General features: G+C 44.6%; 2 protein-coding genes across 6 annotated transcripts; both read right to left on the bottom strand.

Moving 5' to 3' along the window:
* Positions 1-3,418: 3,418 nt before the first annotated feature.
* AXDND1 (axonemal dynein light chain domain containing 1) lies at positions 3,419-51,749 on the bottom strand. Of its 5 annotated transcripts, none has more exons than XM_053391276.1 (27): positions 51,549-51,567; positions 51,295-51,368; positions 50,453-50,624; positions 49,076-49,257; positions 48,315-48,415; positions 37,739-37,859; positions 36,951-37,036; positions 36,251-36,307; positions 36,049-36,157; positions 33,696-33,817; positions 30,031-30,171; positions 29,834-29,938; positions 29,623-29,743; positions 27,253-27,354; positions 25,090-25,256; positions 23,515-23,593; positions 22,336-22,570; positions 21,125-21,338; positions 19,696-19,789; positions 18,088-18,296; positions 14,460-14,556; positions 11,088-11,198; positions 10,792-10,953; positions 8,783-8,920; positions 6,885-6,976; positions 5,959-6,107; positions 3,419-3,651 (listed from the first exon to the last, which is right to left on the bottom strand). In XM_053391276.1, the coding sequence occupies exons 3-27, from the start codon at positions 50,559-50,561 to the stop codon at positions 3,563-3,565; spliced, it is 3,192 nt and encodes a 1,063-aa protein (XP_053247251.1). In that variant the 5' UTR covers positions 50,562-50,624; positions 51,295-51,368; positions 51,549-51,567; the 3' UTR covers positions 3,419-3,562. The 5 variants fall into 5 exon arrangements, with proteins under 5 accessions (XP_053247251.1, XP_053247252.1, XP_053247249.1 ...); XM_053391277.1 differs by lacking the exon at positions 51,549-51,567 and adding an exon at positions 50,758-50,890 and having other exon boundaries at positions 51,295-51,315; XM_053391274.1 differs by lacking the exon at positions 50,453-50,624 and having other exon boundaries at positions 51,549-51,749.
* A 2,129-nt stretch (positions 51,750-53,878) lies between these two features.
* On the bottom strand, positions 53,879-118,237 carry LOC128415274 (sterol O-acyltransferase 1-like). The gene is made up of 17 exons (XM_053391295.1): positions 116,996-118,237; positions 115,895-116,032; positions 103,279-103,337; positions 98,119-98,264; positions 97,954-98,013; positions 81,177-81,284; positions 80,316-80,598; positions 79,661-79,739; positions 79,024-79,105; positions 77,427-77,472; positions 67,878-68,004; positions 65,261-65,358; positions 62,229-62,327; positions 61,516-61,651; positions 60,407-60,506; positions 56,926-56,974; positions 53,879-56,033 (listed from the first exon to the last, which is right to left on the bottom strand). The coding sequence occupies exons 2-17, from the start codon at positions 116,013-116,015 to the stop codon at positions 55,977-55,979; spliced, it is 1,650 nt and encodes a 549-aa protein (XP_053247270.1). The 5' UTR covers positions 116,016-116,032; positions 116,996-118,237; the 3' UTR covers positions 53,879-55,976.
* Positions 118,238-121,589: the final 3,352 nt, after the last annotated feature.

Below are 121,589 nucleotides of genomic sequence, written 5' to 3'. Positions count from 1 at the left end.
CCTTCCCGTCTATCATTAAAGCCAACAGAGGTGGGACACCATCTGTGTCTCAGCAGAGGGACAAGGATTGGGCTGGGCCTGGACAAAGCAGGCTGGCAGTTCCATCAGCAGCCCAAGAGTCTCAGACTCAGGAGCAAAAAAACAAATGGGTGGTTTCTACTGAGCGGAAGGAAAACACAGGAGGACCGGAGTGGCGCTTCCTCACAGATACAACTTGAGCTTAGCCCTTGTTCTGTTCTGTTGTTCCCATCAAAACAGAAGAAAACCTTTGAACACAAAATGGCAAATTCTGCAAAAGAATAAACTCAAGCTAGTCAACAAATTCATCTAACGTGTGCTAAATCCGAGGTATATTCAGGGCCAGGTGGAACCTTCTTACTTGATCAACTCTTGCTAAGAGCTTTTAGAATGGTAAATTTTGTCTGCTGTTCTTATTGTTAGCCTCACTGCTACTTGTTTTAGTATTTTTGTGGTTTTTATGTGAACTTTGTTAACATCACCCTTGGAGACTCTGGGCTGAAAAGCAGCCTATTATATTTTTTATAGTAATAATAAATATAATCTTCTGAATGTGCAAATTTCCTTTCTTCCTTTAACAATTGTAGTGGGTAGAGTGTCCTTCCTTTCTCTGGCACTGGCCTCTGGTATTAAAAAATATTTCTAAAATAAGCAAACAGGCATAATTTCCTATATATTTCCTTTTAGAAGACATCTGAAGGCAGCCCTGTTTAGGGAAGCTTTTAATGTTTGATGCACTATTGTATTTTAATATTTTGTTGGAAGCCGCCCAGAGTGGCTGGGGAAACCCAGCCAGATGAGTGGGGTATTAATAATAAATTTAAAATTATTATTATTATTATTATTATTATTATTATTATTATTATTATTTTATTGCAAGGCTCCTTCCTCCCTGACTACCACCATAGAAACATGGTCCCTCACTTGTCTTCATTACAGGTGCCCAGCTTTTGAGGCAGGATTAAAGCTGCAGCAACCAAAGCAGTTTGGGAGGAAAAGCACTCTGAGAATCTTAAACCTATCTCCAGCCTGAGTGATGTTGCATTTCCTCCAGCGTCTATATTAATCTCATTTTAAATGAAGTCTCCAACTGAGCAGCACATGGAGCACCTATAGCTCAGTGGTGCAGCCATTTCATGCATTTCCAATTAAAAGGATCTTGGGGGACAGGGAACAGAAGACACTTCTGCCTGTGATTCTAGAGAGCTGTTGCCACTGAAAAGAGAGAATGCTGTGTCAGATCAGGGGCAGACTTTGGTAGTAGGATGTCCTGAGCAAAAACAAAATTTAGTGCCTCCTCCAGTATTTCTCTCCCCTCCCTCGCCTTCCGTTCTGCGCATGCTCTCAAGTGCACTATGTCATAGTTGTGGCAACTCAATCGCCTGACTGACCAGGGCTTAACTGTGAGTAGGTAACCAAGTAAATACAGGTATTAGTAACATTGCTATTTTGCAACCATTCAGCTCAACACCCTGTGTTGGGAAACTGCCTGCGCCGATATAGATCTGGAACTGGTCCGATAAACCAATTATACAAAGCAGCTTCCTATGTTCTCTGCAGAAAGGAAAGTGGAATGTGCTTAAATAAATCAAGCTGCATTTCTGCTCATTTCTGCTAGATGGCGTCTTTTGGCCAGGATTTTACAATGCCATGAATAGGTGTAAGCAGCCAAACTTTGGCTTACTCTGCTTTCCTGTTCAAAATACCACGCTAGCTCTTATTTCCCCCTGAAGGAAGAATGGGGTGGCAATGAGGCAGAAGACAAAGGGGCAAAATATGTTCCCTTATGAAGACACATTTCTTCAGAAAAGGCTGTAGAACGGATGCAGTGTTGGGACAGAAAAAGTACTGATACCAGATCAGTCTAAAATATTTGGTAAGTCACCTTCCATTCACAAAGGATCAGGGTTTCACAAGTGCCATTAGCAACCACCAATCTCTTCCTGATGACTTGTGGAAAAGGACAGCAGCCGTGACCCTCTCTCTCACAGAGAACTTGGAAGTTGTGAGGGGGTCTCTTCATAATAGGGACTACAAGTCCCATCATCCTTGACCGTTGGTCCTGCTAGCTGATGGGAGTTGTAGTCCAAGAACAGCTGGGAACCCAAGTTTAAGGAAGAACTGTAGGGCCTTCCCCTTCCCTGAGTCCTCCAGCACAGGTACAGGATCTGGGTGAAGTAAGCAATCAGGATCGCATCTTGTGACAAGGTAAGAGCTTCTCAGAAGCAGATTCCATCTGGCTAGTTCTAAGTGTCTCCAAAGCATGGTGTGATTTGAGTGAATAGCCTGCCCTTTGCAGAAGATCCCACAGCTAGAAGAGTCTTCTTTCTGTTTATGAGTAGCCAGGAACAGTGGAAGTCTCTCACTGCTTCTGTCAACTCCAATACCTGCATGAGATTAGGGAACTATCGCTCCCTGCTCTTTGGAAGGCTGGGCTTGTTCATTCACCTTGTGCTATGCTTGGGAGACATTTGGAAGTGCTGCTTCTAAGTCTCCTACCTTACATAAACAAAGAGAACTACAGTGGTACCTCTGAATGCGAACGGGACCGGGTCCGGAGCCCCGTTCGCATCCTGAAGCGAACGCAACCCACGTGTGCACAGGTCGCGATTTGCTGCTTCCGCGCATGCGCGTGACGTCATTTTGAGCGTCTGCGCATGCGCAAGTGGCGAAACCCGGAAGTAACACGCTCCATTACTTCTGGGTCGCCGTGGAGCGCAACCCAAAAATATTCATCCCAAAGCATATTTAACCCAAGGTATGACTGTACTAGAGAACTTGAGGGAAGGGAATCATGCCAAGTTATTAAAGGTAAAGGGACCCCAGTCGTGGCCAACTCTGGGGTTGCGGCACTCATCTCGCTTTATTGGCCGAGGGAGCCGGTGTACAGCTTCCGGGTCATGTGGCCAGCATGACTAAGCCACTTCTGGTGAACCAAAGCAGCGCACGGAAACACTGTTTACCTTCCCACCGGAGCGGTACCTATTTATCTACTTGCACTTTGATGTGCTTTTGAATTGCTAGGTTGGCAGGAGCAGGGACCGAGCAACGGGAGCTCACCCCGTCACAGGGATTCAAACCGCCGACCTTCCGATGGGCAAGCCCTAGGCTCAGTGGTTTAACCCACAGCGCAACCCACATCCCATGCCAAGTAATTACCGGATACTAAACCCTCTGGTCCAAGATACTCCCAATGCATCTACTAGTGAAAAACTCCTAAATGGATCGAGTGTTCTTTTGGGGGGGGGGGAGTTCAAACAAAACCCCCAAATATTTCCTATTGAGTTATTCTTAAATTCAACCTCTATAGGTAAACACAGTGAAATATCAGGGCAACTCCAACCTAGACCTTGAATATGTTCTACATAAATAACAGAAACTGGGAATCAATCCCACTTGGTTGAGTTAACTCCTTTCCATGTACTGAACCAATAGTTTAACAGAGCTGGGAGAATTCCAAGTTCCAATAATGCACAACCCTCCATCTGTGTCCAGTGCCAGCTACAAGCAGGAGCCAAAGGCCTTCTGGAGATCACCCTCCTCTTCAGCGTTTGGGCTTGGGGAATTTCTTCGTTCGTGGCTTAGGAGTGCTGGGCTGTGAAGGTGATTCAGTTTGCTCCTTAACGACGACTTCTGCAACGACAGATACACAGCAAGAAGCACTTAAACACTTACATTGTCAACACCTAGACAATATGAGAACTAGTAGCTCAGAGAAACCTCATACTCTACTCTGCGACAAGTCCAGGTTTCAGCCCAAGCATAGCCTTGAGGGAATCAAGACCAAACCCAGCTGCCCGAAGAATGGTTATGAACAGCATATGCATCCACAAACCCATGTTTGTCATGTTCACACTTCATAAGTATACCTGTTCTCAGTGGGAACCTCATCCATAATGGGAATATTCCAACAGAGCATTATGTGCTCAACCCCACTTATTTCAATGATCTAAGACACACCGATCTCTGACATGTACACAGTACTTTGTTCAAAGTAAATCAACAATCCTGATACGGCCAGTATCACGCTGGAGATGAGAAGCTTAGGCTGATAAAAGCTTGCTCGGACCACCAATTGGGTTAGGTAAGAGTTCAACCAGGACTTCCCTGCTCACATTCTGAGCCAGTGCAATGCAGTTTGCTTCTTCAGCTCCCTGGGTCGGTTCATAACATGCATCTTCATTACTTCACGATTGCAGCATCAAGTGAATCATGACATGTGAATTATGACATTATTAAGCAATGAAGAACTTTCCTTTCACCCCACAACACACTGCTTTTCAACCGAAACATCACCTATTCAGGCCAGAGCTACACATGTAGCAGATTGAGGATGCATAATGGGTTGTGCCACTTCAGCAATGCAGATGGAAGAATGGTCTTCTTCTTCTTTGGCAATCACTCATAGCTGAGTAAGATTGTCTTCCATGAACACGGTCTCAACAGTGAGTCCGTAAACGACTGTGGAGGCCAGTTCCGGATCCACACGTCCTTCCACAGTGGGGACATAGGTTTCCGGGCGGGAGTTGATCATGGTGTGGATTTGCCAAGCGTGCCTTCCTCTTAGCACGTTTCTCCCTTGCGTCCTGAGTTTGAGTGTCTTCAAAGCCCATGACACCTTTGGTAAAGGCTGTTCTCTAATTGGAGCACTCGCAGGCAAGTGTTTCCCAATTGTTGGTGTTTATACTACATTTTTAAAGATTTGCTTTGAGACAGTCTTTAAACCTCTTTTGTTGACCACCAGGATTATGCTTCCTATTTTTAAGTTTGGAATAGGCTTCTGAAAGTGGAAGCCTAACACACCAGGGAGAAAAGTTCTAGATTAGTCCATTCCCTGCTGTGCTAACATTCTACTTACAGGATACACTTTATAATAAAGACCAACCAAAAAGGTGATTTTCCTGGCTGCAGTTTGTAGTGGCACAGTCCAGTCTACTACCTCACCCTCCTGGGCAGACCAGGTGACAGCTGCCAGTCATCAAACACTAATCAAGAACAGATAAATCAAGCAACTGATACACAGGTGTGAACTAGGCCTCCGTTTGTTGCGTGTGTGGAAAGGATTCCCCTATCAGACTCAGGAGGTGGACTGGGCAAGTCAGCTAATTCTCACGTTACCATTTTTAAATGGAGAAATAAACAGCCTGCTGTTATTGAGGGGGCGGAAATGAAAAGACCTTCAAACAGCAAACCATCTCTCTCCCCAGCCTGCCTTAGGTACAGCCTATCATTTTGATTCTTGCAACCTTCAGGGAGTAGTAATGATGGGGAAGTGGCTACACATATTTACTTACTAAGAGCAGAAACAAAGGAACAGAAAGGCATCTGGTACAACTTTTGCAGTAACATTCCATTTCTGACTACGGGTGGAGAAGGGGGAAGATGGTGGGATGTATTCAAAGTAGTGCCAAGCCAAGCATTCTGCCAGAGCCTGCCCTCTAGTTCCCCCCAACCTTCCAGAGCAGATTTGGGGGTGTCAAGGGGAGGAGGAATCCCATTGCGCTAGCACAACGTATTTAGCACAACCTGTATCTGGGAACGTTCTCCGCTCTCCTACAAAAGCACACTTCCTGTACATTTTTTCCCATTGTGTGGCAGGCAGCGTGGAAATATAATACATGTAGTCTGAAATGGCACAGCTCAGCAAGAGCTGCAACACGTGACATCCCTATGCCTGTTTTGTCTATTTTGAGCCATTTTGCAGCAGCAGCAGCATACTCAATTATACCACCCAAATGTATGCTTGAGACGTAAGTGCAGCCAATCCTGTTCTCCGACACATTTGTACCTTGAACGCACCTGAGCCTGCAAACCAGTTTATCACATTCACATTTTATGTTTTCAAACGTACGCCTAAACGTGTGGTGCATGAAATTGCCCTTAAAATTCCACAGCATTTTTTAGAGCCCACAATTCCACCTTTCAAGTCTTTAGCCATACCTGCTTTGAGTTTTGTTTCTTTTTGTTCAGAGTCCTTCAGCTTTGGTTGCTCACCCTCCATGTTCTGGATTTTTGCCAGAGCTTCTTCCAAGTCCTCATGAAGGACTTCAGATTTTTCCTCAGCTTGCTGGGCTCGCTTTTCAGCCTCTCTGAAAGAGCAGGTGCCAGAAAGAACTCATACCCCTGACCAGGCAGGAAACCAATAACACTAATGTGATTTACTCTAGCTGGTCACTTCCTATTGTGAAAAATACATTTTCTCTTGCTTCTTCATTCCCCAAAATGTTCCTAACGGCCAATATTACTGCAACCTATGTAAGAATCCACACCTGATTACTACATTGCAAGTCTATAAAACCTACAGGAGAATCTATTCCTAGCACTGCAAAACTACATGAGAACTCACATATCACTAAAGGTAAAGGTAAAGGACCCCTGATAATTAAGTCCAGTCATGAACGACTCTGGGGTTGTGGCGCTCATCTCGCTTTACTGGCCAAGGGAGCCGACGTTTGTCTGCTGACAGTTTTTCCGGGTCATGTGGCCAGCATGACTAAGCCGCTTCTGGTGAACCAGAGCAACACACGGAAACGCCCTTTACCTTCCCACCGGAGCAGTACCTATTTATCCACTTGCACTTTGATGTGCTTTCGAACTGCTAGGTTGGCAGGAGCTGGGACAGAGAAACAGGAGCTCACTCCATTGAGGGGATTTGAACCGCCGACCTTCCGATCGGCAAGCCCAAGAGGCGCAGTGGTTTAGACCACAGCGCCACCTGCGTCCTATTTTTGTTTAAAAATGGAATGTGTTGTGGCAGAATAGACACCTGCAATCACATAGGCCACCTGTTCAAGATACCCTGTAGTCTCTAGTCTGCACAAGAATGCACACATCCATCCATCTCTTCCCTGTGGTTCTATACTCACACGAGTCGCTCTTCCAAAATTTCCAGTGACGCCAGCAACTCAAATTCCTTCTTTGAGGCCTTTGTGGTCCACTGGCTGGCATGCAACTCCCTCTGGAATAAGAAGAGTGAATAACTTATAGGAAATGAAAGGAAATAAATCAACAGGCTACTTTCTGTCTCAGAACTGGCATACTGAAGTCCCTGGCTCAAATCTTGCCTTAGCTATGAGCACACTAGGTAGCCTTAGACAAGTGATGCTCACTCATCCCTTACATCTTCAGAATGGGGATAAAAATAATTCTGGCCTACCTTACAGGGTCATTGCACTGTTTTATTTACAGAGGCACAGAGTTGGAAGTTGCCATTACTCTGCCTCTGAGAAGAAAAGGTTTATACAGGGCACAATTGCCTGAGAATATCTCCTGTAAAAACCCCCTAACAGTGTCCATGCACCACTGCCGTTCTTTTCAATGGGGCCAGTGCAGGAGAACTTGCCAGATCTGTTTCCTGCTGTAATAGTGTGTTGTAGTGGCCGAAGAGTTGGACTAGGACCTGGGAGTGTTAGGATATAGTTCCGTTCCACCTTAAATGGTCAGGCATGATTGTTGTGTATCACATGCCTGTTTTGTTTCAGCTGTCGCCGGGAACTTCCGTTTTGTATATAGCTTTTGTTCCGGCTGTTTTCCTGGACACGGAGGCAAGCAGTCATGTTTTTCCTTTGTTCTGATCTATGTTGAATAAAGCTGTAAATATGCTCTCCTGTCTGCATCTTCCGTTGTGGAGACTTTGCTGAAAGGGTGTGCACGGGTCTTGGAATGTCTCTGAGGCTCGTCTCGCTAATTGACTGATGCTGTTCCAGGGGAGACCGGTGATCGTCCGGAGACGACTGGGGCCTGCCTGATGCCTTCGTCTCCCTGGCAGTATCCCAACAGGGAGTCCAGAGTTCAAATCCCGACTCGGCCATGAAGCTCACTGGGTGCCTTTGGGCCAGTCACTGCCTCTCTCAGCCTAACCTGCCTCATAGGGGTTTCGTGGGGATTAAATGAGGAGGGGGAGAACCATCTATGCCACCTTGAGCTCCTTGGAGAAAAATGGTGGGATACCCTGGTCTACTGCCATTAGTATCGCAAGATTGTCATGAGAGCACTTGGACTATAATTGTCAACCGAAAGCTCTACTTTTCTGGTTTATCACCACAAGAGTTATTAACATTCGGCTTCAGTAAAGCAAATAATTTAATTAGACAGCGCCTATATGACACTGAGCGAAAGAATAATCTGGCCAAAATAAGGAAATTTTGTCCATGGTATGATTATTTTCCACCTAGTCACTTTGGCACCCTATTTGCAAAACGTAACAATTTCAAAATACAGACGCGCTTTCACTTTCGCTAGATTGAATATGCTGCCTTTGGCTGTACTCGAGGGTCGATTTCAAAAAATTCCACGGTTATGTCCCTGTGGAGGTGGCAGTATTGAGTCAGTGGCTCATGTGCTTCTGGCTTGCACTCTTTATAAAGATTTGAGGAGTGAGGTTATTACCCCTCTATTACTGTCCATGCCAGGTCACTCAACCGTTCCTACTGCATCCTTTCTTTTAACAGATCAAGATGATCAGGTGACAGCAAAAGCTGCAGGGTTTTTAGAGGGGACAATTAGAATAAGATCTATTATTTGATTATTGATGTAAACCCCCAAATGTATTTTCTACAGTTAAGTTTTTACCTCTACCTTCAGTACATTTTATTTGGTTTTATTGCTATGGCTAGTGGCTGATGCAAATAAAGATTCTTCTGCTGCAAGGTGGCATATAAATAACTAACACTGAGAACCTGTCCTCTAAAGCAGCTGCCACACCTTGTTCCAAATAGACACACCTCTCCAGAGAAGAGCTATCTATTTATACGCACATACATACCCGTGACACTGTGATTTCTTGCACTTGCATGGTTTTGACATACACATTAGCATCATCACCAATGTATCTGACTGGGTAAGTGACGGCAAGACTCTCGGCCTGCTCACCAGTGCTGGTGCTGGGCACGGGCGGCCGTTCCTGCAAGGACAAACAGAAGGGCAAGGGGAAATGGAAGGACCACACAATGCAATGTTTGTTTCCTCATCATCAAGGAAACTTATCACACAAGAGACTCAGATATTGCATGGAAGGATCATGATGATCAACGCCAGTCCTTTTTCTCCCCGGGGGGTACTCAACAGTATGCAGTACCGGTACCTTTTTAATGGATATGTTAAAAGTGTGGCACTTAACTGTAACAACTTCATGGTGAGTGCCGGCACCATTTTTTCTAGGAAAAAAGCTCTGATCAACATAATCTTCAATTATTTTCATATTCTACATAAGGCTACGCTGTCAATTGTGGTTCAGGAGCTCCTGGAGTCAGTGTTCACAGCAGTGGCAGAGGAACCCTCTCTGGCACTAGGGGCAGGGCAGCCCGTACGAAGTGCGCATGTGCAGCATCCCATACGGACTGCGCATGTGCGGTATCCCACACGTGTGCACTCCATACAGGCTGCCGCTTACACGGCGACCGTACAGGTTGCTGCACAAGTGGCATCCTGGAGTGTGCATGTGTGGTAGCCCATACTGACACCATGCAAGCGGCATCCTGTACAGACTGCGCATGTGCAGTGACAATACGGGATGCCGCACATGCACAGTCTGTACGGGCTGCCACTTGCATGCGGCGTCCATATTGGCTGCTGCTTGCACGGTGACTGTACAGGCTGCTGCATAAGCAGCATCCCGTACGGAGTGCGCACGCGTGGCAGCCCATACGGACACCCGTACAGATGTCGCGTGAGAGTGGCAGCCCGTATGGACACCGCGCAAGCGGCGCCCAAATGGACTGTGCGTGCCCTTGGCCGCTCTGCAGCTGGGGGGAGGCAGGGGCCATCTTGTCACCCGCCCCCTCTGCCCCCCCCTTCCTATGCCCCTGGTTCACAGACCATGCATGAATTCTGGGGCTGATTCTCTGCTGCTGGAGAATCGGAAGCATATATACTCTTGGCTTATCTACTTTCCATATTTAAACATGCTCAACCACCCTTGAAAAGAGAATCCGCAGCACTTCATCAAACTACAATTCCCAGGATGCTTTGCAAGAAAGCTAAGAAGGATAAAGCGGTATACAACTTTGTAGCATAAAGTTTCTGACTCAAGCAGACACTTTATGACCAACAGCTGGAGAAAGGGGGTGCCTTTCCTTTTTGCTGCATTGCCCGCAGTCCTGCTTATGTTCTGCACCAGAAGAAACCAGAATCCAAAATCTGTAGCAAGGAATTCTCAGTTCAGTGACCAGTATTTACTGGCATCAAATTCCAATTCCTCAGATTTTTCAAAGCTTCTGCAATTTTTCAGGAAGTGATCAAAGAGGGAGGTGTTGAGTGTATGATCAGAACAGCAAGACATTTAAGTCACAGAAGGGGAAAACGCAAAGCATGAAATGGGCAGTTCATACATATCCAGCAATGTGATGCAGCCAACGGATACCCCATTGCTCCTGCTAACATGTAAAGGAAGCTTATCATGCGGGACGTGGTTGTAAGAAAAACAGCCATGTTGACAGCCCCATCCATGCAATCTGCTTCCTCCACACTACCAACCCAGGGGCCCAGCCGTGATGCCACTCCTGACACCATTAACAACTTCTGTGTGGCCTACTGGAAGTAACTTCTCTATATTATGACTTTTCAGGTAGCATCCACAATATGTCTCCAATCTCTTCTCCATAGTCATGAGGGATAGATAGATATATTTCTTCTGTTTGTAAACTGCAGGCTTCCCTTTTCACGATGTCAAAACTTCCACCAGATAGCAATAAACACACAGCCACGAGCCCCAGCGAAAAAGAAGCCCCGAAAGAAGAGGGACAGCTTTGTGCATTTCCTAATGGAGATGCTCACCTCTGCTTCTAACGCTTGCTTCTGTTCTGCTGCCTCCGGATCTTTTAGAACATCCACAGCTTCTTTGTCTTTTTTCTCTTCCTCCACAGGTACATCTGTGGTGGAGGAGATCTCCACTCTCTGCTCCGGACGAGGAGGCAGCTGTCGTTTCAGCTGAAGCACCTGCAAAACGGTTGCAAGTGAAATTCTCCTTCTGAGCTATCGCCCTGCGCCAGAAGAGAGGTGGAGGGCGGGGGAGAGAGGGAGAAAAAGTCCCCACCACCACCAGTCACACCAAAGGTTACTTCTGCCAGTACCTCTAACCCAAACAGGCCGACCAGGTCTTCTTGGCTGATTAAAGTGGTGGGAGTGGTCTTCATCCCAGACAGGAGGAGGTTGCAGGTTTCAATCCAATCCAAGCACTCTGTCTGGAAAAAGAGAGAGCGAAAGAAGCAACCAATCACCAAAAGGGAAAGACAGTGGTACCTCGGGTTACAGACACTTCAGGTTACAGACACTTCAGGTTACAGACTCCACTAACCCAGAAATAGTACCTCTGGTTAAGAACTTTGCTTCAGAATGAGAACAGAAATCGTGTGGCGGGGGCGGGAGGCCCCATTAGCTAAAGTGGTACCTCAGGTTAAGAAGAGTTTCAGCTTAAGAACGGATCTCCAGAACGAATTAAGTTCTTAACCCGAGGTACCACTGTAAAAACAATTGCCCTGTGGTGCTCTTCCAGAGGGCTCAAACAGAGCTGCTTATGTTGAACTATGCTTAGAGGAAGTTGTACAGTGTTTTGCTTAGCATATGGCTCTCCATTTCAGCTTCCCAACCCAAATGGGCAGTAGGTGGAGCTGGACTTTGTAGGGGGCCAAGGATTTTTGAGAGGTCCACCATTAATCCCAGCCATTATCTTCCCTGCAAATGCATGCTGTGACCTGTCATTCACACCTGTACTATCATCGATAGGTCCATGTATTTGCTGCCTAGGGAGTAACAGCCTTTGGGTTGGAAAAACCTTGCCCTAATTGCAGGTGTGCTGTGGTTGCTTGTGTTTGTGTAACACCCACCAATGAAAAACACTATTTCTTACATTCTCAGTGGTACTGTTGTCATAAATGGAGATTAAGAGGGATGACTATTAAAGGCCCGCTAAAACCTGAAGTCCCATTGGGCCAATGCCCTGCCCCTACCGCTATCACTATGCAACATCTCCTCCAGAGAGCCCCAGCGTTCCAAAATCCCAGTATCTCACCCGGGAATTCAGTCTTTGTGAATTCTGACATGAACTGCACTGATCCACATCTATCAGACTGATTTGATTACTAGAACCTATTTCTTTCTTATATTTGTTTCCTGCCTTTCCACCAAATGAGTTGACTTTCTTTCTTTTTTTATAATAATTTTTATTAAATTTTTTCCTTTTACAAATTCGCCATCTCAAACAATTTTCACAAATTTCAACTTTTTGGGACTTCCACCAGCTTCTCCACCAATCATCCATATTTTCTATTTTTGTGCATTCTCTAAATTTAATATTGCCATTTAATGTTACCTTTCAGTTCTATTTCTTTTTTACAATACATCTTTAACTTTCACAAAGCCTCTTTAAATCCCACTAGCGTTGTCTGTTTGTCACATATGCTTTTCAGATAATCTGTAAACTTTCCCCAGTCCTCGATGAACTTGTGATCCCGTTGATATCTAATCTTCCCAGTCAATTTGTCAAGTTCTGCATAGTCCATAAATTTCATTCTCCACTCTGACTGGCAGGGATTAAAAGGCTTGGAGAAACTCCAGGTTATGGGAACTGTTTCATTAAGAAACAGTAGGTGCCTTGCGGAAGTGAAGTTGCAATTGCCTCACAGAGATTTACAGAGTAATCTCATGCATGTTTCTACAAAAGCAAATTCCACTGGGTTCAAAGGAGGTTGCACGCGAGGAACTCAATGCAGTTTCTGTAATGTTATTACGTAACGTTCACAGCTTTGGAACAAACAAGCAGTGGTGTCAGTCAATGCTGCTTTCATTCACACGAAGTGAACCTGGTCCTGAGAATGAGAGACGATGTGAAGAGCAGCAATTTTTGCACCTGTTTCCGTTTCTATCGGAATCCTCCAACATCCCTAGTGATGTTGGAAAAGCGACATGGGCCAAAGATAGACATGATTGTCCCAACCCTACTTGAGACTTTCCGAACAACCCAGCTTCAGCCTACCTTCCCACTCAGCCTGAAGTGGCCCAGACCTTACTGCATGCCTTCAAACAGCCCACACTTCTCTTTTCCAATCTATTTCACAAAAATGGCTCACAGAAACATGAGACCCCTATCCTCTCTTGCTGATGGCTGCCATAATTGACACTACCACAAATTTTCAGGCTTTTCTTCCTCCTGCCTAGGGAGGAACATGAAATATTGGGGGTACCTTCCATGCGCCGTCATGATTTCTGTGACACTACTGGGCTCAACTGCAGACTTTTTCTCCTCCTCTCCAACTAGGTACCCCCTTAACAGCACCGGCCCAGGCTGGATCCTGGAACTTCCTGAACAAGGGTCACCACAGCCCAGATCGGCAGTGTTAACAGAGTTCAAATTTCACAATGCGTGAGAAAAACCACTTAACTGAAAACTGGCTGGGCTTTAAAAAGTACGCACGGCATTGCCCGTGGGCCCCTGTGAGCAAGCCATCTTTAAAAGTAGGCAAGAGGTACACAAGGTACCAAGAAGTACCGAAATTTTGATGTTAGCTTGTTAACCGCAAATGTAGAACCCTCTGGCTTTTGTGTGGCTGAAATGATGCCTATTCTGCAAAAGCTAAGAGTCACAAGAATCCCACTTGCCCTCTTTTGCCTGCGGCCCCATCCACCCCTGGCATGCGGACCCTGGAAAGCTGCCCACAAGAGAATGTGAAAAATGTTTCCCATTGCTTACATGCAGACATGGGGACCGCAGAACTATGCGTTGCAGAGAGCCAGGCCCAGAAGCAGCACTTGGCACAGTGGGGCCATGGGCTTGAGAAGACCCGTTAAAGCGGCTGATCCTCTCCTTTCTGTTTGCTTAGTGTTTCCTTTTTGGTCCAGTGCTCAGCAAAGAAGTGACAGGCTGAAGCTGCCAAGAGAGACACTGACATCTTTATTACCCCAGAATGCCCCGGGGTTCTGATGTCGTGCCCAGGGGTATTCTGGGACAATAAAAATGGTGGTGGCTGAAGCCACATTACACAGCAACTCTCTTCTCATCGCTGGACTGGCTGCCATCCGACATCCCCATCTGAACCTAGAAAGCTCACCAGAGGCTGCGAATGAGGGACAGCCTTAAGCCCCACACTGAGAAGTGCCCAGCAGCTGAAGTCATCTCCCTTGCTCCAGACAGCCTTTGCGGACTGTGCTGAAGCTTGAAGACATTCCAGGGTAATAAATATGGCAGTGTTATGGAAAAAATACTTAATTTTGAACAGCAGCTGATAAATTCACATCATCACCATCACCATAATCAATATAGCAGCAGCAGGAACAGCAACAAAGACCATCTCAGGGTTTGAAATATTGTGAAGGCTTTAGAACAAGTAGAGTGACCCAATCGAGGAACTATTTCACTTATTCAATGACCAACTTCAAAACCCAAAACAGCAGGATGGATTTGGACAGTGATGCACAAATGGCAAGAGACCACATTTGGTCTCGCTTACCTTGATCCTCTCTAACTGTTGCAATTCATGTTCTGCATCTGGTTGAAGAGTTACCATCTTCTGGCGTGTTATCGTCGCTACCATCTCCTTGCAACAGCTGAGGAAATACATGATGTCACTGTACCCACAGCAATGGGTTACGTCACAGCAATGCCACTTTAATATGAGAAAGCCAGTTTCATCACGTTCCTTCTGTCATGAGGAACATTTACGTTTGAAGTTTACACATGAGAAAAGTGGGGCAACTAACTGTAGGCAAGGCGGGCGGGACTACTATTTGAAAGCCAGGAATTACTTCTTTCAAATCATATCTCAGTGAATTCTCTAGGAAGCCTTGAAAAATGTCAGCCCGTTTTCTCAGCCTCCGTCCCCATTCTGCCTTCTGAAATATGAGAATAATACTAAACCTAACTAATAGCATTGATCAGGATTACTGAGAGAATGTATGCATGGAGCACTATAATTATAATTATAGTGATAATAATCATTTCATTGAGGACACAAAATCTTTCATTTTCTAAGCAAGCTTTTCTGACGAGCATTATTCTGGCAAATTAGACCTGAAGACATGCCAGGAACAACGTTACCTGCTTCCCTCTCTGCTGACTCATATCTAGAGAGATGGAATGGTGTCTGTTTGCTGCCTGCAGTCCTGGTTTTGGCTTTGCTGCCTAGATTTCTGGGAGAGTCCCCAGAAGGCTTGCTTAATAACCCAGATGAATTTTAGTATTTATAGAATACCGTATTTTTCGCCCTATAGGACGCACTTTTTCCCCTCCAAAAATGAAGGGGAAATGTGTGTGCATCCTATGGGGCGAATACAGGCTTTCGCTGAAGCCTGGAGAGCGAGAAGGGTCGGTGCGCACCGACTCCTCTCGCTCTCCAGGCTTCAGAAAGCTCTGCGCAACCCTCGGGAGCCCGTCCCGAAGCCGCGCCGGGCTCCCGAGGGTTGTGCAGAGTTGGCTGCACTCCTGGGCTTCACGCAGCTCCGCGCAACCCTCCGGAGCCCGGCACGAAGCCGCGCCGGGCTCCAGAGGGTTGCGCAGAGCTTCCTGCACTCCCGGGCTTCGCGCCGGGCTCCCAAAGGTTGCACAGAGCTGCCTGCATTCCGAAGCTTGGGGCGCACTGAAGAGCGCGCTCGGGCTTCAGGCAGCTCTCCGCAAGCCTGGGGAGACCGGCGCGGCTCCCTAGGCTTGCGGATAGCAGGCTGTTCTGGGGGCTGGGGTAGGGGGAACCTCGGGCGTCCGCCGCGCCAGCCCCGTGCCTGGGGGGGGGGGAAATAAATTTTTTTTCTTTATTTCCCCCCCCAAAAAAATACTAGGTGCATCCTATGGGGCGGTGCATCCTATGGGGCGAAAAATACGGTATTTTCAGAGTGTATGAAAAGCTTCACATACATTATCTTATGGCAATCCTTATAGCAACTACAGTGGTGCCCCGCAAGATGAATGCCCCGCAAGACGGAAAACTCGCAAGAAGAAAGAGTTTTCCGTTTTTCGAGGTGCTTCGCCAGATGAATTTTCGAGGTGCTTCGCCAGATGATGTCATGTTTCTTCTTGCGAAGCAAGCCCATAGGGAAATCTCCGGGGACCTCTTTTAAATGCTGGCGGTGGGGAACAAAGCCTTTCGCCCCCCGCCGGCCTTCAGAAGAGGTCCAGGAAGGCCGGCGGGGGCCGAAAGGCTTTGCTCCCCACCGGCAGCATTTTAAAAGCGGTCAGGGATAGCAGGGAAGCGCGCTGCGCTTTCCCGCTATCCTGGACCGCTTTTAAAATGCTGGCCGTCGGGAGCAAAGACTTTCGCCCACCGCCGGCCTTCAGAAGAGGTCCCTCTTCTGAAGGCCGGCGGTGGGCAAAAGTCTTTGCTCCCCCCCGCCTGCCTTCCCGGGATAGCGGAGAAGCGCAGCGCGTTTCTCCGCTATCCCGGACGGCTTTTGAAGGCAGGCAGGGGGGAGCAAAGACTTTTGCCCACTGCTGGCCTTCAGAAGAGGTCCTGGACCTCTTCTGAAGGCTGGCAGGGGACAAAAGTCTTCGCTCCCCCCGCCTGCCTTCCCGGGATAGTCTCCGCTGGGGGCCCGCCAGCATTTTAAGATCGCCCCGGGACAGCGGAGAAGTCTCCGCTGTCCCGGGGGCTTTTAAAATGCTGGCGGGTGGCGGAGAAGCCTTCGCTGGGGGCTTTTAAAATGCTGGCGGTCGGGAGGAAAGCCCTCCTGTCCCCGGAGCTTGCGGTGCGGGAGGTGGGGAGAAGGGCTTTTCTTCCCACTGCCAGCCTTCAGAACAGCCTTCTGAAGGCTGGCGGTGGGAAGAAAAGCCCTTGTCCGCCCCCCCAGCCTTCAGAAGAGGTCGGGGGACAGACTGTCCCCAGACCTGGTCTGAAGGCGGTTTCCATAGGAACGCATTGATTGATTTTCAATGCATTCCTATGGGAAACCGTGCTTCGGAAGACAAAAAACTCGCAAGAAGAAAAAACTCGCGGAACGAATTAATTTCGTCTTGCGAGGTACCACTGTAGATAGGTCAATATTATTGTGTCTAATCTTGCAAGGGAGGGCTGAGCTTGCCTAATGATACCCAGTTCATCACAACTGCGAGAGTCAAAACATCTCCTAGGCAACACCAGCACAATAATAATAATAATGATAATAATAATAATAATAGGTAAAGGTAAAGGGACCCCTGACCATTAGGTCCAGTCATGGCCGACTCTGGGGTTGCGGCGCTCATCTCGCTTTACTGGCCGAGGGAGCCGGCGTACAGCTTCCGGGTCATGTGGCCAGCATGACTAAGCCGCTTCTGGTGAACCAGAGCAACACACGGAAACGCCCTTTACCTTCCCACCGGAGCGGTACCTATTTATCTACTTGCACTTTGATGTGCTTTCGAACTGCTAGGTTGGCAGGAGCAGGGACCGAGCAACGGGAGCTCACCCCGTCGCGGGGATTCGAACCGCCAACCTTCTGATCGGCAAGTCCTAGGCTCTGTGATTTAACCCACAGCGCTACCCGTGTCCCTTTTAATATAATAATAATAATAATAATAATAATAATAATAATAATAATAATAATAATAATTTATTATTTGTACACCTCCCATCTGGCTGGGTCTCCTCAGCCACTCTGGGCGGCTTCCAACAAAGATTAAAAATACATTAAAATGTCACACATTAATAACTTCCCTAAACAGGGCTGCCTTCAGATGTCTTCTAAATGTCAGGTAGTTGTTTATCTCTTTGACATCTGATGGGAGGGCGTTCCACAGGGCGGGTGCCACTAGCAAGAAGGCCCTCTGCCTGGTTCCCTGTAGAACCAGGTGAAACAGGTGGGTCTGAGGCACTGAAACAAACCGGGCCACAAAAACCTCCTTCAGTACTTGGTCATGTCATGATCTACATCTATACCACATATAAATAAAAATGTGCGTTCATCCTCCAACAGCCTTGTGAGGGAAACATTACTATTCACTTACTGTGTGGGTAGCTGAGACAGAGATATCACTAGATGTGCCCTATCATGGTGCTCTCTGTGATTACTGGAGGTCATTGCTACACAGCTTTTCCGTCATGGCATGGGCTTCCTTCCTGCCTGGTGGGGTGACTTTATGAAGCGGATGAGATTCAGTGGGATCAGCAATACCTGACTATGTAGCAGGAGAATGTGCTCAGCTTTGCAGCCAGGCCTGTGGCTTCTCCTTCCAGCTTGAAAATGTTCAGCAGCTTCCTTTCCGCCTGCCTTGCCGCTTCTGCACCAGTCAAGGGGAGGGTATCACGAGAGATGTGGTCTGGAGCCATGTGGATGAGCAGGTTGACCATCCACTTGCTCAGAGCATTGTGGAAGTCGTTCAGCTGTAGGAAGTTTAGAGCAAGGTGGATTCAAAGTCACAGCATGAACACTAGGGCTGAAATCCTAGGTCTGCTTGCACAGGAACAAGTCCCAGGGACTTACCTCTTTTCTCTGTACATCTGTACACATGTACAAGACAGACATCATATAGGAAGAAAGGGGGAGCTTTTCAGATCCAAGACCTATCCTTAGCCTGCAACAAGACCCACTTTTTATATTGTTGTTTTTTAGCTTTGCTATAGAAATCTACATCTCTCCAATTCTGCATCAGCTGCAAACTGACCATTTCAACTGCTCTCAATACAGACACGCAGCAGAACTGCCGGCCTTCAAAAAAGGCTGCCTCTTCTCTCTCTGCCTGACTTACTTTTTTGGGATTGGCTGCTTCTAATCAAGACACACGCTCAGAAGAGTGACACATGCAGAAACACAAGGTGGGCCTTCTATGAGCAAAGGTAATTATTACCTTATACAGTGGTGCCTCGCAAGACGAAATTAATTCGTTCCGCAAGTTTTTTCTTCTTGCGAGTTTTTCGTCTTGCGAAGCACCGTTTCCCATAGGAATGCATTGAAAATCAATCAATGCGTTCCTATGGAAACCGCCTTCAGACCAGGTCCGGGGACAGTCTGTCCCCCGACCTCTTCTGAAGGCTGGGGGGAGGGAACAAGGGCTTTTCTTCCCACCGCCAGCCTTCAGAAGGCTGTTCTGAAGGCTGGCGGTGGGAAGAAAAGCCCTTCTCCCCACCTCCCGGCCTGCAAGCTCCGGGGACAGGAGGGCTTTCCTCCCGACTGCCAGCATTTTAAAAGCCCCCAGGACAGCGGAGACTTCTCCGTTGTCCCGGGGGCTTTTAAGATGCTGGCGGGTGGCAGCGAAGCCTTTGCTCCCGCCCGCCAGCATTTTCAGATCGCCCCGGGACAGCGGAGAAGTCTCCGTTGTCCCGGGGGCTTTTAAAATGCTGGCGGGCGGCAGCGAAGCCTTCGCTGCCGCCCGCCAGCATTTTCAGATCGCCCGGGACAACGGGATCTGAAAATGCTGGCGGGCGGCAGCGATCATTTTAAGATTGCCCCGGGACAGCGGAGACCTCTTGTGAAGGCCGGCGATGGGCGAAAGTCTTTGCTCCCGATGGCCAGCATTTAAAAGAGGTCCCCGGGGATTTCCCTATGGGCTTTCTTCTTGCGAAGCAAGCCCATAGGGAAATTCGTTTCGCGAAGCGCCTCCAAAACGGAAAACCCTTTCGTCTAGCGGGTTTTCCGTCTTGCGAGGCGTTCGTCTTGCGGGGCACCACTGTACATAAAAAGGCTGACATTTAGAGTGTTTTACGAGTGAAGTTCGCCTTCCATTTTAGTTTGAAACAATTGTGCCTCTGCTGATAGAAGTTGGAAAAACACCAGGACACCTACTTCATGGCTGAGCTGATCATTTTCTTTCTCGGAACCACTAGTGGTTGTCAGGATCCACTGCTGAATCTTCTTGAACACATCCTCAGGTATCAACCTTAAAGGAAACCATTCAGTCAACAACAACAACATCATCATAGCCAATTAGATCAGGACCAGATGCTACCTTAGACTCTTAACTTCCAAAATCATTATTAAAATGGGCTCAAAGAACCCCCAAATTCTGAGCTGAGAATAAAATTCCACACACTGGTCAAGCTGAAAGTATAATTTCAAAGGGCCAGTTTCAAAGGTTGCAACACTGATCTGGCAAGGGCTGCTGAACTCTCTTCCTCACAACGGTCTTCTCGGAATCACATCTTCCAGACTTTTTTGCATTCATGAGAGAAAAGACATGGAGTTCTTCTATCTTTTCTTTCATGGTAAGAAAACTAGAGATGAGCCAAGATTACAGGGGAAATCAGTTTTGGCAATGGCAATACTTGTCTTCACCAGTTGCCCTCTGTCTGACTTCCATGGTTCAATATTATGGGGATTGATGACAATTTTTTTGCTGGACCCCAGCAATCCAAAGATGCCTTGTTGCTCTCTCCCGTACAAGCCAAGACATGGACAAAGGACTTTTAAAATTGCATGGCGTAGCATAGGTTTTTGCTGTGCCTCCCTGTTTATCTGTCCTATTGACTGCTCTTGAGGGCCCTTGACATATGCAACAGAATGAGGTGGGAATGAAGTTGTGGAGAGCTGAACGATGTAATGGGACGTTTCCATCTGAGCCTAGTAGAAATTTGACACTGCATAAAAACGAATCCTCTTGCAAATAGAAAGCAAAGGTGCCGGGGACAGAGGTTCTTGCATGTGTCCACCAGACGTGCGACACAGCCAAAGCAGGAGGGTGTGTTGGGGCAGAGCTGTGGCAGGGTAGGGCAGATCAGCAGTGAGGGCGGGGCTGTGCAGATGGACCAATTCCCCTCCAGGTAAGGTGTAGCAATGGCATCAGGAGGGAGGCTCCACACAGCTGACCCATACTGATCCATTACTGAGCCAAAGGGCTCTTTAGTCCAAGCCTCAGTGTGACCAGCAGCAAAGGCTCCTTCAGATTACCAGCAGAGCTGCAAGGAAAGGGGGAGCTCCATCTGCCCCCCTCTCGCTGTTCATGCCGGAGGGAGGGGTTAAAGAGCCCCTGCCAGCTTTTTGATTGGGGCAGGAAGAGGTCAGTGGTGGGTGCCAATATTGCTGTACTTTAAACTCTTGCTGAATTCAAAATTCTGTTAAAATTATTAGTTAACAGTTATTCAAATGTGTCTCCACCCAACCATCTGATCTCAACTGATGACTCAGAAGTGAAGGGCTCTGTCATCTGAAAGTTCTGTCCAGATACAAGTGCTCTACAGAAGCAAAGCAAACAGCTTTGAAAATCATCTTATCTTACAAGCTATGAAATGCTCTAAGCCTTCGGTCCTCTACAGTGTCACCAGAACCAATGAAGCTCAAGAGATCGTCTATCTGGGCTATCCATTCAGAAACTGTCTGGAAAAATTTTATCCACTCCGTTTCATGCATAGAACCCTTTTGCTTGTTGGCAAGCAGCTTGAAGCTCCAGTCTTCCAAGCTATTGATCAAAGACGTTAAAATTCTAGCAGATCCTGGAGAGAACAAAAAAAAAAAATGTAAAATAACAAGAAATGATGTAGGAAGGCAATTCAAGTTAAACATAAACCTAAGGGGTGGAAACACCATGCTAAGGCAATGGTTTCGTCAGTGCAAGCAAACGTTTCTGCTTGCCCGACAGAACGATGCTGTTATACAAATCTACGGTGCAACCACAGTTGGAGTACAGTTGACAGTTCTGGTTGGCTCATCTTAAAAAGGAAAAGGATCAGAAAAAGGTGGGCAAAATGATCGAAGGGATAGAATGACTGCCCTACGAAGAAAGGCTGCAGCCTTTGGAACCTTTTAGTTTAGAGCAGGCACTCCCAAACTCGGCCCTCCAGATGTTTTGGGACTACAACTCCCATCATCCCTAGCTAACAGGACCAGTGGTCAGGGATGATGGGAACTGTAGTCCCAAAACTACTGGAGGGCCGAGTTTGGGGATGCCTGGTAGAGAAACGCCGAATGAGAAGCAACATGATAGAAGTTTATAAAACAATGCGTGGCATCGAGAAAATGGAGAGAGGAAGTTTTTTCTCCCTCTCGCACCTTTAGAACTTGCGGACATTCAATGAAACTGAACGTTGGAAGATTTGGGACAGGCAAAAGAAAGGACTTATTCACACAGTGCACAAACTATGGAACTTGCTCCCCAGGAGGCAGTGATGGAGGGCTGTCAGTGGCTACCAGCCGTGAAGACTATGCTCTACCTCCAAGTTGGAGGCAGCAATTGTTCCAAATACCAGTTGCTGGGAACCACAGAATGGGAGAGGTGCCCTTGTGCTCATGTTCTGCTTGTTTCCCATGGGCATTGGTTGGCCACTGTGAGAGCAGGATGCTGTACTAGGTGGGCGACTGGCCTGATCCAGCAGGCTCTTCTTATGTTCTTATGACTGTACTGCTAATGAATTGTATCAGGAAAAGGTTCTCAATTTCCTTTGCCAGAGGTGCTCCAGAAAATCTTTTTGGGAAAACCCAGCTGTTTCTCACCGTTATCTCCACAAATCCTTATACGGTACTGCTCACAGAGAAGAGTGGACTGCTTGTTGATTCTCTCCAGCATTTTCAACTCCACAGGCATCCTTCCCTTGAGAGTCTTGTGACGCCCATGCACAACAAGTCCCAGATCCACCCATTGCTTCTGTAGATTAGTAGTCACCGTGAGGGGCTCTAGTCTCAGAAGGAGGATTTCTCCACCAAACTGCGCCAACTCCTCATTCAACATCTAGCAGGAGAAGGAACAAATGCCATAATTTCCTGAAACCTTTCTAAGGGACTGTATGCTCAGTTCAAGTCCACGCAACAAGGTGAGCTCCCATTGCTCTGTCCCAGCTCCTGCCAACCTAGCAGTTTGAAAGCATACCAGTGCAAGTAGATAAATAGGTATCGCTGCTGTGGGAAACTAAATGGCATTTCCATGCGCTCTGGCACTCGTCACAGTGTCCCGTTGCGCCAGAAGCAGTTTAGTCATGTTGGCCACATGACCCGGAAAGCCTAACCATTTTAGGACCAAACAAGATGTGAATTCGTGGGCACTGGAAGGGTGCCACTGTTTATTTATTTATAACTTACAGAAAGTCAACTCTTGCTCCTTCTGGAGGCTCCAAATTTGACTGAAGTAATGAGTGATGTGGGGATACTCAACCTTTTCCCCGTGAGCAATTTGCCGGGTAAGACTTGCTCTGCCCTCCCCTATGCTGCTTTTCTCCACACAGAAGAAAAAAGATAACACATAACTTGTGTCCTTTCACACAAACTGGAGAGGAGTGAAGCAGCAGAGGTAATTTTGGTGAAAACACACACATTCAACACCATGCTAAGACTGCTGCTTTCCTTGAATTCAGAGCCCTGCCCTACAGATGCAGTGAGCAGAGGAATTTCACACTCCTCCTATGCCATACCAAGCTTGCCCTTTACTGGCTGCAGTGATAATATGAGTCAATGAATGCCTTGATTATTAGCAGAAGCAGTCCTAATTAGGGACTGAATGGCCACACAAGCCACTTTTAGCTTCCGAAGGCAGAAGAACATTTAAGGACAATAAATAAAGTGATGCATGATCGGCTGCCTACAAACAAGCATGTTACCTGCAGGGAAGACATCTAAATACCCAATACATAATAATATTTAATACAGTGTTCGTTGTGATTGGTACTGGAAACCCCTTACCTTTTCCCAGACCTTCAGATCCACAAGGATTTGATCCAATAAAGAGGCGCCTTTTGCAAAAGTGTAAGTTCCTTTTCCACTGGGAAGTCAAAGAGAGGAGGTGGGAATTACATAGCAAAGAATACACACTCTTGTCCAGGGTGTCTAAAATCGGAATAAACTCCTGCTGTGTGCATACCTTGCTTTAGACACAAAGAAAGAAACTGAAGCACTTTCAAGAGCCTATTGTTTGGAACTTACTCTGAATGGGTTTATCACTGTGGCTTTGCTAACCGTATTTTTCGCCCTATAGGGCGCACCGGCCCATAGGGCGCACCTAGGGGTTTTTTTGAGGGGGGAAATAAACCCCAACCCCCAGAACAGGCTGCTATCCGCAAGCCTTGGGAGCCCGGCGGGAAGTCGCGCCGGGCTCCCAAGGCTTGCGGAGAGCTGCCCGAAGCCCGGGGTGCGCCCCGCTGCGCTCCCCGGGTTTCGGGCTCCCAAGGCTTGCGGATAGCTTCCTGAAGCCTGGAGAGCGAGAGGGATCGGTGCGCACCGACGCCTCTCGCTCTCCAGGCTTCAGCGAAAGCCTGCATTCGCCCCATAGGACGCACAAACATTTCCCCTTCATTTTTGGAGGGGGAAAAGTGCGCCCTGTAGGGCGAAAAATACGGTAATTCATGGATGCCACAAAGGGTCACCATCCCTAGCTTAATGAATCGCTTGGTCAGTCTAAGGATTTGACAAATGAACTTTAATATTCATTGATGGCCTTTGCAATGCAGCACCAATCAGCAATTAGGAGAGCACAAGAAATAGTTCAGAGAGAGCTTTCCAGTTTGAATTTAGGGAGGAGCAACTTGACCATGAAGCAACTTGTGTGAATATATTCTCTGAGAAATACAGGCAGGTTTGGTGGAGCCTGTTGCACGGTTATCTGTTTGCTTCTAATAGGTTCTGCTTCTGTAACTGTAAATAAACCAGGTATTTCAAAGATAGCTAAGGAGTAAACCTTACACAAATTTCAGGATTGATGAGATAGGTCAGCTGTATGGGAAACTAGTGTTAGCTCAGTGCTGATGGCAACCTGATGTTTAAATCAAGTACACATAGTGGCACCCTTAAAAAATTAACCTCCTTTTTTTTTTTAAGGAATCAGAGGAAGCTGAGCTGATAAAAAGACAGTTGGAAAAATATATATTAACAAAGCTATATTCGACGGATGAAAGTACATTATGTTTGACATGATTGAGTATCGTGGACTCAGGGACAAAGAATTATGAAGCGTTAAAATCGAGATGTGGAAAATATGGAAGCAACGAGGAGAAGCAAGATGTGGAGATATGCTTCAGAGATCCAGACCATGGGGAGCTCTGAAAAATTAATACATATAATTTGGACCATAATTTGGTCTTTTTTATTTTAGTTTTTTATTTTAATTGGAGTAATATGATTGGATATATTCAATGGATGTTTTTAACTGGACAATCAATAAAATGATTTTAAAAATTGATCTTTGAGCATGTACTGCTCCAGGGAATGTGGAAGGCAGCACAGAGGCCCCCCAATAATAAAGGATCATTCCTTGAGACTCACAGAACATGATTCTGGAAGTAACTGAGCCAACCAGCCAAACCATTCTGAATACTCCTAGCCCTGTCCCTACTGGTTTCTTCAGTTTGTTCCACTTCTGTGCCAATTTGGCTCACGCGTTCCCGAAACTCCTGTGTCAGCTCCTGCAGAGTGGAAAGATCAGTCGCATCCTGAATGAATCACACGAGAAAAATGGGATTGGGGGGTAGAGAAAGAATCCATAAGAAAAATAGATTTCAAAAAAGCCATAAAGATCAAAATAATCATAAAAGCCTGCCTACAGCAGACATGTAAATTGCTAAGCAAATAATACTATGCATATTTCCACAGTAAGGTAAAGGGACCCCTGACCATTAGGTCCAGTCGTGGCTGACTCTGGGTTGTGGCACTCATCTTGCTTTATTGGCTGAGGGAGCCGGCGTACAGCTTCCGGGTCATGTGTCCAGCATGACTAAGCCGCTTCTGGCGAACCAGAGCAGCGCACGGAAATGCTGTCTACCTTCCCACCGGAGCGGTCCCTATTTATCTACTTGCACTTTGACGTGCTTTCGAACTGCTAGGTTGGCAGGAGCAGGGACCGAGCAATGGGAGCTCACCCTGTCGCGGGGATTCAAACAGCTGACCTTCTGATCGGCAAGTCCTAGGCTCTGTGGTTTAACCCACAGCGCCACCAGCATCCCTTATTTCCACAGTACACACAGCTAAAATCTTACAAGTGCAACACTGACATTCAAACATGCATCGCTGGACATATTTAGACTGGGACATAGACTTTTAATCATATGAAGCATTAGACACACTGCTGCCAGTCAACACTACCAGCTTTTTAGCCATTTTGCCAGCCTGGGCCCAACTAACATGGAGTGTCAAAAAACTGTTCTAAATATACAGTCGTCACCTGCTCCCTGTCCCACTTCTCTATGAGTACTCGAGCAGAGTTGTAAGCCAGAAAAACAGACTGTGTAATGGAGACACATATGCCCAGAAACAATATTGTTGCTGTTGTTGTATTTGTATGCCGCCCTTCATTCAAGATCACAGAGCAGAAAAATACAACACGAGAACACAAACTACATTGGAAAACAAAAGCAAATCAATAATCCACCCTCCCACAAACACATTTTAAGGGCCATAAAATGTTTAATCAGCCAAAAGCCTGGTTATGGAGAAACATTTTCAGCTGCTGCCTCCCTGGGGAGAGCATTCCACAAATGGGGAGCCACCACAGAGAAGGCCTGTTCTCATATTGCCACACTCCAAGCCTCTCACGGAGGAGCCACATGAAGAAGGGCCTCAGATTATGATCAGAGGGTCCAGGCCGGTTCATATAGGAAGAGGCAGTCTGTGAAGTATTGTGGTCCTGACCATTTAAGGCAGGGGTCCCCAAACTAAGGCCCAAGGGACTCGTTTATCCAGCTCGCAGCGACCCCCACTGCCACAGCCCGCTCTTACTGGTGCTGCGTTGTGTGGCTGCCCACGTCCGGGTCAGAGGAGCACAAGAAATAGCTTGTGTGCATGCGCAAGCGTTATTTGTGCATGCACAAGCATTATTTCCGGTACACATCCGGGTCGGAGGAGGCCCGTGCACATGCGCACAAGCTATTTCCGGTGCTCCTCCAACCTGGAAGTGCGCTGAAATAGCGTGTGCACACGTGTATGGGCACGCGCTCCCCCACCCTCTGGCCCGCCACGTGATCGGCGCTGGAGACACCGGCCTGAGGCATGGTAAGTTTGCTGACCCCTGATTTAAGGCTTTATAGGTCAAAACTAGCACTCTGAATTGGGCCCAGAGACTAATGGGCAGCCAGTGCAGTCATGCCAGGATCGGTATAGTATGCTCAAACCATCTTGCCCCGGTGAGCAACCTGTCCACTAAATTTAGCACCAGCTGAGGTTCCTGAACTGTCTTCAGAGTTTAGATTACACATTGCAGTAATCTAACCTAGAGGTTGACAAAGCGCAGGTGACAGAGATTAGGCTAGCCTTGTCTAGATAGGGGCACAGCTGAGTCAGCAGCTGAAGCTGATAGAAAGTACTCGAGCCTCAAGTGACAGCAAAGGATCCCGGAGTACCAGCAAGCCACCTTTCACACACAGCCATTCTGGAACAAACGAACAAAACTAGCTGACATCCCTTTCCCAGTTAGGTGCTCTTAAGCAATTCTACCTGTGATGCCAACATCATAATGAAATGCCTCATGCCTTTGACCCAAGCCTTTTCACTGTCATACATTCTGCGAGCCAAGATCAGCTTGTTCTTTTCAATTACCTGAAATGGAACATAAGATGATTAAAGGGATGGAGCGTGCCCAATTAAGTATGCACAATACAGCTTAGACGTATTAGGTGTTTCGTCAACAAAGCTGTAAAACTAAATGAAAAGCTGTTAATCGGTTCTCAGTTAATCTGAGCAGCATGTTTTAAGTGTTAAAAAACAACAACCACGGGTGGCAAATGTCCTCTTTGCAGCATTCTTCCTTCTTATAGAAGAAGGGATATTTCTTCTAACCTGACACCCGATACAACTCATGCATGCATCACAACCCAGCACTTGTGAGTGGCAGACACCCTCTTAGAAGAGGGCTTCTCTTTGAAGAGATGATTCGGAATGTCTTTTCAAGAGGACGCCTACTGGAATCACATGATAACATTGAGACAGCTTTTCAGGAGTCTCCTTGTTTCGCAAAAAGATCTAAGGTGTGTTCCCTTAGCTTTCTTCATCAAATGGCACTCAAAAAGATCTAAGGTGTGTTCCCCTTCAGCTTTCTTCATCAAATGGCACTCAAGATTACAACATGGAGGAGGAGGGAATTGTGAATTTCACTGACCAGGAAGGTGCATTGCAACAGCAGTAGAAGAGGGGCAAAACCATCACCGTTGTCTTCCCCACCCACCACAAAAATAAGAAGCAGTTTGCACTCTGCAAATTTGTACTTTCTAATTAGTTTGAAATTAAACTTAGTGCATTGTGCTATGCACCACATATGCACAGGGATGTTTTGAGTTCTGGTGGATGCCTACAATACCAAGGTACCAAAATATATTCCCCTGCCAGTGAAGATCCATTTCCAGAATTACAACTAACTATTTCAACACAATATTTATGTTTTTAAGGAGAATAATGGCTGGTTAATGCTCTCAAACAACAACAACAACTGCTGTGTTACATTCATATGGAAATCTTCCCATCAATTAAAATTAATACAAACAAACAACTTTAAGGCACAATCCCTTAATCCTTGAGTTTTTCAGGATTTGATGGAAGGCCCCTATACTAGCGTATGTTGAGCTATGCCCACATTCTGCCAAAATGGGACAGTGGCATGTCTCGGAAGGAGTGGGACTATGTCAAACTCTGAAACTCCTTCAGATGTTGTTCTTGGCCCCTACTCCAAAGTCACACAATTCAAACCAAAGAAATGGTATTCAGTCATAACACTGCCACTGTTGCGAAGGTCACTGGGTGAGTGGCTGCTTTGTGTTTTGTAATGCTTGTCTTTTCTCCTCATTTTTTGTACTGGGAGTACATAGGATGGCAACTAACTTATGCCAGTGTAAGTGGGTCATTGGCTGGAAGGCCCACACGATTGCTCAACCAGACTTTTTAATTGTGTGACAGAAACTGATGTCACAGAAATTAATGTTCTTCATGCCTTTCACCCCTCTGTTCAAAATGGGACGGTGGGTGTCCAATCCTGGCCTCCAATGAAAAGAGGGCACGTTTGGGGAGTTGTCTGTTATAGAAGAGGCTGAATCAGTTCAAGCAGGAACTGAGCTGAAAGAGCAAACAGACTCTTGTGCATTTTTGAAAATATATTTACTTAGACCTTTTGCAGGCTCCATAGGAGGCAGTGGGCACACTGGTGCCCGCAGACACCATGTTGGTGATCCCTGACTTACTTGCCACTGTAGAGATATATTTTAAACTATACAGCTAGCAGAGAATGAAATGCAATGTGCCTATTCTTTGTTGCCCTCTGTAAAATCGAAATAATTTGTTTTAAAGGACATACTTTTAGTTTAACAAATGATAATGCAACAGAAGCAGCCAAAACAATCTAAAGCAGGGGTCGGCAACCTAAGGCCCATGGGCCAGTAGTGGCCCACGAGGCTTGCCTAACCACCCCATGGCGCCCCCTGCCGCCACGCTGCTGCCCCCGCCACCTGCTCTTACTAGCACGGCACAGTGCAGGGACCAACTTCTGGGTTGATGGCGCCTGTGCGCATGTGCACGGGCGCTCCTCCGACCCAGATGTGCGCTGGAAATAGCGTGTGCGCACACATGCGGGACGGAGAAGCGCTTGTGCGCATGCTCACACACCATTTCTGGCGCACTTCCGGGTCGGAGGAGTGCTGGAAATAGCGTGCGCACACACACACACCGGCGCTCCTCTGACCCAGAAGAGCGCGTGTGCACAGACGGATGGAGCGTCAACCGGCCCATCCTCCGATTAGGGTTGCCGACCTCTGATCTAACAAGGAGAGAATAGCATTTTTAACAAAAGCAAAAGCACGCAATGCCTCTTTTGCCAGCTACCTTGAGAGCCAACTCATACGTAGCATTGCTCCACAGCTCTTTTTCTTGGGTTAACTGGTGGATCTGGGCCTCAAGTCTTCTTCTTTGCAATTCATACAGTTCGCGATATTCATCCAAAAGGCTGAAGGGGTAATGACATGAGATATAAATATAAAGGCATTCAGCTATTCTCCTACGGCAACCCTTGCTTCCAGTCTTATCTGGAACTCACTTTGCATTCATCTCGGAATCCTGGACCGCCTTTGCCAGCTCCTCATAGGCTTTCTCTGCTTCAACAGTGACTCTACGGTCATGTTCTCGGATGGTATTAAGCTCCCTGCAGTTGAACAGAGCAATACCCTCAGCTGCCTTGTACAATCACAACTTTTATTCGCAAAGCTGAATACAAACAGCAGTCAATATCATCACCTTGTCAGTTTTCCTATAGCTTCCTTGAAATGGAATAATTCATCTGTAATGTGTTTGTCCATTACTCTCTGTGCCATCATTTCTCTGTAGAGATTTCTCATCTGTCTTGGAATTCGTTCTAGCAGCTCAACATACCTTTGTCTGTAGGAGAGACGATGTCAGAAAAAGTGAGGCGCGTGCTGGTGGTGGAATAGCCCTGTTTCACTCAAGCATATTTGCTAAGCAATCATTTAAAGAGAGAATCCTTTCTGAAAATAGCTGGGGAACAATAAATATAGAATAAAGCTTTTTGCACACAAGCAGTTAGAACTCTCAATGCGCTCAGAATGCTGAAAACAAGTTGACACTACACAGCAAAACTGCCTTATCTGTCCTGACACCCGTTAATATTATAACCTCAGGAAATATATTGGTGTATGAGGGGGTAGCCAACATAGTGCCCTCCATATGTCCTTATGGGGAAACTAGCACTAGTTGAACCCATGCAAAACCAACATTTAAATTCCATTTCCAGCTGGCTGCATGCTTCAGCACTGCAAAAGAGCCCTAGTGCAGAAGTCAGCTATCTTTGTCATCGTGTGGATTGGAATAATCATGCAGCATTATTAAAATGTAATAATCCCTGAGATATGTGTTAGGGTTTCGTTTCCTACTTTGCTAATGTTTGGGCTTGCTTGCTCTTTGGTAAATTAATAGATTACACTGGGCAACAATTTTTTACTTTTTGAATGTTGTCTAGATTTCTACAACTGATTTAGGGTATTTTTGCACTGCTGAATCAGGAAATGGCATCCGTTTCTCTCCATCAGGTCAGGTTTACTGTAAACTGAATGGTGGGCATTGATAAAGGTAAGTACACGTAAATTGCATGTTGCTTCACCATTTTTCAAACTTCAGGGCTTGAACTTCCATTTCTTGGAACTCCTGGAATGCTCAGCGGCAGGGAGGTCTCTCTTCAGAGTCCAACAGTAGTCAGCCATCATGACTGTGTCCCAGTGACCCTGATACCTGGTCTCCATCTCTTTCATGTCCTGATGGAATCTCTCCCCCTGCTTGTCACTCATTGAACCCAGGTTCTCAGGAAACCGGTCCATATGTGAAAATAGGTAGTGCATCTTGATGCTCATGTTGCAGCCCAGGTTTCTGAAAGCAGTCAGCATGTTGTTGACAAGTTCTGTGTAGTTTCTGGCCTTATTGTTGCCAAGAAAGTTCTTCACTACCAGAACAAATGCCTTCCACGCTTCCAGTTCCACTTCGTTCACTGAGTTTCCGAACTCTGGTTCTCTGATGAGCTGACGGATCTGAGGACCGTCAAAGATGCCAGCTTTCAACTTCTCCATGGTCAATCCTGGAAAAGCCTGGCACAAGTAAGTGAAGCAGTCACCATCCTTGTCCAGAGCCTTGGTGAACTGCTTGATTAAGCCGAGCTTAATGTGCAGCGGTGGGAAGAGTATTCTGTCTCTGTCCACCAGAGGGTCGTTGATGTTCCTTTCTTTGCAAGGCACCAATTCCTCCCGCACAGGCCAGTCCTTCTTCGTGTAATGCTGAGCACGGTCCCTACTATCCCACATGCACAGAAAACATGGGTACTTGGTGAAGCCAGACTGTTGTCCCAACAAAAAGTTCAGCATCTTCAGGTCAACACAAATAAACCACTTATGCTGATCATAACCAATTTTCTTCAGCACATACTTCACCGCTTCATAGTTCTCCTTCAGTGTACTCGAGTGAGCCAGGGGTATAGAGGCAAACTGGTTGCCGTTGTGTAGCAGAACACATTTCAGTAATTGCTTGCTGCTGTCAATGAACAGTCTCCAATCTTTGGGTTCGTACTGTGGCACTCCAAGCTTGAGCAGAAGCTGTGCAATATCTGCACAGTACACCAAGTCCTTCTCTTCCGAGAAAAAACGGAGGTACTCTTGATGCCTGTTGCGGAAGAAGCTGATGCGAGCACTGTCAGAGAGGAGGTTTTTTTCCTTCAATCTGGATGCCAACAGTTCGGCAGAGTCCTTTGACAAGCTGAGGTCGCGAACTAGATCATTCAACTCCTTTTGGGAAAATGGATGTGGAGCATCATCTTCAAGAACCACTTCTTCTTCTTCATGTCCTTCAACACTGGAGGCATCTTCGTCACTAATGCCAGGAAGTTCTCCGAAGATAGGCACTGGAATTTTATCACAATGAGCTACAGGACGAAGTGCTGATTGAAGATCAGGATACTTGAAGCTGCTCCAGTTCTTTCTGTTGATCCCAGTCACATCAACAGCGCAGAAGTAGCAGTCAGTGACATGGTTTGTCGGCTCCCTCCAAACCATGGGAATTCCAAAGTTCAGACTCCTCTTGCCATTGGTCCACCCATAAGTCATAAGTCATAAGTTGGCGCATGCGCAGGTGGAGTTTCCTATACACTTCGTGGGGCGGCTGCCCCATTAACTTAGTTTTGATCCCCCAACTTGATGCTTTGCTGGACCAATTTATGGAAGACTTCGAGGTTTTATGACTTCAAACTGATCCCTTTTCGACATAATCACCCAGAACTATCGGACCTGAATACTTCTTGTCATTAAAATAATCATTTCCAATCAAAACAGTTATTCGACATGGCATTTTACCCCCACCAACTTCTTCTAAAATGCTCCACACAAGCGTACATGTGAACAAAAACGGAAAAAAACGACATGTGGCCATAGCTCAAAAACTTGACCTGATTGAGCAAAACCAATGTGATTTTTGGATTCAGTGCATCAGATTCGTCCTAAATCAACTGAAAAAATGCAGACAACAAATTTGTTGTTGACCAGTGTTATTAATGCATTTATTGAGGAGCATGAGAGACAACTTGAGTCAAATCTCTCTGCACAAGGTGGAAGGTTTTTATATTTAAAAGGTGTCAAAGAAAGATGACAAAGATAGCTGACTGTGCAGTGCTGCAAAATGCTGCAGCTTCATAATTCTTCTTCTGCTACCCATGGAGATGGCACGCAGGGCAACGATGTCCTGCCTCCTGACCCCTGGAATCATATTCAGACACCTCTGCTCTCTCACATTTCACCAGGCATTTCCCGCACACTTTCAAGCACATCTTGAAAGAGGAAATAAAGAATGTGGGATGTGACATCACATGGACTAGCAAGTAGTTTAAAAAAAAACAAATCAAAGGCAACATTCCCAGAAAGCTGACTTCTGTGTCTAGTGCAGTACCACAAGCTGTGTTTTTTCTGCACTTGCATATAGAATCATAGAATCATAGAGTTGGAAGAGACCACAAGGGCCATCGAGTCCAACCCCCTGCCAAGCAGGAAACACCATCAAAGCACTCCTAACATATGGTTGTCAAGCCTCTGCTTAAAGACCTCCAAAGAAGGAGACTCCACCACACTCCTTGGCAGCAAATTCCACTGCCGAACAGCTCTTACTGTCAGGAAGTTCTTCCTAATGTTTAGGTGGAATCTTCTTGTAGTTTGGATCCATTGCTCCGTGTCCGCTTCTCTGGAGCAGCAGAAAACAACCTTTCTCCCTCCTCTATGTGACATCCTTTTATATATTTGAACATGGCTATCATATAATTGTACAGACACTCAAACCTGCAGTGCAGGCCAGAACAGTCACCTACTCCTCTTCTTGCAGGACTAATTTTAAGGTGTTGAGCTCCTTAGATCGCTGACCTGAGCTTGGAAAGGAGCTCTCCCCGTTCTGCACAGTCCACACTGACTTGCCGGATGATTTCATGAAACACTATGTTATAGATGTTCTGCTCCACCTTAAGCACCTCCAGGACATTGTGCATCTTGGGAAAGAGGCAAGAAAGAAGTTGTGATTTTTGTAGAGCTAAGCATGAGCTCTTTGATACTGCCTTTACTGTCATCATTGGGGGTTTTTATTGCTTTTATTTCTAGACAACCTTGAAAGTATTTTTACTGAAAGGAGGCATATACATTATTTAAATTAACAAATGAATGCCAGTCAGTTAAATGCTTCAGTCATGTTCTTCATTTATCAGGTGGATAATATTTTTAAATCACAAATGTGTTTGCTTGCATATATGTTTGTCCCTTATCTTAAATATTTTATTATTAAAGAATTTACAAGGCAGTGAAAGTGCTAACAAACCTCCCCTGCCATTCTTAAAATGCTATGTCTGCCTTTGCCCTAAATACTAGATTGCATGTTGTACTCCAGTATATTAATTCTCTCCATCCGATAATCTAAGATTACTCCCACTTATTCTTTCAGTTTGACAACACAACAACAAGCCTCTTAATGGCAAAAAAGCACCTGGTAAGTCACGAAAGAACTATGTCCAAACTCCACAGCAATATTGTGTCATAGTACATGAATCCAGGACAAGGCCAGTGAAACACAAGACTGCTTCAGTGACACAGAAAGCTTTAAACCAGGAAGAGCAAGATGAGCAACAGCGTTAAGAAATCAGTAACTGGTGAGCATGGATCGTATCAGGATCCTCAGGACATGAGCACTCAATGCATTAGTGGCTACTATTTCTTGACACCTTAAAAAGCTGAAGGTAAAGGGTAAAGGACCCCTGACAGTTAAGTCCAATCATGAACGACTCTGGGGTTGCGGCGCTCATCTCACTTTACTGGCCGAGGGAGCCGATGTTTGTCCGCAGTTTTTCCGGTTCATGTGTCCAGCATGACTAAGCCACTTCTGGCGAAACCAGAGCAGCGCACGGAAACGCCGTTTACCTTCCCACCGGAGAGGTACCTATTTATCTACTTGCACTTTGACGTGCTTTCGAACTGCTAGGTTGGCAGGAGCTGGAACCGAGCAACAGGAGCTCACCCCGTCGTGGGGATTTGAACAGCCAACCTTCCAATCGTCAAGCCCTAGGCTCTGTGGTTTAGACCACAGCGCCACCCGCATCCCACCTGGACACCTTAGAGAACTGCTAATAGAAAAAGGCGTTAGTCAACCATGCTGGCAAGCTGCATGTAAGTTCAATGTATGCAGGAGAAGAATGACATTATGTATCATATGCAGTCCCCCTGCGTCTTGGGGACTTCAGTGAAGGCCTGCATCACATACAAAAGGTAATCAAATGAAAATGTGAATAATTTAAGCTAAGTACACAAGTCTCTGGAGCGCCCGCAATGACCAGGGCCATGGTATGTGCCACGGCTTGCTCTTGGAGCCCCCATTTCTTGCTATTACGTTCCCAGTGACTGAAGGGACATCAGCTGCCTGCTTTTGCACTACCCTGCCTTTAAATAAATTATGTTATGAAGGAGCAAATCTTTATTCTTTGCCTTCTCGGAATCCACATGAACCTCTGTTTCTGACAGAACTGGCACAAAATGTTCAGGAATAGAGTACTCGACTCCGATTTTCAACCTGCTGATTTTCAACCTCCCAGTCAACTGTTCCTAGTAAGCATGTGTAGCCAGAGTGGGAACCCTAAACCTATTCCCAGCATCAACCACTTTGTGGGGTGCATGGCTGATTCTTTCAACTGATTCTGCTTGAAAGCAAAGAATCAAGAGTGCACCAGATTCTTCCTTCATAGCCTGGCTTTAATTTAAGCTCTGCAGTAGAAAAATGCTCCCTTGCAGGTGCAACTTAAATCTAAGCCAGGGATGCAAAGGAAGAATTGGGGGTGTCCTGAGAGTGAACTCCTGCTTCTTTCTTTGCATCAAAAAGTAAGTTCTTTTTGAATGTGGCACCTTTTTCCGTTGTCATGGCAAGGCAATGAAAAAGAGTGCCAAGTTCAAAAAGCGATGATGACTTTGATGCAAAGGAAGAATCGGTAGCATACTTAAGAGTGCATTGCCAATTCCCCTTCCTTTAGCCAGAGCTGCAGCTTGAACTCTCATATATGACGTCAGGTCTAGGGGAGGTGGGCATCGCTTGCCTCAAATGGCTGGGGGACAGCCTCTGAGGTCTGGCAGGCCTAACGAGGCCCATAAACTAGAGGTTCACCAGCAATGATGTACAGTATAACTAGAAGTGGGCAATATCAAGGAGGATGAGATTGAATCAGGACTGGCAGGAATTATTTACCTGTGAAACCCCTGTTACGCCAACATCCTTATTATTTGTTCCAGCCCTTTCCAGCATGGTGTCCATCACCTTCATCAGCTGCAGGACCTCCAGCCTCCCAGACGGCTTCCTAACAAGGCAGCAGCAAAGGGACATGCCTCTGATTCACAACACCTTCTATAGCATGCGCTGCAAAAGCATCTTGATTCAGAGTGTCACTCACATGGATGGGAAAACCCGCAGTCTGTTTTCATCGTCTTCAAGTAGGGTTGTATATTTACTGCAACAGATTGATAATGATGATGTTAACAGCAATAGACGACTGTACTTGAAAAATCTCTTTGGACTCTGGGATTCAACCATTTATTTTATTTTTATTGTGTAAATTTAAAAATACAGTAGACTAAGAGACGGGCCACTCTGTTGCAGGCAAGTGAATTAATTGAAGAAGTTCTCTGTTACAATGAGACTCATGGTGACATAAAACAACTACAATGAACCTGCGTAAGGAAAAAAGTGGGGCTGGGGAATGGTAATCTGGTATATATTTCTCATGAAGATGGGGCCCAAATGAAGGGCTAGGCTAGATGAGATTATGCATCCATGTTTGTCTTTGTTCTTTTCCCACCTTGTGTCATTCAAATTTATTTTCCTTCCAGTCTTAACTCCAGTACAAGAAGTGAATCAGGCTGGGAGAAAAGTGCCAGATCAGAGATGCCCAATGGGAAGAGTGCAACCCTGAGTCACGCTTTCAAGCCCTAATTCAGATTTCTGGCCTCTGGGCTCTGTTAATCAATCCATAGTAAACAAATCTGCTTGCAGTTTCCCTCGTTCACATCTATGTTTGAGATTTTTTTATTTAAAAAATCTAATTCTGACTGATGCAACGCAGGAGCAACTAAAAGAAGTGCAGGAACACTCACTCATCATAATACTCCAAGCGCAGGACACCTCTGTTCTTTAGAATATGAAATTCCTCTGGAACAAGACTGTCTGCTATACCTGTTGGCTAAAGACAGAACAAACAGAGAAGGTATTAAAATATGCTACTATGAGACATAAGGAATCCACATACTCCCAAGAGGATATATAGAGTTGGGTTTTTATACAGGCACACACACCTCCACTTAATGTGCATCCCACTCGCACACGACCGTGTTTATGTGGATCACCACGAAATAAATATATAGACTTGCTTTCCCTTGCTGGAGGCCTCGGCTTGGTTTACAACTGCCTGCTTGTTTATTTGCCTGCCTGCCTATCTGCATGCCTGCCTTCTGGCTGGGGCAATTATTCAGATTAAGTGCTTAACCATCTTTAAGAAAAACTGTGATTAAGTGCTACAACTGCACAGGACTATTATGTACAGCCTTGAAATCAGTGGGTAAATGTTTTCTAACAGATTTTTTTTTCAGCCAAGCAAAATAAATAGGCAAATGCCATCTCAAACTCCTTGTGGCGTTGGGGAGTGAATTTAGCAAGCTTAGAAAACCATGGTACACAAAAAATGGTAAAGTCCTTATTTTCAATTCCCACTGCTCATTCCAGATTTAAAATATTATGCTGGGTGGGAAAAAAAATTCAGAACACTCTAGTCAATGCTCAGCTCAAAGTCCATCTTGTCTCTCAGCATCCTGAAAGAATGTGTAAAAGCTGATTCCTGTCTTTAAAGTTATCACAGTTTCTCGATACAGAGTCAGATTCAACTCACAAGTTTAGCTGCAGTGGGTTCCTGCTGCTGCAAATTTGTTGAGGTTTTGTGAGAGACAGGAGTTGGGGGAGGATTCTTTGCCTCTTTCTCAGCAGCGAGGTCATACAGAAAAGAGACATCCCTTAAAAACACAAAGAAAACTATCACTCAGTTATGAAGGTGCAATTGGTCCACTGTGCAGCCACCACCTCTCTTCTGGTTATCAAGAATTCACTAAGTATCTGTTTTTTTTAAAAAAAAAATATTTATTAAAATTTTCAAAAAGTAAAGAAAAAAACCAAAAAAGAAAAAAACAGAAAAAAGAAAAATTAAAAACTCATACAGTTTACATTTCTTGCTTTCAATAACCAATTTCCTTGACTTCCCCACACCTCCCCTTCTTGTATTCCAGTTCCAATTTTTAGCTCAGCAAATTCTTGTCCCCACACTTTACCTTATTTTCTCTAATTCATTTTAATTAACCAGTTTTAACTTAAAAGCCTCAATCTTTATACGTCAATACTTATTCTTAAAAATCTTTTTCTAAGGTCGGCCCCAATTCCCTTCCCCGAAATCCCCATTTTTATGTTAGTGGCAAAACCAAATTAATTAAAACAGAATATAGTTATACACCCTTTGGATTCCCAAAGCACCACCACCCCCTTTCCCGGTTTCGAACCCCAACATAAGGGCCATCAGTCCATCTGCAGTCAGCCTGGCGACCTCACGTCCGAGGCTCTCAACTCTCTCTCAATTCCTCTCTGCCGGTTTTTTTGATAGTCCTTTATTTTAAACTCCGAATCTCGAAGGAGCTCTGTCCCAATAAGGTCCATATTTCTTCCAGCTAGGCCTCCATATTTAAAAATGGAGCCAAGATCTTGTTTCTTACTTCTCTTAAGTCCAAATGTCCCAAAAGCTCCAGTTTCCACTTTAACCAGGTTTGTATTCCATATGTCTTCAGATCTCCATATAGGGAGATCTCTCCATTTTCCATTCTTCAATTCAAACCAAATTTCCATCATCCTGATCTTGTTTTCCTTTATATCCAACTTAACCGGCCTCTGGCTCTCCTCAACCATCTGTAGCATTATAGCTCCTCCTTCTTTTTCCTTCAAATCATCGTGTTCCTCTTTCATCACATTCTCAGATTTCTCAAATTTCTTTTCTTGTTCAGCTGCAAAAAATTTTAATTCAACTGCAAAACTTTCCTGTTCAGCTGCAAAGACTTGAGTCAAGTCCCTCCCAGGCTCAGTAACTTTATTTACTGTTCCATTCAGTATTGTAACATTTGTAGCCAAAACATCACTCTGTTCCTGCAACTTTCCCAAGAGAAAAAAAGTCCTCTCCAGTTCAGCCAGTGTTTTTCCACTTACAGCCATTTTTGTAATGTCCTAAACCCCCTCTAGAGGGATTCTGGTTTCTTAGTATCTTCCAGTTCCAACCCAAAAGTCAAGTTAGCCTTTTCTTCTTTATTTTTAACAATTTGTTACCAAATTGTAACGAATATAACCAGCAAAGACAGCAGAAACAAAGTTCTCCTTTTTCCCCCAACTTTGACAGCTAGTTTGACAGCTGTCAAAGTCTTTATGTCTCTTCCGCAGGCTCTCTCACCAATCGCTCCCGGGTCTTGGGGGAGGGGTGAAAAGAATTCACTAAGTATCTGATCCAAAGGCAAGTCCTTTGCCATTTCAACCCAATAGTGTGTCTACCACTTTCTGCCAGAGTGTTCTGCCTCAAAACCCTTCCTGCAGCTACAATCTTCCCATTTTCCCTGAGTACTCTGATTACGGTTAGCCACCCTCATATAACACAGAATCATAGAATTGTGGAGTTGGAAGAGTCCATAACTTCTTTCTGATGTACCGTCAGAATCTCCTTTCTTGTAACTTGAAGCCATTGGTTCGGGTCCTACCCATGTGACAGCCCTTTAGATATTTGAAGATGGCTATCATATCTCCTCTCAGTCTCCTTTTCTCCAGGCTAAACATACCCAACTCCCTCAATTGTTCCTCATAAAGCTTGGCTTCCAGACCCTTGATTATCTTGGTTGCTCTCATCTGCACACATTCCAGCTTGTCAACAGCCTTCTTAAGTTGTAGACACAGTACTCCAGGTGGGATCTGACCAAGGCCGAATAGAATAGAATGCAGGTGGCGCTGTGGTCTAAACCACAGAGCCTAGGGCTTGCCGATCAGAAGGTCGGCAGTTCAAATCCCCGCAACATGGTGAGCTCCTGTTACTCAGTCCCAGCTCCTGTCAACCTAGTAGTTTGAAAGCACGTCAAAGTGCAAGTAGATAAATAGGTACTGCTCCGGCGGAAGGTAAATGGCGTTTCCGTGCGCTGCTCTGGTTTGCCAGAAGCGGCTTAGTCATGCTGGCCACATGACCCAGAAGGACCTTACTTGTTATCCAATAACCCCTGGCTATTACCAATGCTGGCCCAAAGCATTTTGCTGCCTGAAATGAACCCCAAAAGGTGTGCCAATCAGATGCTAATGGAAAGACCACATGCAAGTTATGAGTACAGCAGCCCTCTCATGTTATTGTTCCCCAGTGACTGGTATTCAGAGACATGAATGGGGCAGGGAGCCAGATGGAGTGATGGAAGAGGGAGGGGGAAGCAGACTCTGCAAGTGATCAGTTGAGAACTCTGGCAAGGGGGAGGGAAATCATGGTGGTGGTGGTCTCAAAACGGACAGTGCAATGGAAGAGAGGGGGGAAGTGCACTGCAACCAATCAGTTCAGATCTTTTCAAAGAGCAACAGATTGCTTGATGGGAAGAGGTGGAGAAAGAGAAAGGGGATGACAGAAAAAGAAAGAGAGAAGACCTTCCTGCTTCTTGCCTCTGCTCCCAGCCACTTTTGGTCTACCAGCCACCAACATCTACCCTCTAGCGGATTACTCTCAGCGGAAGGCAAACTTCTTCATGGTTCCCCCTATCCCTGAGTTAAAATTGAACAATGTATTGACAAGGAGGGTCTTGAAAGGGCTGGTTTTCAAACAGTGGTGGCCACCGCTTTTGCCAAGTGCGCCACAAGTTAAACCCAAGTGTGAAACAGAGCCAGCTTGGACTTCCGGGGTGGCGCCATCGGAAAATGGCTGATTCCCTCTAACTCGGAGGGGACTGGCTCCACAGAAACTGGTTCTTTCCCGCTACGGCGCAGCGGGGACCCTTTAAAAACCACAGGCGGGTGAAGTCTGTGGCCGTGGGACTCGGCGGGCACCTTTTTGCGCCCCCCCCATCGGCAAAGGAGTCCAGTTTTGGGCTCCGGAGCGGAGCGGGGAAGTGGCGCTGTGCTGTGAGTCGTCTGCTTCTTCCGTGGAGCGAAGCCGCAAAGTCGTTGCCGGAGAGCGCTGCCTTCTTCCTTGAAATTTGGCACCAAGATCAATGACCCGTGAGTAGGTCATTTGGCAATTAAAGGAATTAAATTAAAAGATTTGGCACCGAATGCGGAGAGGTACAAAAAGGAAGTCTGCCTCCCGTTTTTTGTAAAGGAGTAAAGCAATGAACTTGTAAGCGGAAACCTTAAAGGTCGTTTTTAAGGATTACAATCTGAACATCAAACAAGCGTTAGCCCCCCTTTTGACACAGGGGAGAAGGGGGGAAAGGATTTGCAGTATTTCCCTGCAAAAAGAGAGAGCTAGAGCAGCTAAATCCACTGCTCAAAACCCCGAGACCGGCTCCTGCGAACAGTTAAAAATGTCGTACTGGGAAGTGTGTTGTCGCTGAAAGTACTTTTTTTCTGCAACAGTTAACTCTGCGCTTGAAGATACAATTAAGACACAATATTACTGACTGGTTTCTCCTGATTTTAAAGTATCAGGCAATAAATAAACTGAAAAAGGAACTGTTGTCCTTTGGACGAAAGGGAAAATAAGTTACTTTAAAAAAGCATTATTGACCATTGTTGATACTGTGTCCCCCTAGAGGAACTGTGAAATTGCTGCAACTGCAGCTGGACTAAGGGAATTTTCCATTTCAAAACAATCTTTGTCTCTTTGTCTCTGAGTGTGTGACTGACCTTGACAGACTCTGACTCTGACTTTGAGTGTGTGACTGACCTTGGCTTTCATCTGGAGGGTTATGGCGGATGGGAAAGACAAGTTAGAGTCCCAACAAGCAACCAGATCTGGAAAAGTATTACGTACAGACATTGGGCTACAAAGGAGAGCTTCGACATCCAGTCCCTCTGGCTTGCCAATAACAACCCCATTGGCACAATCTAAGCCTAAAGGTATGGCCGCTGATGATGCCTTGGCCCAGGCTCTTAGTAAAATAAATGAGTCTTTGGACAAAATAAGTAAACAACTAGCCGAGACATCGAATAAAATTGACCAAAATACTACAAGTATTAATCAAAATACTACAAGCATTAATAGTTTGGGTCAGAAAGTAAACATTAACACTGAGACCATCCAGAGATTAGTACAGGAATCAACTTCAATACGAAAGACAGCTGACGAGGCAAAAGAAATTGCAACCTATACAGCCACCGTTGTAGAAGAGAAGATTCCACCAATACATAAACAACTACAAGAACACAAATCAACTCTTTCTTTGATTGAGTTGAGGGAAAAACAAGCAAATTTAAGGGTCAGGGCGGTTCCTGAATTGGAGAAAGATAATTTGATTGAATTTCTTACAAAGGAATTTGCAGACTTTTGGAATCCAGATTTGGAGAAGAACAGCTTCAAGATAGTGAGTGCTTTCAGACTTGGGAAAGGAGGGGAAAAGAATAGAGCAAGAGATTGTCTGATCACCCTCCGAACAAAAGAGGAGAGAGATAAAATCTTGAGTCTGCACTTTCAGAAGACTTTGGTAATACATCAATCAAGAGTGGAGATATTTAAGGATATTCCGAAACATCTTCTGGACCTTAGGTCCAATTATAAGGACTTGGCTGCACGATTGAGAAGTAACTGAATCTTTTTCAGGTGGGAATTCCCTGAAGGCCTGTCTTTTAGCTATAAAGGCAAGAAGATAAGGATAAAATCAGAGGACGACAAAACCAAATTTTGGAGAGACCACGGAGAAGACCTGCAGAAGAAAGCCGAAGGAGAGTTAAGAACACTTGTAAGTGAAACTCTAGATATACCAGATCTCCCTCCTGAATTAAAAGAGCGTTTAAAGAAGGTGATACCACCAACAGAACAGGAACAGGCACTGGGTGCAGTTGGAGGAGAAGCATAGTACTTACATCACGGCTCTGCAACTTTTAAGTTGGAATTGTAACGGTTTGAACTCCCCTCAGAAAAGGAGATCTGTGTTTCATTTATTAAAAAAGGAGCAATTGGATCTGATTTGTCTATAAGAAACTCATATAACAAGGCTACATAGGAAATTATTGGTTAACAAAAGACTTGGTCAAGAGTTTATTTCATCCGACAAGGTAAAAAAAAAAGAGGAGTTGTGATTTATGCAAAAGAAAGATTGCAACCGAAATTTATATTCAAAGATGACCAAGGAAGATTTGTGGCAGTTGAAATTCAAATACAGGGAGAAAATTTTTTGATAGTAGGCGTTTATGCACCAAATGAGGGGAAATCTGATTTCTTTAAAAAGTTGCATGAGATCCTGATGGACTATTTGGATTACAACGTAGTTCTGCTGGGAGATATGAACGGAGTGGTATCTACATATATGGACAAGGCACAAAAACAGGTAGTCACCAAGGATGGTAGACTACCGAAGACCTTTTTTGAGATGACAGACAACTTGGATTTAGTGGACATTTGGAGAATAAAGAACCCCTTGGCTAAGGAGGGAACCTTCTTTTCTGAAGCCAAAATGACATGGACTAGAATTGACCAAATATGGGTATGTAGAGGAATGGCACCAAAGACTAGGAAAGTGGAAATCTGCCAAAAAACCTGCTCCGACCACAACACCGTCAAGATGGAGATGAAACTAATACCAACTGGTTCCTTCAGATGGAGGATGAATGACACCCTATTTAGAGATGAAGAAGTTTTAAAGAAGGCCCAAAAAACCTTGAGAGACTATTTTGAGATAAATATGAACACCGATGTGGAAAAAAGAGTAATCTGGGACGCTAGTAAGGCGGTTATGAGAGGGTTCTTGATACAACAGAATACATTAAAAAAGAGAATCCAGAATGAGAAGAAGGAAAAATTTTTGGAGAAAATAAAGGAAGGTAAAAAAAAATTGAGAGTAAAACCCAAATCGCAGGAGATTTTGAGAGAAATAAAGCTATACCAAGTGCAACTTATGAAAATGATGAACCAAGAGATCGAGTGGAAAATTAAACAAATGAGACAAAAGACATTTGAGTCAGCTAACAAATGTGGGAAACTGTTGGCTTGGCAAATGAAAAAAAGACAAAAGCAAAATACAATTATAAATTTAGAAGTGGAAGGAAGGAATATACAGAACCCAGTGGAGATCAGAAATTGTTTCCAGAGGTATTTTAAACAACTATATACACAAGGACCACAGAGAGAAATTGACTTAGACCGATTTTTGAAGAAAAATGGACTACAAAAAATCTCTCAAGAAAATAAATTAATGTTGAGTTATAAAATAACTGAACAGGAGATAGAAGGTGCCATTCAGAACATGCAATTGGGTAAATCTCCAGGACCGGATGGACTGACTTCTAGATACTACAGATCTTTAAAGGAATGGTTAGTGCAACCTCTGAAAGAAGTCTGTAATGAAATAATGCAGGGGAAAATGGCACCAGAGTAGTGGAAAGAAGCATATATTACACTTGTACCGAAAACAGAGACTGAAAAGACTCAGCTCAAGAACTACCGTCCCATATCACTGCTTAATGTGGATTATAAAATTTTGGCAGACATTTTAGCAAAAAGACTAAAAAAGGTGTTAGTGGAAGAGATACATAAAGACCAAGCAGGTTTTCTCCCAGGAAGATATCTTTCTGATAATGTGAGAAATATAATTAACATTATAGAGAAATTGCAAGAGAATATAAACACGAAGGCAGTTTTGATATTTGTGGGTGCTGAGAAAGCCTTTGACAATATTTCTTGGACTTTTATGAAAAAGAACTTACAGGGTATGGGGGTAGGCCAAGGTTTTGAAAATGGTATAAGTGCAATATATTCAGAACAAAAGGCAAAATTAATTGTGAACAATGTGGTGATGGAAGAATTTAAAATAGAAAAAGGGACACGACAAGGTTGCCCAATTTCCCCATTGCTTTTTATATCGGTTCTGGAAGTTTTGCTGAACATGATCAGAAGGGACCAGTTGGTTAAAGGTATACAGGTTGGAGCTAGACAGTACAAACTGAGAGCATTTGCAGATGACTTAGTATTGACTTTACAGGAGCCAGAATCTAGTACTAAAAGGGTTTTAGAACTGATTCAAGAATTTGGTCAGGTCGCTGGGTTTAAACTGAATAAGTTAAAAACCAAGGTTTTAGAGAAAAACTTAACACAAACCGAGAGAGAGAGGTTTCAGAATATGACAGGTTTAACAGTGGTCAAGAAAGTTAAATACCTGGGGATCAAGATGACAGCAAAAAATGGGAACTTATTTAAAGATAACTATGAAAAATGCTGGGGTGAAGTGAAAAAAGATCTAGAAATATGGTCAAATTTGAAACTTTCTTTGCTGGGCAGTATCGCAGCTATAAAAATGAATGTATTGCCGAGAATGCTGTTTTTGTTTCAGGCATTGCAAATTGTGGACAAGATGGATTGTTTCAAGAAGTGGCAGAGAGATATTTTAAGATTTGTCTGGCAGGGCAAGAAACCTAGAATAAAATTTAAAATATTAACGGATGGAAAGGAAAGAGGTGGATTTGCCCTGCCAGACTTTAAACTTTATTATGAATCAGCAGCTTTCTGCTGGTTGAAAGAATGGCTACTTCTTGAAAACACAGACATTTTGCATTTGGAAGGTTTTAATAATGTATTTGGATGGCATGCATATCTGTGGTATGATAAGGTCAAAGCGCATAAAGCATTTAAAAACCATATTGTTAGGAAAGCATTGTTTAATGTTTGGATAAGGTACAAGGATCTATTGGAAAATAAAACCCCAAGGTGGCTGTCACCGATGGAAGCGAAAGCTCAGAAAAAGCTCAATATGGAGGCTAAATGGCCGAAATATTGGGAAATTCTGGAACAAGATGGAGATAGATTAAAATTGCAGAGTTTTGAGAAACTAAAGAACAAAGTGCGAGATTGGCTCCATTATTATCAGATAAATAATAATAATAATAATAATAATAATAATAATAATAATAATAATAATAATTATTTATTATTTATACCCCGCCCATCTGGCTGGGCCTCCCCAGCCACTCTGGGTGGCTTCCATAAAAACCAAAAATACAGTAAAATATCACACGTTAAAAACTTCCCTGAACAGGGCTGCCTTAAGATGTCTTCTGAATGTCAGGTAGATGTTTATCGCTTTGACATCTGATGGGAGGGCGTTCCACAGGGCGGGCGCCACTACCGAGAAGGCCCTCTGCCTGGTTCCCTGTAGCTTTGCTTCTCGCAATGAGGGAACCGCCAGAAGGCCCTCGGCGCTAGACCTCAGCGTCCGGGCAGAATGATGGGGGTGGAGACGCTCCTTCAGGTATACTGGACCGAGGCCGTTTAGGGCTTTAAAGGTCAGCACCAACACTTTGAATTGTGCTCGGAAACGTACTGGGAGCCAATGTAGGTCTTTCAAGACCGGTGTTATATGGTCTCGGCGGCCGCCCCCAGTCACCAGTCTAGCTGCTGCATTCTGGATTAGTTGTAGTTTCCGAGTCACCTTCAAAGGTAGCCCCACGTAGAGCGCATTGCAGTAATCCAAGCGGGAGATAACCAGAGCATGCACCACTCTGGCGAGACAGTCCGCAGGCAGATAGGGTCTCAGCCTACGTACCAGATGGAGCTGGTAAACAGCTGCCCTGGACACAGATTTGACCTGTGCCTCCATGGACAGCTGTGAGTCCAAAATGACTCCCAGGCTGCGCACCTGGTCCTTCAGGGGCACAGTTACCCCATTCAGGACCAGGGAATCCTCCACACCTGCCCGCCTCCTAATGGAGGCATATAATGCCTCCTAATGGAGGCATATAATCTGGACAAGAAAATTGGCTTCCAGGTGGACAAATCAAAATTAGAAACAGAACTGCTAGAACCCAAAATTAAGAATTTGTCAAGGATGTATAACTTGCTGTTGAAATGGAATACTCAGGATGAAACGGTTAAATCTGCTATGATAAAATGGGCACAAGATGTTGGACATAATATTATGTTCGCTGACTGGGAACAGTTGTGGAACACCGGTATGAAATTTACGGCATGTAATGCCTTAAGAGAGAATATTATGAAAATGATTTATAGGTGGTACATGACCCCGGTCAAGCTTGCAAAAATTTATCATTTGCCCGATAATAAATGTTGGAAATGTAAAGAAAATGAAGGCACATTCTTTCACCTTTGGTGGACGTGCCCAAGGATTAAGGCTTTCTGGGAGACGATATATAATGAATTGAAAAAGGTATTTAAATATACCTTCTTGAAGAAACCAGAGGCCTTTCTTCTGGGCATAGTTGACCAATCGGTGTTAAAGAAGGACAGAACTTTCTTTATGTATGCCACAACAGCAGCAAGAATACTTATCGCAAAATATTGGAAGACACAAGATCTACCCACTCTGGAAGAATGGCAGATGAAGGTGATGGATTATATGGAATTAGCGGAAATGACCGGCAGGATCTGAGACCAGGAGGAGGAGTCAGTGGAAGAAGACTGGAAGAAATTTAAAGATTATTTACAGAGACACTGTAAAATTAATGAATTTTAGAATAATGTTGGATTGAAATTAAGTGGTTTCTAGCTGTAACGGGTTAAAAGAATATGAAAAAATGGGTTTATAAAAGTAAAATTTTAAGATCACAACAATTTAAGAATAAAGATTTGGGTAGAATAAAGAGGGAAACAAATTGCTGAGCTAATAAATTGAATTGGAATACAAAAAAGAGAGGTATGAGGAGGTCCGAGAAACAAGTAAATGAAAAATAATGTGATGGAAAGATTGATGGTTTTTTAACAATTTTTATTCTGTATTTTTTCTTTCTTTTTTTTCCTTTTTTTGTAATGTAAAAATCTTAATAAAAATCTTATAAAAAAAAGAGAAAGAAACAGAGCCAGCTTGCTGAATGCTGAGCAACATACACAGCCTCCCGTGCCTGGAACGGTTTGGCTCTGTGGGTGCAGGCAGCAGCATGAGGAAAGAGGCCGAAGTGCAGACTCTAGGCCAGTCTTCCCCAGCCGGGTACCCTCCTACGTTTTGGAGTACCACTCCCATCATCCCTGATCACCAGGAGAACTGGCTGGGCCTGATAGGGGTTGCATCCAACGACATCAGGAGGGTGACAAGTTAGCAAAAGCTGCTCTAAGGTCATAGCTTGGTTCATGGGCATTCCTGCTCATCTCCAAGCACACCATCACTTCGGGTTACCCACTCTTGTGTAACATACTTAATGGACGTTTCCCTAGCAATCTCCTTCAGCCTTGCACTGTGCCTCCCAAATCCTAGGACTGCTACAGGTTATTGCAAAGAGGCATGTGACGTGCCAGGGCCCTATTAATTCCATTCTATTACCTTCCAGCTCCTGTGAGGCAAATCGGATGCTCTATCAGATATCGAAACTTGTTTCTGCGTACAGGATGTTGCCAGACCCCATCAGTAGTACGAATGCACCCCTGAAGAGTGAACAGAAAAGACTAGTTCAAGAGGTTCTTCGGGATCAGGTGGAAAGCACAGACTACATCTCCAATACTGATAAGCCTAATGACACATTACACACAAATGCACATAGCAGAGAGATCCTGTCAGCTGTTTCTTCTAAGTCTTAGCTGAAGTCTTTTTATGAGCTGGCGAGAGATGCATGTGAAATATACATCAAAAACAGGAAGGAGAACATGCAAAAGGGAGATGCGATAAAGGGATGGGTTCTTTATTTATACAACATGCCCAAAGCATGTTTCTTTGTTCCTTACTGAACCAATCTCAAAAGTTTCTGTTGCTGAAAGTGGTTTGTGATATGTATGATAAGGAACAAAAGCTGAAGTGCTGAAATCTCCTTAATAAAACTCTAAGTTGCCTGACAGTGCCAGTTCTTTGGCCCAACTACTGTCTCTTGCCTCCCCCACCATTCAGTGAACTTCAGGCTCTGAAGCATTTCTCATTCCGCCATGTTCCAAATAATGCTCCCTCTTGCAAAGTGTTGTCCTAAAATACTGATGTCTATGTGCACCTGGCATAATTCGCGGTCACCAGCAGACATCTATAGCAAGTGGGTTTTGTGGCAAATTTTGTATTTAAAAAGCAAATATTCATAGACTGGAAATGAACTTATGCACCTGAAAGTCTTTTATACTTTTTGTTTTCTTGGGGGGTCTTAAAACACTGGGACAGGGGACTGGGTTGGCAGCAGAGGTCAGTGCAACAAAGATCTCTTCTGGGATGAAATCATGCTGTAAAGATGTGGGAAGAGGCTTTGAACTGTCTAATGCAGCTGACTTGTCTCTTAACTGAGGGAGTTCTAGAACAAAGAAAGAAACAGCAAGAGTAACGGTTAATATTTGGTGGTGGCAGCAGATTATCTCTACCCCCCCCCCAAAAAAACCCCTCAAAGCTGACAATTCTATCACACACATTTCATGTTAGTGCTCAAGAATAACATTAAAAATCCATATTTATCCCAAATATAAACTGGCCTTCGAGTAAAATTATAGAAGCCCCTGTTGTAACTGTTTCGTAGGAGCATTGCTAAAGGAGGAAAGAAGCAGCAACAATGGAGGAAAATATCCACTTACATACCATGGGCGTAGCCAGGGGGTGCATGCGAATGCAACTGCACCCTCAATCAAGTAAGTAAGTAAGTAAGTAAATAAATAAATAAATAAATAAACTTAACTAACTGATCAATGGCATCACAGATAACTCAGTTCTACCCGTCCCCCATATAAAGACTGCCACCCTACATTCGCAGTGTTCTTACTTTACCGCAGAGCTTCCCAAACTGTGTGTCGCAACAAGTTAGTGTGTCAGTTGAAGTGTGTCATGTGAACAGTCCCCGCGCTCCTCCCGGGGCTGGAAAGGGGTCAGTTTAACCTCTGGTTTGCTCTGAATTACTGTGTCATGAAATGGTGCACATCTAAAGAATATGTCACCAACATGAAAAGTTTGGAAAGCTTTGCTTTACAGGTACACGATACTCAGAATTTTTAAAAGGTGCTTGGAGCACTCAAAGACTCACATGAGAGATACATTGTGATATGCTTTTAATTTCTGCTCTTTGACATTTTCTCCTCCAGTTATCTTAATTATTGGAAAGCCACTTCTTTAAATGATAAGCAACCATATGTAAAGAGGCATATTAGAAGATACCTATAGAAGAGGTGGAAGAATTGATATTCCTGCTATAGGCAGTAACAAACAGCAGACACAAGGGCTTCACGTCCAACCACTTCTTCTTAACCTGATCCCCACATGTCCTACTTCCTTGTCTCTGATACACTCCTGAAGGACCTGTTATCCCCATGCACTCGGATGGCAACAACCGCATACCTTGTTAGGCCCAAAATGTGCTTGAACTGAACCAAATATTAACAGTCCTACTCCTACAAATATATCACAGTACTTTCAGGAATCCAAACACTGCAGACAGAGGCAGTCAACAAAACTCAACCCTGGCTGCAGCTATACGTTACTGAACAACCTGCTGCAAGATTTACCGTTACTATCCTTGCTGACAGATACTAAGGAAGAAGCATCTCTCAGTTTTTTGTTTTCTTGCTTTGAAGTAGATGGCGGCACTGGAGTGAGTCCTTTGTTTGCAGACATGCTGAAATGTTGATTTTGGCTGGCTTGCTCACTGACTTACAGATTGTTGGCTGCTGCATATATCTGGAAGGGATATATAATCCACATAGACTGTATGACTGCGATGGACGTGATTCGATTTCAGCCTTGGTTTAAGAAGGTATGCTAGCCTGGGGGAAAGGATATAAATTGCAGGAGGCACACACTGTGTTCCTACATTTCTGCTTGCGCTGCAAGCTGCTCCATCTGTGGCCGTTAACCCATTTACAAGGAAGAAGTTGGACTCCTGCAGTAGAGAGTCACTTGCCGTCAAGATATACTCTGTTTCAGACCACCTTTTCCCTGCAAAACTGAGTAGAGAGAGGCATGAATACTGTCTTAAGACACATGTATCTGTTTTGAAATGGTCAGTAGATTTCGGAAAAGGGCAAGACGAGGGAGCACTGAAGAATAGGGAATACGTGTGAGGACATTTGGTGGGACTGTTTTCTTTCTATTTTAGTGCTCTGTGTTTTGCTTTTAAGATACAACCGAGTAGAACCCGCAGAGCCCCGTTTCCCAAGACGGCACCTTTCCTTCTGCCAGGGATGGGGAAGTTTTTGGGGCTGCCTCTCCCCACATCCCTCCCCAGGGCTGAGCAGAGGCGGGAGTCTGGCCCCCCGCGCCTGGTTCTGCCCTCCCGACCCAGGCAGGCTAGTCTGCTGCCTTCAGACGTGCTCTGGATCCGGTCCTGATCCCCATTCTCCGCTCTCACCTCCGCAGAAGGTTCGCGGCCTCGGGGCTGCCGGAGGGTCAGTCCGCCCGCTGCTGCATGGCGACCCCGCTGTCCTGAGGGGGAACGGGGCACGTGTGAATGGCCTCCCGGGCAGCTCCCCTTCTCCCTTCCCTCGCCCCCTGCTCGGTCCCCGGCGACCTCCATGAGGACTAGAAGCCTCGCCGGGACCTCGCCCCCCCCGCCCCGGAGCACCTCGGGGGGAGAAGCGGAGGAGAAGCGGCGGCTCCCTTTACCTCTCTCCGCGCGCTTCCCGGCCGCGTCTGTTGCCATGGGAACCGCGCGCCTCCGACAGGCGTCCCTCACAGCGCCTGACAGGGCAGAGGCCGCTTCCGCCCAGAACTTGCGCCAGGCGCTCCCTGCTTTCACCCCCCCTATCCGCCCGCTTCTCTCTCACGCGCCCCATTTCAGAAAGGTTGTTTTGTTTTGTTTTAAGGCACCGAGTTAGACGCCTTGACAACGGTGGTGGGAGCCGGAAAGGGTCCTTGCCCTAAGAAGCAACGGAGCATGCGCGCCAGAAAAGGCCGGTCCGCCGCGCTTGCGCCCAAAGAGAGAGAAGGAAGGAGGGGCCGTGACGTGTCCGCCTCCTCTCCAGGCCAAGGACATGCGCACAGAGGGGGGGGGGTCCCTTGTATATTCCCTGAGTCGAAGCACAGCTGCCAGCTTTTCCCTTTTCTTGCGAGGAATCCTATTGGGAATAAGGGGATTTCCCTTGAAAAAGGGGGGAAGTGGACATCCATGGCACGAATAGTAAAACCCAATGTAGAAAGTGCTTTGTGTCCCCTTGCCGGTCAGTAGAGCCCGTGGCTGTGAATGCAGCTGACAGCCGAGGGCCACTTAAGGAAGGCGGAGTGGCCCCTTCCTGGATCGGAGGGGCTGGAGATCGCTCCCGCTGCAGCCCCACGCCTTGCCCTCCTCAATGTCACAACCCCACACTCGCCTGCGGTCCCCTAATTTTATGAGGGGCTAAAGCCAGCATGCAGTGGGAAATCTTCCCTGAGACCTGCCTATTGAGCAGTTGTTGCTTTTACTAATATAGAACAGATGCCAGTCTTGATTATCAGTTGTAATTATGCGAGTCTTGCCCAGGGATATTTTTCTGGAAAGAGGTGCCGGAACTGGCCAGGACCGCCTTCTTCGTTCCCTTAGAATTGGCCATGGTGCCCCTTGGAGCATAGCTGCCAACGTTTCCCGTTTTTTAAGGGAAATTCCCTTATTCCGAATAGGATTCCTCGCAAGAAAAGGGAAAAGTTGACAGCCATGCCTTGGAGAGGTGCCAGAACTGAGTTCTGGGGAGTTCCAGCAGGAAAAAGGCCCGGTCTTGCCCCTTCCCTGCATTTGACAAGGCAGAGAGCATGACCTGGGTTGCTTGTGGGCCCCTCCTGCCCTCCAAGTACAATAGGGATAAAACACAGGGAATTGCTGGGTCCTCCAGGGCTCTGCCCCACCCTGTCCCCCAAACTGCAGTGTAAGGATAGCAACACTAGAGGACATGCCAGGGTTTCTCCTGCTCTCTCAACTGCTATTCACCTCACCCTTGAAACCTGCAAAAATTATCAGCGGGTTATCTTTAACCCTTTTCACCATAGCCCACCCCCAACCTCCCATTTAGGGATAACAGGTGACTGGTTTATAAAGGTCTACTCTTCATGCTAGGTTCTGCTATGAATCCAGATGGCCCCTTAGATGGGTTACATATAAAAGCATCTACCATTTCTGCCTGGAAAAGGGGAATCATAGTAGGGCAAACTCAGCCTGTTCAGTGGGCATCATAGGAGCCTACGCCTAAGGGCAAAGATCCCTTCACTACCCCCAGTATTTGAGGTGGCCACACTTCACCCCCCAGTTGATGGGCATTCAAATAGTGTTCATACACCATATCATGTGATCAGTTTTGCAGGGTGGGGCTTACCTGCCCCCCCATATTTATTCAAGGCGGCACCCCGGTGGGCATTGAATGTGGAGTGTCTGGGGAGGGGAGCAGAGAAAGAGAAAATTGAAGGGGAGACTAAATGTTAATGGCTGAAGCCCTACTGGACTGGCACACTGAGCAGCATGCTGCAGCATTTTCTTGCAAATCCCATGTCTCAATGCACACCACAGATGCGCATAGATGATGATGATGATGATGATGATGATGATGATGATTTGTAGCTGACCCTTCATCCCAAAATCCCAGGGCGGTTCACAGCAGAAAAATACAAAATGAGAATACAAAATACACCATAAAACAAAAACACAGAATGGAGAATACGGTGGTACCTCTGGTTACGTACTGAATTCGTTCCGGGGGTCCATTCTTAAGCTGAAACTGTTCTTAACCTGACACCACTTTAGCCAATGGGGCCTCCCACTGCTGCTGCGCCACCGCCACGCAATTTCTGTTCTCATACTGAAGCAAAAGTTCTTAACCCAAGGTACTATATCTGGGTTAGCGGGGTCTGTAACCTGAAGCATCTGTAACCTGAAGCGTATGTAACCCGAGGTACCACTGTACCACACTTTCAACCAGTTCGTTGTCTAGGTGCAGTACATTGAGGCTGGAATGAATGCAGGCAGACAAGTGTCATGGATAGCAAAATATATTTCAATTTCTGTAGTACAGTATAGATCACATAATCCCTTGCAAGTAACAGAATAGGTCACAACAGACAGTTCGATACATTTTGGACTCGGTTAACAATTCTATATCCCACCATCAACAGCCTTCCCTGACCCATAATGTTCTCCATATTACAAAAGATGCAAGTGAGGCTTGGGAAAACCATTCCAGTGTCAGGTACAGTTTGTCCTCTTCTCACCACCATCTGTGCAAGAAAATTTTTCCACTGCTCACTCTGAGAAAGAGGAAAACTACAGCCTTGCAATCCAGCACCTTCCAGGTAAACAGGATGCCTCGTCCCAGAGGTACAAAGGTTACAATCAGTTGTGTAGATAATTCGCAAGAGATCTGCAACCATGTTGTGCCCATTCAGTTTACATTCACAGATTCAGTCCCAAAGCATGAGGTTGATTACAATTAGTATACTGATCTTCCCACACGTCCGCCTTAGAAAAAAGTACACGTATTCCCCAAAGACAACAGGATTTATTTGATAAAATTCTCAAATTATATTCTGAAGATGGAGGTTTTGGGGGGGGTTCTCTTTAAACAAGCAGCAGAAAAGGACACAATGCAATGAAAATTCTTTGGGTGGATCCCGGCCATCTTATAACGACAATTACAGTGCCATCATAGACAATTTAAAAACAAAAGCAAAAAGCTTTTTGGAATGGATGAGTCTACCATGTTAACACTGATTTAGCAATACTACAATCTGCACATATAGTTTGTAATGTTCTAGGAACAGAAATCTCCCTCACACCTCTATCTAGAACCTGCAAGTGAGTAGCCTCTAAAAACAGTGTGTTTGTTAAGGGTACTTATCAGACTCCTTCAGAGCTTACACAAGGTGTTGATCCAAATTCAGATGCTCATATTTCCTCATCTTTCTCCAAAAGTGGATACTGTTTCAGTGATTTTTTAAAGTTTTGAACTAGATTAAATACTGTACTTGGCGTTTGGCATCTTGAAACTACTGTTCATAATATTCAATCCAGGTGGCACTTCCCCCAAAATCCACAAAAATAATCAATGACACACCCACCTTAGTCAAATAAACCTGGAACACATGGCTTAGCTAAATGGCAATACACTTGGGTCATATCAAAGTACTGATTAAAATTAGCACACTTATCACGTAAACTGTTTTCTGCAGCATAAATCAGAATTAAGTTTCTTTTTATTTTTTGCTGCAGTTAGATGACATGAGAAAAGCTGCCAGCACCTAGAATTTACTAGGGCACCAAATTTAGGACAATACAAAGGACAGCAGCTCAAGAACACAAAAAACTTGCATTTCCCCTATGTGCCTACGCTAGTACATAGCCCCCCCCCCCCCGCACTCTTAGAACACGTCAGAAATGCACTTTAGGGCGGCTGAGAGAAAAGCTCCAGATTATAGACTACACAGTGAGCAGTCAGCAATATAGGGGTATTGTTTTTCACAATGACACAGTCCCTCCTTTTGTAGCTCTAAGCACACCACCCACCCAAGGCTGTCTCACAAAGTAAACCAGCATTTTCAGTGGAGCAGCATGATCATTGCAAACCAACACACTCTCTAGGTTCTTCAACACAAACTGCATTTGCCCTCCAAATCGCTACAGTAATCATCAGTGAGGAATGCAAGAAACGTAAAACTGGACATGTAGCAAAGGCCACCATTTCGCTGCTTATAAAAATTTAATCCACATAGCACTGTGGGGATCCCCCTGATCAAAACTGGGAGCCTATTGTTAAAGCTCCTCAGCCCCATGCCTCAATTCCAATCCACACTGGGGCTCGACAGATGCTATTTATTTTCAAAAGAACTAATTGCATAAACAGCATCAGGTCTGCTTGTGTCCTTAGCTAGAGAGCAGGAACCCCTGAAGACACTGGTTCTGGCTAAAATGGGAATGATACAGCCCTTAGTAGCAGACAGCACCCACTTTTGCCATAGCTAAAGACAGTTTCCCTTTAAAAAGTCTGCAGTCATTTTAACACGCTAGCCCAACTTGTTGCCATTGTTTAAAAGACAAGCATCTTCTGGCCTTGATGCGGAGGGATATCCCAAAGGGTGTCAGACCTTAAGATGGCAAGTCCAGGAACGCGGTTTCACATAGTCAAGGAAAGTGGGCTATAAAACACAAGAGGAACAGTAATGTTAGGCAGGAAATGCTGGGCACTTTCACTTCTGTAGAGTTATCCCTTAGCCATGTGAAGAAATGCCAGTGATGAAACCAAAGTGTTTTCCTTTGCTGTCTCTCAAGCCTGGGCAGCCACCCAACTTGCAGCAGCCAATCTAGGCATTTAGAAGTGGGGTGGGGGTGGGAAAAGGCTTGCCTTTCCCTGTAAGACCCCCAAATTGGCTTTCCTTTGGGTCAGCTTCACCCAGACGCTTTAACTCTCTGAATGGCAGGTCTTCCAGGTCAAGCAGAATTGCTAAACTGTCTGCAATCCTGAAACTACAATCCTACTTGGCTCCAGCTACTATGAGGCCTCAACAGTCCAAGAACCAGCCCCAGGGTGTTATGCATATGCATGTGGGCTGATCTGGCACTACATATTAAATGCGGCAAAGATGTAGTGAATTCTCTCTGTTTGAACCCAGGAGATCCAAAGGTGGCAGTTGAATCAGAGAACACAGCAAGTAGAATGAAGAAACCACTGTGCTCCACTAAGGCCTTTCACGCTTTTCCGTTACCTTCCTCTTCCTCCCTTCTTTACTGCCCCCTTCCATCCTCTAAGAACCTTTGGCTTTCACCTCTCCAGAAGGGCAGAAACTAGCTCAGAAATTTACAGTATTCATATAAAAAGACATGGAGGAAGTTTCAAAGGTTTTTTTTTCTGACCCTGCTGCTTGTTATTCTTGTTAGAAAGAAACCTCTACGGTAGCTATTCTGGGCAGAATGCAACCTTCTAAAAATCTGGTTTTCGAATTTTAGATTCACATCTTAGGCCTTGAATGAAGTCCAGAATAGCAGCTCAGCTCTGTTCCTCTTATTTCCAATGACAAGTGGGATACTCACATTTTTCAAAGGGCAGTGCTTATGGGCATTCCATTCCAGGCTGTAGAGGTAAAGTTGTTGAGGGGGCTCAGAACTTACAGGGTTAAGAGTTCTGAGTGATGACGCCTCACATTCTGAGGGCGGGCAGAGAACACGGAAGGGGCGTGGATTTCTCCGTGTGCTTTCAGTCTGCGTGTTAGGCTCCATGGAGAAAGGAGCAACATGAGCTGCGTCTCACCGGGAAGATTTACGATGTGTTGATCTGTACAGCAATAAAGACTTTAAGATAAGGAGAGCTGCGTGTCAGCCTGAGTTATTGCCACCACACGACAGAACGTTCCTGCTTCTGCTGTGTTTACTCTGCTGGAGTCAAAGGTTCCAAGGGGGAAGAGCAGAGCTGCGCGGAGGAAGCGCGCCGGACCCCCTGGTCAAATATGACCCCCCGCATAGGTTATGGGAGACCAGCAATAAAGATAAGCAACGTTCGTGCGTGTGAGGAGGCGGCAGCCGGAGCCAGCTGGAGCGAAGGGAGCTCGCTGGGAAGGATCTGCCGGACCGGGAGGTGCTACTGTATCGTGAGTAAGCTGGGCCCCCGGGGGAGAGATGGCAGACAGCCAGGAGTCGTCAATCCCTTTTGATAAGGTGGACGGGAGCAAGCCCTGGGCCGGGAGAAGGCAGGCACTGAAGAAAGCAGTGGGAGCCAGGCCCAGAGAGGGGGCTGAGAATTGCTCTGAGGAAGCACCATGCCCAGGAGGGGCTGGTGGATGCCCAAGAAGCCCAGAGGGGGCTGGAGCCGTGTCTAAAAGCTGCTGCGATGCTTTGACACGCCAGAGAGGCAGGCAGCCGTGTGCTGGAAAGCTGCTGAAAGCTGGGAAGAGGAAAGCAGTGGCAAGCTGTTCCTCTGGAGGCTGTGCACCAAAGTTTGGGGGTGCAGGCCAGGAAGGCCATTCCAAGAGTCTTGAGAGTGCCCAGGCTGTTTGGCAGGAGCTGGGGAAGGTTTGCAGAGAAACCACAGCAGGAGCCAAAAGCCATTTTCCCAACGGCAGAAAAGCCTCGAGGAGGATTGCTGCTGGAGAGGTTGGGAGGGCAGAGAAGACCAAAGGCACTAGGCGATGTTTTGTTTGTGCCTCGGCTGAACACCTGCGTCGCAACTGCCCACAGAGAGCGAGAGAGCCAAGGCAGGATGCGCCCAAGGTCGTTTCCCATGGGAACCAGCCCGGGAGAAGAGGCCAGCGTGGAAAGTCCCAGAGTCGGCCGGAAGGGGAGGACAGCGTTTTTCAACTGTCTGCGGCGATGGCGGTTTTGGACAACACCACCTGCAGCGAGAGCTCCAAGGTCGGGAGGAGCAGGAAGTCAGTTGCTAAGGCAACAAAGAAGGACAACTCCGGTGGGGGGAGGGTCCTACGTTGGGTTGTTGACTCAGCTGCGAATGCCCATTTGGTAACAGCGCCACCTGATGGACAAATGTGGAACTGCAAAGCTGTTTCAACTGAGAAAACTGTTAGATTTGCTACAGGTGCACAGGGCCGTGTAACCCATATTTCTAACTTGTTTGTCTCTTTTTTACAGGCTGAATTGAAGGTTTATGTTCTCCCTGAGATAAAGCATTGCTTGCTTTCTGTACCTTCTCTTTTACAGGAGGGATATTCTGTGAGTTTTGAAAATGATGTTTGTACAGTTTCCAGAGGTGGAGAGCAACTGGTACGTGTTGAAAGAAATCAGAACAACCTCTTTGTTCTGGAATCACCACTGGAGGGTGAGGGGAAAGCCACTGACCACACTCATGTGTCGTGTGCTTGCGTGTGGCACAAGAGGATGTCACATGGGTCCTGTGAGGACGTCCAGATGTTATCAGAGTGCACCAAAGGTTGCAAGGTAAAAGAATGTGGTAAACCTTTGAAGTGCAAGGCTTGCAGGAAGGCCAGAAACAAGGGGTTTAATGATCCCAGGGTGGAGAGGGTCACCACTAGGCCTTTTGAGCTTGTGCATGCAGACCTTGTAGGTATGCCACAGCCAAGTCTGGGCAAGGCCAAGTGGCTGATGGTGCTGACAGATGATTTTAGCAGGAACGCATGGGCGTTCACGCTGAGAACGAAGGAGGAAGCAGCGCAACTGATCAAAGATTGGGTTGCAGAGGTGGAACAGAGGTTCTCCACCAAGGTGCAAGGTTTCCAGTTTGACCGTGGTTCAGAGGTCACTGGGTCTGCTCTAAAGGGTTTCTTTCGCCAGAGGGGGATACGTCACAAGGTGATTTCTCCTCAGAAGAGTGGCGTGGCAGAGCTGAGGAGTAAAGCCCTGGTCCGAGCATCCGAAATTCTACTGGATGACTCTGGTTTGCCTCACAGTTTTTGGGGGGAGGCGGTAAAAACGGCCAATTTCACGATGAACAGGTGCTACAATGCAGTGGTAGGTGACACCCCGTATTTCCTGCTTCATCGGCAGAAGCCGCTTGTGCATTTCTTCCGCACTTTTGGTTGCAGGGCCATGGTGCCTGTACCAAAGTGGTTGCAGCAAGAAGGTGGTCCAAAGTACCAGGAAATGATCTTCTGTGGGTATGAACCCGCGACCAAGGGGTGGAGGTTCGCATATCCAGAAGGTGATCAGACCAAGCTTCTGGTCAGTAAACAGGCTGAGTTCTTTGAGCAGGATGGTTGGGCAAGGCGCAAAGCACGCTCTGACGTTCACTCAGATTGTCTGTCTGACTCTGAGGAGGAAAGAGAGCCAGAGCCTGAACCTGCTGGTGGAGACCAGGTCCCTGAACAGAGTAGGGCGTCTCCACAGGTTGTTAAGGGAGTGTCCAAGAGTGAGCCCTCATCTCCTGTGCGCATAATGGAGAAAGCTCACAGACGTGTCAAGTCAGAGGGGGAGTCTTCTGATGAGGAAGACGCACATGCTGGCCCCAGTGGGTCAGGAGAAGAACCCCAGTTTGTGCCCAGGCGGTCTTCAAGGGCAACAAAGGGAATTCCACCTGAGAGGTTTCAGGTCACAAATGCGTGGGTTGGTTTCGCACAGTGCGAACCTGAGGTTTGTGAGGTTCAACAGGTGCCCAACAACGATGCCAGGAAGGGGCGGAAGGCAATGGGGAAGGTGTTGAACACTCAGAAGTCCTCTCAGAATGTGATTCGAGAGGGGGTGTTGAGGGGGCTCAGAACTTACAGGGTTAAGAGTTCTGAGTGATGACGCCTCACATTCTGAGGGCGGGCAGAGAACACGGAAGGGGCGTGGATTTCTCCGTGTGCTTTCAGTCTGCGTGTTAGGCTCCATGGAGAAAGGAGCAACATGAGCTGCGTCTCACCGGGAAGATTTACGATGTGTTGATCTGTACAGCAATAAAGACTTTAAGATAAGGAGAGCTGCGTGTCAGCCTGAGTTATTGCCACCACACGACAGAACGTTCCTGCTTCTGCTGTGTTTACTCTGCTGGAGTCAAAGGTTCCAAGGGGGAAGAGCAGAGCTGCGCGGAGGAAGCGCGCCGGACCCCCTGGTCAAATATGACCCCCCGCATAAAAGTATCACAGTCATACCAAGCCCAAGCGTAATCCACAGGATCACCGTCCAAATGGGGCCTTTCCGACGGTCGCTGAGAATGAAGTTGAAAAGCGCTGACGGAAGAAAATTAAAATGCACTCAAAATTCATGTTAAGGACACCAGCAGCATTCTTCCCTTGATCCCCAGTTAGCAAAGTGTCCGTATCAGTATGGCACGTTGTACCTCTTTCCATAGAAATAAATGGCTCTCAACGGTTTTTTGGAGTTACAGTGGAAAAGAGACAGGGCTTTCCCTTTAAATCACCCAGAAAAATCAGTGGGCCACGTACTCATATGAAACAAAGTTGGCTATATGATAGGAGAAATACTTGTCCACCATGACAGATGGTTGATACTGCCAGTGTCAAGCAGGGGGAAAGGGCACCTCTTTTCAGGTTGCAAGCTGAAGACCTCCAAAGCAAGGATCATCTCAGAAGTCTTTGAGAAAGCCGCATATTACAGTTTGGAGCATTATCAGAACTTCTTCCTCAGCCAAGCCAAGGAAGTCCTCCCTCCTACTCTGGCCATGATCAGTCTCAGAAAATGGAGATTTAACTAGGGTCAGGAGAGGCTTCTAGGTTTAGAGGGAGCAAATGGTGAGGCAGGCTGCAACACAAGCCCCTTGCATCTTAGAACATTAAGTACAGATGGCAACTAAAAGCTAATCCTCAGAATTTACAGAAACTGCTGCTGCCGGGAAGTATATTTGGTAAGGTAAACTAAAGGGACCCCTGACCGTTAGGTCCAGTCATGGACGACTCTGGGGTTGCACGCTCATCCTGCTCTATAGGCCGAGGGAGCCGGCATACAGCTTCCGGGTCATGTGGCCAGCGTGACTAAGCCGCTTCTGGCGGACCAGAGCAGCACACGGAAACGCTGTTTACCTTCCCGCTGGAGCGGTACCTATTTATCTACTTGCACTTTGACTTGCTTTCAAACTGCTAGGTTGGCAGGAGCAGGGACTGAGCAATGGGAGCTCACCCCGCCGCGGGGATTCGAACTGCCGACCTTCTGATCAGCAAGCCCTAGGCTGTGTGATTTAGACCACAGCGCCACCCGCATCCCGTTATATTTGGTACTTACGTCCAAAACACATGTAGAAGAAGAACAATACTGGATAGAAGAAACCAAAGCTGACCGCCATGATGTATTCGTGCACAACGGCGGAAAGAGTGAAGACCGACAGCATAGCGACTGCTTTGAATTTCTTCCCAAATAACTGGTGGTGAGAGAGACACACAGACAAACGAGGGGAAGGGTGACTCTCTGATAGGTGAATGTATCAGAGGATATCCAATTTTCAAAAACAACAGTGAACAGCTTGTGATAACCACCCTTAAATTGCCCATTCACATTTATTGCACAGGGAGGCTTGTCTCCAGTGGTGGCCTTGCTCTATCAAAAGGACTTTTACTTGCACAAGGCAGGGCAGCTCATTTTTCCTGATCCCTCCTCCTCAATGGAGCCCCACAAACACTTAACGCGAGAGCTGGAACAGTGTGGGATATGGCATAGAGGGGTGAAATTGGTGGTAGACTGGTAAAAAAAAAAGTGACTTCCCAAATACTGGATACAAACCAGACTGCATAAGTACAAGCTTCTCTCTTTCCACCTTCTGTCAGATCTCTGTATAGGTAAAGTGACTAGGCATTTTACATGTTGTGTAATTCACCTTTACATTAAAACTTTAATAAAATCATTTTGTGGGGGAAATGTAAAGATCTCTGCCATTCCTTTAAAAAATGACTTTCTATTAGAGTTGAAGCAAGGGGGTGCGTTAAACGATGGTTGCTTACCCAAAGGAAATCTTTGTATGCATAGTAATACAGCCAGTCATGCACCACCACATTCATGGTTCGGAAATACTTTGCATAAGATGTAGAATTCCACCAGTCCTGCAAGAGAGGATCAGGGAAGTAAAAAGAGCAGAGACCTTAGAGACAGTGTTTAAAACTGCAGGATCAAAGTGCCAAGTGCATTCCTGCTATTCAAGTGTTTTAGAGCAATTGGCTATACAATCTCTGTGAACATCTGGTGTACTGTTGCAATGTATAACTGAAATTCCCCAAGAGCTCATTTGCAGGCATTAAATCCTAACCTCCTCCTTCCCAAACAGCCACCCGGAGAATAAGTCACTGGTGTCCCAGTATTTGTAGCTACACTAGGTCTCCAAGGCTCAGATCCAAAATGATCAGAGCTAAATCAAATGTGACATTTTCTCTACATGAACAGTAATTCAATGTAGGGGGGGCAACCTGCAAACTACATGCAGAAAAGAGAAATATAGAAGGTAGCTGAAATTCAGAGGCCTTTTCTATCACTGTCCTCTAAACTGTTCAAACTAATCATTAATGGCCCCAAGCGGAAGCAGCAGCAGGATCAGAACACACATTTGTATGATCCCTTGGAATTATTCATTTATTTAACATGTCTATATATACTGATTGACTACAAATAGAACCTCTGAGCATTATACATAAGGCATTAAAATTGCCAATAAAAGTTTAAAAAGATTATATGAAGAAAATAATAAAAATTTATCTGGAAAAAAAATCTTTCTAAAATGTATAAGTGTCAGGGGTTCAGGAGCAGAAGCACAGGGGAGAGAGGAAATGGAGAGCGAAGGGGAGGAATCCGAGGGCAGCGTAGGGGAGTATGACAGTGACCCGAGAGATTCTATGAGCTTCTCCAGCGAATCAGAAGGTTCCCAGAAGGGGGTGCCGATGGTGAGGGCAAGGGGAGTCCCAGGGGGGACGCACCAGAAGCAAGGGGCCAGCGGGGACTCCCGAAGCAGCAGCGGGGGATCAGGACCAGCTTCCCCACCAGAGCGTAGTGGGGGGAAGAGTCACATGTGTCAGGACCAGCGTCTACTCCAGCGGGGAAAGAAGATGAGTCAGGGCTGACCACGCCCCCATCGGAAAGTGGGGAAACGGAGGGGAGGTCAGTTCCAGCTAGCCTCCCCGAAGGGGGGAGCAGTGACAGCAGCAGTGTAACAGTCAGAAGGAAGGTGGCAGGCTGGGCGCGCGCGCCAAGTTCAAATGTACAGGCGCGCGGGACAGCAGGAAACCCGGATTGGGAACCAGGTCCTAAAGCCCGCCGGAGGCAGGGGGAAGATTCAGGGGACTCAGCGTCAGAAGAGTCTAGGAAGGACGAGACCCCGACGGACAGGCGGACCCAGAGGAGGAAAGAACAAAGGAAGAGGTGGAGCAAGGCTAGAGTCTTAAACTGGTGTCAGGGGGGAGGAGATTCAGACGGAGCTTCGGCGGTCTAGAGTTTGAGACGTAGGGCTGCGCGCTGCGGCTGTGGAAGTGAAACTGAACTTCAATAAAGACTTTTATACTTAACAACGAAGCGGCGTTGGTCCTTTGTGAGCTGGGACCTAGGGCAGCTCTGACAATAAGTTACTGTTGGAGTGGCATACAACGGATGAACAAGTTAAATCAGTAATGATAGATTGGGCAAGAGATGTAGGACATAACATAATGCTTGAGGATTGGGAAAGATTGTAGAAGAAAGGGGTTAAGTTCACTGCATGTACAATGTTAAAGGAGAATATAATGAAAATGGTGTATAGATGGTATTTGACCCCTGTTAAATTAGCAAAGATATATCATATTTGTGATAATTTATGCTGGAGATGTAAAGAAAAAGAAGGAACTTTTTATCACATGTGGTAGACCTGTCCCAAGGTGAAAGACTTCTGGGGAAAGATTTATAATGAATTGAAAAAAAATGTTGAAATATACATTTATAAAGAAACCAGAGGCCTTTCTTCTTGGAATAACAGGTTTGGAATTGCCCAAGAAAGATGTTAAATTATTTTTGTATGCCACAATTGCCACTCGAATTTTATTAGCAAAAAAGTAGAAAACGCAAGAATTTTCTACGGTGGAAGAATGGCAGATGAAGATGATGGAGTTTTCGGAGCTGGCCGACCTAACTGGAAGAGTCCACGACCAGAAGGAGGAGGAGTATCAGGAAGAATGGACAAAATTTAATGATTATTTAGTTAAATATGTAAAATTAAATTAATTGGAAATAGCTTGCAGATATTTAATTGGCTTAGGATTTCATATAAGTTAAGTGATGAATCAATATGTTTAATTTTAAAATTAAAAGCTATAAGGATGTTAATGTTTTAGTTAAATTTCATAAGAACTTTGATTTGGAAAACCGTTAAAAGGAAGTGCATGGAAATTCAACCAAGGGGAAGCGAGGAAGTCACTTAACCATGTTAATAAGTGTAATTTTAATAAGATTATGATCCATGTTTGTTTATTTGTTTTGTTTATAATTTTGTGAAAATCAATAAAAAAATTATAAAATAAATAAAATAAAGGTGCCAGTATATGACAACACTAAAAGAAGGCTGCAGGTGAGTTCTGCTATTTATAGAGTGGACATACTTTTCTTCCATGACGCCATACCCAAAACTATTTACATTTGTTTAAAAGTCACAGCAAGGTTAAAATTCTATCCAAAAAGCCCAGTAACACAACACATAGCAACAAATGCTTTTGAATCAGGAATGTCAACAGAAAAAAAGGCACAGGTTCCCTTTTTCACCAGAGGTAAAGGAATGTATTAACAGGTTGTCCAGAAAACTGATGGTATCTGATCGGCCTCTCTAGGCAGGAGAAACCTCATCAATGGCAAAATCACACACACACACACACACACACACACACACACATTTCTATCAAATGGAGTGTTCCACGAACCAAGGTACACTCTAAAACTGATAGCAAATACTTCTTTGCGTGTTGTGTTTTGTGCATGTGTGTGTGTGTGAGAGAGAGAGATATCATGAGCCTTGCACATCAATTACCTTGTAGAACATTCTGTCAGCAAAGCGCAGCATCTCAGCAAAAGCATTCTGCCAGCAGTGAAGGAGTAAATAATATAAGATTATTGTCACCAATGTACCTGTGGAGCAATGAAGAAAACATGTATTTCAGGCTAATTTATTTCATTCATGTGGAGGGGGAAATGGCTTGCCCTCCCCCCTCTCTATTGCTCCCCAGGTTTCCATAAAGGCTCTAGAATAGCAAACACTTGAAATAGAAGCAATGAAAGTATTTTTTTTTCATAATAATTTTTATTAAATTTTTCCTTTTACAAATTCGCCATCTCAAACAATATTCACAAATTTCAGCTTTTTGGACTTCCACCAGCTTCTCCACCAATCATCCATATTTTCTATTTTTACACATTCTCTAAATTTGATATTGCCATTTAATATTATCCTTTCAGTTCTATTTGTTTTTTACAATACATCTTTAACTTTCACAAAGCCTCTTTAAATCCCACTAGAAGCAATGAAAGTATTGATTGACCTTGCTTAGGACAAAATCTGAGGGTGTTTGCTCTTGACCATTTGCTAATACAGTGTTGGGCAAAGGTTTGTTGATCTTATGCCACATATACTGTACTGCAAAAGCTCTGTGAGGGGCAAATGGCAGCAAATAAGCTAGCAAGGATAAGAAATGGGCCTAGCAATAAAGATCATTAAAGATTGTTAATGTGTAAATGTAAAGCTATGTATTTTAGTTGCTTTGGTCATATTTGCTAAAGTATTAGTTAGCTTGAACCTTTATATACATAAATAGAAGATGTATAATGTTGTGCTTCTGTTTTCAGGCCATGAACTGAGCAAGCAGACTTTCCCATCTCTCGGGGGGGGGGGAGGGGACTCCATGAGGAATTTAAAAGATAAAAAAGGAGTTTACCAAAAACAAAAAAGGATACAAACACTGGAGCCTTTCTGCTAGGGGTTATATGGTTAGAAATTCCAAAAAAGGATGGTTAAGTTGTTTATTTATGTAACTACAGCTAGGTTTTCAGCTAAGAGCAACAGAAAAAATTAGAGCCTATTGTGTTATGATTATGATAAATGAGTGACAATAGGCTGCAGCAAAGGGGGTGGGGATAAGGAAAACATCACAGAAAATGGGTTGAGAAGTCAAGAACAGAAAAGAGATCCCTTTTTAAAAATGCATTGGAATGTTATGTGTAAAATGTTCAGAAATGTAATAAAATTTAATAAAAGTATTATTTAAAAAATTGTTAATGTTTTAGATAATTCTGTTGCTTTAGTCATACTTGGTAAAGTATTAGTTAGCTTGAACCTTTATACAACTGCATATATAAATAGAAGGTATATAAAGTCCTTTACCAATATCAGACTATATAGACTAGAACCAAGGATAAAGAATCTGCTGTTTGAGTTAAAGATTTACTTTTGTGTCATCTGTTTATTGTTTGACTTGGCTGTTCTGGTCTGAGGTTAGTTTGTTGTGTTAAGTGATGACTTGTAAGGGGGTCTTGACCAGAGCATGGAGGTCATGACCAGAGCATGAGGATGTCATGTCATCGCTAATGCATAATGGACAACGTAGAACTCGTTATATATTTAGCGTGATGTAAACTGTATGTGAAAGAATATAAAAGTGTCTTGAAACCTGTACAGTACAGGATCAGTACAGTATCCACCATTTTAGGGGACTGTCCTTGACTGCAGTAAAGTTAATAAAAGGGTAGTGTCTTGCTGGAATCCTTGGTTGAATTTCTTATTGAATGCCCTACCTGGGACGAACCTGGGGAGTGATTTTGGCCCCTCCCTTGACAATGACCATGTAAATAACTGATTACCCTCCCATTAGGAACCATTGTCTGTTTTTTGACTGGCATCTAAAACAGACAATGATGGAGCCAGGCACTCTTCCCTGGGGACCGCATTCTCCAAGCAGGGAGCCACCGCTAAAAGGGTCCGTTTCCATGTTCCACCCTCCAATCCTCCCTAAGATATTTATGCAGTGACCAGGCTGGTTCACCAGCAGAGAGGAAGCCCTTCTGGTGTTGGGGTCCTGAGCCGCATGAGGATTTATAGGTCAAAACCAGCACTTTGAACTGAGTCCAGAAACTAACAACTGCTTGCATCCCCAACACAAGACTAAAAAGCAGAGTTGGATGAAGCAGGATCGCACCTTCTTCAGTCTACCAGGACTGCTGTTATTAAGGAACATACTGCAAAAGCTGTTCAGAGAGAAGAGCAGTAGCTCAGTGGTAGTGAGGGCATGCAAAAGGTCAATCTGCAGCATCTCCAGGTAGAGCCAGGAAATGTTCCCTGTCTGGAAACCCTGGAGATCCACTCCTGGTCAGTGTGGACGACCCCAAGCTAGATGGGCCAGTGGTCTGATCAGGGTAAGGCAACTTCCCATGTTCTCTCTCAGAACAGTGAGATTCACGCTCAGCTTCAGCTGTTGCCCCAGTAACAGGTTTTCAGGAACCCTACAAGTCAGGGAACCCCAAAGCTAAGATCATATATCCAACAGGCCATACACTGCCAGTTGTTGCCAATATCACCACTGTATCTGATTATTTATTTGTTGCTTAGAAAAATTCCAGAATTAAAAGGGGCCAGGGTGATACGCAAAAGCACTCACATGGAAGCATGGTGTGCAAGATGCAAAGGGCCAGCCCTCGTACATAGTGCTCTCGACTATATTTCCGAAATGCAGGAAAGATGTATAGTTCACCTATATAGTGCAAATAGAAGAGTGACGCAAGGACCTAGAGAGGAGTAAAAACAAAAGCCCCTGATTATAAAAGTAGCACAGGAGGAATCCGTAAGAGAGATAGCTGATCCCAGTTACCAATATGCACAGATCTAAGCTGAGTAAACTTCATACATTTAACGCACATGACTTTCCCCAGAGAATCCTTAGACATGCACTTTAACCCCCCCCCTCCGAGCTCTAATTCCCAGCACCCTTAATAAACTGCAGTTCCCAAGATTCTTTGTGGGAGGAGCCAGGTGCTTTGAATGTCCGGTGTGTATGCAGCCGTAGGCAACAGCTGACCAAAGGTTTCAGTGCCACTACGATAGTCCGTGCTTCTTTCAGCTGATTCCCTGGTGGCCCGCTGGAATGCGGAGTTAACCAGGGCTATTGACTGTTTGGCTCCGAAGCGCCCTCTCCGATTGCATGGAGCCCGGACAGCCCCATGGTTTTCCACGGATCTGAGGGCAATGAAACAATCGTTGAGACGGCTAGAGCGCCGGTGGCGGATAACTCATTCCGAATCTGACCGGACACAGGTTAGAGCTCAACGTCGAGCCTACCAAGTGGCGATAGCGACGGCGAAGAAGAATTTCTTCACCGCCTCTATTGCATCTGCAGAAAATAGCAGCAGGAGACTTTTTCAGGTGGTTCACAATTTAGCGGAACCACCTGCAACATCGGGGCCCAGTATGGGCCACATGTTCTCCTGCAATGATTTTGCAAAGTTTTTTGCAGATAAAATCGCTCAGATTCGGGAAGAAGTAGACTCCACCGTGGGAGCAGGGCCGGGGCGGGAGAGTGCTAGAGTTCTGTCTAGTCAAGTTGAGTGGGATCAATTCCAATCTGTTACCTCCGAGGATGTGGACAGGCTGCTTGGACAAGTGAGACCAACCACCTGTCTCCTGGATCCTTGCCCATCCTGGCTTATAAAAGCTAGCCGGGAAGGACTGGGCGATGGGCTTCGTGGGGTGGTGAATGCTTCCCTCCGTGAGGGAGCCTTCCCAGACCCGCTGAAAGAGGCGGTTATTAAACCGCTTCTTAAAAAACCATCTTTAGATGCGGCCACGATGGCCAACTATTGCCCAGTCTCAAATCTTCCATTCTTGGGCAAGGTGATTGAGCGAGCGGTTGCCGAACAACTCCAGGCACGCCTGGAAGAAGCGGACCATTTGGATCCCTTCCAGTCGGGATTCAGGCCTCATCATGGGACTGAAACTGCCTTGGTCGCACTGGTTGATGATCTCCGGCGGGCTAGAGACAAAGGTGAGAGCTGTTTCCTAGTTCTGCTGGATCTCTCAGCGGAGTTTGATACCATCGACCATAACATCCGGACTTCCGGGTTAGCGCCAGCGCTTAATGGCGGATTTCTCCCGGAGCTCCGGGAGAGATCTGCTTCGTGGGTTCGGGTCCTGTCAGCTACGGCGGAGCGGGGACCCTAAAAAATCACAGGCACATAGCCTGTGAACTGGAGACTCGGCGGGCACCTTTGCGCCCCCCCGACGCTGTGAAATAGCCTTTTTAAAGGCTGCGGATCAGCGGAGGGAGTGTTGGAGCGGTGCTGAGAGTCGTCTTCACCCAGCCTGCGAAGCGAAGCCGCGTCGCCATTAGCGGAGAGCGCTGACTTCTTCCAGCGAATTCGGATTAAAAGGAACGTCTATCCGTGAGTAGGATTGACCGTTAAAATATAATTTGACACTAAAATTGAAGAAATTGGATACCGAGACGGACAAGCACCAAAAAGGAAGTCTGCTTTCCGTCCTGCAGAAAGATCAAAGCGAAAGACATTTCAGCCGTAACCGATTGAAAGGGGAGCTGCGAGAGCTAATAAATCCACCACCAAGTAAAGAACTCCCTCCCCGAAGGCAGGAGGGGGAGGGAAGAAGATTTTAAAGTGCTTTCCTGCCTTTTTAAAAGAATTCGAGTTATTTACCGCTGCTCCTGTACCTGGGATCGGACTGCCGGAGAAAAGGAACCGGCTTAGGACTGCTGATACAAGAAGGTAAAAAAAGTATCTTTAACTAACTGACTTTGGTTACTCTCAACTTGAAACATTTACTTTGTTGCATAGTAAAGCTATTCTGCAGGATTTTACTGACTTGGATTTTTCAGAAAGAGAAAGAACAATTGGAAAGAACTAGTAGGACTTTTGCTTGACTTATGGAGAGTGGGAGACTAATTTGAAAGTAAGGATTTGACTGTACGCCCTCTAGAGGACTTATAAATTGTTTCAGCAACAAGTGGAATTTTAAATCTGAGAACTTTTTGTCTGACAGCTCTAGAGTGTGGGAATGACCTTGAGTAAAAGACTTTGTTATGGCAGATGGTAAAGAGAAACTTCACAAGAAAGAGGATTTACAAGAAACAACCTTGAGATCTGGCAGACAATACAAAGTTGACTCTTCCATGCAAAGAAGGGCTTCTGTATCAGGAGCCTCGGGAATTACAGCTATACCAAAGGCAAAAGTGAAAATAATGTCTTCAGAAGAATCCTTTGCTAAGGTACTGGAGAAGATAAGTGACTCTTTAGAGGAATTAAAAAAGCAAGGTGCAGAAACTAAAGTACAAGTTGCTGAAACAAATAAAAAAATTGAAGAAATCTCTGGGAAAATTGATTCAAATACAAAAAGTATAACTGACCTTGGGAACAAAGTGAATTCAAACGCAGAAGCAATTGGGAAATTATTGGAAGAATCATCTACAACAAGAAAGATAGCTGAGGAAGCTAAAGAAATTGCGACTGCTGCGGAGGGAAAATTTCCACCAGTGATTAAGAAACTCAATGAATATGAACTGGCACTCTCAATGCAAGATATGCAACGCAAGGAGAGGAACCTAAGGATCAGGCTTGTGCCGGAAAAGGAAGAAGACAACCTGGTGGACTATTTGACAAAAGAATTTTCTGACTTTTGGAAGCAGGAGCTGGATAAAGAACAATTTAAAATAGAAAGTGCATTCAGATTGGGAGCAAGGCAGAAGAAGAACAGACCCAGAGACTGTTTAATAACTCTGAGATCAAAGGAGGAACGGGACAAGATATTGAACCTGCATTACCAAACAACCCTTCGAATTGAAGACTCTCACATTGAGATTTTTAAGGATATCCCGAAAAATATTTTGGACGCAAGAGGACACTACAAGGACCTGGTGATTTTGCTGAGAAGGAACTACATACCATTCAGGTGGGAGTTCCCCCAAGGCTTGTCTTTTAAATATAAGGGGAAGAAAAGAAGAATAAAGACAGTGAGTGATAAAGACAAGTTCTTGGAAGAACACGAAGAAGACCTACAGAAAGAGACGCATCCAGGGCAAGGGCATCCTTCATTAGACACGGACACGGAACTACCGACGAACGAGGAACAAAAATTGGGAGCTGTAGGAGGAAAGAGTAAATAACCTCATCATGGCTCTGCAACTTCTAACCTGGAACTGTAATGGTCTAAACAACCCCCGAAAAAGGAAAAATATATTTCATGCTTTAAAGAAAGACCAATTGGACTTGATTTGTCTACAAGAGACTCATGTGACAAGAACACACAGGAAATTATTAATAAATAAGAGATTGGGACAAGAATTTATATCTTCAGACAGAGTAAAAAAAAGAGGAGTGGTGATCTATGTAAAGGAAAATCTGCAACCGAAACAAATCTTTAAGGATGACCAAGGAAGATATTTGGCAATTGAAATTCAATTCCAAGGAGAAAAATTTTTGATAGTGGGAATATATGCACCAAATGAAGGGAAAGCAGAATTTTTTAAGAAGCTGCATGAGACTTTAATGGACTATATGGATTATAAACTAATCATGATGGGAGATATGAATGGAGTAGTTTCAACAAATATGGATAAAGCACAAAGACAGGTAGTTACAAAAGATGGAAGACTACCAAAAACTTTCTTTGAAATGACTGACAATATGGACTTGATTGACATTTGGAGAACAAAACACCCATTAGAGAGAGAGGGAACCTTCTTTTCTGAAGCCAAAATGACATGGACTCGGATCGACCAAATCTGGGTGACTAGCAGTATGGCGTCAATTATAAAAAAAGTGGAAATCTGCCCAAAAACTCTCTCCGACCATAATGCAGTAAAGATGGTGATGAAGCAAACGACAACTGGCTCTTTCAGATGGAGAATGAATGACACTTTATTTAGAGACGAGGAGATCTGTAAAAAGGCCCAAAAAACCCTGAAAGATTATTTTGAAATTAATCTAAGGACTAAAGTAGAAAAAAGAATAGTATGGGACGCAAGCAAAGCCGTGATGAGAGGGTTCTTGATACAACAAAATACATTAAAGAGAAGAAAGCAAAATGAGAGGAAGGAGAAAATTCTGGATAAGATAAAAGAAGGGGAAAGGAAATTAAGATTGAAGCCAAAATCGCAAGAGATTCTAAGAGAAATTAAATTGTACCAAACACAATATATGGAACTGATGAATCAAGAAATAGAATGGAAAATTAAACAAATGAGACAGAAGTCTTTTGAATCTGCAGATAAATGTGGTAAGTTATTGGCTTGGCAAATAAAGAAGAGACAAAAACTCAACACGGTAACAAACTTAGAAGTGGAAGGAAAGAACATATGCAACCCAGCAGAAATTAGAAATTGCTTTCAGAACTACTTTAGACAATTGTATACACAAGGGCCGCAGAATGAAACAGATATACAACAATTCCTCGAGAAAAATGGGTTGAAAAAGATTTCGCAGGAAAGTAAGACAATTTTGAATCAGGAGATATCAATACAGGAAATAGAAGATGCCATTCAAAACATGACGTTGGGCAAATCACCTGGACCAGATGGACTGACTTCCAAATATTACAAAGTTTTGAAGGAAGGACTTACACAACCTTTGAAGGAAGTCTGTAATGAGATCATGAAGGGGAAAAGGGCACCTGATACGTGGAGAGAGGCCTATATTACACTTATACCAAAGACAGAGACTGAAAAGACCCAACTTAAGAACTACCGACCCATCTCCTTACTAAATGTGGATTACAAAATCTTTGCTGATGTTTTAGCAAAGAGACTGAAAAGAGTTTTGATGGAGGAGATTCATGGGGACCAGGCGGGCTTTCTCCCGAAAAGGCATTTGTCGGACAATGTAAGGAATATAATTGACATTTTGGAGAAGTTGGAAGTGAATATAAACACTAAGGCCGTTTTGATATTTGTGGATGCCGAGAAAGCCTTTGACAACATTTCTTGGAGTTTTATGCTGAAGAACCTCCGGGGGATGGGGGTAGGCCAAGGGTTTGAAAATGGTATAGGTGCAATATATTCTGAACAGAAAGCAAAACTAATTGTAAATAATGTTGTAACAGAAGAGTTTAAGATTGAAAAAGGGACACGACAGGGATGCCCTATCTCCCCCTTACTTTTTATATCGGTCCTGGAGGTTTTGCTTAATATGATCAGGAGGGACCAGTTGGTTAAAGGGATTCAGGTCGGAGTTAAACAATACAAATTGAGAGCATTTGCAGATGACCTAGTACTTACACTGCAAGAGCCAGAAGCTAGCACGAAAAGAGTTTTGGAAATAATTCAAGAGTTTGGTCAACTGGCAGGATTTAAATTGAATAAGTTAAAGACTAAGGTATTGGAGAAAAATTTAACACAGTTTGAAAAAGAAAGGTTTCAGAATGAGACGGGGCTGGCTGTGGTTAAAAAAGTGAAATATCTGGGTGTGAACATGACAGCTAAGAATGTGAACTTATTTAAAGACAATTATGAAAAAACGTGGACAGAAGTGAAAAAAGATTTAGAGATTTGGTCAAACTTGAAGCTTTCCTTGTTAGGTCGAATTGCAGTGATAAAAATGAATGTATTGCCAAGAATGCTATTTTTGTTTCAAGCATTACAAATAATGGATAAAATGGACTGTTTCAAGAAGTGGCAGAAAGATATATCTAAATTTGTCTGGCAGGGCAAGAAGCCCAGAATAAAATTTAAGATATTAACGGACTCAAAGGAAAGAGGGGGGTTTGCCCTGCCAGACTTTAAATTGTACTATGAAGCGGCAGCTTTCTGCTGGCTAAAAGAATGGCTGCTTCTTGAAAACACAGACATTTTGGATCTGGAAGGATTTAACAATATTTTTGGGTGGCATGCATATTTGTGGTATGACAAGGTTAAAGCGCATAAAAGTTTTAAAAATCATATTGTCAGAAAAGCACTATTGAATGTCTGGGTTAGATACAAGGACTTGCTGGAAAATAAGACTCCAAGATGGTTATCACCAATGGAAGCTAAGGCAGTTAAAAAGCTAAATATGGAGTCGAAATGGCCAAGATATTGGGAAATCTTGGAAAAGGAAGGGGACAAACTGAGATTGCAGAGTTTCGAAAAATTAAAAGGGAAGGTGAGAGATTGGTTACATTATCACCAAATAAATGAAATGTTTAAACTAGACAGAAAAACAGGCTTCCAGGTGGAAAAATCAAAATTAGAGACTGAACTGTTAGAATCCAGTACTAAGAATTTGTCAAAAATGTATAATCTGCTGCTGAAATGGAACACACAAGATGAAATGGTTAAATCAACTATGATTAAATGGGCTCAGGACATTGGTCATAACATTATGTTTGCTGACTGGGAAAAGTTGTGGACCACCGGGCTGAAGTTTACGGCGTGTAACGCCTTAAGGGAAAATATAATGAAAATGATTTATAGGTGGTACATAACCCCAGTCAAGCTTGCAAAAAATTACCATTTGCCTGATAATAAATGTTGGAAATGTAAAGAAAAGGAAGGTACTTTTTTTCACCTCTGGTGGACGTGCCCGAAGATTAAGGCATTCTGGGAAATGATTTACAATGAACTGAAAAAGGTATTTAAATATACTTTCACCAAGAAACCAGAGGCCTTTCTCTTGGGTATTGTCGGCCAGGGGGTGTTAAAGACAGATACAACCTTTTTTATGTATGCTACAACAGCAGCTAGAATACTCATTGCAAAGTACTGGAAGACACAGGATCTACCCACACTGGAAGAATGGCAGATGAAGGTGATGGACTATATGAATTTGGCGGAGATGACGAGCAGAATCCGAGACCAGGGAAGAGAAGCGGCGGAAGAAGAATGGAAAAAGTTTAAGGAGTATTTAAAGAAACATTATAAAATTGGTGACAGTTAGAATGATGTTGGATTAAAATAAATGGTTACTATCAGTAAGGGTTATGATAAAGAGAATAAGGGTGAATATTATAAATTTATAATAAAATAAGGCAAGATTTCGCTGAATAACTGTAAGAATTTGGAATACAGAAACGGGAAGTAAGGGGAGGTCGAGGAAGTAAGATTTACAAATTGGGTTATGAAATGGTACTTGTTTTTATGTTTTATTATTGTCTGATGTTTGTTTATGTATGTTTTGTTTTTGTTATATTAAAAATTGTTCAATAAAAATATTATTAAAAAAAAAAAAACATAACATCCTTCTGGACCGTCTTGAGGGGCTGGGAGCTGGGGGCACTGTCATACAGTGGTTCCGCTCCTTCCTCCTGGGCCGTGTTCAGAAAGTGGTGGTGGGGGATGAGTGTTCAGACCCCTGGGCTCTCACTTGTGGGGTGCCTCAGGGTTCTGTCCTCTCCCCCATGCTTTTCAACATTTACATGCAGCCGCTGGGAGAGATCATCAGGAGGTTTGGGCTGGGTGTTCATCAGTATGCGGATGATACCCAGCTCTACCTCTCTTTTAAATCAGAACCAGTGAGGGCGGTGAAGGTCCTGTGTGAGTGTCTGGAGGCGGTTGGAGGATGGATGGCGGCTAACAGATTGAGGTTGAATCCTGACAAGACAGAAGTACTGTTTTTGGGGGACAGGAGGCGGGCAGGTGTGGAGGATTCCCTGGTCCTGAATGGGGTAACTGTGCCCCTGAAGGACCAGGTGCGCAGCCTGGGAGTCATTTTGGACTCACAGCTGTCCATGGAGGCACAGGTCAAATCTGTGTCCAGGGCAGCTGTTTACCAGCTCCACCTGGTACGTAGGCTGAGACCCTATCTGCCTGCGGACTGTCTCGCCAGAGTGGTGCATGCTCTGGTTATCTCCCGCTTGGATTACTGCAATGCGCTCTACGTGGGGCTACCTTTGAAGGTGACTCGGAAACTACAACTAATCCAGAATGCAGCAGCTAGACTGGTGACTGGGGGCGGCCGCCGAGACCATATAACACCGGTCTTGAAAGACCTACATTGGCTCCCAGTACGTTTCCGAGCACAATTCAAAGTGTTGGTGCTGACCTTTAAAGCCCTAAATGGCCTCGGTCCAGTATACCTGAAGGAGCGTCTCCACCCCCATCATTCTGCCCGGACGCTGAGGTCTAGCGCCGAGGGCCTTCTGGCGGTTCCCTCATTGCGAGAAGCAAAGCTACAGGGAACCAGGCAGAGGGCCTTCTCAGTAGTGGCGCCCGCCCTGTGGAATGCCCTTCCAGCAGATGTCAAAGAGATAAACAACTACCTGACATTCAGAAGACATCTTAAGGCAGCCCTGTTCAGGGAAGTTTTTAACGTGTGATATTTTACTGTATTTTTGGTTTTTATGGAAGCCGCCCAGAGTGGCTGGGGAGGCCCAGCCAGATGGGCGGGGTATAAATAATAAATTATTATTATTATTATTATTATTATTATTATTATTATTATTTCAGATAAACGGCATTCCACGTGGGCTCCACCATGTGCAGAATTACCATGCCAGCAGTTGGGAGGCCTGGGTAGGTGCGCTGCTGGGATGTGTATATGTGGAGGGGCCCAAGTGGAACACCTGCTTTACCGACAGCAGCTGCCGTGGGAGCGGTTTCATTGTCCTGCAAGGAGCAGGTCCCACGAGTAGAGTAGAGTAGAGTAGAGTAGTCTTTTTATCCAAGATTGTCCTTTGAACTTTTAGGATATGTGACACTGCACCGCTAGCCCAGCCCAGGGAAGGACTACGTCTCCATTTGAGAAATACGACCGTGCTTGAAATTAGCTGATCTGCTCCACTCGGCAAAATAAAAATACACTATACAGATTGCTGCACTGTTCATAATTTCCTAAACTCTGGAAAATGTTTACAGATGATAAGAGGACTAGCACACAGGCATCAGTTAAAAGTCGGTTATGGAAGGCTTGTCATTTAGTACTATTGTATCCTGAGAAGTGAAACTGTTTTATTTATCTTACAATGGGAAGGTGTGTTTGTCATTTAGGGGTAATTATTCATTCAGTGATCCAAATCTAAGGGAATAGGATGCAATTCCAGGTGAACAGGCATGGAAGCTTCAGAAAGCATTGTGTCTATTTTTTTAATGCCAAAATAAAAATAAGTAATACAGGCTTGTGCAGTCTGGTAGGCTAGTACATATTTTTATGAACCAGTAACTCTTATCAGCTTTCAAGGCTGTATAATTATCTGCAGAAACACAGAAATCCCCAAAGGAACAGAAATATCTAACCTCTGCAAACATGGTAGCTACATAGCTCCATCTTATTGTAGGATTTCTGAAAAGAAAAGGAAATCACAGTCATTACACCTAAATCAAGATAAGAACTTGCTTGGCATCAACTGAGGTCCAGCGCGGACGCTGAGGTCCAGCGCCGAGGGCCTTCTGGCGGTTCCCTCATTGCGAGAAGCAAAGCTACAGGGAACCAGGCAGAGGGCCTTCTCGGTAGTGGCGCCCGCCCTGTGGAACGCCCTTCCAGCAGATGTCAAAGCGATAAACAACTACCTGACATTCAGAAGACATCTTAAGGCAGCCCTGTTCAGGGAAGTTTTTAACGTGTGATATTTTACTGTATTTTTGGTTTTTATGGAAGCCACCCAGAGTGGGTGGGGAGGCCCAGCCAGATGGGCGGGGTATAAATAATAAATAATAATAATAATAATAATAATAATAATAATAATAATAACTGAAACCCAATTTGCGAGAATTTTACAAACAACTGCTAGACAGCAAATCACTTTGAATTACTTTCCATGATAAAAGCTACTAATAAGTGCAATAAAAAATAACAGCAGAGCTGATGTAGTCTGCAGTAAACACAATCCAATTTCTATTCCAGAACAGCAAATATTTAAAGTAAGAAAGTCGGTATGCTAGTTATGATTTTGCTCAAATGGCATGTTTTACTAAATGTGCAGCTGCACTACAATTTTTTAAATCAGTTCGTTATTTTTCATAAAGAAGGAAAGGAGTAGTTGAGGGCAATAGGATATACAGATTGGAGAATGTGGAATACCATGGAAAATAGAAAGACGACCCTGTATAACACAGCAACTTCTACAAAGGAACTCTAGAACCTTATATATAAAAAAACCCATCAAAACCCATGAAGTGTAGAATATCTTAAAGCCAAAATGGTCAGACTCAGCACCTGTCATTGGAACCAGAAGCAAAAAGCTCTGGTGTGCTCAAAAGAGATATGCATTGAACCAATGCATTTTGGATCCTACTAGGCCTGCTCTGGGAAAATTCAGAGAAACAAATGGTTTTCTTCAATTAACCTTTACTCAGAGAAGACCCACTGAAATTCAGGACCATGAGTTAAGTTAGAGACCCAGCAGTGGGTAGGGTCAGAGGCAAAAGTGGGTAGTGCAATAGATAGAGAGGCTCAGAGGCCAGTGGTGTAGCGTGGGTTGCCTGGGGCCGTGCGGAGAGGTTGGGTGGGAGGGAGGGAAACACATTCAACTGCCTAATACTATCCGCATCGCCCACGAGACATAAGAAGAGTTGTTCTATGGTCTGGAGAGATCCCTCCTGGTTCGCATGGAGAAGCTGTTTTCAATGGACCCCAGCGACAGAATGTGCAGTTATATTGAGGCTGCCCTGAGTGTTAAACTTTTGCATCCATAACAATTTTGCGCCCAGGGCAACCGTGCCTGTGAACCCACCATGCTACGCCACTGCAGAGGACTGCACCTGCCCCCTGGGCCTGAGGTCCCCAACCCGTGTGTTATGCCCTCCGTTATGAAGCATGCATCCAGTCCAACCTCACCATCACAATGGCTATAAGAATTGCCAAGTCACAATGGAGCAACTACATTGACATTACCGGGGATAGGCGTCTCTGTAAATAAGGGTGGGAGCAAAGAGGAAATACAGGTACTGGGAAACTTTAGGAACTTGGACGGTGTCTGAAAAAGCAGAATGGAGAGAGTCATTTAGTACCAGATAATGCCACACAGTAAAAAATAAACCCACAGGGTTCCATCCTATTTTCTATGGGTCTCAAACTGTTCATTAATGCTTGAGTTTAGCAGTAATACATTTATACAATTTCTCAGTCCAAGGAGATGGTTTGTATGCCATTCTTATTCTACTCCCCCCCCCAATGAGTAAGGCAAGTCTGTGACAAGCCCCTCATCTCTAGTCCACCCCAGGTTTAACACCCTCCCACCCCAAATAAGCCCCCTATTGTCAGAGCACTTTCCCCTGTTCCACTAAACCCAGGATTCTCTTATTTCCTTTGCAAGATGTGTACTCCTATTCCAATAAGCATTAGAAGACTGACAAGCTGCATGGTATTGGTAATCTTGCAAAACATGGGGAGGCCCATACACACATTCTTCTAAACTAGAACAGGTCTTTGAATTGTCTCCATGTCACAGAACCCAACTCTCAGAACAGGAAGAAGGGAGGGTGCCTTCATCACCACAGCTGTACAATTATTGTAGGAAACAGTCACTCACTTGTCTTCTGTGGCGTAAAGGAAAGTATTCGAGAAGTATTCTCCCTAATGAAAGAGTAGCCTTTCATCAGCAAGCGCACCTAAAGGAGTGGAATAACAGATAAAATGTATTTGACATCTTACAATTAAGTGAGAGATGGTCCAGCAGGATACCATGGTCAATAGCATCAAAAGCTCCTCTGCCCCTCTTTTGATGAAGGTGAGACCAAAGCAGATTCAGTCTCAAGCCAGGTCTGCACCCAGAATGCATGAGGTCAAGATAATCAGTATCCTCCAAGAATGCTTCCAGTTGTACTGGCATTACTCTCTCCTTCATCGTGCTCAAAAAGAGGGTGTTTGCAGCAAGTTATTAGTGGTTTAAACCATCAGTGTATCTGAAAACAGAAGTACCTACTAGACCTTAAGAATTATGGTGCGTTTCTTTTTGCATCTGACCATTTCTAACACCCTTCGGTTCAATCTCTTGGAAAAAATGAAAACTTGTCACCATTAATATTACCCCAAGTCAGGCAGAAGCAAAAGTAGAATGTGTACACAAAATTACAGTTTAGCTAAGGACTCAGATCCTGGCATAAAGCAGCATTTTGCTAATTCAAGCTTTGTGAAATGACCTTTAGCTACATCCAGAAGAAACTAGCTCTCCACATGAAACTCACCTGCTCAAAGCTCACTATGGCAGCAGAAACTGGTGGTAAACGGTAGGCAATGACAATGTAAGTTGGAACCACTCCAAGCGCAAATATTTGGAAGATCATGAGGAGACCCCCAAAGAAAGCGGAGCGGATTGTCTTGTGGGAGGAACCATGGTAGCCCTGGGCCCACAGCAGGAAGAGCCCATAGGGCACAGTCAGGGTGGACAGGAACATGTAAAGCCAAGTGGAAGCAACGACAGAAGATTTGCCAAAAGCGTAGACCAGGAGACCAAACTTCAGCACCAACCTTCAAAAGAGATTCAAACAACACAGAAAGTTAAAATCATATACTTGGGTTAAAATATATATTCCATCAGGTTAAATCAGTAACAGCTAAGTAATTCTATAATAAAAGTTGAGGTACTTTTAATCTTTTTTAGTATTTTAAGTTTTGTATGTTTTAGAGTATGGTTGCGATTTTTTTCATGGTTTTCTTGTTTTATCATTTCGTAAACCGCTTTGAGGTTCCTTTTAGAATCGGGCAGTGTATAAATCTTATGAAACAAATACTGAACTTAGGTATACACCCTAAGGTTTTATACTGCACAGAACAGTGTAAAGCAAGAAAGCAAACACAGAGATACAGACAGATACAACCCCTACAGAGATCCAGGACCCCTTGGATAAGCACACGCATGTGGGAAAATTGTAGTTATTGTGGCATAGCCTGCAGCCCTTCAGTTAGTACTGGGAGGGCTCCACATCTTCCAAGACTTTGCATGCAGATACATTTTCATTGGTTCAGGTATGAAATGACTCAAGTCCAACACTAAAACAAAACAAAAAGAAACAAACCTCCAGCTGATCCCTTCAATATTTTCCTACCTTCCTTCATCAATGGAGTCTACTATGAGGATGCTGAGAATGATCATGATGAAGAAAGCAATGAACACATGATGTATGGTCCGGATGTCTTTCACTTCAAATAGCTCGCTGAGGAAAATAATTATAAGAAGTACATTAGAACATTTCGGAGGGCGGGGACAAACTCCAGGACTTCCAGTGATTAAACTTAAGAGCTGAAAGCAACAGGAATATGGTCAGAAGATTCGGAGGATATGGCCATGGCTTCCCTGGGCCATTTGCTTTTTCTCCTTCAAATGTAACATGCGATCACTCTTTTTCAGTGCAATTTCTCTGCATATGTTCTGCAAAATTCATCTGCCAACAAATATAAGACTTTCACCACTTTTTAGAGGGGGTAGTATGGAAAGAAGTGCCGCTGTACAAGAGAAAGAGATTCCTGAACCAGCAGCAGTGGCGGAGCTTCATGCTCCGGCACCGGGGGGTGGAGAGCAGGTGGGGGCGTGGCTGGCGTGTGTCCTTGGGGGCGTGGCACGCATCCCAGGGGCGTGATGCGCTGCCCGCAGGGGCGTGGTGCATGTCCTGGGGGCATGGCACACAGTTTGTGGGGGCGCAGCTGTGATGGCACCCCATCGGGATCGCTCTGCCTTTTAGTCAAATTACCTGTATATGGTTTACATCTTTGACTTCCAAAAGCCCCAATTGCTGGTTCAATAGTATTAGCCGCAATTTTATTAAAATTAGGAGGATACGGCCTGATTCATATTTCATCCATATTAAACCCCTACCCACCTACCCTCATATTCCCGATCATAATTTTAGCCCTATGAGGTATTGTAATAACTAGCTCAATTTGCCTACGACAAGCAGACCTGAAGGCTCTCATCGCCTACTCATCCCTAAGTCATATGGGCCTAGTAACCTCTGCTGTTATTATACAAACACCATGAGGCTTGACCGGAGCCATAACCCTAATATTTGCACATGGCCTAACTTCCTCAGCCCTCTTTGCTCTAGCAAACACTAATTATGAGCGCGCGCACACCCAAACGTTGCTTCTTGTGCAAGGCCTACAACTTGCCTTCCCATTAATATCAACTTGATGATTATTCATTAACTTAACCAATACAGCCATGCCCCCTTCAACCAACCTACTTGGTGAGTTATGAATTATTACTGCCCTATTTAACTGATCATCCCTCACCATCATCATCACTGGGGTTGAAACCCTCATTACTGCCACTTATTCCCGATACATATTCTTAATAACCCAACGAGGAGCCATTTCAAATCAATTTCGCCTTCTCCCTCCCACCCATGCTCGAGAACATCTTATCCTTATCCTACATTTGCTACCCCTAGGACTTCTAATTCTAGAACCCACCCTAATTTCAGGATTATTCACTTGTAAATATAGCTTACCAAAAACACTAGACTGTGACTGAGATAGAAGGTTCCACCTTCTTGTTTACCAAGAGCTGTATAAACAATTAGAACTGCTAACTCAAATAACTAAGGATGAAATCCTTAGACCTCTTACTTCTATAGGAAAGTAGTAATCCATTGGTTTTAGGTACCAAAAATCTTGGTGCAACTCCAAGTAAAAGTAAAAATGCACGACCTCCTCCTACACTCAACCATGCTAACACTCCTATTTATCCTAACACACTCTGTTCTCACAACTATAAACCCAATTCCTTTCAAAATAGGATGAGGCATGCTTTACGCAAAAACCACTGTACAATTGGCATTCAAAGTCAGCCTAATCCCCCTAGCTATTTTCATAAACTATGGCACAGAAGCCTCAACAACCAATTTTACATGAACTAACATTGCCGATAGAGATATTAATATTAACCTTGTCTTAGATATGTACCCCCTCACATTTATCCCAATTAGTTTATTCGTTACATGATCTAGCCTTGAATTTGCTAACTGATATATATCACCAGACCCCCACATATCCCAATTCTTCAAATACCTCTTAGTATTTTTACTAGCCATATTAATGCTTGTCACAGCCAATAATATATTTCAACTATTCGTTAGTTGAGAAAGTGTGGGAATTATGATTTGCCCGCCCTGATGCTAATACAGTACAGCAGCCCTTTAGGCTATTATCTTCAACCACGTAGGAGATATTGGACTTATATTAGCCCTTGCCTGACTTGCAACACACCTAGCAACTTGAAATATTCAAGAAATAACCATTCAAACAAAAAACCCGCCTCTCCTACCCCTCTTTGGCCTAATTCTCGCCTCCGCTGGGAAATCTGCCCAATTTGGACTACACCCATGACTCCCAGCAGCAATGGAAGGCCCAACACCCATTTCAGCTCTATTGCACTCCAGCACTATGGTTGTTCCCGCCAACCTAGCAGGTTGAAAGCACATCAAAGTGCAAGTAGATAAATAGGTACCGCTCCGGTGGGAAGGTAAACGGCGTTTCCGTGCGCTGCTCTGGTTCGCCAGAAGCGGCTTAGTGATGCTGGCCACATGACCTGGAAGCTGTACGCCGGCTCCCTCAGCCATAAAGCGAGATGAGCACCGCAACACCAGAGTCGGTCACGACTGGACCTAATGGTCAGGGGTCCCTTTACCTTTACCTTTACTATGGTTGTAGCTGGCGTGTTCCTTTTAATCCGACTTCACCCAATCTTACAAAACAACAAGACAGCCTTAACTATTTGCCTCTGCCTAGGAGCACTCACCATACTATTCACAGCCCTATCTGCCCTAACGCAAAACAACAGCAAAAAATTATTGCTTTTTCAACCTCTAGCCAACTAGGCCTGATAATAGTAACTATTGGCCTAAACCAACCTCAACTCACCTTCCTTCACATCTCAACCCATGCCTTCTTCAAGGCAATACTATTCTTATGCTCCGGCGCAATTATTCACAACTTAAAGACATCTGAAAAATAGGGGGGCGTACAAAAAATATTACCAACGACAGCTACCTGTTTAACCATCAGAAATCTTGCCCTTACAGGAACTCCCTTTTTATCGGGCTTCTATTCAAAAGATACAATTATTGAAACCATAAATAACTCCCAACTAAATGCCTGAGCCCTTATACTTACACTTTTTGCAACAATACTAACCGCCACCTACACCTTACGAATAACTTTTTACGTCCAATTAAATACACCACGAACAACAACATCCATTATAAATGAAACACCCCCGGCCCTTACTAACCCCCTTATTCTTCTTGCCATTGGAAACCTTCTAACAGGCCTAATACTCATAGCCACTATTTTACCAACAAAACCAACTGCAACTACTATGCTAACCTCTATAAAATTATCCGCCATCATCGCCATCATGCTGCTTTATGCGGCTTTTTTGCCTCCTTCTACAACTGCCGCTTTACTTGTACTTACTACATGTGACGATCTATTTACTATTATGTATATAGTGCATTAACTGATTTACCCCATGAAAAATTAAATATACATTATCCTATAAATAAGACATAATACATATATGTTTAATTATGCATTAATATATATACCCCATGAATATCCTAATATATACTAGTTCCTATAAACTTTACATAATACATAACTGTTTTTTGTACATACTATTTCATACCATACGAGTATTATTTAGGTATTATATCCTGTTTATCTGATTTAAGAATGTTATATATATATCGTGCATTACTGTACAAACTCATGAATATCCACTAATCACTACCCTCCATAATCTTACATTCAGACATTACCTGAAATATTTCTCTTCAGTACGGAAGTGTATTTTATACCTGGTTATTTATTGATCTGGCTTCTCACGTGAGAATCATCAACCCCTATATGTAAGGCCCCCCCTCCCTAGTTTCACATCCATAACTTGAGGTTGTGCCACTTTCTCACTTTTTCCAAGGCCTCTGGCTGTTAGGTCAGGACCATCCTACTCTCCATCACCACTTTCTCACCTTTTCCAAGGCCTCTGGTTAATGGGTTAGTTACCCTCGTACCCTAGCTCATAGCATAACTGGTTTTCCCGGCGGCTGGTATTTTTTATTTCTCTTTCCCTTCAGACCTCAAGTGCTCCTACCGATCTGATTTCTAACCTGTAGTTACAGTGCACTGGACTTTGCGCAAGCTCTCTATATGGTAAAGGTAAAGATAAAGGGACCCCTGACCATTGGGTCCAGTCGTGGCCGACTCTGGGGTTGTGGCGCTCATCTTGCTTTACTGGCCGAGGGAGCTTCCGGGTCATGTGGCCAGCAGGACTAAGCCGCTTCTGGTGAACCAGAGCAGCGCACGGAACCAAGTTTACCTTTCCGCCAGAGTGGTACCTATTTATCTACTTGCACTTTGATGTGCTTTCGAACTGCTAGGTTGGCAGGAGCAGGGACCGAGCAACGAGAGCTCACCCCGTCGCGGGGATTCGAACCATTGACCTTCTGATCAACAAATCCTAGGCTCTGTGGTTTAACCCACAGCGCCACACCGCGTCCCTCTATATGGTATTATTGTCTTAATGCTTGGTAGACATATTTTTCAACTAATAATAATAATAATAATAATAATAATAATAATAATATATTTATTATTTATACCCCGCCCATTTATACCCCGCCCATCCCAGAGGCTGGGAATCTAAGCAAGCCGAGGGACATAAGGGAGACTCTGGATAAAACAAGACGGAAAATCGATCTCTGATTGTATAACCGTTAACAGAATTAATATAAAGATACACATGGAGCACCAATTTTGAATGAATAAGCAACATAAAGGGCTACACTGCAAATATTACAGCACAAGCTCTCTTATATGGTATATACTGACGCAGGGGAAAACTCATATTTTATTTAGATTAACAAATTACTCCTCCATGAATGCAATGATCTTGAGACTCTTAAATCATTCATATGTTCGACCATATGGGTAAAACAAGACAGAAAATCTATCTCTGATTGTATAACCGTTAACAGAATTAATATAAAGATACACATGCAGCAGCAATTTTGAATGAATAAGCAACATAAAGGGCTACAACTGAATTATTTCTAATGGCTCTTGAGTGATGAAGGAGGGTCACAACAAGAGCAGAACATTGTCTTCCCTCCCTATGAGATTTAAATGGAATGTGAGAGGGGCAGCCCAGTGGCAGTGTTTCAGAGAGCAGACAAGCAGAAGATAGCAAAGCCCTAAACACCAATCTTAGCTCAGAGACAGAAGGGGAGAGGACGGGAATAGCTAGCCCAAAGACTCGAAGGCGGGAAAAGGTCAGTGAGAGGAGGGGAAAAGAACGGAAGCGGAAGGGTTCTTTCCCCGGTTGGAAGAAGAGGAAGGGGCAGAGTTTAGACTCAGCAACTGCTAACTTGGAGTCAGACGCGGAGTGAAGGAGCTCCAGAGTGATTTATGTGTTTGAGCAATAAACCTGAGATAATTACTGCCGGTGTCTCGCTTCTGTGGGAGAGCCAAGCCATTACATCTGGCTGAGTTTCCCCAGCCACTTTCAACAAATTTTAACTACATTTTAACAATTTTTACCTAAAAATTTCTAACACAGATTTTTATATACCACTCTCTGCGTTCCATACTCATCACAAAAAAACCCAAAAATTTTAATGACATTTTTTCTACAATAACTAAATTAACTACAATACTAAATTTTACCATACACATTAAAATTTAACTAAAATAAAATATACTTATTATGGCAAACCCCCCTACCAATAATTTTTCTTGTTTAATAAAAAAAAAATTCTCGCCAAACCCCTAAAACGAGATTCAACTAAACTGATCAGTTATCGGTTAATCGCAGTCAACAATACACTTTATGAAGAATGTGTACAACTACAATTTTTTGTTTAAACCCTTGTTAAAATTTGATATGAACTCCAATACCAATACCACACCCCCTAGCAGACATAAACTTAGGCCTTCTATTTCTTCTTGCCCTCTTAAGCATAATAGTCTACACAATCTTATGGTCCAGATGAGCATCTAACTCAAAATACGCCCTAATAGGGGCCCTACGAACCATTGCACAAACAATCTCATATGAAGTTACCCTGGGCATTATTCCACTTTCAATTATTAGACTGACTGACATCTTCACACTACACACCCTTATCATTACACAAGAACACATTTGACTAATCCTACCCCTCGCAATAATATGATTCTTATCAACCCTAGCAGAAACAAATCGCGCACCATTTGATTTAACTGAGGGGGAATCTGAACTTGTCTCAGGGTTTAATGTCGAATATGCAGCAGGACCGCTTGCACTGTTCTTCCTAGCCGAATACATAAACATTTTGATGATAAACACACTCTCATGTATTTTACTCTTTAGCCCTACCATAACCACAGGGACTCGGGTGGCGCTGTGGGTTAAACCACAGAGCCTAGGACTTGCTGATCAGAAGGTTAGCGGTTTGAATCCCCACGACGGGGTGAGCTCCCGTTGCTCAGTCCCTGCTCCTGCCAACCTAGCAGTTCGAAAGCACGTCAAAGTGCAAGTAGATAAACCTTCTCTGGCGGGAAGGTAAACGGCGTTTCCGTGTGCTGCTCTGGTTCGCCAGAAGCGGCTTAGTCATGCTGGCCACATGACCCGGAAGCTGTACGCCGGCTCCCTCGGCCAATAAAGCGAGATGAGCGCCACAACCCCAGAGTCGGTCACAACTGGACCTAATGGTCAGGGGTCCCTTTACCTTTACTTACCATAACCACACAGACAGAATTATTTACAATTAACCTAATAGCAAAAACTACCCTACTGACCACTGGATTCTTATGGGCTCGAGCCTCTTACCCACAATTTCGTTATGATCAATTAATACACCTCCTATGAAAACAATTTCTCCCTGCCACACTAGCACTATACTTGTGGTATATCTCACTTCCAATCTCACTATCAGGGTTCCCGCCACTAAATTAATAACTATTACCAAGATGTGTGCACGAGAAATAAGGGATTACTTTGATAGAGTAAATCACAGGGATTTATAATCCCTTACCTCCTCTAGAAGAATGGGATTCGAACCCACACCTGAGACTCCAAAACCCTCTGCTCCCACTATACTACCTTCTAGTAAAGTCAGCTAACAAAGCTCTTGGGCCCATACCCCAAAAATGGTGGTTAAACCCTTCCTTTACTAATGAGCCCCTACATCTTATCCATTTTAATTTCCAGCTTGGCCCTCGGAGCTACCATTGATTTCTAGCCTGAATTGGACTAGAATTAAACACCCTAGCCATTATCCCAATCCTGGCCAAACAACATAATCCACGAGCCACTGGAGCCGCAACAAAATATTTTATCAATCAAGCAATGGCCTCATCCATCATTTTATTTTCAAGCATTCTTAATGCAGCACACTGGAATTTGAGATATTACTCAACTCACCACACAACCAACCCCCACCATACTAACAATTGCCCTAGCCATAAAATTGGGCCTGATTCCAATACACTTCTGACTCCCAGAAGTCATATAAGGCATAACAACTGCTCTAATTATTGCAACATGACAAAAAACACCACCAATATCTCTACTATATATAACTTCTAATCAACTCCCAACAACAATTTTATTACTACTAGCTATTTCCTCTGCCTTAACTGGAGGATGATCTGGACTAAATCAAACCCAACTACGAAAAATCATAGCATTTTCGTCAACCGGACACCTAGGCTGAATAGCTGCCATCTCCCCTATCTGCCAGAAACAACTTCTTCTAACCTTAATAATTTATCCATTAATAACTACCTCCATGTTCCTAATTTTCATCACTTCAACTGCAAAAACTGCAAAAGATTTTGGAACAATATGAGTAATCTCTCCAACACTCTCCACCATCACAATAATTACCCTTATAGCATTAGGGGGACTCCCCCCATTAACTGGCTTCTTACCTTAATGATTAATTCTTGATGAATTAACTACCAACCACCTCATCCCTCTAGCAACTGCCCTCGCCTTAACCACTTTACTAAGCCTAATATTTTACATGCGCTTAACTTATACTAAGGGACGCGGGTGGCGCTGTGGGTAAAAGCCTCAGCGCCTAGGGCTTGCCGATCGAAAGGTCGGCGGTTCGAATCCCCGCGGCGGGGTGCGCTCCCGTTGCTCGGTCCCAGCGCCTGCCAACCTAGCAGTTCGAAAGCACCCCCAGGTGCAAGTAGATAAATAGGGACCGCTTACTGGCGGGAAGGTAAACGGCGTTCCGTGTGCTGCGCTGGCTCGCCAGAGCAGCGATGTCACGCTGGCCACGTGACCCGGAAGTGTCTCTGGACAGCGCTGGCCCCTGGCCTCTTAAGTGAGATGGGCGCACAACCCCAGAGTCTGTCAAGACTGGCCCGTACGGGCAGGGGTACCTTTACCTTTACCTTTAACTTATACTAAGCTTCTCGTCTTGGCCGCAGGAATTACAATGCTACTAACAGATCGAAACCTAAACACATCATTTTTTGACCCAGCAGGAGGAGGATGCCCAATTCTCTACCAACACCTATTTTGATTTTTTGGTCATCCAGAAGTATACATCCGCATTCTCCCTGGCTTTGGGAAAATTTCCCATATCACCACTTACTATGCAGGAAAAAAAGAACCATTCCGCTATATAGGTATAGTGTGAGCCATAATATCAATTGGCTTTCTAGGCTTCATTGTATGGGCCCACCACATATTTACCGTAGGTATGGACATTGACACCCGAGCCTATTTTACCTCAGCCACAATAATTATTGCCCTTCCTACTGGAGTAAAAGTTTTTAGTTGACTCGCAACCCTTCACGGTGGAACAATTAAATGGGATGCCGCTATACTTTGGGCCCTGGGATTCATTTTTTTATTTACGGTAGGCGGCCTTACAGGTATTATTTTAGCCAACTCCTCATTAGATGTTATTCTTCATGATGCCTACTATGTAGTTGCCCATTTCCATTATGTCCTAACAATAGGAGCTGCATTTGCAATTATAGGTGGATTTGTCCACTGATTTCTGCTCTTTACAAGTTATACTTTGCGTTCCTCATGAACAAAAATTCAATTTGGCGTAATATTTACCGAAGTCAACATAACATTCTTTCCACAACATTTCCTCAGATTAGCGGGCATGCCCCGACATTACTCCGACTATCCAGAGGCATACACCTTCTGCGATACTATTTCATCAGTTGGCTCTTTAATTTCACCGACAGCAGTAATTATAATAATATTTATTATCTGCGAAGCTCTGGGAGCTAAGCATTAAGTACTTACCCTCGAATTAACAAACACAAACTTGGAATGACTTCTCGGCTGCCCGCCCCCATATCATACCTACGAAGAATCAACCTATGTACAAACCTCAAGGGAGGGGGGACTTGAACCACCTCTAACCACTTTCAAGCCAGTCACACAGCCTCTTAAGTTTCTCTCCTTATGATGTCCTAATAAATAAATTACATAGCTCTGTCAGCGCTAAATTATAGGTCAGTTAAGCCTATGTGGCACACCCAGCACAACTAGGCTTCCAAAATGCAGCCTCCCCCATTATATAAGAACTTCACTTCCATGACCATGCATTAATAATTGTTGTTTTAATCAGTGCCTTGGTACTATATATTATTAGTCTTATATTATCAACAAAACTCACACTAATACTATAGATGCCCAAGAAGTGGAAATAATCTGAATTATCCTCCCCGCAATAATTTTAATCCTAATTGCACTCCCCTCCCTCCAAATCCTTTATTTAATAGATGAAATTAACAACCCTCTTTTAACTATTAAAGCCACTGGCCACCAGTGATACTGAAGCTACGACTATACAGACTATGAAAATCTGCTGTTTGACTCCTACATAGTCCCAACATGCAACCTACATCCCGGAAATTTCCGCCTACTAGAAGTTGATCATCGAGTTGTAGTCCCAAGAGAATCCCCCATCTGAGTTTTAATCTCAGCAGAAGATATCCTGCACTCATGGCCAATTCCAGCACTCGGCATTAAAACAGATGCAGTCCCAGGTCAATTAAATCAAACAACCTTAATTACATCTCACCCGGGCCTATTTTATGGCCAATGTTCAGAAATTTGCAGATCAAACCACAGCTTTATACCTATTACAGAATCACAGAATCACAGAATCATAGAGTTGGAAGAGACCACAAGGGCCATCGAGTCCAACCCCCTGCCAAGCAGGAAACACCATCAGAGCACTCCTGACATATGGTTGTCAAGCCTCTGCTTAAAGACCTCCAAAGAAGGAGACTCCACCACACTCCTTGGCAGCAAATTCCACTGTCGAACAGCTCTTACTGTCAGGAAGTTCTTCCTAATGTTTAGGTGGAATCTTCTTTCTTGTAGTTTGGATCCATTGCTCCGTGTCCGCTTCTCTGGAGCAGCAGAAAACAACCTTTCTCCCTCCTCTATGTGACATCCTTTTATATATTTGAACATGGCTATCATATCACCCCTTAACCTCCTCTTCTCCAGGCTAAACATGCCCAGCTCCCTTAGCCGTTCCTCATAAGGCATCGTTTCCAGGCCTTTGACCATTTTGGTTGCCCTCCTCTGGACACGTTCCAGTTTGTCAATGTCCTTCTTGAACTGTGGTGCCCAGAACTGGACACAGTACTCCAGGTGAGGTCTGACCAGAGCAGAATACAGTGGCACTATTACTTCCCTTGATCTAGATGCTATACTCCTATTGATGCAGCCCAGAATTGCATTGGCTTTTTTAGCTGCCGCGTCACACTGCTGGCTCATGTCAAGTTTGTGGTCAACCAAGACTCCTAGATCCTTTTCACATGTAGTGCTCTCAAGCCAGGTGTCACCCATCTTGTATTTGTGCCTCTCATTTTTTTTGCCCAAGTGCAATACTTTACATTTCTCCCTGTTAAAATTCATCTTGTTTGTTTTGGCCCAGTTCTCTAATCTGTCAAGGTCGTTTTGAAGTGTGATCCTGTCCTCTGGGGTGTTAGCCACCCCTCCCAGTTTGGTGTCATCTGCAAATTTGATCAGGATGCCCTTAAGTCCATCATCCAAGTCGTTGATAAAGATGTTGAATAAGACCGGGCCCAAGACAGAACCCTGTGGCACCCCACTAGTCACTCTTCTCCAGGATGAAGAGGTACCATTGATGAGCACCCTTTGGGTTCGGTCAGTCAGCCAGTTACAAATCCACTGAGTGGTAGCATAGTCAAGACCGCATTTTACCAGCTTCTTTACAAGAATATCATGGGGCACCTTGTCAAATGCCTTGCTGAAATCAAGGTAGGCTACATCCACTGCGTTCCCTTCATCTACCAGGCTTGTAATTCTGTCAAAAAATGAGATCAGGTTAGTCTGACATGACTTATTTTTCAGAAATCCATGCTGACTATTGGTGATCACAGCATTCCTTTCTAGGTGCTCACAGACTGTTTGCTTAATGATCTGCTCCAGAATCTTCCCTGGTATTGATGTCAGACTGACTGGGCGGTAATTATTTGGGTCCTCTCTTTTCCCCTTTTTGAAAATAGGGACAACATTTGCCCTCCTCCAGTCTGCCGGGACTTCGCCTGTTCTCCAGGAATTCTCAAAGATGACTGCCAGTGGTTCTGAGATCACATCTGCCAGTTCTTTTAATACTCTTGGATGCAGTTCATCTGGCCCTGGAGACTTGAATACATCTAGACTAGCCAAGTATTCTTGTACTATCTCCTTAGTTATTCTGGGCTGTGTTTCCTCTGCTGAATCATTTGCTCCAAATTCTTCAGGTCGGGCATTGTTTTCTTTATCGGAGAAGACTGAGGCAAAGAAGGCATTGAGGAGTTCAGCCCTTTCTGTGTCCCCTGTTTGCATTTCACCATCTTCTCCTCTGAGTGACCCCACTGTTTCTTTGTTCTTCCTTTTGCTACGAACATACCCATAAAAGCCTTTTTTGTTGCTTTTAACCTCTCTAGCAAGCCTGAGTTCATTCTGTGCTTTAGCTTTTCTGACTTTGTGTCTACACGTGCTGGCTATTTGTTTGAATTCCTCTTTGGTGGTTTCCCCCCTTTTCCATTTTTTGTACACATCCTTTTTTAATCTTAACTCAGTTAAAAGTTCTTTAGATAGCCACCCTGGCTTCTTTAGGCACCTTCCATGTTTCCGTCTCATTGGTATTGCCTGAAGTTGTGCTTTTACTATCTCCCTCTTAACAAACTCCCAGCCATCATGAACTCCCTTTCCTTTTAGTATTACTGTCCATGGGATCTCACCAAGCACTTCCCTAAGTTTTATGAAGTTGGCTTTCTTAAAGTCGAGAAATTGAGTCCTAGTATGCTTGGCTGCTCCTTTCCGCTGTATAGTAAACTTCAGAAGAGCATGATCACTCGCGCCTAATGATCCTTCCACTTCTACCCCACTAACCAGGTCATCAACATTGGTTAGGACCAGATCTAAAATGGCTGTTCCTCTTGTTGCTTCTCCCACTTTCTGGACAATGAAGTTGTCTGCAAGGCCAGTGAGGAATCTGTTTGACCTTATGCTCTTGGCTGAGTTTGACATCCAACAAATATCCGGGTAATTGAAGTCCCCCATTACTACTATCTCCCTTCCTTTTGCATGCTTGGCCATCTGTTCCAGGAAGGCATCATCTATGTCCTCCGTTTGGCTTGGGGATCTATAGTAAACTCCCACAATGAGGTCACTGTTATTCTTCTCTCCCTTAATTTTGACCCAAATGCTCTCACTTTGGCTTTGAGGTTCTAAATCTTGGATCTCTTCACAGGTATACACATCCCTGACATATAACGCCACTCCTCCTCCTTTCTTGTCTGGTCTGTTTCTCTGAAATAGATTGTATCCCTCCATTATTACATTCCAATCGTGGGACTTATCCCACCAGGTTTCAGTGATTCCTATTATGTCATATTTAGTTTGCTGTACCAAGAGCTCAAGCTCATCTTGTTTATTTCCCATACTTTGCGCATTAGTGTACAGACATTGAAGTCCATTAATCATTCCCCCGTGTCTCTTATTTAAGGATTTTTTCCTCCCACCACTAGGTCTGCGTGCTGTTTGCTCCATTCGGTCTATGACATTTGGATGATCATCTTCATCAATTGATAGACTCCTACCTTCAGGAGCACTGTCTCCCTCCCCCACATTAGTCAGTTTAAAGCCCTCCTGATGAGGTTTCTGAGATTTTTTGCAAAAACATTCCTCCCAACCGTTGTGAGGTGCAGCCCATCGCTTGCCAGAAGTCCATCTTCAAGAAACTGCATTCCGTGATCTAAGAATCCAAACCGTTCCTGTTTACACCATTTGCGAAGCCAGTTGTTCACTTCCACTATTTTTCCCTCTCTCCCTGGGCCACGTCGTTCAACTGGGAGGACAGATGAGATGACAATTTGTGCATTTAATTGCTTCAGTTTCCTGCCCAGAGCCTCGTAATCTCTTTTGATCTTCTGGAGGCTATTGCTTGCAGTGTCATTGGTTCCCACATGAACCAAGAGGAAGGGGTATTTGTCAGTGGGTTTTATGATTCCTTGCAGTCGTTCAGTTACATCTTGGATCTTAGCCCCGGGGAGACAGCACACTTCCCGAGACATCTTGTCAGGCCCACAGATCACTGCTTCTGTTCCCCTCAGTAGGGAATCCCCTATCACCACTACACGCCTCCTCTTAGGTCTGGTCGGGGTTCTTCCGTGAGCTGTCCGTTCCAAGGTCGCCTGCACATTCCCTGAGGACTGCCTTTGCTGCTCGTCTTCATATACCTGATCGACTGTAATGAGGGAGAGATCCTCAAATGGAGTCTGCTCTTCGTCTTCCATGCTAGGGGAAAGGACCTCAAAGCGATTGCGTATTTCTAAACAATCAGAGCGAACCCTGGGCCTCCTACTTCTTTGAGTCACGTTTCTCCATATATCTGGCTCCTGTGTTGGTGAACTAGCCTCCTTCTCTGGGGAGTCCCCTGTCTCCTCCTTGGTGGAGACGGTGTGCTCTGTTGCTTCCAAGAAGAGCTCCAGCTCTCTAATTCTTTGGAGCGTAGCTACACGTTCCTCCAGTTGCTGGACTTATTGTAGTAGAATCAACACCCCTCAAATACTTCGAAGCATGATCTAAAATAACAATCTCCTCATCACTAAGAAGCAAACTTACAGCACTAGCCTTTTAAGCTAGAGAGGGATATCTGCTTCCCTTAGTGACATGCCTCAACTTAACCCAGACCCCTGATTCCTAATTTTCATGCTAGCCTGAGCAACCCTTATTGCTATAATAATGACATCAGGGCAAGTCCTTTGCCCATGCAGTTTGAAATCAAAACTGGAACAAGGCTTTGCAGGCACCAATGGTCAACTGTGCCAGCAAACCCAGTTTACTGTGCCTGCGTGGTTTGAAATCAAACCATGTAAGCAAAGGCACAGGACTTCATTGGCACTGCCAATCAGCTGATTGGTGGTGTCAGCAAACCTGCTTTCAGTAGGGAACTACATCTTTACCTGTCCCACAGGTGCACCTAGTTTGAGGAAGGTGGCCTTGCAGGTCAAATTAGGATGCCTGAGCAGGCCAGAAGCTCCACAGAGCTGCTCTAGACCTCATTTCACACAGACATTCTGCCATTTTGCACCAACTGAAGCCATTTGTAATCCCCACTCCATGCTATGTAAATATTAGGGTCTCAGAGGTTTACAGTGCTTTTTATTCATTTATTATTAAATTTATAATCCCACCTGGCCTCCAAAGGAGCCCTGGAGAACACAGGACTGTTTTGGGACTACAATTCCCATCATCCCTGACCACTGCCCCTGTTAGCTAGGGATGATGGGAGTTGTAGTCCCCAAACAGTTGGATGCCTATTCAATTCTGTAGACCAGTTTCTACAGAACAGAACAGCCTCTGTGAATCCAGAATCCAGCCACATCCAAGTTAGAATTTGGGATGTGCAATAGCCAATTGGCTAGAACACTTATAAAGGTTAGGAATACCTACTTTCAGTCTACACAGTATAAAAATGAATGGGATCTACTGGGAGGGAGAAGCGAGATGTGCAGATAAGCCACCCACAGGATCAAGGCAACTTTAACTTTAGCAAGGGCACTAGTGAAATTTACAATCTGATTAACATACTCACTCCAAGACAGACTTTCTAGCAACAAAAACTTTTCCATGTTCTGGAGGTGCTCTTAATACCCTGTGAAAAGAACAAATATTCAGCAACAAATCAAAATATCAACTCAGCTTCAGGCTCAGCCAAGAACCAACATACTTGCTTTTGAAGCCACTGTCTTTCTCTGAGCACATGGCTGAGAAGGCAGGGGGCGAAGTCTCAAGCTGCACAGACTTTGCAATCAAGCCATTTACGAATTCTGTAAAGTAGCTGTTGATCCGCTGCCCCTGACTTAAAGAATGGCGGCTTGGAGTTTTACGGAAATATTGGTGGTGAGGGAAATAAAATTTAAACTGAAAAATACATTCTGGATTAACATGGCGAAGTCTGGTTTTGCAGCAAGAATTTGTTTGTGTTTTCCACATTTTATTAACAAGATCTAAATAAAAATACACTAAAAAGAGAAAGAAGAAGAAAGAAAGAAAGAAAGAAAGAAAGAAAGAAAGAAAGAAAGAGGCCCAAAAGAACGGCCGGCAGAAACAACAGTTTTGGATCAGGAAAGCCCAAACAATTGCAAGTACAGTCAAACCTTGGGTCTCGAACAGAATGCGTTCTGGGAGTTCGTTTGACTCCCGGAACCAGTTGAAAACCAAGCACAGGTTCTGATTGACTGCAAGAGCGTCCTGCACCCAATCGGAAGCCGTGCCAGACGTTCAGCTCCCAAAAACGTCTGAAAACCGGAATACTCACTTCCGGGTTTCGATAGTTTGGGAGCCAATTTGTTCGGGAACCAAGGCATTTGAGATCCAACGTACGACTATATTGGAAATTTTGTTCCCAAATCAACAAAATATCTTGGTAGGCATCTTCTGGAACAAAACAACAACCTGATAGGACCTTCAACTGAGCCAAGTAAAACAACCAATAACATTCTTATCTACCAGAGTTGGAACAAGGCACATCTTAATGCTCGCCTAGACCTTGAGCCTGTGTGCTGCAGGACAGTGTCCCTGAAATGTGATGGATTTCCAGAATGGAGGGGGAACTGACATTCTGCTCCCAAGGAAAACAGAGAAAACTGAAGTGCTTTTCAGCAACAATTCTAGCAGACTGCTTTGCTTAGAGCTGAAGTTCCAAGTATGGATAGTTCTAACTAGTATCTGCTCTTCCTCCCAGACTCCTCAAGCAGTAGTACCAAAGTTTAATGTTACATATTTGCATTTGCATATAAAGCTCTTGCTGCACCTTGGAAAACGAACTCAGGGACAGGTGGCCTCCAGAAGGTCCTGGGTCCAGCCTCCAGCTTAAAAGGATCAGGTAAATTGCCATGGGAAAGGCCAGTGCAATAAGCATTGGAAAGCCACTGCCAGTCAGATAATTATGGGCTAGATGGACAGACCAGCCTGGTTCTATTAGGGCACCTGTTTGCTCATTGTGAAGCCCTTACTACTAGATAGGCGCAAACTTTACTGGAGAACCAGACCACCAATGAGGAGGCTGGATTGCTTAGCAATAGACACTTCTGGTCTGTAGATCAGTTTCTACAGAACAGCCATATCCATGTTAGAATCTGGGATGTGCAGTAGCCAATTGACTGGAGCACTTACAAAGATTAGGAATACCTGCTTTCAGTCTACACAGTATAAAAATGAATGGGATCCACTGGGAGGAAGAAGCAAGATATGAAGATAAGCCACCCACTGGATGAAGGCAATTTTAACTTTAGCAAGGGCACTAGTGAAATTTACAATCTCATTAACATATTCACTCCAAGAAAGACTTTCTAACAACAAAAACTTTCCCATGTTCTGGAGGTGCTCTTGATCCTCTGTGAAAAGAACAAATATTCAGCAGAGTAGTTGTAGTTTTTTTAAAAAAGAAAGAGAAATCAACAAACTGACTCTGCTTCAGACTCAGCCAAGAACCAACATACTTGCTTTTGAAGCCACCGTCTTTCTCTGAGCACACGGCTGAGAAGGCAGGGGGTGAAGACTCAAGCTGCTCGGACTTTGCAATCAAGCCATTCACGAATTCTGTAAAGTGGCTGTCGATTCGCTGCATGAAAGCTGGCTTCATTTGCTGATAAAATTTGAAGGAAGGAAGGAATAGAAAAGAGAACACCTTAAGTATACAGTGGTACCTTGGGTTACATACGCTTCAGGTTACACACTCCGCTCACCCAGAAATAGTGCTTCAGGTTAAGAACTTTGCTTCAGGATAAGAACAGAAATCGGGCTCTGGCGCGCGGCAGCAGCAGGAGGCCCCATTAGCTAAAGTGGTGCTTCAGGTTAAGAACAGTTTCAGGTTAAGAACACACCTCCGGAACGAATTAAGTACTTAACCTGAGGTACCACCTGTAATTGTTAAGTATTGCCTGGAATTTGCCTGCTAAAATGGCATGTTACTCCTTTCCCTTCAAATGCAAGGCTGACTTCCTAACACCATGCTAACAACAAATCATGAACGTGTCTCATTTCCTGACAACTGACGACATATTCTCGGACCCCAGTCAAAGTCACGGCCAGTGGGGACAATGGTCAGCGCTGATGGGATTTCCTAGTCCAGCAACATCTGGTTCCCCATTCCTGGTTTAAGCCACCTATCAGCAGCTCCCCAAGAACGAGGAAGCAAAGTCGCCAACTGCAGAGCCTTTCTAAGAAAACCATAGTTAGCCTAGCTGCCTCCCATCTTGCTTACAAATAAACTCACTCAACATATCTAACAGAAATCTGACCAGAAAACTGAATTGTTCTGCAGGAGCTTTTTGTTTTGTTTTTGTTTTTGTTTTGTTTTTGTTATACTAGTCAAATACCAACCGTATGCAAAACATACTCTTTTAGTCTCCAGTTTATAAGAGCTCACAGGATGTACTGAATAGTTCAGTTGGTAGAGCATGAGACTCTTAATCTCAGGGACGTGGGTTTGAGCCCCACATTGGGTAAAAGATTCCTGCTTTGCAGGGCGTTGGGCTAAATGACCCTCATGGTCTCTTCCAACTCTATGATCCTTTGTTTCCTGCTTGGCAGGGGGTTGGACTCGATGGCCCTTGTGGTCTATTCCAACTCTATGATTCTATGAAAGTGAGCATTGTTTATAATTCTAACATTGCCGAACAAAAGATGACCTCCAACAGACCTGACACACTGAGCTCAACACCAAATGAAACCAAAGAAATGGAAGTAGAGACCGAAAACAATCCTACTGTCCATAATAGCCCACCAACCACAGAAATCTCTCAGGAACAAGGAACAGCCAAGGAAGAAAATCAAGAAAGGGAGGAAATTCTAATTTCCCGCACCTTAAAAAAGAATCTAAAAGATCCACCATTATGTTCCCCACCGAAAGTAGCGACAAATGGCTGTATCGGCACAAGACAAAATCCCTCGCTGGACTCAATAACAGAATTAGAATGACTAAATGCTGTCAACCAGCCACCAACTCAAAAACGGATCCTACGCTTGCTGTCCTGGAATATTGCAGGGTGGGGAAACAAAGACGGAGACCCAGACCTAATGAACTTCTTTAAAGATTTTGAATTAATACTTCTACAAGAAACATGGTCAACTAGAGATATTAAAATCAATGGATTCTCCTCCTATACGAAACCCGCATTGAAAATAAACACGAAGGGCCGGCCGAAAGCAGGGTTCTGTTGTATGATCAAAGACAACTTAGGGTTTGAAATCAAGCAGTTAGAAAAATGCTTGCCACTTGCACAAGCCCTACTTTTAACCCAAAAAGACGATACTTTGCTACTTGTAAATGTCTATATCCCCCCATCCAAAAACAACAGCAACAGTGAAAATTGGTCACAACTAACCTTTTATATAGAAAATTTGACCGATAAATACCCAAATGCCTCATTGATAATAGCAGGTGATTTTAATGCCAGAGTGGGAACCAACAATGAACAACTATGTAGCAAACTAAATTGGAATACTGATAATGATATCGCACATGCCTTGAAAATAGGACGATTCTCCAGAGATAGGGTTGTAAACAACGAAGGCTTACGCCTACTTGAATTATGTAACAACTTTAATTTGCAGATTGTGAACGGTTCAACAAAAGGCGATAGAAGCGGGGAGTTTACATACTTCTCCCCCCGAGGATGCAGTGTCATCGACTATATTCTTGTCCCTTATAATATTATAAATTCGATCATGGACCTCAAAATTGGAACGCGTACTGAAAGCGACCATCAGCCATTATTGTTGTCTATTAACTTAAAGGATGAAACCAAGATAACTAAGCACAATATTATAGAACCCTCTCAATACAAACAAATGACCCAATTAAAATGGTCCCAGGAAATGAGTGCAGTAGTGGGGCAAAAACTTACAGCCAACCTGAGAAAACAAGTATTATCCAACTTAAAGACCACTAATTCCCACAGCGATATTCCGAAAATTTATAATGAGATCTTCCAAATGTTCGTAGAACTTAGTACTCCACCTAAAGTTTGGGTACTTAAACATAGCGCTAGCCCTTGGTTTGACGATGAATGTTTCCAGCTAAAAAGAAAACTGCGCCAAACATTTAAAAATAATCGCACTAAACTAGAGCCCTCTTATCTTGATGAAAAAAGAAAATATCATTACATTCTGGCCGAAAAGAAACAGAAATATGCAACCCAAAAATGGCTACAATTACTCGACTCAATTCAGAGTAAAAATAACAAAGCGTTCTGGAACCTAGTGTACGGAGGATTGAAACCCGAAAATCAACTAACTCTACCACCAATTGCAGAATCCAAATGGTCCCAATATTTTACATCGGTATTTAACAATCTACACAGTGAACTTAAAGGAAATGAAACCACTAAAAATAAAATCAATAAACTCCAGGAGTGGCCAAGGGTAGAAGAAGAGGAAATTAGAGAGATAGTTAAAAATTTCAAATCGGGGAAATCTCCTGGGCCAGACGGTCTACCAATAGAATTATTTAAGACCTATATAGATTGGTGGGCAGAACCCTTAGCTCAATTGTTTACTCTCATAGATAAATATGGGATCATACCTGAGATATGGTTAAGATCAATAATTATCCCAATCTTTAAAAATGGCGACCCAAAAGAACCAAGGAATTATAGACCGATAAGCCTATTATCAGTGATAGGGAAAATCTACGCTAAGCACCTTTTATCTAAACTCCTTACCTGGATGAAAAATCTAAATTTACCAGGGAAAGAACAAATAGGTTTCTCCAAAGGTTGCTCTACATTAGACCATTGCCTTATACTTATGCATTTGGTTGAAAAATACAGATCTCAAAGGCAATCTAAGATATATGCTGCTTTTGTAGATTTTCGTGGTGCATTTGACTCAATTGACCGCCCAAAGCTGTGGAGGAAACTCGCAGAATTAAAAATTGATCAGCGCTTATTGATCCTAATAAAAAATTTATACTCTTCCAATATCTGTCAAGTCAAACTTAACACCAAAGGTCACCTTTCATCAGACATCCCAAACTCGAAAGGGGTAAAACAAGGGTGTATTCTTGCCCCCTTCCTATTTAATTTATTTTTATCAGATTTGCCAGATCACCTTCAAAAAATAGAATCACATGCCCCTAAACTTAATCAGAAACCAGTTTCTCTATTATTATACGCAGACGATGCTGTTCTACTATCATTAACGAGCTTGGGTCTGAAACGCCTTATATCTTCTCTGATCCTTTACTGCGAATGTAACAAGCTCTCTATAAATTACGAGAAGACAAAAATTTTGGTCTTCTCGAATGGTTGGAAATTAGAGAAATGGAAAATAAGAGGGCAGGAAATTCAACAAGTGAAAATCTATAGGTATCTGGGAATCTTATTCCAGAGCAATTTAGGGTGGGCAAATCATTGCACAAATGCCATAAAACAGGCAAAGTGCACCTCATCAGCTGTTGCCCGTTTTTATTATCAGAAAGGCAATCAATTTATTCCTGCGGCCAATCAGATATTCCAAACAAAAGTGCAATCCCAGATACTCTATGGAATCCCGCTATGGGTCCAAGCATATAATAGTGATCTAAAAAAGATTCACTCCAGCTTTCTGAGACGTATTCTTGGACTCCCAGCTGTGATCAAATATGAAACAATGTGTGCAGAAATAGGCATACACACAATGGAATATTGGGCCTGGTCCACCTCAATAAAGTACTGGTTACGCTGCCATTTTCGCTGCCCTCCATCAAGTCTGCTCGCTGATTTGCTCAAAGACTCCTACAAATCAAGATGGTATCAGTACCTCGAAAAAAAGATTGAATCTTTAGGCATCGAGCTGGAGCCCCTGTACAATTCTAATGAGCAATACATTTTCCATAATATCCTAACTAGACTAAAGGATGTCGAGAGGCAAAATATTATGGCAGCTGTAAACAAAATTTGTTCGCCCATATTCTATGATTTAAATATCTTAGATAGCAGAGCCAATTACGTCACCAAATTAATAATTCCAGCCCAACGTAGGGCTTTTATGCTGGCCCGTTTGAATGTTTTTCCCTCAGCATTTGTCAGGGGAAGATATCAAAACATCCCTAGAAATAAGAGATTCTGCAGATGTTCTATGAATGTCCCGGACACGGTAGAGCACATTCTCTTTCAGTGCCCATTGTACAGTACGCTCCGTCAACGCGTGCTGTCCCCTCTTCTGGGTGGTCTGGAGCCCCAACAAGGTGGATGTGTGGGATTCTGCCTATCCGACGTTGACCAAAGGGTAACGGCGGGGGTAGCCGAGTTTTTGGTAGCAGTCCTCCAAGGAGCAGGTTAACAAGGAAAACCACTGATTTTATATGTATATATATATATATGTATGTAGCCAACTGCTGCCTTTCTGTTTATATCTCAAGGCTTTTATATGTTTCTTTCTCTTTTATCGTTTTATTTGTATAATGCCTAATAAAGGTTTGAATAAGTAAGTTTATAATTTTTGCATTTGAGGAAATCTTTCAGCAGTCCCAGTTTCAGTGACTCCCAATTTACAGGATTTAGGATTTCTAACAGGCCCATACTATGCATAGATCTGTCACAAATGGGAGGTTTCTTTTGCTATCTAGGGATTCCTCCTGGTCAACTCATATTAACTACAATTCAGATTAAGTTTACCTCAGCCTCCACCAAAAGCTGCATCTTTCGAGTGACCAAATGGTCAACGTCAACATGACCTAAGAGGGGAAAAAACAAATCGTTGCTGTATTTTCAATGATAAATACAATAAATAAATAAATAAAAGTTGTCCGCAAGTATGAAAGGCAAAACAGGAAAAGTATGCAAACTGGAAATTTAAAGTATTTTAATATCAGTGCTGCAAGTAAGTCCACAAAAGTTACTAGCCTTAAAACTTTCACTTATTCCCCTGCTCAGATGTACCTGTATTAGTTGTCCGCTACTGACCAAAAGGAAAAACAACCTATTCCAATTTCCAAGGCTTCGCTTCCTAGAGTGCATTAAAACCATAGTTAATTGGGGCAGATCATTTAAACTTATCTACCCAAATACTTCCTGCCAACCTAGCAGTTCGAAAGCAGTCAAAGTGCAAGTAGATAAATAGGTACCGCTCCGGTGGGAAGGTAAACGGCGTTTCCGTGCGCTGCTCTGGTTCGCCAGAAGCGGTTTAGTCATGCTGGCCACATGACCCGTAAGCTGTACGCCGGCTACCTCGGCCAATAAAGTGAGATGAGCACCGCAACCCCAGAGTCAGCCACGATTGGACCTAATGGGCCAAATGGGCCCTTTACCCAAATACTAAAAAAAGGAGGTGCTAGGGAGAAGGATTCTAGCTTGGCCACCTGCCGGACATCTATATGATTCAACCATCCATGTACCGCTTGCCCCCTGTACCCTCAAGTGGTACAGCCCAGGCACCAGTTCACTAGCCAAGTGAGAGCAAGACGGCAGAGACGGTGCACACAAGACATTCAACTGTGACAAAACAAGTGTACAATGCATAGAAATAAGTTTTTCTGAAAACAAAAACAAAATTGTTTCTGCAGAATTGCAGTTAGATGGTTCTTCTTGAAATTCCTCTCATTAAACAAGCATTCAGCAATTGTATTTGGGCATATCTTGAACAAAATTCCAGCCAAACTAGGGAAGGGAACATTCATATTAACAAATGAAAAATAAAAATCCTTTTTATTGATGAAATCCCCTTTAGCTTGGTTTTGCTGAGCTCTAAGTAAGCATGTAGGAAAGTGCCAGGAATGCCTGAGGTTCTGCTTAAGCCACCAGCTTGATAAGTGAAGAACTTGCTATGTGAACTATTGAGCTTGCTATATCACTGGAAACTAGGATGATAAATTGGGCAATGCTTGCTTAAGCAATGTATGACAAAATAAGGGTATCAAAGTGCAGCTGCCTACAAGTTGATCACGCAAGAGCATGTTGATCACAATTTGCATTCCTCAGGAGTTGACATGATAGGTGGAATGCTATAATTGGAGGTGTTGAATCTTTCTGTGTTCTGTGAAGCTATAACTGTTTCCTTTCACATGTTTGGATGTGGTCTGAGTTTCTTGCACCCCACAATAAATTGTTTTCTCCTCCAAGTGTGGGACCCCAATCATCAAACTGTAAATATCAAGTAAACAATAAAAATCTATGATGCTGTTAAGGTGCTACACTCAATATGCCAGCAAATTTGGAAAACTCAGCAGTGGCCAGAAGATTGGAGAAGATCAGTCTACATCCCAATCCCAAAGAAGGGCAGTGCCAAAGAATGTTCCAACTACCGCACAATTGCACTCATTTCACACGCTAGCAAGGTTATGCTTAAAATTCTACAAGGAAGGCTCAAGCAGTATGTGGATCGAGAACTCCCAGAAGTGCAAGCTGGATTTAGAAGAGGCAGAGGAACCAGAGACCAAATTGCAAACATGCGCTGGATTATGGAGAAAGCTAGAGAGTTCCAGAAAGACATCTACTTCTGCTTCATTGACTATGCAAAAGCCTTTGACTGTGTCGACCACAGCAAACTATGGCAAGTTCTTAAAGAAATGGGAGTGCCTGATCACCTCATCTGTCTCCTGAGAAATCTCTATGTGGGACAAGAAGCTACAGTTAGAACTGGATATGGAACAACTGATTGGTTCAAAATTGGGAAAGGAGTATGACAAGGCTGTATTTTATCTCCCTGCTTATTTAATTTATATGCAGAATACATCATGCGAAAGGCTGGGCTGGATGAATCCCAAGCTGGAATTAAGATTGCCGGAAGAAATATCAACAACCTCAGATATGGGCAGATGACACACCCTTGATGGCAGAAAGTGAGGAGGAATTAAAGAACCTTTTAATGCGGGTGAAAGAGGAGAGCGCAAAATATGGTCTGAAGCTCAACATCAAAAAAACGAAGATCATGGCCACTAGTCCCATCACCTCCTGGCAAATAGAAGGGGAAGAAATGGAGGCAGTGAGAGATTTTACTTTCTTGGGCTCCATGATCACTGCAGATGGTGACAGCAGCCACGAAATTAAAAGACGCCTGCTTCTTGGGAGAAGGGCAATGACAGGCCTAGATAGCATCTTGAGAAGTAGAGACGTCACCTTGACAACAAAGGTCCTTATAGTTAAAGCCATGGTTTTCCCAGTAGTGATGTATGGAAGTCAGAGCTGGACGATCAAGAAGGCTGATCGCCGAAGAATTGATGCTTTTGAATTATGGTGCTGGAGAAGACTCTTGAGAGTCCCATGGACTGCAAGAAGATCAAACGCATCCATTCTTAAGGAAATCAGCCCTGAGTGCTCACTGGAAGGACAGATCGTGAAGCTGAGGCTCCAGTACTTTGGCCACCTCATGAGAAGAGAAGACTCCCTGGAGAAGACACTGATGCTGGGAAAGATGGAGGGCACAAGGAGAAGGGGGCGACAGAGGACGAGATGGTTGGATAGTGTTTTCGAGGTTACCACCATGAGTTTGACCAAACTGCGGGAGGTAGTGGAGGACAGAGGTGCCTGGCGTGCTCTGGTCCATGGGGTCATGAAGAGTCGGACACGACTAAACAACAAACAACAAACAATAAAAATACGCTAGATCACTAAACTCTGGCTGGATGTAGACACATCAAATAAGCGTTTTAGTTTAAAGCATTGTAAATTTAAAACAGGTAGAGAAAAACAGGACTCCACGTCGTCATCTGGTGGCAAAATGTTACATTGCACATACAACACATATAAATTGCTTTTTCTCTATCAGTCTAACTGAGTCCTCTGATAGCATGCCCTTTTGAAAAATCAAAAACACAATCCCTGGAGCATACTGTACTTACCGGTTGTTAAATCTCTGGTTATGGCATCACAAGATTCATTAAATACAGATTGCTTAAGATCAAAAGATGAGCTTGGTTACTGCTCATTACACCTAACGCTCACCACCTGTCATTGCTATCATATCAGGTGATGCTTTGCTTTCAAAAAGTGATTTCAGAACCACAAACCACAGTGATGAGCTTTGCAAACCAAAGGTTCATACAGGTTCATACTGGGCTGTTTGAAAACTGTCTCATTTCGTTCGAAAACTTCCAGATTTTGGAGGTTGAAAGGGTAGCACTGAGTTCTTTGAATGCCCTTCCTTTCCAATGCCAACCATCTCCTAAATCAGGAAGGGATTTGCATTGGAATCCCTTGCTAAAACAAAGCAGGGTGTTTTCATGCAAATCCCTTCCTGAATCCTGAAATGGCCTTGTAAGCCACATTGGACCCCTAATGGGCAAAGCTTATTCTACAGGCTGAAAAGATAGAGGCGGTTTTGCCCTCCCAGACTTTAAATTATATTATGAAGCTGCATGTTTGGTATGGATTAGGGACTGGATGAAGTTGGAAAAGCAAGAAGCATTAGATCTGGAAGGACATGACAATAGATTTGGTTGGCATGCATATATATGGCATGGGAAAGGGAAAGTACATAAAAGTTTTTATAATCACATAATTAAGAAATCACTAATGAGAGTATGGGAGTGATATAAAGATTTATTAGAACAGAAGGCTCCTTGGTGGTTTTCACCACGCGAAGCTTTACTGCTCAAACCACTTGGAAAGAAAGGAAAGTGGCTTACGTATGCTGACTTTTAAAGAATCAAGAAGGAAAATGGAAATTAAGAGATCATTTTCAGAGTTGGTTACATTATTGGCAACTACACGAGATATACAGAGAAGATAACAAGAAAGGATTCAGTTATACGACATCTAGATTTCAGAAGCAAGTTGTGGAAGGGAAAGTAAAGTTGCTGAAAGGCGCATACAGTATTCTGCTAGAATGGGAAACAAAAGATGAGGAGGTGAAATCAGTCATGATTAAATGGGCACAAGATATAGGCCATAACATAATGTTTGAAGATTGGGAAAGATTGTGGAAAATTGATTTAAAATTTACAGACTGTTCTTTACTGAAAGAAAGCTACAGTGGTACCTCGGGTTACATACGCTTCAGGTTACATACGCTTCAGGTTACATACGCTTCAGGTTACAAACTCCGCTAACCCAGATATAGTACATCAAGTTAAGAACTTTGCTTCAGGATGAGAACAGAAATCGTGCTCCGGCGGCGCGGCAGCAGCAGGAGGCCCCATTAGCTAAAGTGGTGCTTCAGGTTAAGAACAGTTTCAAGTTAAGAACAGTCCTCCAGAATGAATTAAGTACTTAACCCGAGATACCACTGTATATGAAAACGATGTCTAGATGGTATATAACACCAGTACAGATAGCAAGAATGTACAAAACTGGCTCAAATATATGTTGGAAATGTAAGAAAAAAGAAGGGACTTTTATCATATGTGGTGGGATTGTAGCGAAATTTTAAAAAATTGGGAAATGATATACAATGAATTGAAGAAAATGTTCCAATTAACATTTGTAAAAAAGCCTGAAGCATTTTTGTTAGGGATTGTCAGAAAAGACCAGCCAAGGAAATTGAAGAACATATTCATGTATGCGACAATGGCGGCAAGAGTCTTAATAACACAAGGATGGAAGAATGAAGAAATCCTGACAAAAGAACTGTGGCAAGGGAACTTGATGGACTATGTGGAACTGGCAAAACTGACGCACAAACTGCGTGATAAGAACAACTGTGACTTTAAAGAAGAATGGGAACCTTTTACAAAGTACTTAAAGAAACAACAAAAAACCTTGGCAGGTTTTGAATAAACAAACACAAATTTACTGTATTTTTCGCCCTATAGGACGCACTTTTTGTGTGCGTCCTATGGGGTGAATGCAGGCTTCAGGAAGCTATCCGCAAGCCGTGGGAGCCCGGCGAGAAGTCGCGCAACTCTCCCACAGCTTGCAGAGAGCTGACTGCAGGCTTCGGGCTTCGCGCAGCTCTCCGCAAGCCGTGGAAGAGCTGCGCGACTTCGGGCAGATATTCGCAAGCCTGGGGAGACCGGCACGACTTCCCGCCGGGCTCCCAAGGCTTGCGGATAGCAGCCTGTTCTAGGGGCTGGGGTTGGGGGAAGCTCGGGCTTCCCCTGCCCCAGCCCCGCGCCTGCGGGGGGAAATAAAATATTTTTTCTTTATTTCCCCCCCAAGAAACTAGGTGCGCCCTATGGGCCGGTGCACCCTATGGGGTGAAAAATACGGTGTTATTGGTAACATATAGACAGATAAGTTAAGGATCTTTACAATTTTATAATATACAGAGAATAACGTGCTGAAAAACCAGAGGGAGAAGCTGAGGGAAATCTGGGCGGGGGTGGGAGGGTCGGTTTTTCCAGGGGAGGGGGGAGGGGAAATTAGGGGGGAAATTAGGATGATATGTCTTTGATAAATTGTTATGCTGAAATTCTTAATAAAAATTATTTTAAAAAAAGATTATTCCACAGGCTGGAGCTTCACCACCCCCACATACCCTGTAAGGGAAAAGGTGTTTTTCACCTCCTAAAATTAAAAACTTTAGTTGGTGAAAAGCATTTGAATTATACTTTTCTTTATACAGAGTGATAGGTAAAATAGCACCAAGTTTAGCACTTGTTTTTTGTGCAGTTTTATATAAGAGAATAAATCTCAATTTTAGTTTTCTTTGCTGTTCTTTCCTCATCTTCCTCTACCTCAGGGTATTGAAGGTTGTCTTTCAGAAATCCAGTGGTCTCAGCAATTAGCACCAAGTCCTCCGCAAAATGTAATGTATCATTGGCACTGTGACAAACATCTTTGAACATCATTTATTGCTACATCACATACATTGCCAAAGGTAGGTCTTAATTATTGCAACAATTATTGCCGGAATTAATTGTTGCAACAAGCTCTGCAGACATGTGCAGACAGGATGGGTAGCCACTGTTAACACACTTGTAACAGGGAAGACGTGCCACAAATGTACGCACATGATGCCTCCCTCTTCAGTAGGTTCTGATGGGCATAGTTCCAAGAGGTAAAAGGAAAGAGGCTGCTTGTTTATGTTGCACTGCTTGTTTATGTTGCACTGTGCATACAAGACACTCCAAGCTCATTTCAACATATTCCTCTTTATCTTCAAGCTCAAGAGGGCTGCAGCAGGGACACTCACCTAGAACAATGATGCAAGTGCAATTTCTTCTTGCTGTAGGCATGGAATACAGTGGTACCTCAGGTTACAAACACTTCGGGTTACAGACTCTGCTAACCCGAAAGTAGTACCTCGGGTTAAGAACTTTGCCCCAGGATGAGAACAGAAATCGCACGGCAGCGGTGCAGCAGCAGCAGCAGGAGGCCCCATTAGTTAAAGTGGTACCTCAGGTTAAGAACGGTTTCAAGTTAAGAACGGACCTCTGGAACAAATTAAGTTCGTAACCAGAGGTACCACTGTACCTAGACGCATCTTATACCTTTTTGTATCATCACCTACTTTTGAGAGGCGTCTTCCATGAATACGGTCTTAAGAGTTAAAAGTAGGATTCCGTTCTGGTTGCTGTTGCCAATTCCTTCTTTCCCAATATTTCCAGGCCACAGATCAAAATCTCACCCAACTCTTGCATTAAAATCACCCAGGAGGATGACTTTATCTTTCTTAGGCACCTGTGTTAAGATGGTATCCAGCTCCCTGACCACTAGCCATCCTGGGAGTTGGGAGTCCAACAATATGAGGACAAGTGGTTCTGCATCCCTGCCAGCTATGCCTCTCACCCTCGGAGCCCTCTGCAGTGATTTTAATCCATACAAACAAGATGGGGGCAACTACACGTCATCCTTCTGTGACAGAAGGATCTAAAAAGTCACGTACCTTGGCAAGAACCTTTGGGCAGGCATTGCCAGCAAGGGCTTCCCCTCTCCAACAGCTAATTGCTCAGTTGGAAGGTATCATGCAGAGACATCAGCGCACACACACACACACACACACACACATGCAAAGACACTCTGCAAGCCCTTTAGCCCTTGTAGAATGAAAGCTATAAAGCAAAGCACACAGACACCATTCAAAGAAATTGTTTTGTGAGATTTGAGCCTGCTCCTACATTTTAGAGATTTTAGCCAATGAGTGAAGTCAGAGCTGTAACTGGCAAGTGCTGGAAAGAAATTTATCACACAAGCAATATCCATGTTGCACAGGGAGTACTGTGCCTGAGGAAGCATGGGCTACTACCGCCCTGCAATGTAGCCTATTGTTGCTATACAGTGCTAAAATTACAGGGGAATCATAGAATTGCAGAGTTGGGAGGGACCATGAGGGTCATCTAGTCCAGCCTCCTACAATGCAGGCAGGAATCTTTTGCTCAGCGTGGGGCTCAAACCCACAACCCTGAGATTAAGAGTCTCGTGCGTTACCAACTGAGGAGAAGGCAGAGAAGGAGGCAGAAGTGCATGACAACCCTCCAGACTCTTGTGGGGAGGAATTTTAGGAAAACCAGGCAGGGGACTGTTAAACAGATTGCAACAGCAACATGGGGGTGGGAGGAGGTGATTAATTGCTTTCCCACCCATGGAGGGAAGCTTGAGGGTGGTTGCTGCTGGTGTGAACAATTAAACGGGTATATTCACATCAAAGGCACAAAGGCTTTTTTTTAACTCAAGAAAAGAAAAGAGTGGCCATGTGACCTGAGTTAATAACATTGCTAAAGTTTTTTAAACTTCATAACCAACAAGAAATACTGATGGAATGCACTGGTTGCTTTTTATCAATTTAATCCTGAGTTTATCCAAGCATTCAGAGGAGGGAAACCAAGATGATTAAGGGTCTGGAAACCAAGCCTTATGAGGAACGGTTGAGGGAGCTGAGTATGTTTAGCCTGGAGAAGAGGAGACTGAGAGGAGATATGAAAAACCTTTTAAAATGTGGGCAGTTCCAGAATTTACATCATGTAAATGCCAGGGAAAACCATTTTAAGTTGGCACCAAAAGGAAAGGACTATATGTGTCCCACTGTTACTACACAATGCGCTGCTCCTGGCTGTGGAACCTCAAGAAGCACCTCTCCTAACAATCTTTACAATTGGAGATAAGATAATTGGAGATAAGAAGATTCATTATGCATGACAAACTGAATATGTCCCAAAATGGGATTCCATAAACAATTATTTTGGAATTTGCATTGATGGGTATTCCCCACCCCCCTTTACACTGCCTTTCAAGACCTAACATGGAGTCTTTCAAGTCTATTTTCTTTAGGACATCAAGTCAAGGAATTTGTGAACGGAGTAGTAATGATACAAAGGAGTACTTAAGAGAAAGGTCTATGAGGAATGATATCAATTTTCTGAGCAAGGTGTCAAGCGGCTGCCAGCGACTTCCGGCTGCTTGCCCAGGAACGTATAAAGACAAGGGAATATTTCTTACCGTCTGCTTTTTATTCAGTATTTACAGAGAGAGGCTATAGAACCCAGCCTCTTGGATAATGGCGTTGTCCCGAGTCAATCTCCACCGCACACACACACCCCGTCTCTCCAACTTCCTCATTCGTCATTCTCACCGTCTCTCCTACAGGTGCTGCTACGTGCCCTCTGTCTTTGAGCTCTTTGCTCTCCTACTTTTAAGGCTCGCCGGGTTCTGGGAGATGGAAGGTCTGGGATGCTTTCTAATAACAACCTGTCAGCCGAGTGTTGTTCTGGCTCCCCCATGATTTCCCAGCTTTCCCCCTCATCTGCCTCTGAGCTATGACCTCCTTCAAACCCCTGTTGTAAATCTATACTGTCTTCCTCCTCCCCGGAAGGGTCAAGCTAGGGAGGCGGTCTCCAACATCCTCCTCTGACCAGTCTCTGACACAAAGTTGGTGGAACATGATGCTGGGGAGATGATAAAAGATGTAAGAAATCATATCTGTGATTGAAGATGGGAATGAACTGTATGAGATGTATGTAGGGCACTGGTTAAATTGTGGAGTAGGCACATGTTTCTTCCTCCTGCGGTTTCAGCATCCCATCGCTGGCAACATTTCCTTCTGATGCTACAGCCTTTGCCAACCTGGTGCCATGACATGTTTTGGACCACAACCCCCATCCAAGCACCTGGAAGGCACAAGGTTAGTGAAGGCTGTCATAGTGCAACAATGCACATCTGTACACATAGCCCACCAGAAGTAGGACACTGTGCAGGCTTCACATGCAGCACAGAAAGAGTCCAGAGAATGAAGTATGGAGATGCAGAGGAGTCAGCTGTGGAAGCCTGGGATGAGAATCAACATCCTATACCCCTTTGAAATGTGTTTTATTTTCAAATTGACAGACCACAATTAGGGCCATCGCTCAGCCTCCCAAAGGTCCTGTTCCCTGGAGACAGAGTCTGAGCTTTCAAAGAGGACTGAGCTTACAATGTTGAGTGCTGTGAGGCTAGAAAACAGGAGCAGCTTGAAAACACAATTTGCCAGCTACGCAAATTCATCATAACTCAATTTGTCATTTGAGTTCTCAGCTATGGTTAGAATCCAGTGGTCATCGATATGACAACCCTAAGTGCACGAGTCAGCAGAGGCCATCCCAGGCACCCACAATATTACACACCCACAACCCACACACCAAAACTTGGCTTGAAAGCAGCATTTTTTCCTATCACAAATGATAAAATAGTTTACAAGATGTGCTTTGTCGTACAAGACAAAGATAGTTTACAAGATGTGCATTGACGTAGGGTGTGTGTAGCAACACAACAATCAACCCACTTTACAGATGTGCCAACAGGTCCAGAAAGATTGGAAAGCCAAAATACATGTATTGGGTTGTAACAAAGTTTTACTCATAGTAGACCCATTGGACATTGTGAACACTGGAAACAATCCATTATTTAAGATCTGAGGAAGAATTCCTATTTACTGTACTTCAGAACTTTTGTTCATTTGCAGATTCAAAATAAATCCACTGATAAATTCTTATATTCATTCAGATAAGATTTCTGCAGTTACTAATAAAGAAATCTCATCATTGCATCTACACCAGGGATCGGCAACCTAAGGCCCGCGGGCAGGGAAAGGCTGGTTGGGCGAGTGGACCTCATTCTGTGCACACAAAGACTTGGTGGAATCCCACCCGACCACAATAACGTGGCCTGAAGAGCTACTGCCTGTCTGAGTAAGCAGTACTGGGTGAGATGAACTGCTGGTCCAACTCAGTAGAAGGCAGTTTCACACCCAGCTTGAATTTGAGTAAACAAGCTTAGCAATGAATGCCAGTATTCACATCTTGAGGCAAATATCTGGTAGCTGTTGAAACAAAAACTACAATACGGATAATTTAAGTATAGATGCGTGTCAGGGAACTGACATCAGAGCGAGAGGCGAAGGGGAGGCTCCCAGATTCTGCTGGCGAAGGACCAAGCACCAGGGGGAGAAGCAGCTCGGTAGAGGGGGAAGGAAATCAGCGCAACACCAGGGATAAAGGGGGGCAGATTGGGGAAGCGGAGAGAGAGCTCCGGGACTCTTCACTGGACATCAGTGAGGAGAGCACAGGTCCCCCACTACCCACACCCTCCCTGCGCAGAAGACTCCCGCGCAGTGAGAGGAGGAGGAGATTGGGAGTCAAACGGCTTTTATGCTGGAAGAGGTTTAAGAAATGCCCACAGACAGATTCTGCCAGCGACTGAGACAGCCAGCCGGAGCTGGGCTTCCGCGCTGGTCATGGGACCGAGACAGCTCTGGTTGCCCTAACAGATGATCTTCGTAGACAGCTGGATCGAGGCGGGTCGGGGCTGCTGATTCTTCTAGATCTGTCAGCAGCTTTCGACATGGTCGATCATGAACTTCTGGACCACCGCCTTGCCGACGTGGGGATCCAGGGCACAGTCCTTCAATGGCTGCGCTCGTTTCTCTCTGGTCGGGGACAGAGGGTGGCGCTTGGGGGGGAATTGTCATCGCGCCACTCCTTGGTGTGTGGAGTACCTCAGGGTGCGATACTCTCCCCAATGCTTTTCAACATCTTTATGCGCCCCCTCGCCCAGCTTGTCCGGAGTTTTGGGCTGGGTTAGGGTTAGGTAAGCTAAATCCTTCGAAGACAGAGGTCCTGTGGCTGGGACGGGACGATATGGGATTGGGGGGGCAACTCCCATCTCTTGCGGGGGCGCAGTTAGTGCCAGCACCGTCCGTTAAGAGTTTGGGTGTAATCTTCGACACCTCCCTTTCCATGGAGGCGCAGATTGCAGCTATAACAAAGGCGGCATTTTTCCATCTCCGCCAAGCTAAGCAGTTGGCTCCTTACCTCTCTCGCCCTGACCTAGCCACTGTGATCCACGCGACGGTCACCTCCAGACTGGATTATTGTAACTCGCTCTACGTGGGGCTGCCCTTAAGACTGACCCAGAAACTCCAGCGGGTGCAGAATGCTGCAGCGAGACTCCTTACGGGGTCTTCGCTGCGAGATCACATTCATCCGGTGCTATATCAACTGCACTGGCTCCCGGTGGAGTACAGGATCAGGTTTAAGGTGCTGGTTTTAACCTTTAAAGCCCTATACGGCCTAGGACCCTCGTACCTACGGGACCGCCTCTCCTGGTATGCCCCACAGAGAAACTTACGGTCTTCAAATAAAAATATCTTGAAGGTCCCAGGCCACAGAGAAGTTAGGCTGGCCTCAACTAGAGCCAGGGCTTTTTCGGCTGTGGCTCCGACCTGGTGGAACACTCTGTCACAAGAGACTAGGGCCCTGCGGGACTTGACATCTTTCCGCAGGGCCTGCAAGACAGAGCTGTTCCGCCAGGCCTTTGGCCAGGGCACAGCCTGACTCCCTCCCTCGGCAATCTTCGCGGAGCTCTGGCCCAATAGTGGCCAGTGGCTTGAATTTAATTAATTTTATAATGAATGATTTTAGAGTGTTGTTTGTGTTGTACTTTTGTATTGTTTTATTGTTGTTAGCCGCCCTGAGCCCAGCTTCGGCTGGGGAGGGCGGGATATAAATAAAATTTATTATTATTATTATTATTAGAGAGGCGGCAGTTTACGCACGAGTAACTCATACCCATTACAATGCGTTTCCTAGTCAGGTCATAAAAGTTCTCTAGAAGAATCCCCTCCGCTGGCTTCACAAATTTGGTACACAGCTAAAAGAAAACTAGTCAGGGAACAAACACAGTGCTAAGGTCAAGTTATTAGCACAAGGCAAACACACTCAGAACTGGCTGAGTACCACGTTGAACTACACCACCAAAGATACATGCACTGGGTTGTAGTCAACAAAGTTTGATTCAGAGTGAACATGGTGAACACCGGAAACAATTAGATTCATATTTACTTCAGATCTTTTGTTCACATGCAGATTTAAAATCATGTCACTGCTTATCATTTCATCTGCTAAATCAGGTAAGATCTCTGCAGTTACTGATGAAGAAATCTCACCATTGCTTGATTGTGGGAAAGACCAGTCTGCTTCATGCCTCTTTGACAAGTCTTCTTTCTCTTCTGCAGTCTCATAAGTTGATCGGCGATTCCTTACAGAGATATTTTCTTCACCCACCATGGTGTCAGGCTAACGCACTGCAGAGGACAAAATTTACTTGTATGAAGTACCTCAGCTTTTTATGACCATGCACTTATCGTTCTTTATTATATGATGTATAATTATAATCATTCTAAGAACCTCAGTGCTCTCTCAATCTTTCTTTTACAAAACAAGTCCCTAGGCCTCCTGGCTGCCAGAAAACATTTCTAAATACACCACTTCAGACTGATGAAAGTTGTGAAAGTAGAGGATAGGGTTTGTTCAAAACCACAAACTGTTCCCTTCACTCTCTGAACCAGCCTCTCTCAATCTTGGTTGGGTCCCCAGATGTTGCTAGACTACAACTCCCATAATCTCTGACCGCTTGTTTTCCTAGCTAGGAATGATGGGACTTGTAATCTAACAACATTATCAGGATGTATGGTTAAAAAGCTGCCTTAAACTTGTATCTTTCAAAAGATTTGTTTTGGTTGATTATTGATGGAAGTTAAAGTTGCAGGAAATGTTATCTGACCCAATCTTTGTTCCTTTAAAATCTTCCATAAGGATAAGATTTCGCCACTTGCAGCCCTTGTGTTTAAGGTGACATCTCAGTTTAGAGGGATAAATCACACATACGCAGCACTTTTTTGCTGCCAGTTCTGATGATCCTTAACAAACCTTTTGCCCAACTACAGAGCCCTTTCCCCAAGCTGTAATTAAACCAGAAATCGTACAAATAACCATAGTTTTCCATTTCATCCAAGTTAGAAAACTATGGCTCCCACTTCCCAGCTTGGAACCCGGTGGGCTCAGCCTTTACGCACGGAAAGGAGAGGAGGAAGAGGGGACCAGCAGGCTTCCTTCGCTCCTTCTCCCTCTCTCCGCACGCCATCGCTCCCTCTCGACGGCGACCGGGAGATTCAGGAGGGGTACCTGCGCCCCCTCTCCAGCCCTTGACCGCCCCTCGCCCTTCGCCCCAGCCCGAGTCCCATCACCACCGTCCCCGCAGCGCCCACCTGAGTCTCCGTGTCTCTCTCCTCCTTGCGTCTTTTGCAGCTCCGCAAGCGGAGGGGAGCGCTATATAGCTTGGCTCCACCTCTGCCTTCAGGGCATGTAGGCGAAAGAGGAGGAGAAGCCGGAGGAGGAGATGGGAACCAGACACGTCGCTGCCCCCTTTGGAAACAGAATGGTGGACTAAATCACGCAGGGGGAACCTTTAGTCCTCCAGATGTTGCCAAAGGACAACTCCCAGCATCCTTGGACATTGGCTATGCTTGCTAGAGCTGATGGGAGGTTGGGAGCTTTGAGGATGGGAGGTTGTTCAGCAACATCTGGAGGGACTATGGTTCAGCACACCTGGGCTAGTTAGCTAATCCAGCAGTGCTTATGTTTCAGTCGAACAGTGCCACCTAAAGGCACCTTGCAGAAACTATACAGTTGGGAGATATCGGTAATGATTCAAGGCAAGCTGACGCAGGAAACTGTCCCACGGCGTTTAATACAGCTTGTGCCAAGGGAAGTGTTCATAGTATGGCAGCCAACCTCATGAGATTTTTTGTGGAACTAGAATATGGCAACCCCATTTTGGAACCAGGATATGGCAAGCACCTTGTCACACGGGGCAGCCAAAGAGGGCAGTTTTAATGGTAGAAAACAGCAGACCCATTGCTAGTCTGTAACATGGGCACAAGGGCACTAACCTGTGCAAGCTGTTTTTATTTCTATTTTCGATTAAGATATATGCTTATTGTAAACCACCCTGGAATCTACTGGACAAAGTGTTTTAAATAGTAAATACAGGCTCCACACACACCATATGTGGGAAATGACTTAACTGGTTATCTTGTATGTCTCCTGAATCCTGCCTTCTGTGTATTGCATGGAAGCCATTCTTTTTACAGGAGGTGATAATTAAAGTTTGCCGGTAACACAAAAGCCCTGTGCTTTAGGTCTTAAGAAGTCAGGAATGTCAGAGAGTCTCTGGTAGACCCACAGGTTGACAACCCCACCCCCTTGTTTTGGTTCCTATTCCTTTAACTGTAACATGGGATGTAGGAATTACGCATAAGAAGCTTTCCACATTGCTCTGCAATTGCATGATAGGTTGGTAGCAAGAGGAATCATAGCAGTAATAAAAAAGGGGGAAAGAAAAGAACAAGTAGATGGCAACCCTACATATCTCAAGAAGGGGGCAGTGGAGCTCTTTCACAAAGCTTGCCTCCACCCCAGGCCAAATGATCTCATACCACCACTACAAATTTGTCTTCCCAAAGCATTTGGTCTCCACACAGAGCGGCAGAAACAAAGGGGGTTTAGTAGGGGGAAACCCTGATATATTGGCTTGCCATCTGTTGCCATAGATGAAAACATCTGAACTAGGGCATTCTTGCCCCAATCTCCTTGCACTGCTGTTGCATTCTTTTCCACTATTTGAGCAAAAACTGAACCTACTACCACTACATTTAGAGTAACAAAGCCTGCAGAAGAGCAAAGAATGAAGCACCTAGGTAGCCAACAGCCTAGGACACCCCTGTTAAAACATCTGGTTGCTCATTGGCCACATGTATCATTATCTCCCAAGTATACATATCGTTTTCTGCAAGGTGCCATTAGGTGGCGGTATTTGACTGAAACATAAGTGCGGGTGGATTAGGTAAAGTTAAAGGTACCCCTGACCGTTAGGTCCAGTCGTGGAGGACTCTGGGGTTGCGGCACTCATCTCGCTCTATAGTAGTAGTAGTAGTAATAATAATAATAATTATAATAATAATAATTTATTTGTGCCCCGCCCATCTGGCTGGGTTTCCCCAGCCACTCTGGGCGGCTTCCACAAAGACCAAAAATGTAAGATGTCACACATTAAAAACTTCCCTGAATATTCCCTGTCTTCTGAATGTCAGGTAGTTGTTTATCTGATGGGAGGGTGTTCCACAGGGCGGGCACCACTACCGAGAAGGCCCTCTGCCTGGTTCCCTGTAGCTTTGCTTCTCGCAATGAGGGTGTTAGGATATTTCCATTCCACCTTAAAAGGGAGCAGGCTTTGTGAGTCACAGAGTCTGCGCATTTCCTGTTCACAGGATGTTTATGTTTTCTGTTGCTTTTGTTTTCTCTCTCGCTGCCTGAAATGCTGAAGCAGGCAGTCATGCTTTTCTCTGTTCTCACTAACGCAGAATAAACTTATATAAATAATGCTCTCCTGCGTGCATCTTCTGTTGTGCATTATCTGCTGATAAGAGCGTGCATCAGCCCTAGAACGTGGCAAGCTATTTCTGGAGCTTGTGTCGCTAATTGCTGATACTGCGTGTCTACGGGAGATCGATGGACGTCCGGAGGCGACGATGTGGGGCCGTGATGGACTTTGTCTCCCTGGCAGTATCCCAACAGAGGGAACCGCCAGAAGGCCCTCGGTGCTGGACCTCAGTTTCTGGGCAGAACAATGGGGGTGGAGACGCTCCTTCAGGTATAGTGGGCCGAGGCTGTTTAGGGCTTTAAAGGTCAACACCAACACTTTGAATTATGCTCGGAAACGTACTAGGAGCCAATGTAGGTCTTTCAAGACCAGTGTTATGTGGTCTCGGCGGCCGCCCCCAGTCACCAGTCTAGCTGCCACATTCTGGATTAGTTGTAGTTTCTGGGTCACCTTCAAAGGTAGCCCCACGTAGAGCACATTGCAGTAGTCCAAGCAGGAGATAACTAGAGCATGCACCACTCTGGCAAGACAGTCAGCGGGCAGGTAGGGTCTCAGCCAGGTGGAGCTGGTAGAAAGCTGCCCTGGATACAGAATTGACCTGCGCCTCCATGGACAGCTGTGAGTCCAAAATAACTCCCAGGCTATGCACCTGGTCCTTCAGGGGCACAGTTACCCCATACAGGACCAGGGAATCCTCCACACCAGCCCGTCTCCTGTCCCCCCAAAACAGTACTTCTGTCTTGTCAGGATTCAACCTCAATCCATTAGCCACCATCCATCCTCCAACCGCCTCCAGGCACTCACACAGAACCTTCACGGCCTTCACTGGTTCTGATTTGAAAGAGAGGTAGAGCTGGGTATCATCTGCATATTGATGGACACCCAGTCCAAACCCCCTGATGATCTCTCCCAGCGGCTTCATATAGATGTTAAAAAGCATGGGGGAGAGGACGGAACCCTGAGGCACCCCACAAGTGAGGGCCAAAGGGTCTGAACACTCATCCCCCACCACCACTTTCTGAACACGGCCCAGGAGGAAGGAGCAGAACCACTGTATAACAGTGCCCCCAGCTCCTATAGGCCGAGGGAGCCGGCGTTTGTCCGCAGACATGCTGGTCATGTGGCCAGCATGACTAAGCAGCTTCTGGCGAACCAGAGCAACGCACGGAAACACCGTTTACCTTCCTGCCAGAGCGGTACCTATTTATCTACTCGCACTGGTGGATTAGCTCAACACAAAGATGGCCAGTCAGGTTCCTCCATAAGTTCACAAGCAGTAGGGTATCAGCAGAATAAAGGTCCCAGGCATCTGGCACTCAGGGTACATTGCCTCTGAACATGGAGGTTCCATTTCCTCTCATGGTTGAAAGTTTTTCATAGACCTACCTTCCATAAATCTGCCCCAAAGTCTTTCTGAAAGATACCAAAACCACTGCCCAGCTCAGTCAGTAGAGTACAAGACTCTTAATCTCAGGGTCGAGGGTTCGAGACCCACATTCGGCAGAGATTCCTGCACTGCAGGGGGTTGGACTAGATGACCCAACTCTACAATTCTACGATTCTGCTATGCCCAGTGCTGATCCTAAAACTCAGCAGAGGAAGATGAATACGTCAGACATCATCACCACATCTCATTGCATAAGCTCATCGACACCTTGCCAGACAGACTAGCTTGTCAAAGACAAGAATCTAGTTAGCCTTCTGTTTGAACACATGCCTGTTGCATCCCAAAGCAATTCTGCTGTTTACCTGGACGGCCGGGTGACAGTGAGGTTGGAGGATGCACAGGAGTGCGGAATTGCTGGTGGCAGTTCCACTGGTGCAGCTGCACAGCCTCGACCTATTCAGATAAGCAGCAGCAGAGCCACTGACATCGGGAAGGCGGCTTAGCCTCTCCACACACATTGCTGCGGATGAGATGAAACCCAGCCCTGCCAACAAAATTGCTCGAAATACATTGCTGGATGGAGAACTTCCGAGTGGGTTCATCCAACTTTGTTCAAAGTGCTTTCAAGCTGGAATGGTTTCGCTGAACTCCTGTCTCCAGGATCCTGTTCTCCCCCAGGCAATATTTCAGCTCTGTTTCTCTCATTATCTTTTTAATGTTTCTTTTTTAAAAATTCTCTTAGTGCCCTGATAGAAAGGCAGCTTTATCAATCTTATTTCTATTATTTCTTGCCCACATAGCCCACCTTTCCACCAAATGTTGCTCAGGGCGGTTCACACCACCAGAAACACTGTTTTTGAAACATAATAAAACACAAAGTAATCTATAAGGATTACTTATAGTAATCCTTAAGGATTATAGATGGGATGCGGGTGGCGCTGTGGGTTAAACCACAGAGCCTAGGACTTGCCAATCAGAAGGTCGGCGGTTCGAATCCCCGTGACGGGGTGAGCTCCCGTTGCTCGGTCCCTGC

This window comes from Podarcis raffonei, chromosome 6, assembly GCF_027172205.1.
Source record: "Podarcis raffonei isolate rPodRaf1 chromosome 6, rPodRaf1.pri, whole genome shotgun sequence".
Lineage (NCBI taxonomy): Eukaryota > Metazoa > Chordata > Lepidosauria > Squamata > Lacertidae > Podarcis > Podarcis raffonei.
This window is presented reverse-complemented; position numbering and strand designations above follow the sequence as displayed.

Bases quoted from the DNA above. Each gene is read 5' to 3' on its own strand.
- LOC128415274 (XM_053391295.1), bottom strand. From the start codon at position 116,015: ATGGTGGGTGAAGAAAATATCTCTGTAAGGAATCGCCGATCAACTTAT. The intron at 81,285-97,953 runs GTGAATATGTTA...TATTTTCCTCAG, and splicing joins GTTAGAAAGTCTTTCTTGGA to CGAGCTATTTGAAGTGAAAG. The intron at 62,328-65,260 runs GTAATTGATGTG...CCTCTCTTGCAG, and splicing joins CTGACAGAATGTTCTACAAG to GACTGGTGGAATTCTACATC.
- AXDND1 (XM_053391274.1), bottom strand. From the start codon at position 51,718: ATGGGGCGCGTGAGAGAGAAGCGGGCGGATAGGGGGGGTGAAAGCAGG. The intron at 22,571-23,514 runs GTAAGGGGTTTC...TTCTCCTGCTAG, and splicing joins ATCTGAAGGTCTGGGAAAAG to ATGTTGAATGAGGAGTTGGC. The intron at 14,557-18,087 runs GTATTGCTGATC...GTATTTCCTCAG, and splicing joins TTCTCCTGCTACATAGTCAG to CTGTTGCAAGGAGATGGTAG.